The sequence below is a fragment of the Chanos chanos genome, chromosome 4 (genome assembly GCF_902362185.1).
Source record: "Chanos chanos chromosome 4, fChaCha1.1, whole genome shotgun sequence".
Lineage (NCBI taxonomy): Eukaryota > Metazoa > Chordata > Actinopteri > Gonorynchiformes > Chanidae > Chanos > Chanos chanos.
Window position 1 is genome coordinate 13,605,526 of NC_044498.1, and position 144,179 is coordinate 13,749,704.

A 144,179-nucleotide genomic window follows, 5' to 3' on the forward strand; every position below is an offset into this window, starting at 1 on the left:
AACATTAGCCACAAACAGGAAGAAGTGTGTGTTCAACTTCACCAGGTTGAGGAGGATGTTGTGTAAGAGAAATATTTAACAATGAAAGTTGTTAATCAATCCAAATTAGGTACAGCTGAGGGAAAATAAGCCACCTCACTGAGCTAACACCAAAACAAAAGACAAGGGAAGCCCCACTCAGGCTTAAACAAAACAGCAGTCAAATGGCTGAAGTTATCAAATTATTTCAAACACTCAGTAGCTACCAGTGATCCAAATATGTAGCATTTTCAATTATATTACTGAGAGTTTAACATATGTGGGTGGTTTTATGTGGTGCATAAATAGCAGATAATGATTTTTTTTTTTATTGATAAACCTATAGCATTAACCAAACTCATTTCATTTCAATCCTAATTTGACAACACTAAATTGGTGGTTGTTTTTTCTCTTGCTGTTGTTGCTGTTATAACATGCACTTCAGTTAGAAGATACCAATCACAATGAGTAACTTTTCTTTTCTTTCTTTTTTTTTGTAGACTGCGTGACTTGGACAACAGGGTTAGTGTATCAGTCATCTCTATTCATTGAAACAGTTTATCACTAAGACAAAGTTTTTAACAAAAGGACATGAAAGGAAAGCAGATCCCAACATGAAAGCAAAGCAGATTGTTTTGACTTTTGAAAATGCAATAAATGTAAAAAAAAAAAACATACTCTCTGCCAGGAACACTCTTCAACATGAAAAAGAAACGATGATCAGATAAGACTGATGGCCCTTTCTTGTGTTGTGGGTAAAATAATTAATGGCGTAGGGTGAGAAAAGCACAGGAACGAGAGAGTCATTCATACAACTGTCTAACTCTGTGTACTTTCCAGTTAGGTGATGTCAAATCTGTCGTATCATGATACACGTTATTTCACTCAGTGTAACGCCCTGTCGATCGGAATCATCAAAGAAGCTCAAGATCATAAGAAAATAAAGCACTTTTAATTGTCTTCTATTCTTTGTTTACATAATAACAGGAACATTAAGTTTAAAAATGCTACGGTTTTGAGGATGTGAGTGGTGGTGAGGTCTCACAAACAGACAAAAAAACCAAAAGTCTTGGCCAAGTGGAAATGGAGAAGATGGGAGTGCACACACTAATGCGTGAGACAGCAAGTGCATGTGAGAGCAAAAGAATGATTCCACAATAGCTTCGAACCACAAGGTCATTGCACACCAGCCTAGTATTACAAATATATGCAAACACAGTTTCCTATCAAATACCTACATCCACAAATGCGAGAAAAATGTCCAATAATTTGTTAAGCCTTGGAGCAACACCTGAGTAATCATTGCAATATTTCATGGATAAGTCACATCATTGTACAAGAGATTTTTATCTTTACATTTGATACAGTAAGTCCTTGATTCCATTAGACTGCAGTTACATGGGGAAAATTATTTTCAAACAGCCAGTGAGAACATATGGAGACAACATCTATTGATCCAGTAATCATATATTAAAGATAATAATTTATACACAAAAAAAATGCCAATTAGTTTAACTGATTTTTGAACAGCTAAAAGAATGTCCAATGAGGAGGCACACTGCACTGTCAAGATAATTAACCCAGGGCATAATGAAAATAGTCTAAGCCATTGTGATATAATACAACATTAATTATTTGGCCAAGAATTTCAATGTGGATCTGTTCAGGAAAATTAGACATAGGTTTGTGACAACTCCTTTCTCTTTTATTAAAATATTTTGCAATTAAGTTACAAAATGCAACACGTACAAAATATACATAATTATGTGTAATATAATGCTATTATATTATGCATATCAGAGTTCACCATTATGTCCCTAGTAGAACAGGATCTAGTTTCATTGCATGCAGCTTTGTAAACAGTTTTGTTGGGCAGTAAACAGGTAAAGTCTCTGCAGGCAGATATCATAAATTTGAAATCTCCTGGGCCTTTTTATCTGCTGCCAGTAGGTCACAGTTAATTTCCCCTGAAGTCTCAGGCTCTGATCTCTTCTTTTTATGCTTTTTTAACTTACAGCATATGTATGTGCTCAATGAGACCACCACCAGAAGCAGTCCCAGGCAAATGACTGACAGAGTGATCAGTACCAACTGGCAGGGGAAAAGCTCTTTCTCCTTGGTAATCTTCTCTGGTTTTAATATTGTAGGTTCATTTTCTATGTTTTCTCGAGTGAGCAAGCTCTGAATATAACTTTCGTTGCTCACAGTCTCATTGACAAACAGGTTAACCAGTACTGTAGAATGGAGCGGTTCAGGTTGACCGTGGTCACTGACTTTGACCAGCAGACTGTAGAGACCCCTGTTGCTAAGTGCTTTCCTCAATGTAATGTTCCCCGTGTCCGGATCAATATCAAACGAGCCTGGCTCACCTCCTTTCCGTTTGATGATGCTATAAGCAATGACTGCATTCATGCCAGTGTCACGATCCACAGCATATACCTCCGTAATGGATGTTCCTGGGAGTGTATTGGGCAGTACCAACATGTAAGACTGGTTGGACTGAGGGAAAAGTACAATAGGTGGGTTGTCATTGACATCTAGGAGAAGCACAGTGACCATGGTGATGCTGGAGAGGGCAGGCTCGCCCCCATCCACAGCTTCGACCCATAGGTAATATGTCCCCTGCTGTTCCCTGTCCAGGGGGGTCTTGGCTCGTAGTGCCCCACGTCCTGTGTCAATCATGAAAATATCACTGCCGTTAATGATAGACAATGCCACCCAACCATTTTCCCCAGCATCTGCATCTGTGACAGACAACACACCAATCTCTCCAAAGCCTGGAAAGTTCTCTGGAACAAAGAAAGTGAAGTCCTTGTTGATAAAGCGTGGACTGTTGTCATTTCGATCTTGTACAGTAACGGTTACCGTGGCAATGGACTCCTTCCTCGGCAAGCCGCGATCCACTGCCCGCACCATGAAACGGTATGTCTCCTTTTCCTCACGGTCAAGGGAAGTGGACACAGTCAATACTCCAGTTATCTGGTCCAAGTGGAAGATAGAGGGGGCATCAGATCCAATAAGGTACAACACCTCACCTCTGCTGCCGCTGTCTTTGTCTGTGGCTTGCAGCTTGGTCAAGAATGTATTTGGAGGATTGTTCTCTTCCACCGTGATGTCAATCACTGCCTGTTTAAACACTGGCGCATTATCGTTCATATCAACTACCTGTACCTTCACCAGTGTCTTTATGACGAGACCATGAGAGTTCTTGACCACTACAGTCAATTCATACTCCTGCTGTTGTTCGTAATCAAGCATTTCAGTGGTCTCCAGCAGATATTCATTTTTAAAGTTTTTATAGGGGGACAACCTGAATGGACCAGTCCCTTCTAGCAGACACTCCACTTTTTGCCTTGGGTCTGCGTTCTTCACTGTGAAAAATGCAACTGGTGACAACGGTGGTTCAGATTCACTTAATGAGATTACACCATCTTTCTCCGAAGCAATGAAGCGTGGTATGATGGTGGGTGGGCTTGAGAGCACCTTGATGACATGGACATTGACCATCACCACTTCAGGGATACAGCCCACCCCATTGGCTAGCACAATCAACTTGTAGAACTTTGAGGTGTTGATGTCTATCTTTCCTGCAAGCTTGATGACACCTGTGACTTTATCCAAGTGAAACAGGCTCCGGGTTTCCCTGCTGATCCGTTCACTGTAGGTGTACATGATTAGAGCATTATCGCCCAGGTCTGGGTCAAAGGCATGGACACGCGCCAGCTGGGATCCTCTGGAGGCATTCCCGATAAGAGTGACATTCACTTGTGACTCTGTAAATTTGGGGCAGTTGTCATTGACATCTGTGATAATGATTCTGAGACTAGCTGTGCCTACACGAGGAGGTGAACCCCCATCCTCTGCTTTAATGTCAGTCACATACTCTGCCCGAGTTTCTCTATCTAAAGACTCAGTCACAATAAGGAAGGGTGTAAGTTCACCTCCCTCGTTCTCTTCAACATCCAGTGTGAACACTCCATAATCATTGTCTAGCCAGTATGTCTGTACCCCATAAATCCCCAAGTCAGGATCCATTGCCGACTGTTCCACTGCAAACCTTGCATTCACTGGTGCGTTTTCCGGCACTAGAATCTGGATCTCGTCCGAGGGGAAACGGGGATCGTTGTCATTGACGTCCTCAATGAGGATTTTCACCTTAACAAGTTCAAAGTACTGCTGAGGCAGAATAAGCATGTCCAGAAAAATGGCACAGCCTTTAGCGTCAGCAGAATCAGCACACAGAGTCTCTCTGTCAATCTCCTGAGCAGATGTGTACAGCTCCCCTGTGGTATTATTTAGGTTCACATACTGATTACTGAATTTCTTTAGGTCCAGACTAAATGATCGAGGGGGATCAACAGAGAAATCCAACTTTAGGTCAGCACCAATAGCTCCTATAAGTGTCCCCTTAGGCAATCCCTCTTTTATTTTATAGATGAGATGGCTGAAATTCGAAGAACAGAGGAGAGGGCTGGTATACAGCAAGAGAATGCACAAACCCTGAAATAAACAATAGCAAAAGATAAAATTAATAAATATAACCAAAATAGCCTCACCAGAGAAATGAAACATTTTACGTTAGTAGTCACGTGTTATTTATGTGAAAAGCAAAGTAACGTCATTGCGAAATGACGCATTTGGTGACACTTTTTTATTAACGCACTCTTACTCGTGTTCCTTCTCTAGTCTAGTATTAAAGTTTATACACTGTGACTACTTTTCAGCACACTTACATGTAGTTATTCTATTATCATTATTATTACTATTATTATTATTATTATTAATATTATTAGTAGTAGTATTATTAATAATAATAATAATAATAATAATAATAATAATAATAAAGCTTTTTTTCCTCTCGTGAGCTTTCAGCTCAGCTTCAGCTGAGCACTACCCGGCGTATGAGTAGTTTTGCTGAAAGCCGTATTCAGCTCTAAGTAAGTTAAATAACAGATGCTCACCCAAATCTTTCCACTGGTGATATGGCAGGCGCCACAGGTTTTGCTGAACATGTTTCCCGTTCAAAAACAGATCCGGGGGCCGAATTTCATCAAAGCCGGGGACGCATTCTGCACACCGGTAGATGAGGAGCTCCAACTCTCACTTTGCCTCATTTACTTCTGAGCAACACAAATCATTCATTCCCGTTACGGCGGCAGAGACGCCACAGCATATTAATCAGCCCTCGAAGTTAGCCAATGAGCATTGAATCCTCTTGGCCGTTCAAATTTCTCACTCGTCTACGCAGGAAGAAAACCTTGTGAATCCAGTTTGGCTATTTCTGTTCACAGAAGCTCCTAGTGTGGTGCAAATGTCACTGATGAAAAGAAATATATTTGTAGAATAAGGGAGTCTCAGACAAATTAATAATCGGAATCACCATCACCATCTTTTCCGAGCTCAAAGAAGCGCAATCTTGACGCACCTCTCCGTACCAAACTACCGTTAGTATTACTATTTGTTTCTCGTTTTCAGCAAGTGTCAGCAAGCTTGGAATGATGTTTTTTCTGTCTGTTGTCAATCATTTCACAGAAGATTGAAAGAATGTTTCTTTGTTGGCAACATTGCAGGCATTCTAAAAATGCCCATGTGTCGCACCGTGCTCTCTCCCTCTCTCTCTCTCTCTGTCTCTCTCTCTCTCTCTCTCACACCACACACATATACATAAATACATATGTTGCAACAGAGAAAATTCAGAGAAAGTCACAATCTGACATTCTTAAGCTTTTGTACTATTAAATGTTGGTTCCTTAAGAAAAAAGAACATAAAATTAACCATGCCTTTCTGCTGCTAACAATAAAAGCGTTCTTTATCTGTAACAAAATATCACAACAGTGGATATTTTACTTTTAAAGACATTTTGAGGTTTCATGATTACACAAAGCTGTGTATTTATGTACCTGGTTGTCAGTGTCACAGTGAGTCAGTAAACAACTTAAAATGTGATGAATTGTAATTGTAACATGATATGAGTATAATGGATGAAGCCCACCCACAGCCCACCCCCCCAAAAAATACAGAGTAGAATTCACACTGTTGTTAACTGAAATTATGCCTTCACTTAGAGAGGTGGCTTCAGTTAGAGAGAGGTGGCTTCAGTTAGAGAGGTGGCCTCAATTCAAGTATTTCAAAAGTATGAATGAGTCACACTCTCGCTGACGAACATTTCATGTTGCTTAGGTGCATCTTAGGCAGTTTTTAATGGCGACAGAGAAAACAGTCATGAGACATGTTTAGACAAATCCATCACGCTACTGGCTACAAATCTGCTTTCACAAAACTTTGCATGTTAAGCGGTAGCAGTAAAACAGCTACTACTATATAAATCGTTGGCAGTCTACTCCTATCTGCCAAGCCACTGAAAAAAAAAAAAAAAAAAAAAATCAGGAATCAAGCAATTCAAATGTGTGTTGCTGTGATTGTGACCATATGAAAAAACACATACACCCTGCAAGAGATGACAGTGAAGAGGTGAAACTGGTTACTTTCAAAGTTTTTTCTCTTCATCCAAACCAGAGTTCTTTTGTCAAGGACAAGTCTCAAACGCAACTAGTTGAATGTACTACATTCTGAGAGGATTATATTGCATGCCTCAGATGTCTGAGAAAGATACATCACACATGGCAGAACGCTTCCATGCAGTGTCTTTACGGATTGTCTTATAACACCTTACAGATAATGAGCCACGGGGAGGTGCACATGAGAGTGAGTCAGCAAGTTTTCCACAAAAGAGCATTACTTTTGAATTCTAGGAGGATCTTTAAGAAGTGGTTTAACTGGTTTTTTTTTTATGTCCATTATACACTTTCTTTGCTTTAGTGTATGGTGTTGAACCTATGTCAACACTTTTAAAATGGAGAAGTAATAGGATGTAGTAACAGGATATAGAAGTCTAAACAGTACATTTATATGAACCACTACATTTAATGAGTTTAAACCACTATTCTGCACCAGCAGCTGGCAAGACTCAAACTACAGAACGTGGAGATAAGCCAACATAAAACCTGAGAGTAAAAAGCAGAGGAAGATGTGCTGAATTCGTGACTGTTGCTTAAACAGGGGATTTAAATGATCTTTTCGGTCATCCTATAGTAGGATATAGAGAGGGAAGGGGGAAGAGGGAAGGGGGAAGAGGGAAGGGGAAAAGGTGGGGGTGGGGGGGTTATCTCACAAATGGTGATGCTGATGTTATCTTACAAATAAGTAGATCATTATAGAACAAATGAACCATCTGAGTTTAATCCAGTGTTAATGTGCACCAAATTCCTCCATTTACTCTTCCGCCTAAACGTATCTGTGTAAAGTGTAGGAAGATCCATAATTATGTTTTATACACTACATGCCTTTACTCCTAAATGAATTTCTCATGTAAAATACCGGTGGAAAACATTCTGTACTGAATCAGAAAACTGGAAATATGCGTACACATATTACAAAGTAATCGAGGAAAGAAGGAGTTCTGAAGGCCAGGATTTGCACATTTTAATTGGAGCAGGTGCTCCGTAGTCATATTTATTTAGGAAATGAGAAAGAGCAGAAAAAAAATGTCTGACAGATTTTTTTATTTTATTGACTTCAGAAAGCGTGGCTGCAGAAACTTATTTAAGGGTGGCTTTGGGACATTGCGTTACAACTGCAAACTAATTGAAGGGGTTTACTCCAAATAATGAGGACTGCATTAATCTCACTCCAGATTTCTGTCCAGATGTCATGAAACTTTGAGCAGTGGTTTTAATTAAAGAGCTGCTAAGCTAAGCTAAGTTAATAGCTGGACATGGTGGTTTAAAAAAAAAAAAACCCTTAAAGCTGTGTATGAAGATTCCCATGGAAGCCAAAAAGGAAGGGGTGATAGAGAAAAAAGACTAGTGAGAATATGAGACTTCCTTTTTCCTTATGTTATATTTGATTAGTACAAAAAGAAGAGTAACTAAGAAGAACTTAAAAATACTTCTGCTCAACAAATATATCCTGATGTTGATAGAGACAAATTCGGTTTATTAAATTTCAATGTTTATAGAATTCCAGTTAAAAGTTGTTAAAAAAAAACACATTATTACATACAATTACATTTATTTAAACTTATACTATGCAGGAGAAAGAGCATAGAACCCCTTTGTGAACATATCTTATCCAGTGTCTACATTGCATACCAATGTAATAACTGCACATCACATTTGCTGATAGTGGTTGTAAGTTAATTAGCATGGATTAGTTGACTCAAGTCTATCAGAGCTAGATTTAGTCAAGGATGTGAAGATATAAAAGGGTCTAAGGCTAGTTTCGAATCTGTGGCTTACGTTGAAAAGATTGCTTATACAGCTTTGGAACAGTCATCAGCTGCACCTGTTCTCTCTACCCAACCTGTTTCCATGGAGAGAGGAACAAGTAGTCTCTACAACTAATCTTCCTTTTGTCTCAGAGACGCATAGATCATTTAAAGCATTCGAACAAAAACAGACAGGAACAATCTGATGCCAGACACGTATGTAGAAAAAGCTGCTCAAAAATTTTTCTGAAATACAAAGACCATTGAAATTGTTCTTGGTTTGGTCGACTGACTTCAGCTCAGTTTCTACAGTCTTGTGAAGCTATGGAAAGTTTGTTTAAATGAAACATTTCTTATCAAAATGATTCTGAGTATGCAAATATGTCTGTGAGTGTGGTTTGAGAGACTACCAGCAACACATATGGAGCTGCCAGGAGAGGTGTGGACTGGAATGTTTTGTGTACTCTTTGTGGGGTGACTAATACATGATAACAGGAATGCAGGAAGTTTGACAAACCTGTACTTGTTAAGAGATTTACATAAAAGTGGTTGTAAAATTGTGTAATGTTTCTTTTAGGGCTAAAATTCATTTAAGTTCCCGTGTACTTGTGAAAACCTTGTCAAAACCTTGACTCGGCGTGAAACAACTGGTGTCACCCTCATGCTGTACAGTGTGGAGTAATTGCAGTGCTTTGATTATTCTGCCACCTACTGGTAAAGAATGGAGCTGAAAATCACCAGCAGTCTAGTGACTCATTGTGAAATTAAAAAAAAAAAAAATTAATTGTCTGAGAGTGTTGCATATGCTACACTGAAAACTATATGTTGTCCTTTTTTTTAGGCACATTGAACAGTCTATGAGAAAGAGGGAGCAGACAGAGGGGGTAAAATAAGTGTAAAGAAAAAGTTGTTGTCATCACTTACTAGGAAAACATATTTTTGTTTGTTTGCTTGCGGCATACAAAACAGAGGTTACATGATTGGTTATGACTGGTTTGTATTCTGTCTGTCTAAGACATCACTTTAGATAAAAGCAACTGCAAAAAGAATAAATGTAATGTAATATAAATGTAATATGAGACTGGTGACAGATACCTCAAATGCTTTTTTTTAAAGCCAAAGCAACATTACAATGCAAAGTAAAAGTCAAACATCGGCTGACTTATGACATGAGAGATGTTATACAACATTTTCTTTAATGTTTAATAAACTTGCTCTTCCTACAGATTTCATTTATTCAAACAGACATCATTCACTCATACAATTAAAATATAATTTCATTTAAAATATTACGCTCACATTGGAATGTCAGAATAAATTCATGCATTTTTGCTTCCGATCTCATCCACTTTGACAAAGTTAAATATCTGGACAGGTAACAAAATACTAAAGATATTCATTACAGATAAAGTCAATAATATCAGCACATACTAAAGACAGATGCTGTCACGGCATTGGCTACAAATGATGCATCTCATGAAAGACTCTGCAGACACTGGTAATAACTCACATTAGCATATATCATGTTGACAGCATGGTTTTCACAGCAGGCTAATGCCTTTATTCCACGAGCCTGCTGATTGTCAGATTTACCCCTGCACACATCACTAACGCATACACAAACACATACACATTTCAAAAAATTCAACCGTATCCTGTCACAAAAATATCACACATTGTAAATGACATCTATAGATATTTAAATACAGCAATTTTGCCTTGGCTGGCTCCTGAGTCCCATGTATTTGGATATATTTTAAGCGGAAGAACCAATTGTAATGAGATATATACATGTGCATGTATAAGATATAAAATAATAATAATAATAAAAAAAAAATTGCATAACATGGTGTAATACAGAACACACTGAGCCCTAACTAAATATAAATATTTCATAGCACCACATATGTGTCATGTGACTATTTGAGGGCAGAGTTCAGCAAAGTGGTATTTAAAGGCACTTGATGTCTAAAAACAAACAAACAAACCAAAAAAAACCTCGCATTTATTTCTTTGAAACATTGGCATGACTGTGTGTTCTTCTTCTGTTTTCCTCAGAACATATGAGAACGTAAACATTGCACATCAAAGAATGATAAAACATAATTTTCCAGCTTTTGAATTAGATTCAAAAGACTCGGCTCAAGTCATTTTTCAAGTTTTTACTTCAAGTTGTTTTGACTTGTTGTTGCTTTCACACTTTTTTTTCACATGAGTAACACTGCAGTCATCTTTTACTTTAAAGTTGAAAGTAAGTCCACGTAGTATGAGGAAATGCAGCATTTCAGGAGTGCAGCGTCCAGGCAGACTGAGGTACGGGTATTCCGCTGGTTTCGTGTTTGGACAGGAGCTTTAGTGTGTCTAGGCCTTTCTGCATCAGAGGCATCTCCACACAAACACACTGAATGAGAGAGGGATAAGTTCAAACAATGTCAGAGTTACTTTGGGTTTAACATGCAAATAAGCCGAAATGTCACCAAAGAACATTCTCTCCAGGCAGCATAAAAAAAACAAGTTAGTGCAGAGAAAAACCCAAGGTCTTGCTTAGGTCAACCCTATACTTCAGTGAGGTGTGGAAACAACCTCACAGACAAGTTAACTCTACTGTTAACCAAACTGTGTGAATAAGGAGAATAAATCAAATAATGATTTTTTAAACAAAAAAAAACAACCTACCTGCAATCATTGCCTCCCACACTGATTACATACTTGTCATCAAAGGAAAACCGAATATTGGTTATATGTGCTGAGTGACCGAAGTAGCGCTTATGTTTGGCCTGTTAAGAGATAAAATAACAACCACACACGCTCACTCAGGGCTGCGTTTTGAAACACACAGAAAACCAACGCGGTAACAAACAGATGCGAGCTATTTGGACTCACAAATTTCTCCGTGCACGGGAAATCGAAGAGCTTGACGAGACCGAAGTCGTCTCCCGTGACAACGTTCAGGCCGGCGTGGGAAACACACGCACAGTTAATGTCCGCTTTGTCAGCGTTCCGAGGCCACACACCCAGGACTTCATCTCCAAGGACACTGTAAAGGAGGACTCTTTCTGTCAATACTGCCAATAACATCTCACTGGAGTGTTAGAGATCAGACCCTACACTTAACAGTAAACCCTTTTACAACTGAACGGTATTACTATTTATTTATGGTTATTTTAACGTATGCAGTTGTGTTTCATTTTGTATGCAGTGTAAAGTCCTTTTTGGACAATGGGTCAGTCATATCAAGAGTGATGTTCAGATAACTGGCAGCATCAAAAGACAGCAGGACAACTTCCTGGTACATATAATGTCATGGGTGATTAAGGGTGATTCTGGCTTGGAAACAGAGGCTCTTTGAGGAACTCTGGGTTGCTGTAACATTCTGACAGGTATCTTAGTGGTTCAAGCTAAAGATTAGGTCTCTTGATTGAATGTGATGAGCCCAGGAAAACTGAGAACTAACAATTAGTTCTGAGTAGTCTTGTGAGCAGTGTTATATTATCCAGTAGCCTTGATTTGGTGATGGTGTCAGTCATTCTTTACCTGGTCCAGGTCGCCCAGGTGATTCTGTCAATGATGGCCTGCTCAGTCACCATTTTCCCATTGGGAACCTCATGTACCTGTCTTTTGTATGTTCCTGTGGAGACCTGAGGTAACAAAACAAGCCAGGACTGAATAAATTGCAGTACAGCCCTCAAAAAAGACTAACAAAATAGTGACGTTATGTTCGGTCGTCTTTTCAGTACTTGGGACCTTTTGTTCTTTTGGACCTTTTGATAGAACTAGATGGATTTGAGCAGTTCAGTGATAACTTCACACCGCTCCTCAACTGCAGGTCCACTGTAGGTATTACTGAAACGTCTAGCAGACTTTTCAAGTGATTTTAGATTGGACCTTGATATATAAGCACTTGCGAAACAAGAGATCACTGTTCCACACACCGCTATATACTTGCTGTCTGCAGAGAAGTCAAGCTGAATGACAAAGCCAGGTATGTCTTTGCAGTAGCCAATGCGATTGAGGGATGGACCCAGGGTCAGGTCATAGAAATCCACTGCATTCTCCACAGATCCTACAGCCAGCAGCCTGTTATCTGGGCTGAACCTGCGGGAATACAGAGGCCAGTCAAAACTAAAAGGGTCTATTCTTGGTCATATTTCAAATCAGTCATAATGTCAATCTCAGAATTACAAATCATACTGACACAAGATGTCCGTTTTTCTCAGGACAAGACTGTGGTGAAAGATTACGACTATCCTGAAATGTAAAGCCTGGATATGTATAAAAACATTTTATAGTTCCCTGTATCCAAGACAGACACACAAACACACACACACACACACAAACACACACACTGTCCACTGTGTGACAGATGTGTGTGTGCTCACCGGATGTCCTGGATAGCCACACTTCGGTCTCTTTTCTTTCCCCAGACGCTCAGTGAGTTCACCAGCAGGACGATAAACTCTCCATTCTCCATTCCAATGGACACCATCTCTCCATTTGGGCTACAGGCCGTACATTTGGCAGGGTGACCCAGACTAACCTTGCTCAAGAGTTTCTGTAAGAAGAAAAAGGATGAGGAGTGTTCGCAACTGTAGCTCGGATCCATTTTCTCATGTCACAGACTGTTTAATGTCCTGACTAGTGATTCACTTAGAGACTCAAAGCCTTTATAGGCATAAGGTTAACACCAACCCAAGGCCTGTCTACATGTAGCTTACCTTGTCTGCGAGGTCCCAGATGCGGATAGAGCCATCGTCGCTGGCCGAGATGAACACGTCTTTAGAGGGGTGCGTGGCCAGTCCCCAGATCCGCCCCTGCGTGTGTCCGTTTATCATGATGTTGGAGGCTGCATTTTTCTCACCCACCTCAATGATCTCACCATCCTTAGTGCCCACTAAGATTTTACCCTACATTTAAGAATAAGAATCCATATTCATCCTCCATAATTCAGTGAAACGCAATTTTTGAGAGGCTAAAATGAAAATGTCATTCCACAATGGATCATCAGTTCTGAGCATTGTATCAAACAATCTCAGAAAATACATATTCGCAGATATATATTTAGACAGGTTTTGAGAGGGTGCTATAGAAGAGGTACTATGGACAATTAGGTTTCAGCATTTGATAGTTCTGGTGCAATTGTTGTTTTTTCATAATGGCATCAAACTGTGCTATTTGTGAGAGCTATTACAGACTCTGAGCGTACCTTTCCACGACACACGGATCTGACACTCTCTACAGGTAGACCAGTTTCCAACTGAAAGGCCCTGCATCTTTTCATCTCCTGATCCCAGAGCTTCACGGCTCCTCCTTCTTTAGTCCTGAGGTACACAAACAGATTTCACACCCTAACACAGCAACCTTTCTGCTCTGTTTAATATTCCGATAAATACACACAGCACTGACGGTAAGTTTTAATACCTGAGACACACTCGCACAGACACTCACACACGCGCAAACACACACACACACACACACACACACACACAAAAAAAAAAAAAAAAACAGTGGGAGTGGTACTCACGGTCTCTCCTTTCCCCCGGTGACGATGAGGCCGTCTCTGAGGGTGGTGTACATGGTAAACACGGGCCCAGTGTGGGCTTTGGCCACCACCCGCACCAGAAAGTGATCTCTCCACACATACACATCCCCGTTTATGGCACCCGTAAACGTCAAATTATTCTAACAGGAATATCAAGGGGAAAAAAAATCACATGATATAATCTCTGCACACTTTGTCATGCGGCAAATTCAGCATTATAATTGTAAATGCATACGTTTGACATTCATAATACATGTTAGTATAATTTCCAAATATATCTGTAATGTAGCCCTAAACAAATTCCTTCTAAATTTTTTCTTCCATGGCTTGACAACGCACAGTAATTAAAACGAATGAAGATTATTTGTCGTGACATTCTTTAGCAGAGAACTGTAGAACGTATGAAATACTTACAGCACCAAAAGCTACAGAGAGCATGGTCTGGACCCTGCCCTCTTCCACTCCACCAATCACACCCTTCTTATACATGAGGGAGCCACCCACCAAGGTCCAGAACTTGACATGCTTGATACCAACTGACACAAACTGAGTGTCGGAGTCTGGACGAAACTCTGCGACAAAAATCCGATCCGTGTGACCCCCCTTACTGCTCACTTTGGTTCCTGGAATCAAAAGAGAATCATTAAAGATTCAGAAAAGGAGTTGGTGTTCAGTAACACCATAAACTGTAGTAAAAAGTAATAGTGATCATAAAAAAAATCATACAGTGGTTATATAATTTATGTAATAAACATATGTATAGTAATGTTCAAATTCACAAAATTTAAAATAGTACCCTTAAGAAAACCCATTTTACACACACACACACACACACACACATATATATATATACTTATATATTGTCACAGCCTGCACCTTGGTTTGGACTTTTGTTTTGAAATGTCTTGTGCTCCTGTTCTGTGTCTGTCGCCATCCCTCACCTGATCCTGTTTGTTCTATTTATTAACCTCGTTTCACCCTTGTTAATTTCCACCAATTAGGTTTCTCCAGTTTAGTTCTCCTCTTGTATTTAAGCCCTTGTGGTTGACCTGTCCCCTGTCTATCGTTGTTTACTTTCATTTGAAGACACTGTTTGGCTGCACCATTTGTATCCAGTTTTGTTTCCTGTTTGCACCTGTTTATTTCTCTACTTTTGTAAGTAAAGTCCTCCTTTTTCTGTTACCGCCATCACTGTGTCTTGCGTTTGGGTCCAGCTCCACTGCACACCTGACATATATATATATATATATACTTTTTTTTTTTTTTAATACAGCTGAATTCAAATGTGCAATGAAAACGTCAGCTTTAACATTTTAAGTCTGAATGTGAGAAGTCATAAAAATGATAAGTCTATCCATACTCCCATAAATGAATAAACCTCCACACATACAAGCACACACATACACACCTTCCTGCCAGCGCCACACAGTGATGGTGTGTTCAGGTTCCACACCAACAGACAGCAGCAGTTTCCCCGTGGCACTGAAGTTGACATATCCAACACCTTTAGCATGAGAGCACCGCAGCACCGAGAGGGTCTGCTTACTCATAGCATCCCACACATGAATGGATGGAGCCAAACCTGCAGCAAAACACACACGTCATCTGAGATTTATCTAAACACCAACACACATGGCGTTCTTCTCTTCCACGGTTAAGGGATAGCTTTAATGACCGGGAAAACTTGGGGCAGCAGTGAACAGCCTACTCAGAAACCTCCTACAGCATCAGTGATACACATGAAAAAAGTTACATGTTTAAAATCCACAGTTTGGAGTACCACTGCAACATGTTAAGGGACCCGATTACATAACGTTAATATAATGCTCACTGAACGAGGCGTCGGATAAGTATCACAGTTACAAGTAATTGCTTTAAAATGATGAAATGCAATTCAAATTAAATTCACATGAATTGGCATCTTCGGTTCAGTGTACAGACATTACAGAGACAGATCCTGATCGATGAAAGTGTAGTCCCAGAGACACTCCAGTCATGACAAAACTTTCCAACACATAACTGTTCTAATCTACAGGACGAGGCTTTGGATTCCCCTAAACCCAAATGTCAGCAAGTTATCAGCGTATAGTGTGGTTATACATCTACTACGGACACCATTTATGATCATTTAGAGGAGACAGGTGTTAACTTACCTGGAAGGTCACTGATATCACCTGTGAGTAAAGCGTGGGATGGAAAAAACAAAGAAGCAACAAAAGAAAAAAAGCAATAAGTGTGTTTAAGCACCTCAGTGCCAAGGTAGAAAAATAGCTGCACAGCAACAAAATGTCAACTTTAACTGCAACTCAACAGCAACGTAAAAAGCAAATTTGCTATTAGCAGTGCACACTGAAAGAAAAGAAATGTGTATAAGTGAACTAAAGCACATGAAGATGATTTGAATGGAAGCAGTAGACACCCTTGGCTTAAAACTAAGTTAGGTGAATTTTAATCGGAGCCAGTTTCTCTTGCCTGGGTTTTTTTCTCGCGCCGAAACCCATCCACAAATTCTCTCAAATCCCCTTCTCTTTCTTTCTTTCTCTCTCTCTATCTGTCTCTCTATCCCTCTCTCAAACATACATACACACGCGCGCACGCACACACACACACATACAGACTTACCTATCTGGCCAGTGGCAATAACATTTTGATACTTTGGGTGTTGATTAACAGTGAGACAGAGGATATCATCGGTGTGTTCCAGGTAAAAGCTCTGTGTACCTGTGAAATGTGGCCATGTTAGTCTCAGTGTAATACAGGTCTAAAAATGTGATTTCTGCTTTCAATTCAGTAATTAAATGTGACAATTAAAATCAATTTTTTTCAATCACTATTTAATCAATACACTTCCCAAGGACCTTTAGGTTTGAATCAAGGAGTACGACTTAATTCTGTCACACTATTACCTTGCAGCTCACATTGTTGCTCCTAGAGATGAGCAAAGCGAACTGGCTTTTATTCTTTGGTTGTGTTGCTTAAGGCAGACACACGACAGATCTGAGGACAGCTTTCTGGTCTACCCCATAAAGATTAAAGGCAGCACTGGGGCTGTTGAAGCTGAGTCAATTCTAAGTCAATTCTAAGTGACACTGGTCTAAGAAAGTGCATTACCAGCAGAGAGACTTTGGATCACAGCTGCAGCTGCAGTGTGGAAGATTATATCTGCACCGTCGTTGAGGTAGTGAAGGTTATTACGACAGTCAAAGCCCCTGTACCCAAACACGTGGTCCAGAGAAAGATCCTACACACACAAACACATGCACATCAACTAATATGCATTTTAACAAACATCATATTACTTTTTGTTTGAATTCATAGGCATCGTAACAATCGTCGTCTTTTCATGAATTTGTTTTGGCGGTATTTTTTCATTTTTCGCACAAACCTCCACTAGTTTCTTCTTCTTAGTGATGTTATTTTTCAGGAGTTTTTCCGGTAGAGGAGCAGCTCTGCTAACTGGTGGCCTACAGAGACAACAGAGATACCTACATCAGTACAAACACTTAAAAATAGTTCCCTACTTTGGAACAGCTTAAAATTAGAGTATAGCGAGTGTTAGATGGTTTTAGACTATACAATGCACTCGAAATAAAAAGGCGTTCTAAAAACACAGCCTACCAAACAGAACAAACAATACCAAACAGACCGCTATTGCACTGATAAAAGCCACAAGTTCTGACACCTGACTTTGTGCCATTGGAGCAATATTAAATATTAAATATTTAAAAATGATTTTTTTTTTTTTAATTGTTTGATGTTTAATGATTACCTTTCATCCACCAAAATCTCTTTCTGTTGCTGGTGTGGTTTAATGCCAGTCATCTCTCGAATGCTGACAGCATAGATTTTGGTAGTGTAGTCTATATTCTTTTCCCTGGCTACATCACTGTCATAGCCTGACATGCAAAAAACATAGAGAGAGAGAGTGAGAGAGAACCCACTTAAACACAAAGAGATCACAGCAAAAACTCATTTTATGTTCTTCTGACTATTTTCATGAACTTCACATGTACACTACACTTGCATGAATGCAGCATTCAATAAAATATGTAAATTAATAATTCATTCTAAGGAACTAAGTGAACATGACGCTAACATACATGACAAACTGTTCAGAACTTTCCATACATTACAAACACACACACACACACACACACACACACAGAGAAAAACAGTCACATTTACCTCCGTCTTCCTCAGGATCATCATCTGACTCCTCGCTGTCTACGGCTTTGCTCTCTCTGGGCCCCACACCTTCTCGTGCCCAGATCATTAGAGCTGTGTCAGCCCCACCCACTGACAGCAGCATGGCATCGTCATTGGTCCATCGTACGTTTGTCACATTGGCACTGTGGCCTACATACCTCTTAAACTTGGCAAACTGACCCTGAAACAAAAAAGAATATAAGCTTTTCCTTTGAACAATCTGACCCTGAACTAAAAATAATATAAGCCTTTTCTTTGAACAATTGATAATTATCATAGACAAAAAGACATTTTCGTGAAAAACGTTATTTAAGAGTTTGTCCTGCATTTAATTGTCATCAACTGTTCATGATTTTTTTTTAATGCAGCCAACTCAGTTTTTCACAATTACACTTCTTCAAAACACCCACAGATATCACTGTTCTTATTCAAAAACTTGCTATAGTAACTTCTTCCCTAGCCAGTAATAAAAATGTACTACAGACAAAGTATTGCCTTTCTGTTTCATGCTAATATAGTCCCCGGGTGTCTGCTCCACATAATTCCTTTGCGCTGAGTCACCTTGCAGGGAAAGCTGAAGAGTTTTAGGAAGCCAAAGTCATCCCCAGTGGCAAGCAGCTTCCTATCTTTGGTTAGTGAAGAGGCATTGACAAAACTCAGAGTGGGCCAGATTCCCTCACAGGTGGGACCTAACACTGAGGTCCACGTAGCCCATTCTATCTTCTCAAACTGAAACACACACACAAAAATACACACACACACACACACAGATACACACAAACACCACCCATTCCACACAAACACACCAGATGAAATGACAATATGGTGAAGTTGACTGATCTAAAGAGATGTACAGCTTAAGCGTTCCCTATTTTTCTCCCATACCTCAGCTGTGTTGATCGTCTGTCTCCGTCCACGAGGGGCCTCAAAAAATAACTGCTCTTTGGCACCGGTATTCACTTGCAGTAATTTTCCTGCAGCAGACAATGTGAGAAGGGCCATGTTTAAAATTCAGACTGATGCTTCAGCCCACACATGACTGACTCTAATTAAGTGTGAGTGCTTATTGGACTTCTGTCTTCTCCTCTGCGTGTTAGCCTCACCGCGGGTGTCCCAATCGATGTGTGTGATGTAGCTGGAAGCTCCTTTGCAGATGCCCACTCTCTTACTGGTCAGCACATTGTAAATGTCCACGAAAGAGTCATGGGAAGCCACTGCCAGGTACTTTCCAGCATCTGTATGCAGCAGACCAAATATCTAATTACATTATTCACTGCAGAGACAGTATAAGACATATAGATCCCTGTGTAGTAAGGGACTGAATTCCTTTACAGGACACATATAAAACGATTGCTTTACATTACCAAATAGCAAAAAATGGTCAGTGTTGTATGAAGTAAACACTGGAATATTCTCATGCAAATTTTACTTGAAAAATAAAGTAATTTAACCCTGTAACATTAGACCTGTGAATGAAGGTGTGTTGCCCAGAATAATCTTTTATTCAGTCAAATCAAACAGTACGATTTCACTGATTTGTTGTACAGGGAGAGTCAAATGCTGGTGAAGATATAACAGAATGTATGTAGAGGTTACCTTGAGAGAATCGGATGTCAGAGATAAGTTCTTTCCTGTGGTGAAAAGTCACCATGTCCTCTAGTGTATCAGCATTCACAACCAGGAAACTACCATCATTTAGGCCAACAGCTAAGGCTTTTCCATCTGGAGAGAAGGCACAACACCTACCGCCTGACACGCACACACACACACACACACACACACACACACACACACACGTACATCAATATACAAAGACGATAATAAATCATAAAAGTACATAATGGCATGCATTTCTCTGAGAAGTTGTTGTTTGAAAAGGTTCATTTTTTGAGTTTGACTGAAAGCATTTCATTTACTTTCTAAGAATGCTAATGTTTTCAGCTTAAGAGCAGTGTACCTTTTTTCAGTTTCCGTACGGCAACCATTCGATGGTTAGCAGAAAGTTCCCAGATGCGGAGTGTCTTGTCATCACTAACAGTGGCACACACAGGCAACAAAGGATGGGCAGCAAGACCCCACACCTCCCCCTCCATATGACCCTAAACACATACATACATAATTAATATATATATACAGAGACTACGTTTGTTGATAGAGCATAAACCACCATACTTACTATATGACTTTTTGGATCATAAATGTTTCAGTGTTTGCGCACACACACACACACCTGAACCAGTAGAGTCATTGGACCACTCTTGTCAATCTCCAGGATTTCACCATTTTTGGTGCCAACCAGAATGTGTCCATGGCCCAGGGTGATGGCTCGAATGGAGGGGTTATCTTCTAGAAGCAGCCCTGAAAGTGCAAAGCACAGAGGGCTTAAAACACCTTTACAGAGGTCCTCCGCAAAAGGACTACAGATCTAAACCACATTTAGGTGACCTCTGCAATACATCACAAACTCCCTGTTATCAACAGCCTGCCATGTTGGAAGCACTGGTGGAGCATTCACTTATAGTTCCCAGCCCTTTCTGAATCATAGTCACTGATAGCAACAGAGATGAGTCCCTCATCAGTAAGTTAAGGGACAGATGGGTAACAGACACTGCATGTCTCCTGGGAAACGTAACAGAAACAAATGGGAGTTACCTTTAGAGGAAGGGGAAAGAGCAGCCCTCTTGATGGCATAGGTCTTCAGACATCTTTCAAACATGTCATCCCATAGTTCCACCACACCATCCTTACCCCCTGTCACAAAGCCCTGTCAACACATGTTATCTGGTACTGACACATGACACACAATCACCAAGTCATTCATTCAACGGCTTTTCTTAAAACATTTGCATTAAGAGATGGACAGGAATCGAGACAGGAACCATAGGTGAACTTAATCATGACTGGATTTGAGACTGTTTCTGCACGAAAGAAGGAAATTATTTAGGGCACACTCAAACTCTTGATACATTCATAGCATAATCTTATCATAGCGTTAATAATTTGATGGAAATAAGTCATTTTCATGGTGACACACGCAGATGCAGACACACACTCAGAGAGGGCTTACCTTGTCAAGGGAACACATGGCAAACACAGGCCCATCATGTGCTTTGATGGTCTTGAGAAGAGAGGTGTCCTTCCAGATGTAAACGTCTCCTGTGGTAGCTCCAGAGAACACCAGATCCTCTGAGCGACCGTAACACACAGACATCATGGTCTCCTGTTTACCCAGGTTCCCAAAGATGCCCCGCTTAAATGTCAGGCCTCCGCCTGAAAAGGGACACATTCATATTATAAATAAAAATGAAATGTTAGGTCAAATAATGTTTAATTCTAACGTGTAAAATGAATAATACTTAAATCATCACTTTATTGCGTTCCTCATTATATCACCCATTTTAAAAAACCTCCACAGATCTCCAGAGTCCAAAAAATATCAAATAGCAATAAAAGAACACTTGTATTCATTTGCTTGTTCCACTTATTTGTCCCAGTGAATTAACTGTGTGATTTGCATTTGACCTGCTCCAGATTGAGATTTATGCATTGTTCTGGTGACTGACAGATTCAACTTCAAAGAGCTTATGGAAAAATGAATAATGAAAAACTACGTCAAGTTGGTTTAATGTGGCATATTTTGTAGTATTTGCTTTACAGAGAGTAACACTAAGAACAGTGGTTAGTAACAACAGCGTAGAGACACAAAGATGCGAAGTGAATACAGATTCAGGGCTTACAGATTCAGACATGAGCCAAAATACAGTACCTGTGTGCTGCCAGAACTTAATGTGCTTTAGCCCCACTGTAACCAGCTTGTCCATGCGGAAGGGATTGCCTTTCACCACAAAGATCTTATCTTTGTGTCCTCTAGGAAGAAAAGGGACAAATTTTTGATGTTTGATACAAAATATTCAGCTTTAAAAGGGCTTTGGAAGAGGCCAGAATTGCTAAAATCTCTAATATAGGCAAATCATAGGGAGACTTTTTACCTTGCTTTGGCTAGCTTTTCACCCTTTTTCCAGTCCCAAATCACTATGGAGTGACCTTCATCTATGCCTATGGAAACCAGGCTCTTTCCATCCGCTACAGCACACACAGCAGAACAGTGTAGTGTTTATCACTTATTCATTCTGATTACTTTAATGTCACACACACTAATGAAGACATTCATTTACAGTGCTCACTGTGGTGCAGGCATATTAAGGAATTACAGCAGAGACAGCATCTGTCTGTTAACTATTTGAAGACTAGTGGACATTTTGTTGCTGTTATCAGATTTTAACTTGGAAAATTAACTTGCTACTTATTGAACTTCCCACTATGTATGAGTGATGTAAATGAGGTCCTGGTATGAATATGTCATGAGTAATTCAGTAATTTAAAAATAATAAAATCATTGTCCCACCTGTGAATTCGAGAGCACACACTCCTCGCTGGTGTTGCCCCCTCAGCAGAGATAAACATTTTAATGTCTGAATGTCCCACACATGAATGGCTGGATCCCTGCCCACCTGAGTAAAAAAATACAACCATTTAGCTCACTAAAAGTCACATGACAGATTAACCTGTCAAGACCATGCTGATTTAAAAAAAAAAAAAATCCTTATTCTGAGGGAACCACAACTGCAATTAAGCAGGGACACATTTCCAGAGCTATGTGTGGTAGCACCAAGTAAATAAACTAACAGGTCAAGATATTTCAGTGAGTTTAGCTAATCTCAATTTAACTATGATTACAGTTGCAATTACAGTGCAATCAAAGCTTATCTCTGTGCTGTCTATCACATGTCAAAACAAGTACAAACTCAAGAGCAACAGAATTGTAAATCACGCAGATGAATCACTGCTGTTCCCTGTACCTGGCCTGTAGCCACATAGTCTTTGAGTGGGTGGACGGTGAGGCTAAGGATGTCGTCATCGTGACCCAGGTAGAAGCGCTGTGTGTGCTGCTGTCTGTTGTAGACCACAGCCACTGCTGCGACATGGTACACCACCTCACCAGCCTGAGTGTAGAAGAGGTTATTCCTACAGTCACAGCCCCGGTACCTGCACACAGAGAAGACTCTTATTATAGATCATATGAACAAATGGTCGCACTGCGAAATGGAGAGTATACATATATCATATGTATATATACATTTCCATCAGAAAGGACAGAGGAGATTAGACCCTCACATTTACATTTTATGGGACAGATGTCTCTGGTTTTATTATTTGCTTAGGTGTAAAAATGTATGACATATCAATTTGTTTTGGATAACAGTTGACAGTGCTCATCATGTTAAATGCAGGCTGTCTATGAATAATGTTATGATTGTTAAAACGTAGAATCTACGTCGTAGATAGTAAATATCTGTGGTTATCTGAGTAATGACAATATGCTTATACAAGGCATTAGGGGCAGAAAGAGTCAAGTAACTTTTGATTGTCTAGAGTATTATGGTAACAACAAAAGATGAACACATTCATCGTATGCAGGTATTATATTTCATAGTATTACCCGTGAACAAATTGCAGGCGTAGACTTTCATCAGGTGCTTTCTGCCTTTTCAAAGAACCAACTAGTTTCTTCTTCAGCTGAGGTAGATCTTCCTTATACACCTGAGGGATGTTTTTGATAAGATTCATAAGAGGCCATAAATGTCAAAAAGCAAAAATACAAACACACACGAAACATGGGAGAAAAGGGGCAATTATAAAAGGCTAACTGACCAATCAGCTGTGAAAATAATTAGAGCTCTAGGCTTTAGCCAGCCACTGAAGCATGTCTACTACAGCAGCCGGTAAAATTCAGCCAGGCTATGTGGAAAAGTAACAAAATGCTCTATGTATGTAAATTTTTCACTGAACTGGCCTCTGTGAATTATGTTGTTATAGGAAAAAAATACTGTGAGGAGTCCTCTTGCCTGTCTCTCGTAGTTCATTTGAGCCTCCTGCTCGATATCTGAGTCAAGCTCGGGAACATCAGACAAGTCTGAGTCTGACTCTCCACTGTTAGAGTCAGCATAGCCCTCTGAGAAAAGACAGCAAGGACAAATTAACACATCATGAGCATTTTCTTCAACACACCATGACTGCTTTAGAGAATGAATAAGTAAGATATGTGATATTTTTCATTTGTTCTGTTTTTAGCACGTTTTCACTCATTTTCACACCGAACAGCTGTAGCTGTGAATAGCTGCTGAGTGCTGCGATGCAGCAGACTAAGAAAAATGCTCTAAAAGCATTTACTTCTGTTAAATTCAGAAGTGGTCTGTCAATGTGAGGCAGGTGGTTACCTTGGAGAAGGGGTTCAAGAACACCATTCATGACCCCCTCAGGCAGAAACCTCCACTGGAACAGAGAGTGATCTGCTCCACCCGTGCTCAAGACCCACTGCAGGTCATGTGACCAACGTACATTGGTGACATGAGCAGAATGGCCAATATATTTCTTAAATTTTGCAGCTGTAAATTGAGAGTCAGAGTATGTATTTGATAAAGATATTCACCACTTCAGTATAAGAAACAGAAAACTAATGCTTTCAGTAGAATGGTAAACCCTCTAAAAATGTCTTACACTCTGTTTTAGAGGTAATATTATCTAAGCACATATTTATTGAAAATATGAGCTGACCTTTTTTAAGACAGGGGAATCTGAAGAGTTTGACAAGACCAAAATCATCCCCTGTTACCAGAACAGCACTGCTGTAATTAGCATCCACAGAGTTGATGTCATTGACATTGGAGTATTTGGGCCAGATTCCATTCACCTCTGGCCCTATAACACTGGTCCATGTCATCCAATGTATCCCTTTGGCTTCTTCTTTAGGAAGAAACTTCCCAGCTATGAAACATAGGCAAAGACAAATATGTGAATCACAATACTGGTCTGAGGTTCCAGTCTTTTATAAGCCATTGAATCCTACTATAATTAAATTTTAAATTTCATTCTACTAACATAAAAACAAAATCTGCTTTTCAGTAAGCAGAACTTTGATCAAAACCTACCAGTACATTTAACACACTAGACTGCTACTTTAAATCCTTAGAGGGAAAAGTGGTCTATGGCTAAATATGTACACATGGACAGCAATCTGACACCTTACTCATATCCAGAAGCCTAAAGACCTCACATAACTTCATGGCTGTCCAAAGTTCCATTCCACGAAGACTGGTCTAAGAGCCAGCTTCTAATACAACTCAAGAGTTCAGTGAACCAGAAGAATCGATTGACTTCAGAGTACTCTCAATGACTTTTGTAGGCCTTTTAATTGATAACTGACTGAAAGGTTAACATATAAAATTACGCTTCAGGAATGACTTTGAAAAATCCTAATTATAGATCATAACATTAAGTCAGCCTATATGTCACTCACCTGGCATCCTGTAGAAAAATCTCTCCCCTGCACCATCGTTGGTCTGTAGGAAGCGACTATCCACCGACCAGTCCAGGTGTGTGATGAAGCAGGTGGACTTGTTGCACTCACCCACCTTCTTATAGCGTTGGGCAACCGCGTAGATGTCCACAAATCCATCATTGGAACCCACGGCTAAGTATGCTCCATCAGGAGAGAATTTTAACTCGTGGATCACCTCCTTCCTGTCTTTGATGTGGACCACCTCCGTCATGTCCCTAGGTCAGAGGGAGAACATTTCAAATTGCAATCAAAATGAAATGACCATGTTTGATTCTCACTGATATGAACAGTACCATAATATTCATTAAAAGTCCCCTCTTTACAAAGTTCCGATTTCAGCATTTTGATTCGGCTTTATACAGCGCTGTTCCTCCTACCTGACTCGCAGTACAGTGAAAGAGCCATCTTTCATTCCCAGAGCTAGCTGTGAGCCGTCATTATTGAAAGACACACTGCGCACAGCTTCCTCCATGTTACAGCGCGCTATTAGGGTATGGTCTGTTAGGCTCCACAGCCTATAATACCAAACACATCATTAGAAAAGTCAGAGGAAGTCAACAAAATTGGCTTAAGCTGACCATACAACGTTTAAAAGCGGACAGAACAGGCCTGTTGTCAACCAACAGATTTTATGAGAGAATCTGTGAATATGTGTGTAACATGTAAAATAGTCTGAAGACATGTAAAGGTCCATGGATGTACAAACTGAGGTTGTATATATCTGAACGCGTCTCAGCCTAACCTCTCATCTAGCGTGATATTTACACATAATCTAATTAAATGGTACACGGAGTGCCTCAAGGCTCGACGTTAACACTACTTCGTCATCAATGAATGGCACAAAAAGTACAGCAGACTCTATTTTACTGCACATATCTGAATCGCGTGAGCAACTGCATGATTTTTGGTAAAGATATAATAAGCACGGTCCAGGTCACTGACCGGACAGAACGGTCGTCGCTGCCGGTCACGGCGAGGGGCTGCTTTGGGTGAAGGTCCAGGGCCCAGAGTTCGCCCTCAGAGTGGCCTTGCATGAGAAGCAGAGGCTTGTCTCTGTCCCGTACCATCACTTCAAAGATTTCACTGTCCTGTGTGCCAGCCAGGATACGGTCAGCCTTCCAGCATACGCTGCGTATGGAAAGCCCTGACAGTGGCAGAGGCAAAGAGAAGGGGGAGGTGGAGAAAGAGACAAAAAAAGGGAGCGTATAGAACCATAAGAAAAACGCAGCGTGCAGCTGGAGGAAGGGAGCATTAGGAGATACAGAGGTACAGACAGAGATTTAAGCATTCGTGAGCTGCATAGTCTAGATTATACGAATCACCATTCACAACCCGATAAACACTGAGGATCTAGCATCCCTAAAAAAAAAAAAAGATTCTCTCTTAATAATATGCAGCTGGAAGTGCCGAAAATATTTAACGGATATTAAAGCATGCACAAACATGAGAACAGGAAATGTATTACAAACTTACTCTTTACATCCACCGGTAAAAAGACGGTGACAAACAACCATACCAGTATCTGAACAACAAAAACTGAGGTAGAGAATTGGGGGGGAAAAAAACTATGCTTAATCTTTTATGGGTTTTAAGAGGCTTACTAGTGTGCCATAGAGCTACAAAGCATCATGCTATATTCACACCTGATTGCTCACAGGATTAATCAACTTGTAAAGTGTTTGGGAAGTATTTAAGAAAGCACTGCTGTGGGCCTCCTGCGGATTTGAGCCTTTAGTCGAGCTAATCCCCCTTTTGGGAATTTCAGCCCTTATTTTAAGCTCTCTTCCACTAATAGTCTGTCAACTTTAAGATATATGATTTCTCCACAATTTTTCCACTGTGCTTACATAAGACTATGGTAATCACTGCTGAGGGATTTAAAATAGCTGAATACATAATTCAAGTAAAATAAGTCCTGTTCACAGTTTCAGAAACAAACTATTTTTTAAACTTTAGTATATCGAATAGGAAAGAATTCCCTGAGAGGTCAAATTTCTCTGGTAGATATATGAGGACAAGGTCAGATATTGGAAAATCAGGATTCACTTGTGCAGAGGTTACTTACATTTGAGGTTAATTAATAAAAAGGGATTTATATTTATTAATCAGTTTTCCTGATTAAAGTTACCTTTGTAACCATGCTCAGCCTCTCTGAGGTCAATTTTGGTGATGGGTTTGAAGTCAATATCCCAAAGTCTTATACAGCCATCTCGACCCCCAGTGGCAAAACCCTCTTCACATGCATGCATGCTGAAGATTCCTGCCTGAAGAAGTGGCCGTTACCAAAAAACAACCAAACAAACCAAACAAACAAAAACTAGGCACAAACTTCAAGAGACTGGGCATTACACAGTTCATGGAATCAAAAACCCAGCATGCATGACATAGCAAAAGTGATGGTAGTCTCAGTACAGGAAGATGAGGAGAGATTTTATGGACGGTGAAGAATAATGTATCTCAAGTGGCTCAGACATTGCACTGAAATGTCAAATGTTAAACTTTGTATCTTGTATAACTTTGTCCGTGTGCGTGTGTGTGTGTGTGTGTGTGTGTATGTACATGCATGTTACATGCATGTGTATGTGAACATATGTACACATACATTCATGTCTGTATCCAGGGGTGCATTGTAAACTGCCTCCACTTACTCCATGTGCAGCTTGTATTGTGCGTGCCAGGTTTAGCCCTTTCCAGACGTAGATGTCTCCGTTAAGTGCTCCAGAATATGTCACCTCATCTTTAGCCGTAGCCAGACACAAAATGGTCTGCAAATCTCCTGTCTTCCCAAAAATCCCTCGCTTGGGTGTTAGTGCATTCCCACACAATGTCCAGAACTGAGAGAAGAAAAGACAGTTTCATTTCTTTTTATTTAACTTCACCGCAAAACAAAATTTATTCAAAGTCCTTCAGAATGCGCTCATGTCGGTAAAAATCAGTATGGTGGTCTCCAAATGCATTCTGACAAATGAATGTCTGATGTTTGAATTCACTGGCTCTCGAAGTGCTTATTGGCAGCTCTCAGGGGAAACTGCACTGACAACAGATACTTAGATGTCATCTTCCACAGTCGGTGCTTGAAATGGTTTACTCATTCCTTTTAGAGAGAGTAAGTCAAACAAGGACTGAAGTAAATCTAAAAGAACTGCCATTACTGTGCTGACATGCCACCTTTGATGTTCAGAGAGCCTAGCCATCAACTGCCATGTTCCACATGTTATTGTGTCTGAAGAAGACACAAGTATGGATTAGAGACTTACTTTGATGTGCTTCACTCCACAGGAAACCAGTCTATGTGTCAGGAAAGGATCCCAGGAAATATCAAAGATCTGAAACAACAGTCAAAGTGGATAGGTACTGCAACTTCTGCTACTACTACTAATGCTAGTGCAAGTGACTGAGAAATGATAAAGCAAATCAGTATGGAGTATTTGGAGTGTGAGGGTATTTGCTGCTTGTAAGAAGAATGAGAAATAATTGTTATTGCTGAAATCCTGTCAGGTCTACTGAAGGTCAGGCCAAAAGTGTACAGCTGCATGTGTATCTCTCTAAATTAGGGATGTTAATAATTAACCATTTAACCGTTAACCGACAACAAGAATTTTGACCAATTAATACTATCAGTTAAGCAGTTAAAAAAAAAAATATATATACACACACACACACACACACACACACACTACATATATATAGGAGGATTTCCTTACAGCACTCTCAGCACCGGAGTGTGTTTTGTTTTGTTAAAATGTTTATGCATTAGAAAGTCTGGTTACTATTTGCTGTTTATTTTAAGTTATAGCCTATTATGCCAGTTCTGCACATGTAAAAATAAACCCCTTCTTATGAAAAAAACAAACAAACAAACAAACAAAAAAATATTTGTTGTATTGGTATTTTTTAATGGGTCACAGACAATCGTCCATTCTAAATAGTACATTTTAATCATGTCGGTTAACCGTTAATGGTCGGTTAACGAGTGTCAGCTATTTTGAAAAATGAGCATCCCTACTCTGAATTCAACAAAGCATGGTATCTGTCCTGAGCCAAAGCCAGGAAGAGAATGCAATTGCTCTAGATAGCATAAGAGTCACAATCAGAAAGATAAGAGAGCAACATACACACACAGAGAGTGAGAGTGAGAGTGAGAGTGAGAGAGAGAGAGAGAGAGAGAGAGAGAAAGAGAGGGAGAAAGGGAGGGAGGTTCCTCTCAGTGTTGAGCGCTGACATGCCCCGAGCGCGTCTGGGGAGGTACAGGGAGGGAGTAAAGGCCTGAGGTAAAGCAGGCCTGATGTTTCCCACCAGAGGGAAGACAGAACATTACTGAGAACATGCTTCACCTAACACAGACACTACACAGCAGAGCTGCGTGCTGTCAGCCATGTAATGCCTGGAAACCTCCTTCACAGACTGTGTGTGTGTGTGTGTGTGTGCATGTGCGTGTGTGTATGCATATGCATGTGCATGTGCATGTTGAATCTGAAAACATGCTCTGTCCAACAAGGTGCACTCTCATTCACACTGTCACCATTAATTATTATATATGTACAGTTCCGCCACTGTGCTCTTGAATGTTCTCTACCAGCGTGGCAATGTCCTTTGAAGACAGTCTGTATATGAAACAATATGAATGGATTATAAATATCCATGTCTTTTTCTGAATCACTTAATCATTTGAGGCTTCAAAGCTGTACTTCACTTAGGTAGTATCCTCTAGGACTCTCTAAGGTGGTCTAGAATTAGGAGGCAGAGTTCAAAACACTGAAGAGATTATTGGATCTCATTGGACAAATCATCAACTCCTTACCCTGTCAGAATGGCCTGTGGCAGTGGCCAAAACCCGCCCTCTTTTCCAGTCCCACACACACACTGTGTTTTTAGCATCCAGACCAACAGAAGCCAATCGCTACATAAAGACAGAGAGAGAGAGAAAGTGAGAAAGAGAATGAAGGAGAGAGAGAGAGAGAGAGACTAAGGTCAGGCTACGGTTCCACACAAATAAGCAACAGAGTTAACAAGTATTGTGAAGTATTTAACAAATTTGTTGCTGTCCAATCCTGTGATTATGTCAGGAATCAAGAGACATAGCTAAAAGCTCTGTACTCCAAAAAGAAAAGAGATTCAAGGCTGCAGTGACTGTGCAGTAATTTAATACAGTCTGGTCATCTTCAGTTTTCCATTGCATGCCTCAATACATATTTAGAGCAAAACCACAAATCTACAAAAATGTGACTCACCTGTCCATCCGTGTCAAACGCCAGGCATGCTACTCCATGTGTGTGTGCATCTCTTAGAATGGACACGGTCTGCATAGCATAAGAGTCCCACACACAGATGTAAGGATCCTTCCCCACCTGACCAGTGGCCACTTGAATCTTGTCAGGATGCAAGGCCAAACTGCGTAAAATGTCAAATTATACTACCCATTAATGAAAAGAGAAAGAAAGAAAGAAAGAAAAGACATTGCACCATTCAATGCAGGGAATAAATTAAATGATTAATATCACTTAACTATGTGCAAGATAAGAAATAATGGAACGGGAAGACAGAGGAATAAGGCGGCGACAGCAGAGAAAAGAAAAAACCCATTTGAGCTGTTATCAGTAATGGGAGCCACAGTGGGATCGTGCCTGCTGATATTAAAGCAGCTCCTCCATCTTCCCTGACAGTGCACCGCGTCAGAGATTTTCATTAAGGCAACCCACAGCGAGAGCAATCAAAGAAACCCCAGCCTGAATCCTTCTCAAGACTAGAACTTCCAGGCAATGACAATATGTTCTGACAACATATCACACATAGACAGCACCACACACAAGAGTACAGCTAACAGAACATTTACTCACACTGAAAATGACAGCTATGAACAGCCTTGAGCAGATATACTAGTCAGCAAGTCATTTTACGTAAAGACATTCAATGCCCTGAGCTAAATATTGATAAATCTCTGCATACTGTATATTTTTTCTCCATGACTTAAAGATATACGTGTTAAATACACTGCATAAATGTGTGGTGGCCATCCTCAGGATATCTGAGGATATTTAGTGAAGTAAATCTATTATTTCAAATACAGGAAAAAATTTCAAAAGTTTATTCAAAAACAATATCATTGACCATTCACAAACCAAGCCTTGAGGTCTATTGTCTTATCACAGCAATTCAGTGGTACAATGTGCATTCATCTCTCAAAGTTCTCTACAGCAGAGATGCGCCATTTGCATGTCGAGTTCATTCCTGTTCTGTAACACAACACTAATTATACATGTTAGGAGCTAATGACCTCTCCCCACCTCTTCAATTCAAATTTATCACATATATTCAAATCAGCCCCATAGTATGATCTGTAGACCTGTCAGTTGTTTGGAGGAGATAAATGGGTAGGGGGAGTATCCACCCCTAATGCAGATCAGAGCAGAGAGGGTGGAGGGATAGGGGTCTAATGTGCATACCCTGATAGGAGGCCTGTGGTAAGATCAAAGTCTTTCTCTGTCCGTGAGCGTGAAATTCAAGCCTCTGGCTCCATTAGTAAGACATTAAGAGCCCGTTCAGCTGTAGGCTGCACTGTCTAGCTCCATCAGTTGAATATGTGTATATGCGCTGCATGTATGTGTATGTTTGCATTAGAGAGAGACAGAGGATGTGCATGTGGAAACCAAAAAAAAATGCTGACCATGTTGAAACATTGACATTGCTGGTAATGACACTGAACATCAGCGTGCAGATTTATCTCTCGAAGCACATCTCAGAACAGTCTTTTTCGCTTGTGAACAGAACATCTGGCTGCGTATATGGGTCTGTCTAAAACCAAAATATCTAGACATATTTCCTCATCATTTTTGGTATACATAATACTTTATATAGGACAGCCTGTGGTGCATCAGCAGAGTAGTCTGGTTCTCTCTCTCTCTCTCTCTCTCTCTCTCTCTCTGTGTATGTGTGATTACTTGCAGTGGTCTACTCAGTGGTCCCCAGGCAGAGGCCTGAACCAATATGAATCAGTGAATCGTTGCGGGCTTCTGGGACAACTTTACCCATTTGCCCTCTCTACAGATGGACACCAGCCCTCAGCAAGAGAGAGGGAGACAGAGAGAGAGAAAGAGAGACAGAGAGAGAGAGAGAGAGAGAGAGAGAGAGAGAGAGAGAGAGAGAGAGAGAGAGAGAGAGAGAGAAAGAAACGAGTTCTTCTACAGATACCCTAATCTATATGCAATGGACTCAGGAATTCCAACATTGCCTGTTCAGAGGAGCTAAACTACCTTGTTTAGGACATCTAAAGATTTTTAAAACCATTAAGCAGTCATTATGAGGGTATTACATACATAGCATTTGAGGGGTGCTTAGCCAAACAACCAGTCTGTGTGACATTTCCTATGCACAGGGAGGGCGGTGCAAATTCAGACTGTAAAGAGAGCAGTCATCTCTATCTACTGATGCCTTCTAAAGGTCTGTGCTGACATGACTGGACAGGGCAGTCAGTCAGGGCTAATGGGGTCTGAAATGTGTCAGAATCACTGGATTCCTCTGTGGGACAATGCTCAGTTGTGACACTTTCATTGTGTTGATATTGGTTGAGCTATTAAGATACAAACTATGATTAATCTGCCACTTTCAGACACTAGTAAACTCGAAAAGGACACTGACAAAATTTACAGAGCCCCTTTTTTGGCTATTAATTAAAATATGTAGACAGACTAGAAAAGACTGTCATCACTCTAATTTAATAGTGAAATGATTTTTCACCAGGTGCTCTGAAGCAATTGGCATTTTGCATCAGTCAGTTCACTGAATTTGAACATACAGAACAGTATATGCATGGAAAACATAGCAAGGACACAAGTTATTTCAGTGGATGAATTTGGAGTAATATTTCTTTGTTGTGTGCATTTTGAAATCCAATACAAGTATGTATATCAATGAAAATACCAGAAATAGTTTACCAACAATGTCTTCGCATCTTGTCTAAAATACCAGTAGTGAAAGGTTGCAGCATTTTTACCATCTTCTGTGAGAGTAAATGAGAACATTATCAACAAGATTATACCCCATACAGAGCACCCTAGCAAGAAATAATTCTCTTTTTTTATCCATTTGACATTTTAAAAATCATTCATCCACAGGTTTGCATTTGACAACGCCACTACTGTTCACAACACTGTAAATCAATGAAGATTTGAGTCTATTTTAGGTCACCATGTAGTATGTAAATACCAAAAATAACAAAAACTAAAAATCCAAGTGTTTGACTGAAAAACCAGACTCAGGAAAAAGCTGAACTGGGGGTTAAATTGAGTCCATGTGATGAAAAGGGTGAAGTTTCCCTTTAAGCACAACAGAGGACACATAAAGGTCAAATTCTTGCAGTGTAGGCACATGTTTAGGGGTCAGTAAAGCTGATCTTAAGAACAGAGGTACACAAGAATTAATGTTCAATTTAATAGTTTGAACATTTCTTTTAGATCAACTATATGAATGCTCATAGACAAAGTGTTTCTCAGTGCCCCTATATAACCTAAGATTTCTCATCTTCATCACTGTGGAAACTAAATAATGAGTACATGTTAGCAGAGTGACTCTTTAGTCCAATGCACTCTTTAATCCTACATTGAATACTGAGGATCCTCAGTCTAACCCACCAAGGGTTAGACTGAGGATATTAGCTTTTAAGATCCTTTCTTAAGTCTCAAGGCAGCTCCCCCAAAAGGCAGTTCAACATGCTCTGCAGTGTCATTATGTCATTACAATACATTCATCTTAATGGAACTTTTGAAAAGCCAAATTCTCAGCATGACTGTACCCCCCCCCCCCCCCCCCCCCCCCCCCCCCCCCCCATTTTTCAGAAGAAAGAGAATGGAATCTGACATTGTGTGAGTGCATTCATATGTGCTGCACTACTTCACCACTAGTTTTCAATTAGATATCACCAGCTAACTCTTCGATTTTTCAAAACATTTCTTAATGGGTCTCAAGTTCATGAGTTTATATTACTAGAGTTTATAGTATTAGATTGCTGTTCAAAACAAGAATTAATGTTTACTTCTGTAGGAACAGCATGCTAACATTAGCATAATCCACACAGGAATATCCACAGGGTTTGCATGCTCACCCCTGGCAAAACTGAGTAAAATGATAACTGTTATGAATAGATAAGAATAGCAATGCTCCCTCGAGGGGAAAACAAACCTTAAGTGGCATGCTGCTGGTGCCCTTCTTTTAACAAGAACATGTTTAAAAAATCAGGAGGAAATCAAACAGTAATTAAGCCTGGATACTTGTCACTGGCTGCCACAGACAGTCGTATATCCAAACTACCCTTGGGTCCCATGGTATTAACAATGCAAACAGCTTGAAACTGTCAGAATTTTAAAAAGGTTCTGTTTAGAACATTGGATGTTGCTGAATTTAAATGCTCTGTGGTTTGGAATTATACAGTAATTTGTTATTTAAAGTAGTAGAGTCAGCACAGGCCAACTGTAGCTTGCAGTGACACAAAAAGCAAAATGAGTTTGTGTCACAATGTCCATTCATTCAAAGTCAAAAATTTAAACAAACTTCAATGAATATCAAATAAATCAAAAAGGATGAGACAGGGAGTGAAGGAAACAGTGTAAAAGATAAACTTAAATTAGATTATGGAGGGTGCACAAATGTGGTTCTGTACACAAACACAATAATATCATTACTAATGTTTTCTTTCTTTCACAATACAGTCTGTTAGAAAAATACTGCTGAATAGAGCAAAGAGTGAGGTAATAAAATGAGTGAGAAACAAGCTTTGTTTCTTTCCTGCATGGTCTGGGTTCACCCAAAGGCAAGATGGAGATGATCATGGTCACGAGCTACTCTGATAATTCATCTTATCAGTTCATCATAACCATGAGGAACCATGAGGAATGAGATAAACATATTAACTCCTCAAAATCTAAGAGGGGACTATTCAGCATATTTGAATTTTCCGTAAACATGACTAGCAATGTCATAAAATCATTCCTTCAGGCAATCTCCGCAAATCGATTTATTACCGGTAAATCGGGAAAAGGGCGATATAATAGGGTCAGTGTTGTAATGCCATGCCTCAAATACCATTTGCATACACAAACACTTTGGCGAATGCTATATGTGTCCTTAAACTCTGGCCCTTTAAAGAGCAGTATTGAGTTTCTGGGGCTTATCTCAATAAATCTGTCCAACATGCATAATGAGCTAAAGATCTTGCTGGAGCGTGGACCTTCCCACCTTAATGATGTCTCTCTATGTCAGTGTGTGTCCGTACTATAAAGCCGGACAGGAGGTAGGGTGGTAGGAGGCTAACCTAATCTAACAAATACCAGCATGTTTTAACACAATTAAACGCGAGTTCATGGGGGGAAAAAATCTAAATAAAAAAAGTATATAAAGCTCGAACACAGCAAGTCTCAGGCTCAACAGAACAAATTTGGTAACAGCAGTTTATTTTCTCGCCCATAACCATTTATCCTGTCCCCTTCAGAGTAAAACACTTGTCAGAACCATGATTTGGGTTTCAGGGGGTCTGTTTCTGATAGCCTTTCTATTGACTTACCTGATTATGTCATCGTTGTGTCCCAAATAAAACTTCTGTGTGTGCTCTCTTGTGTTGAATACTACACCAACTCCAGCCACGAAGTAGACAATCTCTTTTCCTGCGGTGTAATACAAGTTGTTGCGACACTGATGTCCCCGGTAGCCGTGTATCCATTCCAACCGTAATTGGCAACGGGGAGCAGTTTTATCCGCCATGCTTAAGTTTCTCGGTTTTCAGTGGTTTATTGGATTGTGGCGAAATTTAATCAAATAAGTTTTCTGTCGCAGAGGGCTGCAGCATCTGAAACGAGCTGAGGCGAGCGTGTTATTGTACCTTTCATGGAATCTATTGAGGTAAGGTGCTCCACCGGTTGATAGTAATTGCTGCTAAATACGCTTGCAGGGTAAATTGTACTGTGAGTATGCAGCGCTTATGGATCACCTTGACCGTTGTGAAAATGGTTAATTTAAACAACTGCTTATACATTTAGTTTTAATCGCATGGATTCAACAGTGGCAAATGAATCAGTGTTACACCCTACGATGAAGAAGAGAACGACTTAGAATCAAAGACTAGCTTTCATTCATAACATAATATAGGGTCGCCAACTGAGCAACTGATCCATTAACCACAACAGCTAACATTACAAGCGCTCGACGGCAAGCCGCGCGCAAGCTTATGTACGATACTCAGCCAACATTACAACGATTCTTTAACCGCTTGACCTCAAAGTAGCCTATGCTCCTGCAACCAGGACACCTCAGGGAGACTTACGATCGAAGGTGGTCAGTGTCTGCTTATGAATAGGCTACGGCTTCTTCATGCTCAAGCCAAAAGCGATGGAATGGTCAGATCCTCCGCCCCGGTCCGGTACTTTGACTGACAGGCACTCTATAGTTTCTATATCAATACCCTCCGAAATTGCAGTTATCAAAGAGCCGACTCTCTGTCAACTGCCAACCGCAAATTGCCTCATGACTGGACCGCTTCCAAAAACGTCTTCATGTGCAAGTTTCTTTGACAAATCTGCATCCGACATATATGTTAAAAATCTCCGTTATCTATGCCGGAACACCAAATTATCAGCAACCAGCGCGGTACTACAGTAAAGCCATCCCTGAGGGAGAAAAAAGACAGGGAAGCATTTTTCGTTGGATTATCCCCAAAACGCTGTCATCGTAATGACTGCGCTTCGAATTGTGCTTTAAACTGTGTTTCTGCGTAATGCTTTCAAGAATATGCTCTCTACTTTCTAGTTACGAATTGAACTTAGTTACTACGACGCTTGTGGCCCATTTCGATGATGCTAACACGTAAAAGCTATACGTCAGGCTACTAAGGCTGATGGATATTGAAGTCTTGTTATTTTCCGTGTGCATACAGTGAATGGCGAGGAATCTGTTAGAATAACTACAAGTACCGAACATCTTTTGCGGAACGCTGTCCACGGTCCTGAGCACGGATCTCTGTTTCACGGGAATTAATAAATACCAAATCTACTCTACATATCGCTTCGGTAGCGTTATTTTGCAATACAGTCACACGAACGAGTGCCCAATGATGTAAAGCCTGGGATGTCCATGGTATGTTCATTTAAAGCGGTCGTTCCACTGTCTAATACGGAGGGCGTCACCCTGTTCAAGCGTAGTCAATTGACAGAGGCGGTTGTGTGCACCGGGGGATTTAACTAAAGTAATATACGAAAAGGCTTTTATCAGTGCTGTGCTGGGAAAAAAATATGACGAACGTTAACGCTGGAGACGCTTATCGATAAAGAAAATGCTAAATCATTTTTACTTGTAAGGCTTTAACATCTAAGTAATCTATGCATACAGTGAGATGTAGCTCACGGGTTTTAACTGCAGTGATAAATTGATATATGCGGCTCTGGGTGTCAGCTAGAGTAAGTTTCCTAAATGTCGCAGTGTGCAAATGCCTAGTGCTATTTCTTTGATTTTCAGTAGAAGTTCAGTAATACAGACAGTTCCATTCAATACAGCACACTTGACTACGCGAATGCTCTCCAAAATTATTAAGAATATTGCAGGTGTAGTCATTCATGTACAAAGGTGTGTTCTACACCACGGAGTCATCCCACTCGAAAGAAATTAGTTATTAATTAAAATACGAGTTAAAAGAAACATGGGCTAAGAAACAGCAACAGCTCAAATTATTAATTAGTATGATGAAAATGATATATCATTTACATTAAATTTACTCCCAAATATACAGCTCTGCTGAAATGAAGTTATCTGCCTGTGATATCAGCGAGTGCTACATTTAGAGTAGTATTCCTGCTCAGGAATGTTCTCTGTGATTATGTCAGAAAAACAGGGACGCATGCCGTATTACATGCTTTGTACAGGGTCCTGGACTAAGTCCATGCTCTTTATATCAAACTCTTAGTTAAGGGTGAGATGAGGCAAAGCTTCCTAATGACACTCAATATGGCTCATTTAAGCACAACCAGCCCAACATAATCTGATTAGTTACTGGGATAGGGACTAGTGTGTTGCTCTCTAAAATAAAGGAGGCAAGAGACTGGCCTTACATTGCTTTGTGACAGTCACTTTCATGTGCTTCAGTAAAAATCTTAAACTGTTTCCATACTTGTTTGAAGCATTTGCATACATGTCCAGCAAATGTGTTTGACATTTTCCCTGGTGCAACATGTGAGGGAGATGTGATAGCATCAGTCTATGCTTCCAAGGACTAACAGACATCTATTTGAGATTTACCAAGGACTACAGGAATTTAATAATGTGATGAGACTGAAATAGTGTATGGGGCACGGAACCGATTATACAGACTGCTAAACTGTAGGAGAGGAGTGTAAATTTGTGGTGTATTTGGCTTATGTGATATATGGTGTGTCCTCCTCTGACATGCTGACTGACTATAGGGCCAGACCTTTTGAATTAATCCCAGACATATGGTGCACCCATATGGTGGGCCCTTAACAAGCAGGACCTCTGAATCTCCACAATACACAAAACCACCTTACTCTAACCAACAACCAAAACTAATATACCTGGACACACATGCATCCGTGAATAATATAAAGGAAGCAGATATGTATTCATCCGTGCAACTGCACTCAGTCAGACACACACACACACATACACACACACGTACACAATATCATCCATGGCAAAATTAATGTTTAAAAGCTTTTTAATGACATCGCACATATTTAACAGAGAGGGGTAAAAGTCTACAGGTGCAGTTTTCATACATTTGAGAGTCCGGCCTGTGGTATATATATATATATATATATATATATATATATATATATATATATATATATGTATATATATATGCCCAAAAGCCCTGACTTCGGAAAGGGTTTCATTCCTATCATGTTGTTTTTTGATTGTGCAGTAGATGAGATTTTTTTCATTACAATAGATACAGTGACAGAGAAATGCACACTATGTATCAAATAGCTGGATAATGTAGCAAAAAATGATAACGCGCAGTGCTATAGCCAACAAGCAAGCAACCGTTTTCTTTTCTTTTTTTTTTTTTCTTTTTTGGAGTAACATTTCCTTTTTCCAGTAAATGCTTTAATTCCACTTTCCACTTAACAATGATGCTTTAGAGTGTTTATAATACAATACTAGTTTTTATACTCTGTACTAGAATTATTTGGAACATATATTATGATGCAACTCAAAAGTAATGACAATAAACAAAACAAACAAAACAAGAAAAAAAAATTAAAGCAAACAAAATGTTAAATTTACTAGGGTTTTCTAGTCCTTAGTGTGTAGCAAACATTCTTACAGGTCCAAATATGGTCAGACCCACCATGTTTTAATTAGCTAAAACAAGATAATCATGCCACCAAGCAAACGAGTGCTTATTCTTCATATTAGCAAATATGTTCTATCATTTTAGAGCCTATGATTGTTAAAATATTATTAGTTAGACTGGATATAACTATGCTTGTAAATGGAATTTTAAGATGAGTTGTTGCTCTGGAATTTCATGGTCCTGTCCACTTTCAGGCAGACACAAAATGGAATAGTCTCAAAGCATTGCTGTCTCGCTCCCCAACAGTTAAGAGAGAATACAAGTTACTTCTCCAAGACAGCCTCACAAAATTGAGGAAATGTTTTTTTTAAATATCCAGACCCCTTCAGTGACACAGTTACAAAAAAGAGAGATATTCAATAATCAATAATAACAAATTTTAAAAATCAATGACAATAAAAACAGAACAGCATAAAAAAATTACCTGGTCCTTGATTCAAAACGACTTTCCAAAACATGACACACCCTAGCTAAAAATGATCATGTTAAACCTTAATTTTTTTTTTTCATTCACATATTTTAATACAACTTTGGAACCAAATTGGTGGGACTTTAGGCACAAAATATGGTGTTCTAGTTCTTGAGCTTGCATGCTGGAATATCACTGGAGGTGGACAGACACAAATGGAAACATAAGAAGGGAAAAAAAAAACACAAAATAAAGGAAGGAAAAGAGAACAGAATGTCTTCATTGTGACGGGAACAGGCTTTTACTGCTTCTTCTTGCTGAAGAGGCTGAAACGTTTTTCTTTTTCCTTCTCCTTGTCTTTCTCACGCTTGCCTGGGCTGGACTCGGTTGTCAGGGTAACAGTGGCGGGCAGGGTTTGGGCACGGCTGGAGGCAGGAGTGCTCTGGTTGCTGGGCGTAATCTCAGACTTTTCGGAGGAAGAGGAGCCTGAACCTGCATTCTGAATGGCCTGGATCCACGTGTTCATCTCCTCCTGCAAAGGTCACAGAAAGTTATTGAGACAAATAACAGTCATAATGTCTGTATTAACAACTAGCGGAGTTAAATGCTAAAACTGTAAACACATTCATGGCGTTTTATGAAACTTTCCATGACACAGAGTTTTTTCAAGCTGGTCATAAGAACTGCCACAAGAGGGCACTGTGCAGCACTATTGGTTTAACAACACTGGGTGTACTGTAATAATGGCTCTAACTGAGATGCTTACATCATCTTTGGCTTGGAACAGATATTCATTTCCATCCGTCACTCTGAAAAAAAGAAAGGAAGGATTGATTAATCAAAACAATAGTGTCTCTAACTTAATGTGAGCTACTGAAAAATGTGCATACCATTTTCCTACAAGTAATTACAGGCTGAATGTTTAGGCAATGATTTGAAACTATGGTTCAAGAATATAGGCTTAGCTGTAATTTCCCCTACTTGAGTTTGAAGACATGCTTCTTCTTCTTGTAGTCGACGGCCACCTCGCACACAGCATCCTTCAGGCTGATGGGAATCTCGTTGTGGTATGGAATGCCCTGACTAGCATTCTTATTGTCTTTGTAGAAGCCCATCTCCTGACCATTGATAACGCAGTACACATTATGCCAAGACCTGAAACAAAACACAGATAGAGCATATTACTATAAAGCATATTATCATACAAGCACGGTCCAAATTTTACAAATCCCAGGTTCGTAATATAAATTCCAAAAGGAAAGATGTTGGTCATCTGTAGGTCATTCCTCTAGAACTGCATTTCTATACTGTATACTTTTACTTATATATTTTATCATTTATGCTCAGGCACTGCTCAGTTCCATACCTGCTGGAGGCTTTCTTGTTATGGCCCTCCCACTCGTGCTTGCGATGCAGAAAGCCCTCCAGCTGGGCAGAGGGACTCTCCTGGCCCTTGGCTGGCAGTGTGGATGATTGGCTGCCCTTCCCTCGCCTCCCTGATGTGGGAGACGGGATGGGACTGGGCTCCTTGGAACTCCTCTCAGCCACCCCGTTCACGATCTCCTCTCCTCCATCCACAGCATCCTGAGAGAAAGAAAGTGTGACGTGTAAACAAATGAAAATTTCAATTGCACATGCGTGGCATCTGGGTTTTTTTTTTGTTTTGTTTTGTTTTGTTTTTTTTACATAAATCAACCATGGCTGTGTAGAAACAGAAGTCTCTCATTGTTAAATCTGAAGAAAGATGAATGGTTGCACACAACTATCAACTGCAAGCATTGAGTTGAAATCTGACAGACGATATGGAAAAGTAAAGATGTAGGCATAAACAAAAAGAGGCACGGTTTCCAGTATAAATGTTCAAACTGGAATAAGAGAACAGAACAACCAAAGAACCACTGCAGGTAGAGGCAAGCATACACAAACTAACACCAAACTAACCCACCTCCATGTCTCACCAAAGGTAAAAACATGAAGGTAAAGAAGATGGAGAGATAGGAAGGTTGAAAATCAAAACTATAACATTAATCCACAACTTAAAGGTGGATAATGATTCAGAGGAAAATCACACAAAGTCCACATCAAACAGAGCACTATACCCTTTGAATAATACCATTGTACTGGACTGGAGCCTGCCGTAAACCCACGTCTTCAGTGCAGTTTTTGAGCATTCAGTGTTCATAAACCAGCTTTTCCCCTCGATCTCTATTGCTCAAACTGTAATCTGTTCTCTGACGGGAACTACCATGCACTTCTCCAAAAGAGTGTATGCATTGTAAAAAAGAGAAAACACCCTTCTCTATTTTTCAGTTCATATAGTTACATGTTGTAACACTATCGACAACTATATGATTTTCTAAAGGAAACCCTACATCTAGGGAGATGCATCTATGAAGTTATAGCATCTAATGTTTACAGTCACATGTCTCAAAGGAATATCAAATCAAAATTAAAATTATGTTTAAGTATAGACAAGCATATAATACCTAATAAGTGTCCATTCGAAGTAAGGCGTACAAGCACAAAAAAGTGTAATTAAAATGACAATTATCAAATGTTTTATTGTTAGTAAAAAAGAAAAAGTTGTTATCTGTAAAAAGATGGAAAGACGGATTTTTAACCACCAAAGTGTAACAGAAATAAACTACACAAACAACAGGAATACCATAAACAAATTTAAAAAGTGGTTAGGACACAAGTAACAAAAATAAACATGAAATCAGACACAAAATGACACATGCAGATGTAAGGGTCAGACACAAAATCAATTGTAAATGCTTGAATCTTGTCTATTCCAACTGAAAATGCAATTATCTGTCTGCAGGCGAAGTGGGAAATCCTAGGCCACATTCAAACTCTACACCGAATTGACTCCCTCTCTGTATAAATCCTATATCAAAATCACAGCCTGCCAACTAATGAGACTACTCAGGTGATGAAAAACAGTTGATAATCTGGTTACATCCTCTCAAAATATGACATTGGGTTTGCACCAACAGAATCACTGATAATCATCCACATATAATCCTCAATCCTTTTTATAGCCCAAGGCACCTATTGTGATAGACAGGTTTCAAAAAATCACTGTGATAAGGGTCAAATAAAATAAAAAGAATAAAAAACAGAATAAAAACAAAACAAAAAAATTGGTGACCGTGTAGTTCAAAAACAGACATTAATTTTTGTCTGTTGAATAAAATTTTGAGGTCTTCATAGTTCCAAGAAATTCCCATAGCTCTAAGTCCTAAAGCACTGGTCACTATTCAAATATAAACAGCACAATGACCTTTAGATGTAAATCTTGAGAGCTGCAGTTCATTGACCTAAATATTTCTGCGTGTTGTTTCGTTTGCTGTAAGCTCACGTTTTGCCCTGAACTGGGTGCTCTTGGCCCGTGACTGAGGGCCGCGGGGGCCTGCGTATATTTGGTAGGCAAGAGAGTGGTTACTGACCCGAGGAGAGTCTTGGTCTGAGGGTAGTCCGTTCTGGGCAATCTGCTCTCCTTCCCTGTTCAAACACAAAGTGAATGCACAATCGGTCAAAGTGCCACCCAAGAAAACATTACTTCTTTACGCCAAGCTGTGAAACAGTTCAAATACGACAATGACTCTGCATAGATGGAGTAAGTGTATCCTGTTACCTCGGCTGTGAGTCCGACTCTGTTGCCTGTAAAGGCTCTGGCGTCGGGGGTTTCCTCTTCCTTTCTTCCTCCTCTTGCTGTCTTCTCACTTCCAATAACTCCAACTGAGGGACGAGGAAGAGAAATATCACTGTGCTATCACATGAACCATCCCCATTTCTGTCTTGTCACTTTTGGTTTTCTTACTCCGCCTTCCCCTTTTTTTTTTTGCCTCTGTCTGTTACCCAAGCCCTTCTAGATCATTTTATTTACATTCACTGACTCGCTCGCTGACTCGCTCACTGACTCACTCACTCACGCACTCACTCACTTTTCCCTTTCTCACTCTCTCACCGTCGTCAACCGCTCCAGCGCTGAGAAGCGTTCCTCCCATGTAGCGGCCGACTTCTCGAAAGCCTCGTGCCTTTTGATCAGCTTCTCCACTTCGTCCACACTCTGACCCATCTCTCTGCTGGACAGGTAAGGCTCCTGTCCCAGCAACCATGCCTCTGCCACCCCCGCATCCCTCGAAAATTGGTGCACTTCCAGAACTGCACACGACGGACAAAAAAGGGAAGTGGGAACCAAAAACTGACATACATACCAACATCCCCTTTAGTCAGAGGTCAAGTTCCCTCATCTCCATGACACAAATGAGTATTCTACTCCAAAGCTTTATTTGTCAGGGCTAGGCTAAGAGAGGGCAGCGTGTGTTTGCTAGTTTCCTGTCAGAAACCACAAGGAAAATTTAATTTGTTTTCAGGGCTGGACATGATAAAACCAAAAAAACAGTGGGTAGTTGAGCTTAAGGCATGTCAGATTAGACCAAATAAACATGCATGAGGTTATGTAAAAGTCAATGGGAAGCTACAGTACTACTGGGTCATTCTGGGTCAGTGACGTGATGGTGGACAACACTGCAGCACTGCAGGGTGGAAAATAAGTGCTGTATAACAATGAGAGTCTACATCACTGAGGGGCTGAGCTTGCTTTGCTTAGAGTTATTATTACGTAAATATCATTGGATGAATATACTTACTCAGTCTTAGCCACTCCCATCTGTCCTCCCATTTGTCAATCATGTCTTTCCTCTTGTCCGTCAACTGTAGCAACTTTTCCTTGATCTAAAAGAGGAGAAGGGTAAAACAATTTAGGTAAACGACTAAATGAATACAATTCAAACTCGTATCATTAAGGACACTATGAGTGACACCAGCATTTTCACAGTAATGCTCAAAATACAAAATTAGGTATCACACACACGCAGAGAATAAACAGTTTTGTCATTTGAAACAAATATTTACCATATAAATGCTCAAGTATTTAAAGCATGTTAGATTTCGTTGATCCCAATGTGCTGAATTACTGACTACTCAAATTTACTTCTTTCATTAAATGCCACAATGTTTCCTTTATTTGTTTTTCTCCCACCTACCTCCTCTGATGCATAATGTTTCCGTGCCAACAGAGACTTGCCAAGCTCGATGCAGGCTGTGAAGCTGTCATTGCGGGCATCAATCTCTGCTTTGATGCCCTGATGGTTGTTCATGAGCAACTCCACAGAGGACACATCTCTACAAATAAGCAACAAACAAGGTCCAGTTACAAGAACTGTATCTTAAACCAGCACTAATCACTAACTACTGACCTATGTCCACTCTGACCAAACAAACACAGTCAGGGCAGAGACACTCAACTTTAACTGCCATGCCTTCCACACCATACAAATGGGGATTCGAACCCACAAACAGACACAAACCTGGGTTTCTCCTGGGCCTCGATGAGGCGGATGACGTCCTCCATCCACAGCATGAGGTCTCGGACCATGCTAAAGAAGCGGAACTTATCGCCGGTGTCGAGCAAACGGACCCTGCGACCCTCGCAGGCCTCCAGCAGGCTCTTCCAAGCCTCCAGAACCTCGCTCTCTCTCCGCTGGATGTCATCGGCCTTGTCCCCAGCATACGCTGACTGCAGGCGAACAGCATCCTCCTGCAGCTGCTTCACCTACATCAGCAGATCACAGGAAAAGCTTAAATGCCTACTCAGACACTGCACCTTAACATATAGCCTCGATTATTCTAACATTTTGTCACCCTATAAGCTAGCTGAATTTGCTAATTAATTTGCATGTTTGCTCAGTTAGATCTGATATTAGGAGACTGTCATACTGTGCTAATGTGTTTAGTGGTATGTAAATATCCAGTGTTAGGGATAATGCACAGTGAGTACGTGATCAGTTAAAAAATAACTGCATGACAGAGGGATGTGACATGGTCCAACACACCCCTTGGGATTCTGTTATTTCTTAATAATTCAAAGTGCATCATCCCACTTATACCACAGCTAACTTACCAAAGTACTTAACGTGCTGTTCAGAACATGATGTTCAGAAATAAGAAGATTCAGTCATGGTCTTCATAGCAGAAATAGTAGTATATCCCATAAGGTACAGAGTGAGCCGAATAGCTATCACTAGCAAGTGTGATTTTTACATATTTTAAATGCTCATGGGTGAGGTCATACAGTAGTAATGCACATCCACTTCTTGATTAATCAGAACGGAGTATTTGCCAAAGGCATGCAGTATATTTTCAGAGCCATGGTACAAGTGTGTAAATTAGTTTATGTGAATGTGTGTATGCTTGTGTGTAAGTATGTGTGTGTGTGTGTGTGGATGCGTCAAGGGGTTCACACCTGTGTGCCTAGTGCCTGGATATCATGCTCAAAGGTAGTGTGCATTCTCTGGAGCGTCTCCACTGTGTTTTGGTCTCGGCCCAACTCTTCCGGAAGCTTCTTATGCTTGTCCAGGATACGGCTCAGAATCTCTTTGGCGTCATGATAGAACTTGTGAAGTTCATAGGACGCGGCGAGAATCTGAGTGCGAGTGTCAATCAACTCGAGCAGGTCCGCCCACGCTTCGTTCAGGCCGTCCTTCCACTCGGCAACCGTCGCTGCATCAGCGTGGCCCGCATTAATGAGTTCATCTGCCATACGGTTTACGGAATCCACACGCTCTTGACCGATGTTACCCGTGTCACGGGCGAATTCCCGGAAACGCTCTTGGAGCATCTGCGGGGAGTGAGTGAGTGAGAGAGAGGGAGAGAGAGAGAAGTAGAGAGAGAGAGAGGCTTAATGACACTGATTGTAGTAAAGTATCAGCTGTCCTCCATTCCAAATCAAGCTCTGAAGGAGGTTGGGAAATTATTTCTCATGTGTGGACATAGTTAAATTTATATGTAAAACATATTTTGTACAACAGATTTTGCAGGGGATTGATCATACTAAACTGATGCGCAATAAATCTTGGGTAAGCTTTTTAATCATATTGAGTGAAAAAAAAAATAGTTAGGAAACATATGAAATATTGCCTCTGAAAATCATTCGAATATTTCGCTTGATTAAACTGGGAAAGAGAGACAAAGGGAAAAGAAAGGTTTGACTTACTGTTACATGTTCATAGTCCTGGCCAAGTTCATGAGATCCAGCCACCACCTCTCTCTCTGCAATCCACTGCTCCAGGTCGTCCACCTCTCGGTTCAGCTGGAACAGACGACACCTCTCATCCAGTTTTCCCCTCCGCTCCTCAGACAGGTCCTTCAGCCCCGCATACAGCTTATCCACCTGAGACTGACGCATGCCTATCCTCTCACTGTGGACCAACCAAAAAAAAAAACATCCGTAATAAGCACATGCGTTCAACATGAAAGACAACCAGAAAAAAAGTGAATTTTCATATTGTGTGTTTCACAATATCCGTTTAATATCAAAACCCAGGCCAGCATTCATAAATAACATCAAAATTAGAATGGAAGAACTGAAAGACAGGTTGGAGTCAGTAAGTCAAAAGAAGAGGGCAAAATTGCATTAATCAGATACTGAGTCTCATTATAAAGCAAATCTATTAGTATTCAACTGTGCGATGGCACGGTAAGCCAGATTCTAAACACGGGACGACCAAAGTGACCTTCAAACGTGAAGTCAAAAACATATCAGTGAGTCAGACCCCAGTGAGAGTTTGGGTCACTGACCTCTCTGGGTGATTGGCAGCCACCAGACCTCTGCTGGTTTTGGACAGCTGATGGACAGTCTCAGCGTAGTCCTCCACTGCCTGCTCCAGGATCTGGTGTTTCTTCAGCATGGTCACAGAACTCTGCTCATCCTAAAACAGAGGAGAGGAGAGGACTACTTTTTCCTGCGTCTCTTAACTCTAATAAATGCATTATTAAGCTCTAAATAAAGCACACATAGTCTCATACTTTCATTCGATGTCTCAGTCTCTCCTTCATTCAGATATAAAGACCTAATCTTAATCTCAATCCCAAACAAAACACATGACAGTAAACATTCCTAACACCCTTTCCAACATTTACACATGATGGTACACATTCTGTACACACATGACGGTACGCATAACGGCACACATTTACACATGACGGTGCACATTCCTAATACCCTTTCCAACAATACACACTTTTGCCTTCTCCTCTGACATCATGTAGAGCTCCTGTTCGCTCATCCAGGCCTCAGCTTCCGCTGCGTCAAAGTAATACTGCTGGGCCTTATGGGCCTCTTCCAAACGGGTGTGGCGCTTCTCCGTCTCCTCGATCATCAGGTTCCAGAGCTGCTGCAGGTCGTTCACGCGCTGCCTGATGACATCCACATTAGGGCTGTCCTCCTTCAGGATGCTCTGACTACGCTCAAAGATGTCATCACAGCGTGGCTGGTGGCCCTGGATTTCCTTCTGTAGGGTCTGTTTGAGACAGAAGGGGGCGCTCACTACACAGGAAAGGCAATCTAACGTTCCTTTCATTTTATTGGAACTTGTATTATTTGCAACAAGCATTAAAGGTGGTTTGTTTGGGGTTTAAGAAGTCTGATACAGTATACGCATATGCTATGATGATTCTATGCGCTTTAGCTTTAAGCACACTGTCGTGTGGATTACAGGTAAGTATGTGTTATACCTGGTTTTTCTTAATGAGAAGTTGAACAGTCTGTAGATTGTGGCCATGGTCTGTTGAAGTTGCAAGCGGCATTCTCTCCTCAACCCAAAGCTGTAGGGAATTATTGAAGAAAACAGTCCTTGGTCAGTGGTCATACTGTACATAAAATAAGTATGGAGAGAGAGAAAGGGAGAAGAGACAAAGAAAGAAATTGTCATTGACAATAGCTCACAATTTCATCTTCCACGTCACGGTTGAACTGATGAATCTCACGGGAAGCCATAAGGTAATTCTTCCTCTTCACGAGCGGATCCAGAAGCTCCTGGAACTTCTGTTCCACAACTTGCCTCCTACCATCCACCTCATCTGTGTCTTTACCCTCCTGACGAAGCACAGTGGCCTGGGATTGCAGTTCCTCCACCTCTCGCTTACGTACCTCCACCTGGTTTTCCAACATCTGTGGATATGGATTAGACAGAAGAGCAAACATTAGCCTTCAGACATTCTTTAAAACAATACTCAATAAATAATGTAATTGAACAGATGAAAAGATATAAGTTTTACATTTGATCTTCAGGTATGTACATAATTTTGATAGCGAGGGTTAGTTCATCATATTAATTTCTGGAAATGGTCACCAAAGAGGAGGTTACACCAAATACCAATGCCAATATCAAGGCCAATATTTATATATTTGACACTCATGTGCTATGTTCACAAAAAGCTAGTTAAATATCAACATAAAAGCTAAGGGAATCAGATCACGGAGTCTATCTCCTGCCAACAGCTTGTGTCTTCATAGACAAACCTGCTGTTTCTTCAGCAGAATGTTGACGCTGGTCAGGTCTTTGCCATAGTCGTCTGATTGAATCTGGCCCTCCAGTCCGGCCAGCCACTTGTCCAGGTCGGCGCAGGACTGTGTGAAAAGCTCGGCCTTGTTGGCATCAAACAGGCACTGAGCTTTGGTCTGAGTGGTGGACTCCAGGTCATCCCACATCTTATGTAACGAAGCCATTTTTTCCTTCACCACTGCCTCAGTCTCCGGCTTCTCCGCCACCAACTGCATCCCATCCTGCAGTCAAAGACAAGACAGACCAAGGGAGAGAAACTATTATAACTTCGTCTCAGGCATCCTTAATACTGGTAAATCAAGATCATATCTGACTCAGTTTGTTTTAATTACTGCAGCTCACAGGCATGCATAGGTTAAATGTGCTTTTTTGAAGTACAGTAGTCACACTACACTAAAAACATATGTTGTTTACTGTTGTTTACATATATTTGGCAAAAATAAGTTTTGGCTGTTGTTACTTAAGTGTTATTACACTGAAGTGTGCTTGACTAATGCATGTTGTTTTATAAAGGCTATGTGGTGTGAGAAACAGAGACAGGAAAGAGCGTAGTACAGATGCGTGAGCTAAAGGATGCTGAAGTTTATTTCTGGTGAGGCGATGGCATGATGCTGATGACAGATGCTGTTAAACCAAAAGGTTAAACTGAGATGAAAGATAAACTGCAGTTCATATCAGGAATAAAAGAAAGTCCTTGGAAAACAACCCTGAGTTGTTTCCCTCCTCTGTTTCATTACATTACATTCTCACACACAGTCACTGGACTCTTAACCACTTGTAGTGCGCACAGCTCTGTGTTCATCTTCCAATGGCAGATATTGAATTAAATAACACACGACAAATTTAATCCAGTTTTATGCATAAAATGCATTGTGCATTTTTCATGCCAAGCGTAAGTATTACAGTTCTATCATATGTAAATAATTGATGTTTACAATACCACCATAACATGTGACCTACAAACTCTGAAGACAAGTTCCTGGGCTGAGTGAACTCAGGAAACAGAATTCATGAAAACACACTACAAGTTGCTGGTCCACAATGAGACAACATAACTTGAAGCATATACTGGCAGCATTGACAATGCACTGATAGCCATGAATTAGTTTTCTTTACTGACCTTTTCAATCTTGTCCAGCCACTCCTTGTTGGACTGCAGCTCAGCCATGAAGGCCTGGTGTTTGAGCCACTTGCTGTGGAGGTTCCTGGCTTCATCGTAAGACATATCTTGAGCTGTCAGCATCTTCTCGTTGATCCAGAGTGACAGCTGTGACCAGAAAGTCAGGCATTAGAAGGAGTAGATATTTGCCTAGAAGATCTGTGCCTTATGTGGAATATGGGTATCGGCAATGTAATACTGGCTTGTAATTGGTAATAAGTGTTTTTATGTGTGGGTGTCCATGAAACAATACATATTTCCCTGAAGTGTTACAGTATGCATTTGATAATTCTCTTTTGGAGAGCTTGACTATAAGTTGTGTTGTAGTAAAGAAAGGTTGTAGCCCACCTCTTGGCAGTCCTGCAGGAACTTCTGCAGATCACGGTTATCCTTCAGCCTCATTAGCAGCTCCACAGCCGCCTCCCGGTTCTTCTTATGCCTGAAAAAAAGGTTGTCATTTAAGTAAGAAATATGACCCTTATATAGCAGGTATCTACAGACAAGGTAAGAGTATAATGAAAAAGAATAAACACAATTGATTGTCTGTTTGTGTGTATGTGTGTGTGTGTGTGTGTGTGTGTGTGTGTTTGTGTGTGTGTTTGTGTGTGTGTGTATGTGTACTACCTTTCATCAATGGAGGCTGCCCTTTCCTGAATGCGGTCTGCGTTGATATTGCCATCACTGGCCAGTCTTCTGCCAGCCTCCACCACACCATTGATCTTCTCTTCATTGGCATCCATGGTGGTCATGAAGTCCTCTTGCTTCTTAATGGCAGCTTCTGCTCCTTCTAATGTAGTCGGCATTTCAGTATGAGCCAGTACGTATTCCTATGACAAAAAGAGGATGAGACAGGCTCTGTTTACTCCATTAATATATGACTATATCCGCTTTCGGCTGCAAAATAGATACACACAGCTCTGGACATTACTACATGTTGGACTTTGATTGACTACAATTAAGATTAACATTAAATAGCACATAATTATGTCATCCATATAACACTAAACATGTTAAAAAGTTCAAATATATACAGTACACAAACAAACACGCGATGCGGAGAGGACACGCTATGTTACCTGGTTGTTGAGGAAAGCTTCTGCCTGCTTGGTGTCTCTGAGGAAGAGCTGATAGGCGTGTGACTGGGACAGGAGGTTCTGCCTGTTCTCCCACATCTTGTGAAGTTCATTCCATCCAGTGTCAAGGGCCTGCAGCCTCTGCCTGAGGAACATGTACTGAGCGTCCGTCTGGCCCTGCGTCACCATCTCGCCCATGTCCCTCATCTTCTGGTAGTCTTCCTCGTAGTTGTCAATCTCATTCTTGATACCTTCGTGCTGTGCAAGCAACTTTTCAGCTTCAGCCAGGGTGTTGGGCATGTCCTCGGAGGCAATAGCCGTCTGCGTGCGAGACAGCCAGGACTGGAAGTCATCCAGTTCACGTAGGAATTGCTGTAGTTTGCTGGCTTCGCCCAGTGAGGCCTCGCGATTACGCAGCGTGGCTTTCATATCCTCCCACACAGCGTTGATTTCCTCCAGACGGCCCGTGATGGCTTTGGCCTGGTCGGGGTGTTCACCAGCCAGACGCTCCGCCTCACCACGCAGGTCACCCAGTTTGTCTTCGATAGCAGCCAGGTCACGCTCCATACCGGTCAACTTGCGCTGGAGCGCCATCACACCTGTCAGATCATTGCCCAGCTCTTGAGTGGACTCAATCACCTTGGTCTTCTCACGGATCCAGGACTTGGTTTCATTGCAGTCCAGATGGTAGTTCTGCACACCCAGAGCTGAGTTAAGGGATTCCTTCTTTTGGTCCACCAGGTCACGGAACTGACTCCATCTGCAAGAACAGAGCATTAAGATACTAAACTTTAAAATACATGATGTGATGACCTATAGTGTTTGCCTTCCACAACGTGAACACAATAAAAAAAGCATTTTAGAAGTTCACTAGGGCATAACTCTAGGTACACATTAGGTACATAACTAGAGCATTATATACCTAATGTATAACTATACATGAATTGTATTCTGTCTCACCTAAAATTGCTTTGGATAAAAGAGTCTGTCAAATGAATAAATGTACATGCAAACTCTCTTTCAAGCTCAATGTGAGGTGTTGCATTTTATTGTTGAAAGCTTTTGCTTGTGGTACATTGATTTGTAAGTTGTAAAGTCCTTTGTAGTGAAGTTTAAGGTGATAATTGTCAGACTTGCCTAGTGTTGAGCTTGTCTTGCTGGGCTTTGATGTCCTTCTCACTTGGGTGTCCATTGTGAATTAACTGCCTGGCAATCTGGTTCACCACGGCAACACGTGAGGCTTGATTATTCATCTCTGGCTCCAGACTCTCAAACCTGGGAAGGCAATAGCAACATTTCATGAGTCTCCAGCAAAATCCTGAAAAAACTGTAGTGTGAACATACGTAGTGTCATGTGAAAAATTCAGATATTAGCACAAATCTTGTATAGGGAGAGAAGTGCTCGGGGGAGGATTCCATCTTTACTGCCCCTGTTATAAATTCAGGACCATGTCTCTTGACCCCCTGACTATCTCAGCAGGAACATCTGTTGCACTAATTGCTCCTAAATTGTCCTCTCTGTGGTTCTCATTTACAAACAGATAGTGTATCAACAGGTTGCTAACTCTCAGAATCATGCATCTTCCAGAAAAAAAATAAAATGGTTCAAAGGTCTTATGTCTTTTTGGAGGGAAAACATTATACATAAAGGAGTGGGGGCAATACATCATACATAGAATGTAAATCCAAGAGCATTTTTAGTTAAGTCATCAGCTCAACAGGACAAATCCAAATTTTAAGCCTTGACCTCTTACCTATGCTGAATGACCTCCAGGTCCTCCAGTTTCTCAGGGATCTGCATGTTGTTGAGCCACTGCTCCTTCTCATCAATCCACACTTCGCAGGCATCTGCCTCGCTGGACATCTTATACAGGGCCAGGGCATCCTGCAAGGCTTGTTTCCTCAGCCTGGTCAGCTCTGCAACCTCCTTATAGCGTTCCTCTATGCCCGCTAGACGCCCACTCACATTTTCTGACTCTGCCTGTGCTGGGGGCAGCGCCTGGGCTTGCTCATGGAGAGCGTCAATCACTGACCTGTAGCTGGCCACCTCAGCCGCCGCATCCTTATGCTTCTTCACCAGAGCTTGGGTGGAGAACTCATCATGGCCTACATCGCTGCTGGACACAATACGCAGAGCATCCAGTGTCCAAGCATCCACGTCATCAGCGTCTGCCTGGAACTGGTGCAGGTTGCAGGCCTCCTCCAAGCGGGCTTTCCTCACAGCGGCCAGCTGCTCCAGCGCAGCCCACTGGGCTTGGACGTCGGCAATACGCTCACGGATTTTGGCCTCACCAAAGTGGCCGGCGTCTACCATGGCCTGGCCCTCTCTCACAGTGTGCTGGAGATGCCCAGCCCGGCCGCTCATCTCATCCTCCAGAGCACGGTGCTGGCTCAGAAGACGCACGGCACCAGTCAGGTCCTTACCACAATCATCTGAGGACAAGATCTGTTCCTTTTCCCGGATCCAGCCCTCCTCTTCAGCCATCTCCCAGAAGAACTTCCAAAGGCGGCGAGATTCCTCCAGACGGGCCCTACGTTCAGCAGCCAGCTGGGTCAGCTCCTGGTAGCAGAATTCCATATGGGCCACACGATCAAGGATCACCTGAGGGTCACATGGCTTATAGCCTGCAGAAAGAGAGAGAGAGAAAGATGTTTACTCTTTGCACATTATGTACATTTACCTTAAACGAACTCTTCAGCATACAAGGGCAAAGTCTAAAGTTAACAATCACACATAATCACAAGGGGTTTTTTTGTTTTGCTTTTAGTAAACTCTGCTTACTCTCGTCATCAGCTGCAAACTTCTGGGCACTGGCGTTGACGGCTCGGACGCGATCAGCCTGGATGGCAATGTCAGCTTCCACCAGAGCGTGTTTCTGGAGCAGGTCCTCCACACCCAGGAGGTGTTTCCCATAGTCCTGAGACAGCAGCAGCATCTGAGCAGGAGAAAAAGACAAGAGGCCAGTCACGATATGGCGAGCCTTATGTAGCTTAAGTCCAAAGCCTGCACTGTAGACCTACCTGAGACTCACTAAGTCTTGTTTCTTGCGATTATTGATTGCACTCAGCTCTGTACTCATTCAAAGTGTAATAAAATATCTTCAAAACAGTGCCGGAAATACAGAGACTAGGCTTCAGCTTTTGCCATTTCCCTCTTTCAACATTCACTCCATGCGCTTTCTCTCAGCCAGCCTACTCACTTTCACACCCGACTCCCTTACACCTCTCTACTGCTCTCTATTTCTCACAGCCATCTCTCCCTATACCTGAATATCTCCTGCACAGACATTCTCATTTTTCTCTTATTTGACTCTCTCCCACTCTCCTTTTCTCACCTGCATCATTTTTCCTCCCTCATTCTTTGTTACCCTCCCACTGTTCCGTGAGACTTTTCCTCACCTTCATTTCATCCATCCAGTCCATGATATAAAGCATCTCCTGGAAGACTCTCTGCAGGCCGAGGTTCATCTCCAGCCTCTGCCTGCGAGCTTTCAGCAGCTCTAACAGGTACTCCCACAGCCGCAGGACGTTGTCTTTACGTGCCACGATCCGTTTGATGTCGTGATAGTTCTCTGCCTCCAGCTCCCTAGCCACAGCCACCACGGCCTGCACGCGCTCCTCGTACGCTGCAATGTCGGTCTCGATGGCCTCGTGTTTCTTGGTGGCAGCCTCCACAGCCTGCAGGTCAAAGCCAAAGTTATCCTGCAAGGGAGAGAGATCACATTGTTAGCGTATTTAAGGTGAAGGCACGTAAGTTGTGTTTTGTCTAACGGATTGGGAATCTATCGTTGGAAAAAGTGGGGAAAAGTGCAATGCAAAAAGAACAAATCTACAAATCATACTAAACTTACATTTCAATCTTATGACCACCAGGGGGTGCAAAACACTAGCTTAAACTGAAAGAACTGGGGGCTGGGGAAATGAGAAAGTATGTCACGCTGTGTAAATATAAGAGAGAGAGAGGGAGAGAAAGAGAGAGAGAGAGAGAGGTGTGTGTGTGTGTGTGTGTGTGTGTGTGTGTGTGTGTGTGTGTGAGCTTGCATGGTGTTTGTGTGGTCGCGAGTACGCACATGTCTGTGTATGCTTGTGATACCTGTGAGACCAGCCGTTGGTTTTCACTCAGCCATGTTTCCCTCATGGCAGCTTTACGGTCAAATCGGCGTGCCAGCTGCTCCAGCTTCTCCTGACGTATTAGTTCTGTCCTCAGAGCCAACTCCCGTTCATGTTCTGCCTTCTCCAGCCTCTCCCACGCCTAACACAGAGCAAGAACACGTTGGTCTTGGGTCACCACAAGGACTAACAGCAGTTATAGCCCTAAAAACTATTACATCAAATACACGGATAAATATATGACCTCTTACACGATCATTTTACTGCTGAACTAGCTATGCCACCAAGCACAATCAAACTGCATACTAGACCTCAGCATTAGCCATTCACTCTGTAACTATAGAGAATATACACCTAATGGAAGACCTCAAGTCTTGATTTCACATCAACCGTGGTATGATTAGCCTTTTGTCACCCAGTGATTGGGTCTCACCTTGTTGATGTCAGAGATTAGTTTGCCCTCTCTAGGCATGTAGACTTTCTGGTTGTTGGCTCTCATCTTGCTCTGGATGGTGAAGAGAAGTACTTCAAGGTTGCCCTTCTCAGTGAACCTATTTGAGAAAGAAGATTTTCAGTTCAATTCAATTCAGTTCCACAGAACACACGCAATTTACTCAAAACACTTTTGTTGTCTGTCACTATACAAAATACAAATGTTATCTGTGTCTCTATCAATCTCTGTTTGATTTATGGAGAGAAAAGAGGGAGTGTAGCTTACTTGGGGGGTTTCTCCACCGTACGGTAGGTGTTGAAGGCCTGAAGTTGCTGCTGCACCCCTACCAGTGAGTTTGCAAACTTGCGATTGTTGAGAATGATGATGGTCTGCTCAATCCACTCCAGGAGGTCAGAGGCCAGTGACTCGTATTTTTCAATCATCTTCTCTGTCTCAATGGCATTGTCAAGCACCTGATGTGTAGGAAAAACATGTTACACACTATACAAACTCACCAGAGAATGACACACTGGAGCACACAGTGTTTTTGTTCTTTGTGACTTTTACATGTAAATGTTGGATGATTTCTGAAATGCAGCATTTGTGACAGAATCCTCAGAACTCACTTTTCCAATACGCTTGCCCTCCACCTTCAGGGCCTTCATTTTGGAGAAGTAGTGATAGTATGTGACCACATAAGTGATGACAGACTTCTCATCTGGATGGTCAACGCTGATATCTAAAAAAACACACGAGGTATCGCCAGTTAGATCTTTAAGCATGTCTTAACTAGCATAGACCATTTTCAATACTTTAGAGAAAGAGAACACATTAGAGAGTATATCACTCCTGATCTACATCAGAACCGACCAAGTAAGATTCTCTTAGCTCATAATTTACACCTGATGGTAACGGGAGAAGCAGATGATCTTCTAACATGCTAATATGTAGGCCATTTTAGGACGATCTGCTGATAACTGCTAAAAACAGAACAATGGAAAAAAAAAACATAAGGAGAATATACCTTCTGGGTCCAAAAGCTTGGTCAGACCCAGGTGTTGCTCGGCTAGGTTGAAGGCATTCTGCAGGTTGTAATGGGCATTGGACTTCTTCAGCTTGTCAAAGTCAATGAGATCTGGCCTGAAAACAGGAGAGGAACAAAGAGAAGTTTTAGATTCACACTAAAGATAAAGAGGCCCCCCAAACTCATGAGTTCAGATCAAAAGTTAATGCCCAACAAATATTACACTGACATATTTAACAAAGGAATTGGAAAGTGATGATACTGAACAATATTTGTACCTGTGCTTGTGAATGAGGGCATTGAAAGCCATTCCATCTCGCCAACTGGTGGTAAAGTTGTGGATGTTGACATTCGGATAGCTGTACAAACATAGTAGGAAATTATATTAGAGATAAGTGAACCTTTATCGTACTGTTTAAATAAATTTTAGAAACAAATGAAAAAAAAAAAAGCTTACTCATTCATTGCGTAAACAATAAACAGCTCTGTTCTATTTGGTATTACAAACAACATGAATTCAAGCAATTTACATAAAGTTCTGTCATATGCAAATTACTATTATATTCAAAGGAAAAATGGACACAAATGTGAGGACATTCCGTGAGGTTTTTAGAGTCTTCTCTCTCGTCATGACTGTTGAAGAGTGACATCACCCAAAAATAAACTGGGATATGTACACACCCTGCTGTCTTCATCTGGCACCACAGAAGCAGGGCATCCTTAGCTGAACGCTTCTCCTTATTGTCCTCTGTCTCTACGCTGATATCCTGGATCTGTCATACAGAGAGCAACACAACAAGGTCAGTCAGTAAAGTAGATTAAGAACATGCCCCACGTAAGATCAATGCTTACCGAAGTATGTTTTCAGGTATATCTTCTTAAACTTTGACCAAAAAAAAATACTTTGAGTGAATACTTTGAGGGTTTATATGACGAAGTACAGCACTGTAAGTAGGAGAAAAATGTACTATAAAAAGTGCAAAATATTCTAAAACCCTGACAGTGTTTACCTGGAAACGCAGAATGATAGTCCAGATGAGCCCGAGTGTGAGGCGGTGGTTTCCGTCGACGATGTCATGGGAGCCCATGTTCTCCAGGTGAACTCGCTGTTCCTTGAGGAACTGCAGGGCTTTGTCCACATTCTCCAGGCAGTGAATGCGCATTCGGCCCTTTGTAGGCTTAGGCTGAGGGGAGATATCAATAGTTCAGTACTGCTGCTGTTGTTGCTATTATCATTATCATTATTACTATTATCATTATTATTGTCATTATCATTGTTATTATTATTACAGTGATAATTCTTACTCCTCACAAGGAGAAGAGATGTAGGGGTACACCTACATCTCTCAACATTTCATTCTTACTGCATTGTATGCATGGCTCGCAAGACACAGGTAGTTTCGCCATAGTGACAGCTATAGTGCATAGTGGTGTAACACTATATGATTACATGTAAGCTCTGAGTGTCAGTGCCAGAGGGGCTAATGGTGATATATAATGTCTCTTGCTCATAGTCCCTACAGAAGAGGGTAACATGAGTCTTTTAAAGCTCAGTGAGCTTCAGTTAATGATGTAATATAGCATGTCCTCCAGTGGGGACCTGGCTGTGCTGGCAAACAGATTTCAGTGCCATGTTTCTTCATAACACTTCTGATAGAAAATTAGGCCTCAGAGGAAAAGCATGGTGTCAAAAGAGAAGATGAATAAAGCCAATTCAAAAAGAATGTCCCATTTACAAGCATGTCGTTTGGCCTGTTCAGTGCATTTTTACTCCATTTACTCCACATACACACACTGTGATTTGACGAAAGAGGTCAAAAGGAGTTTTTATGCACAACATCTAGATGTCATTACGGCCTACAAAGTATAAAAATGAGAAAAACACCAAAACCAAATCAATTTCAGGAAGTGTTGAACAATTTTGACTTCTAAAACCAACTAGAATTTTCTGTGCGCGCCTTGAAAATCTTTCTGTCGCAGCCACCGATCAGCCCAGCCTGTCTAAGGTGAGTGAATGAGTAACTAGGTCATAAAACTGATCTGTGTCCTGAGAGACGATGTTTAAGGGGACTTTGCATTAAGGTGTGACTGTGACTTTAGAAAGACAGAACACAATGACAGAAACTAAGAGAGGGTGACCTTCTCATTTTTCTAGAGGATTCCATCAGTTTTTTGGGGGGTTTTTTCAGGTCAGGTCAAATGCATCACTTCATTACCACCTGATCCACACCAAAGGGCACTGGAGTGATGTGTATATGTACTGAGCTTGTGAGCCAGACACTCAACGAGGCAGAACAAGGGATGGAGGAGGAGATGTTTGCACCCCAGTGCTCCTTTGAGTGGAGGATGGTTTGGTCCCTTTCAGAAAGGGAGGCAGAGCTTCCTCCTGCAGTCTCTGACACACACTCTCTTTGAGATGCAGATCACACACACAGCAGGCAGAAAGCAGCATGCCTTTTCTGAATGACATCAGCATTTTTTCTGGATTGCCGCGACATCACACAAACCTGCTTGCCTTGTCACTACAGTCTCAAAAAGGACGCGTGTTTGTGCCGTACCTGTCATCCAATTAATCAGCTATGATGAGAGAAGATTAAGGATGGTCAAAAAAAAACAACAAAAGGCGGTCAGACAAATATTAAAAAAGAAAGGAAAATGATGGCTTAAGGCGAAAAAAGTGTCCCGTATTCAGTCATGTCCATTAAAAACGACAAGAAATGCCTTTCATAAAATTCCTAAAAAAAAAAATTCAAGCAGTGTCATGACACATCGTTTGGTTTTCAGTGCCAATGCATCAGTCTCGCATTCTGCAGTTTTCAACTGTAGTCACCACAAGCTCAGGAGACAAGCCTGGACATATAGTGAAACTACTGTTGAAACAGATTCACCTACAGCAATATTATTTCAATTGTATTAGTCATCCATGAGATGAAAACTGAGACGAGCCCAAAACACCGGCTTGGTTCAAATGATAAAAGAGAAAAGGCTGTCACTGTTGAAACACACAGGCAAACTACTTCACTTCAAGTCCGTGAGGCATGAGCAAGCTTTTATCAAATAACTAAACCATGACATTGAAAAGACCAGGAAAGGCACAGGCTAAATGTACAGCAGGTTATCTGTGGATACTAAGTAGAATCACCAGAGTTTCCCAACATAGCTGTGTAACCCTATCACCACCAAGCCAACAGTTAGCTAATAGCAAGCTGGGTTAGGTTGAAATTTGAGTTACACATTGACCAGGAGCCAAAATGAGACAAAGCAGTACAGTACATGTGAGAGCTCAGACCTTTGTTCCAAAAAAAGCAAAAGACCTGACAACATTTTTAAAGCTGGACTGTAATAGAGAGACATTTGGAGGCTAAATCATTGGACCGCTGCAGCGGCATAGCGATGAATGCTTAAGAGGCACTGATGAAAGGGAAAGGGTAGGGTGTGGCTGCATACACTGCTTCACACTCTGTACTGTATGCGAACTGAGTGAGATATCTTATCAGGGCCCTGGTGATAGTGAAAGCACGAATATGCATGTATGCGTGTGCCTGTGCATGCGCGTTGCTCTGCTACACGTGTTCAAGGTAGCATTAGCTCATTCTTTTTACACATGCCAGCAAACCTGAGCCACTGAAGCTTGACTCAAAGTCGAAACTCAGCTGTGCACACCTCAATGGATTTATCCAAAACTGAGTTTTAGAAAGCATTCATGATGTAGTCACAAGGCTATCATTAACAAAATACACATTTATGTACTGCCTATACATAAAGGGAGTTGATCACAAACTGATATAGCACAGCTGGTGTTTTGCAAAAAAATCTTCTAAATTGGTGAACGACACAAAAACCTGCAGTGTTGCGTAGAGCACATGACTATCGGTGTGTGAACTGATTATGCAAACGCAGGCCGAAGCACGGGTCAAATCAACAGTCAAACTTTGACCCATGAGCGATTCAGATTTAATCATAAAACAATCGATTTTCAGAAGCATCGATGACAAACAAAAAGATCAAATCATACAGGGTAAATTTTCAAAAAGATATAATAACAACAGGTCATTATCTCTTATCGATTCCATGTGAAAAGCAGAGCAATAGAGCACTTGCTTTGCGTTAAACAGTTTCAAAAGAGGTTGTTGCCCTTTGGTGAAAAAAAGTAACACATTAACTCTGTATCTATGTTCAGGCAACAGACTGTTGGTGAAGCTCTGGGTAAAATGGTGTTACTAATAGGTGCAGTGCATTCTGACCTTGACCAACAAAAAAGACTGCAGGAAACTAACTGGGTTCAGTCCTGCCGGGCCTCAGTGTAGCTCCTTTTTCACATGACTGAGCCATTTCTCATCTTCCATAGACTATCCCTATGCATTTGCATTAAACCGGCCATATCTGGACAGAAGCAGATGATTTGGCAGAAGTAATGACATTCATTGGTTTGGTCAGGAGAATAATTAGATGACGCTTATAGTTAATCATCTGGGTGAAAGTGAACTTCCACATAGCTGTGCCATGAGGGCAGCTGTTTTGTAGAATGACTATTATTATGGGCGACAAACGTGCGTGTGCGTAACGTCATTGTCAGTGCTGTGTCGTCAGCGGATATTTTTGGTAAAAAAATCTTACAAGACTGTACCTAAGAGAGAGAAAAGAAGCAGAATACGATTCCAGGGCATGCAGGATATGCAAAAATTTTCTTGTGTTAGCCAGTGCAGTGGTTTCCACATATGAACTATTTCTAACACCTGTTTACATATAAGAAACTTCACTACATATAAGAACTTCACTACCTTGCAGGTACACATGATCACACTCCACTGTTATGCTATGAATCTGCTTTCCAAAACATTATGTAATACATGACAACGACATATGGCCACACTGACACTGAACTGCACTTAAAAAGAGTTGTTTTCTGTTTTGCTTTTAGACATCAGTGACAATGTAGCAGCGCCAATCAGAGCAGAATGTCAAGGTAAATCAGGGAGCCACTCACCAGTCTCTCTCCAGAGAGCACTTCCAGCAGTTTGATGAGCATGCGTCCATCCCGCAGATCCATATACAGGTCAGTGATCCTGCAGGAGACGCGGGCCAGGTGAGAGTTCACCCATTTGGTAAAGGTCTTCTTCTGCACTGCTTCACGTTCATCTAAAAGAGGAAGACGTATATGAAATACACGAAAATAAAAAAAATGAAACTGACAAACAAGGTTAGTGTTTCTCATATTCTCATTTATTACACGTAGGAAGGTACACTGAATCTTCTATCCGCATGTTATATCTCAGGGGACATGTCAGACAGAGGAACCGAAGTCCCAACTCATTAAAATTTACACCGAGTCTCTAGTGTGACAATTACATATTTGGCAGTTTGGCGCTCCATAAAATAAAACGATCCAGCAGCCTTTCTCCCATGACGCAAAATCTGTGAACACAAAGTAAAACAACCTTGACTTTGTCTTACCATGTCTGTTTATTTGTTTATTTGACTGTTTCAACCCAAGTTTTTCCTACCACAAGAGCCACTTAAGATGACCCTGATTATTACTGTCAGCCCTACTAATAACAGATGTTACAATAATTTACACTCTCTGCACGATCTCTGGCACCGCTTCCCAATCACTTATCTCCATGTGACAGTCAAACCACCGATGAAACATGTTTGTAACGTAAGCGACCAGAGCCTCTTCTGTGTTGTTTATTCTGAGTGGCTCCACCCTGTCCTTCACTCCACTTTGTGGATATAGTCAAAAGTTTATTTATAATCCTCCCAATTTTCCTGTTATTGCATTCCTTATCCCTGTAAAGAACTAAGTATCTCAATCAATTGTTCTCCCTCCCTCACAGCAGAATGTGGACGTTTTTCCTGGTCAGGCCCTACGCATGAAAGACGACAGGATGGCTGCACCTCTCCCTCACTCAGGACCCGTAGCGACAAGCTGTCTCTGGTTGAAATTTACTGGTGATGTGTGTATAATGACAAAGGGAAATATTTAAAGATAGATTCAGGCTATCAACTGATTAACCAAAAAAATCAATGGAAAAATGGAGGCAGAGATCAGCCAGTGAAAAGGCAACCTGAGGGCAGAATGCTGAATTCATATTGACGGAACTAAACCTGCCTTAAAGCAAAGCTAATATCCATTCAAACATACAATAATCATAAACTGTTCACATGGCTAATTGTTTATATGGGATTGAATAGATGATTCAGTTTCCTTGTAATTATAATACATACAATACAAACCTGCAAATCAGGTTTTGTTATTTAAAGCCAAATTAATCAACGTGTTCTGTATGCAGAACAGGTAAATATACAGGCATGTACAAAAGTACCAGTTTCACAAAACGTCCCTGATCCAAAATATTCGACAGTGAAATACTTCAGCAATGAGGTTTTTCTTGTTTTGTTTTTTTGTGGTTTTTTTTTTATCAGGAGGCAATGACAGAGAATGGTACAGGGCTGTGAATCAATTCTCCATGTTCAGCTCTACCACACACACACATACACACACGGAGAAACACAGACACTCACACACATAAATCCTGAAAAGTGCTGACCTGGTGTCTGCCTGTGCAAATTTGTTTCATTTTTTCTGTTATATGTTCCATATGCACTGACACTAACAAAGAGCACACATTTTACTCCAAGAAGCCTTTCTGCGTGCACAGTAAAGTAACACCCATCTCATCAAAGACAAATATAGACACATAAACTACCATAGAAGCACTTTACAGTATTTTTATCATGATGGAATTTTTTACATTCACCTTGTCCTTGATTTCTCAAGCACTAAAACGGCACTGACATCCTTACATGGTCAGTGATATATATATGTGTGTGTGTGTGTGTGTGTGTGTGTACGCACACATATAGTCTGAATACATGAGTTCACCAACATTGCCACTGTTTTGATTACTCTACAGTTTGAGTCTCTGTTTCTTGGCCTGACATTGCTGGGGTCATTCCCATTCTCAATGAAAACACATGTAACCGCGCCTTCAAAGTAACCTGATAACATCACCACCTATGCCACTGAATGCTACATATTAGCGGGGTTGAAGGGTTAGCCTAAGGGACTAAGAGTGATGAAACAATGGTGGCAGTGTTCCACTCTTCCTTTCACTGCAACAGCCCTAGCAAAAAAAAAAACAGGAATGTGGTAGCATCTGGTATTATCGTTCGGTAAACACCTCGCTCCTTCTGCATAACCCATAGCCATTAACACAACCCGTCGAGCAGTTTGGACCGTTTGACAATAAACACTTAAACCATTTTTTTTTGAGAGCCAGTAAATCTGAACTGTTTTTATTGTGTTTACACTGACTTACAGATGTGGTATTTTTAAGAGTAGTGGTAGGGGTGGTGGAAACATGATTTACAAGCTCTGCCAATGGAAGAAGACCATAGAAACTCTGAAGGGTCACAAATGGCTTTTTAGGGCATCTGAATGTCATCTGAATGCCATTTCCAATCAGTGGTCAATTTTGAGACCTTAAGGCAATTCAGACAGGGTAACTGGATCAATACAAAAAGTCTGGTTTTTCAAACAAGGTCACTAGGTTGTCTTGCTGTGTCCTGCTATCAATATGACAGTTGTGCAGCTCTAAAATAACCTTTATAGATCAAATCTTGACTTTCATGGTTTGCATGACTACGGATTGGTGTAACAAAGCACTAAATTTATAAAACTTTCTCTTTTAGCGTCCACTCCTAAGTGAAGTACACACAAGCATGTAAACACTGCCACTGAAGATGATTTTGTGATGACCGTCTAAGAGCGTGCTCATTCCACAAGACTAACATCAACTTACCAATACATTCTCCAATTCTAGGGCTTTCTGTGATAGCGTTCAAACCTTGGATGATTCTCATAATGGAGACCATACACTTTGGATCAAGCAGAACGTGAGCAGGGAAGTCTCATTTGTCTTTTTTTTTTCTTTTTTAGGTGTGTGTTGTTGAGACATAAACCTTTCAGCAGTGTATTGACATTTGCTATCGGTCTAGACACAATTCATCGTCTACTTATAACAAAATAACCTAACTAAATAACAAAACTAACAAACATGGTATAACGAACGTACTAAATAGTTAGAATTACTCTCCATTCTCCGAGATATCGAAGCAGCATTCACAGAACTGAATGACCTTGATCCTCAGTTCTTTCTTACTCCATTTTGTCTTTTAGCAAGCAGGAAACAAAAGAAGAGGGACAGAGCCAGATGGGATAGGGGTGTCTCATGACAACAATGACAGGACAGGAATTATTGATTTATTGACTCTTCCTGTATTGCAGTATCATTTTTTTTCTGCTGGATAAACCGCTCCCTCTTTTGCTATTTAAAGAATACCAATATTGTCACAGAATTATCATGCCTGTCACACAGCCCTGGCTGCCGACATTTTAATATAAAACTATCTAAATAGCATTAAGGTGGGTGCTACAACAATAAAAGGGATTAAAAAGAACATAGTAAATCATTCACTGAAACATGACCAAAATTCTTCATGATAATTAACACAGTGAAACCTCAGTACAGACTAAAATAAGAGACTCTGCACATATCTGCTACATTTCAGGGATCTCCATGCATGTTATGGATAGGAAAGGGAAGTCTTGATTAGGACTGGGGTCCTTCAGGCACTTCAGAATGCATCCTTTTCTGGACCTCCACCCTGAGCTAACAGGAAATAGCGCATACATGTTTAAGCCAGCATTCCAGACAAACTACAGGGCTATCCTACGAATCTCTGAGTGTTCCACTGCTTCCTCTGAGCTCTCTGCTATCTATAGACAGCTCTCCACAAAATTCACATTTAACATTTCTACGAAATGAAGTTGATTGAGGCAACTCCCTTCACAAATACGTAAAACAAGTAATTATGGTAAGGACACACTAAAACAAAACTGTTTACTTTTCAAAAAACCTATTCAGAGAAAACACAATCAAGGTAGCTAAAAAGAGGAATGAAAACAAGTGCCAAATAAAGGTCAAAATAATATCTGTTCTTAAGGAGTAGGAAACAGTCTGAACAAGGCAGGCTAGAGGTTTGTGACAAACTTCTTCCCAATCTGATGTATCAACATCCTATAGCACAGAGGTCAGCAGAATGGAATTCCACTGATTTCCTGTGTGTGGAGTGCTAGTTTGGGTGTTAAGGTCACATCAGCATGTTTAGGGTGTGAGGTCTAGAGCCCAAGACATCAGTAAAAATAAACTTTCTCCATTGATGTATAAGGTATATAATGAGGAAACGTGGCAACAACTTCATGGAATTCATATATGAATATGCAGAAATAAGGATATGATAACACATCCTAGGCCCAAAATATATTGACCCATTCCTTTGTGTGTGTGTGTGTGTGTGTGCGCGCGCGTGCATGTGCGCATGTTGAACATTAGTCCTTCCTACACACAAGTACAAATCACATGTCACCCAAGAGAGCAAAGTCAGTCAAAGTGACTTCCAAACTTGCCCTCGGGTACTCTATAATGTCCACAATAAATCACAGCGCGTAATTCCTAAACTCACAGTGCTGAAACTTGGATTCATGCAGTATGTGACCACATTGTTGCCATTCCAACTGCGCAAGGTAGGAACTTCTACACTCCGTGGCATCCTGAAATACAGTGACATCTTGAAATCTGAACAGTCTCTGTGACACGGAGAATGAATGATGAACAATGTGCCGTTCTACGAACATTCTGTCCCTTACAGAAACAGTAGAGAATGTCAAATTACAACAAATTGTTATAATGCTTCAACTGTAACATACTTGTCTTATTAGTCATGTTGAACGGAGAGGGATTCATGCAACTGTATATGACTCAGCAATTAGTTTATGGATCAGATTTAGTAAATAGAGACTGTTTCATTCCAATTCTAAGAAATGGGCAACAAAAGGATCAAGAGAAGCTCCAGTGTTTCAAAACATCCTTACTTGATCAAGGATTAGTTCTCCTATCCTAACCCCCGACTAAAAACATACAGGAGTCAAAACACCAAATCCTCCACCAGTAAGTGCACAATGTGTCCATCTCTTGCATGTTTGCCTTGTTCTCTGCCACATTTGTGCTGATATAAACCCCTCCCCTGGTTTCAGGAAGAGAGAGATTAGACTGGCAGATAAGGAGTTATGGCAGATGGGCATGTGGTCAACAACACAGTTTCACATTTAACCATCCAGTGAATCAGCTGCTGCCTTCAAGGGAAAATGAACCTGCACCACATCAAAACCACAACACCTGTCAGATATCATTAAAATAAAGGGAACAGCACATTACATTTAAATCACTCTAAAAAAAAAAAAAACCCTGATATTTCTTTGGACTTCAATGCATCTCGCGAAAGATTCTGTGGTATTTGTGAAACTGATTTCCACTGGTAAATTCACATATACCATTTAAAAGTTTGCTGTCCAAGCAAACAGTATTTTGCGTGTCCTTGCTAATGACCTGGTCATTTCCCATCAGGCCTGTTTCAGGCCTTACTACTTCAGTAAATAAAAGCAGATGACCCGTCGTAAAAACAATGCTGCTCACTTAACACTCTGCCATATTTCTGACTACTTCTCTTGAGGTTTCTCTTCTTTTCATGCATTAACACTCTCTAGAAGGGTCAAAAGAGGAGGGAAATCTCTACATCCTTGTCATTGTTAAGCACTGTTGATGTAGTTTACCCGTCATACTAAAGATCAATGTGGCCCTTTGGCTTCACTGGTAATTTTTAAAGCTCTCTGTCTCATTTCCATTCATTGTCCACCCCCTTTCACTATGAGGTCTATGATGTATGAAGGAGAGTTCCCATCTCTTTTTCTGTCATGGCTTCATAGCGGGTCTATCCTGCTTTCTGTTTTTTTGCAACACAATAGGAGGATTCTTCTAGGACGAGACAGCCATAAATATATTTAGAGCTAACCAGCCACTGTGACTACGGGTCACAAGCAAAGATGGAGCATTTTGTTATGTCACGCTACTAAGCAGAGTAAATCAAACTTGTTAAAAGAGAGTGAGTCTAAACCACCCTTCGCTTCAGCCCCCTGGCCCCATCAAAGCCTCCTCCAGCTCCATGGCTCCCACTGTCTCGCTCCTCAAAAGCAGTGTTCTTGCCAGCAGCAGAACAGAAGGTCATTGAGAGAGCCAGACTGGGAGAGAGGCGAGTTGGCAAGGAGACTGGCAACAAAAGCCTCGCTACACCACGCTACCCGAAGGCTTCTCCACGCCTTGGCGGTCTGGACTTGCGGTGCTGTCCAGAAGGGTCTGGTCAAGCCCAATTATTTCAAAAATAGATCTATGATCAGCTGGCTTTACCCTATGGGTAACCTTAGCTATTCAAAACTGACCACTAAAAGCAGTTTGTCTGCATCATCTAGATTCTTCTGATTATTCTCTCTGCCTTAAACAGCAAATTATAAACTTGTAACGAATAGGGCCAGAGCTCGATTAATTATAGATAAGAATTTTATATGCTTCCTACAGAATCATAAGAACACATCGGGTTAGCACACGTGATCCAGAATAGCACACTAACATAAATCTGCAATTCATCACCCATTCACAATGGTAAACAGAATACAGTATTGTACAATACACGGAATACAAATGTACACACAAAAACTTATATATTCTGATTGTTTTCCTTTCAGCACACATAGGAACTATTCAAAGCCATGTTTCCTTACACCTGGATAAGCATGCACAAATGAAAGTATTTCATGGTTTCGGGACTCAAAACTCCATAACAACATATACTATGATACACAGTGTCCTTTTCTCGGTGGAGACAGTGAGAGTTCCCATGCTGATTTCAGTCTTAACCGAGTTAAGTCGTTCTAAATGGCCGCGTTAAAACGGAGACTGACAAACACATCATGGATGTTCCCGCTGTCTTCTGTTTGTAAAGGCTTTATGATTAGGGCAGGACCTGTAAAGCTTACTCATTATACACAGACTGGACAAAAACAACTCAACAGAGAGAGGTTTTTTTTTTTTTTTCAGTTGGTGATTAGATATTATGTGCTGTTGCTTTCATGTGATTTAGTCATGCCAGTTCTTTTTTTAAACCCTTTAAGGAAACTGGATCTCATTCAAAACTAATTCTCAGACAGTGTAGGTGCTGGGTGTTTGCTTAATAGTGTGAATGAGTGCTGACACTGTTACTTGACAAGATCAAAGTCTTTTATCTTGAAAGAGAAGTGTCCCTCACAAGTACATTCATATTTCCATGTGTACTCCCTGATGTTTGAAAGTCAAACAAAGTTCCAAAGCAAGCATTGCATTTAAAGACGATCATGAAAAATTGGCAAGAACTACTTGTCTTCCAGCTGTGGTAAATCCTATGACAAGACCTTTTGGGCACTAACAAAACTAATTAATGACTGAAATGTTGTTGAGTTGTTTAGCTGTTGAGTGGTGCTGGTGCACTCACAATGATAAGCTGAACAACTGTCCTGATTCTCATGAATCTCGTGATTCATCTAGTTGCAATTTAATACTCTGACCTTATTTAGTTTTCTTTGCCAAATATCAATATGAAATTCTCAAGAAGTAACATCAGTAATCACGCCATTTTTACTTCACATGACCTGGCCTATGGCAGTGTTTCTTCACTGTAAATGGTACATTTTCACCATTAAAAGTGAAAACAAAGGAGATGCATGCACCACATGTGTGTACTGTTAAAACTGTGCCATTTTAAATAGGCTATGGTATGACAGATCTCACTGGCACAGTCAAACAAATATAATTGTCCAGGTTTGCCCAGGTACACTGGAAGCCAGAAACTGTCACATTTCATCGAGGACGGCTGAACAAAACAGCCCCTCCCACGTTCTTTTCTTGCCATTGTTGTCTGCAGCTGCCCATATAGGGTGAGCAGTCACCTTATTTACTTAGCTTGTCAGTACACATGTGAGGAGGGGGAGCCAAACGAATTAAAGTTAGAGAATACCTGCGATAAAGAGCTGACTTCAAAAAGAAAAAACAAAAACTTCTTATTCTCCTTTTTAGTCGTCAAAAATCCTCTCTTAGTGATCCTATGTGAAACCCATCCATTAGTGGACCAATGCCAACAAAAACCCCAGACATACCACATCCTCCCTTAGTCCCCTTCCTTTCAGGATTATAAGGCATTAATGGGTCTATAATAACCAAAAGGAGGGAGCTACACACTAGTCCCAGCTGTTTTCAGTATTTCTACATTAAATATTAGCAGTCATCAAAACAGAAACACCATCAAGTTCAAAACTGTAGATCCTGTGTTCGCAGCTGCCCACGGAGCTTCGCATAGCAACGGCAGTAAACAATGGAGCTCTTCCTCCAGACCCTGCTTACCTTGCAGCTGTTTGAAACGCCCCTCTAACTGGTTGTAGTTGAAAGGGACCTGGGCTTGGTAGCCAGTGTCTGGGCCTGGGTACAGACTCTCTTGAGCCCCTGTAGCCCAATCAACATCCATGTTCCCTGTCCAAAACGGGAACTTTGAATAGATTCCTTACGACCTCCCAGAACCCCACAAAAACAATGGCAAAAAAAAAATGGAGGGAAAAAAAAGAAGGATCCACTTGGCTTTCTGGGGGTTTTTTTGGTCAGTCAATCCCCTCCTTCCTTCTCCACCACATTTACTTTGTTTGCACAGAAGAAAAAATATCCAGTTAGAGAGTTTATCCGGTCCAGAGGAAGGATGGTCCGTTGAAACTGTACCCGGTCCAATAGACGAGGAGCGACGAATACAGCAGGATCTGCCTGCGAGGGGGGTAGCTAGTATTGCTCTCCTTTGATTGTTCTGTCTTCCCTCCCTGGCCATTCAAAACAGCCTCACCCCCCTAACACACACCCAGCCACCCCCTCCTCCTCCTGTCGCATGTGCTTGAGAAGGGAACTCTCGCAACCCACAGCCTTTACTCACTAGACCAAAGCACTGGGGGTGGGGAGAGGGCTCCAAAATAATTACACCAGTGCACCCTACACCAGCAAAGTTAGACAAAAAGGAATTCAAAGTGGCAGACTGAGGAAATGAAGGAGGGAATGAAGGGTTTTTTTTTCTCAAGACACAGCACACCTTTCGCAAGCCCACAAGGTGGAGAGAAAGGGTTAGGGGGAGGAGTTGAGAGCAGGGAGGTTGTAATTTCATCAGAGGCTCTGCCCCTGCCTATGTGTTTAGTGATGATGTCACTTGCAATGACTGCCAGCATTATGGGGAAAGGAGGAGATGGGTCATACCAAGTCTCTGGAGTAGATGGGGGGGGTGGAAATTGACCAGGATACCACTCCATTTCCCTGCATTGTTATTTAAGTTGTGAAAGAGAGAAATGTGGCTGTAGAAATGCTAAATGCTCTCCTTGGGATGTCAGGGTAACCAGCTTCCTGTCTAAGGCTAGCTTGCAAACATCCTGTCTTGACGGGAACTCCAGCTCTAACCCATTACCCCCTTTTCCTTCAGTGCTTCCTTCAGCATGAAAAGGAGGGAGCTCAAATATGCCGTGATTCACATGTGTTGTTCTCTCGAAGCAGCGTGCAGTAACTCTTCCAAAGAGATAAGTGTGCGAAACTGCACGAAAACACACTCATAATTCACACTCCCACAAACATTTCTCTTCATACTCCACTGAGAGCATGAGAGTATGAAAGTTGCTGACATTTAACAACTGTTGCTGGAAAACGTCCACTCCGAAAGGTCCCACAACGATTAAAAAGAAAATGATGGATGGCATTATTAGCATTCTGTCTGCACTTCATTCCGACTTGGCAGACAAGCTGAGATATGATACAGAAAAAATAGTTATCAAATGTTTGCAGATTTTTTAAATGTATTCTTCTCAATACAAAGCATCATCTCACAAAATCTTTTTTTTTATATATATATAATTATCATGAAATTATTTTATTACTTGTGGGACCTCTGCAGCAGTGTCCGACTGAAAGGTGTGCTGATCACGAATTCATACTGAGAAGTACATCAAATTCATACTGAGACGAGAAGGGGCTGCTTCATCTACAGTTAGCGTAACCCTTTCAGATGACTCATAAACGCCTGACTCTGCCTGCTGTACTTTTCTAAAAATGCAAACAGGGATGTCACTTGTTCTTCTCAAAAAGAAGAGCCCATGGTAAGAGGTCAGTGAGCCACAGATAAATAACTGTTCAACCCAACGTGTCTCATGACTGTTTGTTTTCATATTTAAGTCTTAACTATGTAGCAGATTTTATTCAGCATAGGACCGATGCCTATGGCAAGTATGAGGGGTGGGCCTGGGTGGGCACCTTTAACAGGCAAATTGTAGTCAAACTCTTGTGGTCGTGTCACAAGGCAACCACGTGGTCAACACTCACCCCTCAGGCACAAGTGTCCTCTCTCGACCTTTTTCACTTCTCTATTTCATCGCAAGAGAATCTGACTCTCGATTCAGAAACGCCAGCTAATACTGAGAAAACAGCCAGAGTTTTGTTTTCTGCTTTCATCTGTGAGCAGCAGAGGGTGGTGGCGGTGGGGCCGGGGCTGGGGTGGGGGGGGGGTCTTCCTGGAAGGCTTATTAGTCACTTGCTGTAAGCGTTAAGAAGAAGATAAAACGTTAAAAAAAAAAAAAGCCATTATATTATGAGTACTCATAAGGTGAAAACTTGGAGAGCTAGTGATGACTAATCTCTCTTTGGTGCCTGTAAGGAATAGGACTATTGTCAAGAGTTCATCATGGAACACTAAGAGACCTGAGTTTACTTAATTTATTGGATGTCAGAGTGACATTTTGTTATTGAATCTGACAGTATGTAATCAATAAACATTCTAGATCTATTTACAGTATCTGTATGGCTGTCATTGTCTGTATTCTGCTTTATTACCAGTTCTAGTTTTGATGTTTTAAATTGAGTATGTCTCTGAATTTAAAAAACTGCAGAACGAAGTTGAATGTCAGTGAAGAAAAGTAAGAGAGAGCAAAGTTTCCCACGAAAAATATTTGGATCATTTGGATCACTTACCAAGTGCTAGAGAATGTGTGTAACTGTGGAGTTGCTTTGGGTTGAGAGTAAAACAATAGCCCCATTGGAAGGCCAATGAAGTGGGCTCTTCTCTTAGTTTTCACATGATGTTCCAGTGTGATCTCCAAAAGAATGGGTTTGCGAAACCACACAAAATCTAGCAGCACATAACCACAGAATGCCAGAACATGGCATTTATTTGGCATAGAAATCATCCACTTAGCTGGTTCATCATAAGGAAACTACAGTAGTGACAATAGCTCTCATTAAGTGCACTGACGTGAGCAAAGGAAGTCATAATAGTGGAAACGGGTGATGTCATAACACATAAAATATGCATATGCATTCTGTTTTAAAGGGGTGTATGGAAATGACACTGTGGCCTTGGAACACTGTTACCATGGTGAAATTTACTAGCACCTGGCCTGCGAATGGGAGGAAGGAAGGGAAAAGGAAACAAAGGGAGTTTGTGGGTGTTTCCTCTGCACTGAGACATGTTAAGCTGTTATGTGCACAAGCTTCTAGAACATTCTGTAAATATCCTCAGCCAAGTTCACAAAATGATAGAACATAGTCTATTTTTCTGCCGAACAATACAAATGAAATTAGGATGAACAGCAAAATGTGGATGGCAATCAACAGATATGAAAGGGTGATGGTCATGGTAATAATTTAACAAGCACTTTTTAAAAATCCATTTAAATATTTTTATCTGACCTGATCAGAGGTTTAAAATAATGGAATGTTTTTATTTACTCTAGTCAACTGAATAGCTCTCACCGAGGGGCTAGATTTGTGAGGCATGGCGCTCTCCTGTTCCTCCCATATCTATGAACTGAGTCCTGAGAAAAGTTCCCTCAACAATGCAATGCCATTTAAAAACATTAACAGCTAAACAACTAGCTCATTTATCTTGCACAGTGCGTGTCAATAATTCAGATATCTTCAGCAGAATGCTAGCCTATTGCCCCATAGTACTCCAGCGCACTACGTGGGACTGTGTGTGTGTGTGTGTGTGTGCAACAGCCACTGAAACTTAATCCATTATTCAGAGAGGACACTTCACTGAAGATCTAGAGACAACTATCTGATCTCCTAATGCAAACAGGATGAGACCATATTGAAGTGACTGTGCTCTCCTCTTCAGGAAGACCCGTGCATCATGATAGTCACGATAAGATGTGTTTTGAGATTAACTGAAGTGCCTGTTTTTTCTTTGGGGTTTTTTTTAGTTCTTTTTTTTTTTTTTTTTTTTTAAATGAGGACTGTTTATATCAGCGTTAACCATTAGCACTTTTTAAACAGGGACACTGATGTCTCCTCAGGCCGATGTAGGAGGAGACCACACAAGTTGATGAATGTGCGGTGTACACGCAAATGCAAATCCAATAGTGTGTGACCAGGCCAATAAAGTTACTAATAAGTACATCTGAATGTTTTTTGACACTTGGCTCTCTCCAAGGGGTGGGATAAAACACTTGTATTTTATTTTAAATAAAACGCTATTCTACAAATCATTTGTCTTCAATCTGGCAACCCTGAACTGAGGTGGGGCCGTAAGGAGGGGCCATGAGGAGGGGCAGTGTGTCAAAGTCTAGGCCTCCAGTCATACTCGGCCACATGGTACATATTAGCAGAGTATGCTGACTCCTCACAGGGGAATCCTGACTTATCAGACCACTGGGAATGCGATGTGTGCTTGCATTACAGTGCACTTCCTGTCTAAATCAAAATGAGTCAGGATCCAATAGAAAAGCACCCCTAAGGGCTTGCTTGGGGTTCTGGGACCGCCAGTAAATAATGCCACTATGTGTTCAGCTTCTGACCTGAGATCTGCAGGGATATTTAGCTCTGAAAGGTAATAATTAAAATTGAGATGCTTGCTGATCCTAATTCTACACAGAGGTCAGACTATGACCTAAACCAGGTTAAACCAATTAAATTGGTTGACATTAATAACAGAAGAGAGGATGGCCAACAATGCTGAAACCTCTGGCGACACCAGTGATGCCCTAGTGAATAAAAATTATTCCACAAACATACTTTATTACTGGGAAAACAAGTAATATGTTAAAGAATTATGTTGATTGTGTGATTATGTTGATCTATGTTGACTGCCCTCTCTCTCTCTCTCTCTCTCTCTCTCTCCCCTTCTCTCCCTCACTCTCCCTTTTCCCTCTCTCTCTTTCTCTGGTTCCACTTGTACCCGCTTCCATGACGACAGGGTGGCAAGAGCAGAGGCGTATTCTCTGGCGGTCAGGAATGCAGGAAAACAGAGTCATGTGAAAAGCAGGATGCTTGTCGGAATGCTGAGGCCTTTTTCGGAGCTCCCAAAACAGTTTGTGGTCTCGGGAAAGAAAAAAAAAAAAATACGAGACAGAGAAACACTTTCCACATTCCATTTTCTGTCCCTGTTTTCTCTTTCTTCCGCAGAAATATTTCACTCACTTTTTGAGCTGAGCAGTGACTGGGAATGCGCTTTTTACATTTCTACCTATGATCTGGTTAAGCTCTGCTGCCAGTAGGGTCATTTGAGCACTACCAAACGCTGTGCACTTTAAGTGCTCTCTCATCTGCTATTCCTCCGGGCTTCCATGAGCAGGGATCATGGGCAACGTGGTACTTTTGTAAACATTCCACTTAGAACACTTAAACAACTCCTGCAAATTAAGAAAATGATTTACTATGGGCAACAATATCACTGGAGTTCATTATCATTTGATCAAAGAACTAAATTACTTTTAGAGAGAATAAATGAGTCCTTTGCTGGGGTACAACAAATCTCTCTAAAATACACTGCGCTCCTCTCTGCCAAAAGACTATATTAATCTTCCTCTTGGAAACTGTTGAAGGTGCCTTTCCATTTTCACAAACCAACCAACCAAGATCCCAGGACTTCCATTCCCACTACGCTTTTGGCACATGTTTACTCATAACACTTATGTCAGCATGTCCTGGATATTATGTATAAACAGGTGCCAAAGGGTGCCTGTTTATATGTAAAAGCACTCTTCTTCAACAACTTAAAACAGGTGGAAATCTCAAAGATACCTTCTGATAAAAAAAACCCCACTGAAATAATCATAAAAAACATTACAGGACCAACTGAGAATGTTGCTTTTTAACACACGAATTTTCTGTCACTCAGATACTTTGGTGAACTACACCAAACACAATGTTGCTCCTGAACCAGCCTCAGTAACATGGGAAAAGGTGAGACAAAAGCAGTGAAGGGGAAGGAAAAACTGTGAAATTCTCTCTCTCTCTCTCTTTTTTTTTTTACCTGCAAAGAGGCGGAGTGGGGGTAGTTGACAGGGAATACTTTGTGGTGGTGTTCAGTTTCTCACCATTCTTCTGAGAGTGGAAGTGGATCATTACTTTTCAGGCACAGACGTGAGAATCACTGAATTGGCATTTAAGAATTTCTAATGAAAGTATAACCTATTAAGACACTATGGTCCTTTGCGATGGTACAATACTCCAAAATATTGTGAAGTGATCACAGTTATAATATATTTACTGCCTGTCACTGGCACTGGTATCGCAAATTTCATTTGTTTTAGCTGTTTTAGCATCCATGTATATTTTTAAAATGACTCTAATTTCACTGTGTGAACTGTGTGTTAAAAGTCAACAGTACATGTACTGATTTTTGGAGAAAACATCGATTCTCATCTCATCTTCATTTGGCATTTTGATTTTTCCCATACTCTGCCAGCCCTCAATGTGCCCTCACCTGCCAAGGCCTTGATGCGGGAGCGCTCGAAGAGACGGGCAGAGCTGTTCTCGTTGTCCCACTCATCGTCCCAGCGGTTGTTGACAGTATCCTGGTACTGCTGCTGGATCTCCATGTGGTCATATTCTGCGGCTACTGTCGTCATCCTGACCTTTCACCTTTCACCTTTTCACCAATCGCACTTCCTCATGGGTGGCTTCTTCTGAAGCCCTGCGGACGAAAATCGGTTTTTTAAAGCATTAATGAAATGATCATCTGACAAATGCTCACACCTGTGTGTCAGTTGTTTTGAAACAGAAGCATGAGTTACATAAATGATTTGCATTCATCAATATGTACATGTTGTGGTGGGAAATGGGTTTAACATTGTTTGATTTCTAACAATGAATTTATTCTGGTATACCATAAGCATCCCTTCCCATTATTACTAATTCATATAAACATCACATCTTCAGCAACTTAAAATCAAGGAGTTCTTTACTTTTACCCATTCTCTGTGGGACTAAATAGTGAGTTGGAAACTGTTTTTAAAAATGGCCCTGTAGAAATAAGTAAAATAAACCCACAACTCCTCCTAAGTTGCATGAGCGTCCCAACATTAGCAGTTTTCTATCATGCGTCTTGAGATTCAGTGTCACGCCTACATGCTTACTTTAAGACACACATCGCCACCCCCTGGGGAACACTGGTAACTGTACAATACAACGTCACATCAGCTTTACAAACCACAGACACTTGGGTACAAAAGGTAGCCTAATTAAGACTCAAGGACTCAAGTATATTTTCAGACCAGTTCAGAAATTCAAACCAAAAGGGTTACTCATGAAAGCGACAACTTGGACAGGCCGCTGTCAGAGCTGTCCTGCCATAAAGACGTTCTCTATTAATGCCCTCGCTCTCGGAGGTGGCTTTATTTGGACTAGTTCGGTGTGATTGCAATCAACTCTTTGCTCTGAAATGCATGAGCACATCCTGGCTTGATGAGCTAACCAAATACTTGGTGGTGGTATCAGAGTGTGTGTGTGTGTGTGTGTGTTGTGTTGTTCAAAGTTTCCTTATCAGGACTCGGGCAAGAGCAGTGAGAGCTAAGAGATCCAACACTAACAGCAAAATATGGTGAAAAAACTGCATGAACTACTCCCAGAAACAGGAAAGAGCATTGCAAAGACAGAATAGGGGCTTATTCTCTATGTCTAGCTTATTGTATTTGTGATTCAGCCAACATGTTTGACAAAGGTTATTCATGTTTGTAATTGCTGTCATAAGGCTACAGCTGTGTAAAACACTTTTCTTTTCACTTTCCTTTTAATTCCTCCCAAACAATAAAGACTGATTTTCGCTCCATTTTCTCCCACTTGAAATAATTTATTAACATCTCAGAGCTGATGGTATGTGATTATTGCAATTACAGAGAGCAAGTCTCAACCCAGCAGAAGAGCTGCTCTTAAACTTCTCCTGTATAGGCCATTGTCTGCTTTTGTGTCTGAGAAAAAATTGTGTTTCAGAGATTTCAAGCTGCTGAGACTGCGTGTTAGCATCTTTGCATTGTCTCTTGCCGGAATAAATAAATATTAAGTGGTAAATAAATATATTTTTAAAAAAAAACAGATACTGGAGAAATGTGCAAAAACAACTTGGTGGCAAAACATGCACACACAGATGAATTACCAGATTATCCAGCTGCTGGAGAGGTAGGAATGACATACAGAATGAGAATCAGTCTCTCTGGCCAAATATTCTTCCTTAATCATTGTTCTTTTTTGCTCACAACAAGGAAGATCAGGAAATGAATGAAGAAAGCATGTTGAGCGGTCATAGAGTTGATTGTGGTCATAGAGACAGTGTTTGATGTGGTATATATTCCTACCTACATTTCAATTGGCTTAATAACAGCCTTAAGAAAACATCAGGTTACTGATTTTCTTCTACTGTCTGAGCACCGTAAGTCATGCACAAGCCAGAGGGAGACTATAAGAGCACTTGCATGCATTCTTTGACAATGCGCTGCATTCAAAACGTCCTCTTATCAGAAAAAGTGAATGTTTGTTTATGCAACATCTTATCTACAGCATTTTGCACTTCAAGTGAGTTTTTCAGGGGAAACCTAGATAAACAAGGCCTTGGACTTCATAATCGTAATTTCATCTACTGATGACTATCAACCATGTCTTGGACAGTCACAGTAATGTTCTGGTTTCATAAATAAGAAAATATACCATACAGTTATTCGAGTTTGGCGACATCCATTCTGAAAGAAGATAATTAGCGAGGGAAATCAATCCTTTCATACTGATATGCCTTGGTCTTTACACAGTTTGTGTGTATGGTTTGTGTCTCTTGGGTCACTATGCAGGTGACAGTTATTGTGTATAATGCCTAACTGACTGGTGGGCAGGAGGCTACTGTAGCCCTGTCCACTCTGCTTTTTATAACCTCCACACTGGCATTTACCCAAAGGCTGCTGTGACAGCACGTCACAGAGAGAGAAAGAGAGAGAGAGAGAGAGAGAGAGAGTCTTCTATTTCTGCTACTATCCACACAACTGCTGATGCTTTTAAAATACTCTGCATTCTGAGAATACTTATTACAAATTTTGAACGAGGATTAGATGACTGTGATAAATTGTTATTTAGATTTCTCAACTGCCTCCTATCAAAATTTTAAATAATGTGAGAGGTAACGCTCAATGTAAAAAAGAAAATCAAAAGGCTTTTTTCTCTTTCAGTACTTAGGGAAATCAAAAGGCTTTTTTCTCTTTCAGTACTTAGGGTAAAGTGCTGCCAGTCATTTTCTTCTCGTATAGTCTCTATGCTCTCCTCCTACCTCCTAGCCTCCCCCTCTATCTCTTCAATACCATTACAAACTCTTTAGGCCCATTCCTCCTCTGATAACAGCCTATACACAAGGCTCTCATATAGGACTGCTGGCCAAGTGCTAACTGAAGAGTGACGTAGGATTAAAATGCACAGTATGCCACAAAACTTGTGCAAAATAGCCTACTTCTCACATTTAACATAGTGGGTTTTTTTTTCTAGACTAATAACTTTTTGGAAGGAGAAGCGCAGAAGTCTGCAGAACAGTAATAGCTGTTAACAGATTTAATTGTACAGGTGGGATTCACTTACTGTTTGATACGTTTATTGAATTAGCGCCTCCTGCTTAAAATAACATGCCCCGTCTCTGTTTTTCTTTTCAAGTTATTTAGGTCTTTTCAGGATAGCTCTTTCAAAGCAACGTCTTTTTCCGTGCAATTCATCCTAAGCTTCAGAACTACCTATTGATTGTCTAGTCTTGCGCATTAGCACATTAACATGGCGATTTCAAAAACCTTTTATAATGCAGACCTGCCTAAAAACCACTGCAGCTTAAATATTGCTGAAACAACAGATCGATTTGTGGGAAAGCCAAAATGGAGACCATCATCAACAATCCTCTGGATCGGCAGTTGACTCATTAGAAGTGGATCATCACATTTGACATTTACTGGCACTGAACAGAGCAGTGGAGATGAGATTCATCTCTACTCAAGGAAATGAAAGCTGAGATATGGATCTGCTTGGAGCTCCCGTAAATGGCCTCCACTCTCGTATTTTTTTTTTCTTCTCCCTGGAAGGAAAAACAGTCAAAGAGCCTGTGGGACTACAGAAGCCATTATGAATCAGGAAACTTGAGCCCCCTGCCAGTGAATCTCATGAAAAACTGCCACAGATTAGGAGGCACTGACTCTTGTTAAACACACTAAAAGAAACACTGGATTTTGAGGTCCGCAAACCGAAAGTGGTGCTTACACAGTACACACTGAGATGAAATGTATGCTGGCCAAGAACTAAATAAAGAAAATTTCTTGGTGCTGAACATGAGTATTACCTGAGGTCTTCCATGCTGAAAGAGAAAATATAACATAACGACGAAAATATGTGTTTGTACTATTTTGGGTATGAATCTGAGACAGGAGGGTTTAACCTCCAGGAGAGGGCACTGCTGCTGTAAGGCAACGTAACTAAATGGCAACAAACTGCCAAAACCTTACACCAGGCAACACCAAACAGACGAGCTTAAAAATGCCTCAAAGATCTAGCAACTGGTGTTGAGCTTGTTTATAGAGTCACAGACATTATACTGTTGAGTAGCGTGCACTTGCAGCTGTCTTATCCTGCCTCACTAACATTTCGGCTCCACTCCCACAAACAGCTAGGAGAACCAACCTGCTGTCAGTCAGTAAAAAAACAACTGAAAAACAAAAATAAAACAAAAAGAATTAAGATATCTTTGCAGGGTAAAAAAATCGTAAAAAAAAATCGTAAAATATTTTACATATTTTATAACCTCACAGTTCTGTACATGTTCTGCATGACCTCACATATCTGTAAATAAAATTCTAAAGAGAACCAAACCTAGTGTTTAAAATTTCACTGCTGGTAAATTTCACCCTTCAAATGAGAAAGAAAAGAATTTATTACAACTTGAGTACAGATTTGCTGAAATCTCCATGGTTCCCAGTGTCCATGGTTACCTATGAGACCACGGTCAGAGAAAGGCATTGTGGAAGCTTGAGCTTCCCATGAAGCAACCTTCCAACATTAACACAGCTCTACAACATCACATAAAACTACCCTGTCAAGGAGGCAACACTGGTTAGATGTTTCTGTGTGTAAACCAGAATGCGTAACCACTTCCTCCGTAGTCAGCAGCTATCCAACGCCATTTTCTTCCATTTCCACCGTTTCATAATGTTTCTGTGCCATGGTGCTTCTGGATTTCTTAAGTGCTTCTGGATTTTTACTGCACATACAGTAAACCTCAGTGGAGGAATGTATATTTAAAATCAACATGGCTACCAAGCTATGCATTATTTACTTATGAAAGAGGGAGGTTCTATCACAACAGCCCCTACAACTCCTCGCTTCAGCATTTCTGCTGCTCTCGAGTCCTAGAAACTTCTTTTGTGCCAGAGCAATTTGAGAAAATCTACATTTTCACCGACAGAATGGTAAATACAAGCGATGCGTGGGAGGTAGTTGGCAGTTTTTCCATGGTTCACGATGATCAATTTGGGTTGGGCTGACACCTACTACACTGCCCTGTATGATAGAGCCGTGGGATGGGGCTTCAGCAGAGACGCATCCTTCAGCTCCCAGAAGCCCTCCAACTCCTCTTACATCCCACGCACACGCACACAAAAACACACACACACACACACACACACACACATACACACACATACACACACACAGATTCAAACAACCCTGAGCAAACACATGCATACTTGCTCTCTCTCTCACACTACCAATCTCAGTCCAGTCTGCATACACCCACACACACATGCTATGCCGCACTTATGGTGCCGATCTGTGCTATGGATGCCAACTGTTCCTTACAGGCTGACTCTCCTTCCAAAGCAACAGCAGCACTATAGCCTTGTACATTTTAACAACTCTGCTATGCCCGTAATCTACGGCATGCGGCGTGGCACCTACCAAGTCTAGATCAAAACACTACTCCCTTTGGATGCAACAACGCTTTGAGCTTCCAGCCAGTAATGATGTTTTGGGTGTGTCCCACGCTCAGTGGGCTTGCATGTACAGAATGTGTTTGGTACACAGAGAACCAGCCACTATGTCTTTTCCTCAGAAAGCTTCCATGTCTTACTATGCCTATTGTAGGCTAATGTCTGTTCATTGGATATATTCATAGACAAAGCTTCCTTAGCATTTACTGGGTTGCTTAGTAACAAACACAGCCAACACTGCACAGACAGTGCGGTAGCAAAAGGAGAACCATCTGGCAGCACGAATTTTGCCCATGTCACTCAAAGAAAAAGCTTGTAGATTTCAATTAGAAATACGATGAACAAACGAGATGGTTCACAAGTGGTCCAGAACTTCTGACAACTAAGGTCAGTTAAAGCTCTGCATAAAAACCATGTGTTCACTTTCAGTTAAGTGTTTCGTTTCTTTTTTTTTTTTTTTCCATTATGATCCATATGGACCAGTACTCTCAGACTAATGGCCAACTGCTGAGCGCAGGCTAAATTTAGCCCTAGCATCAGCATTAATGTTTCGGTAATGCAGACATTAGGGCAGGGAGGTATTCTATGTATTGGGAGTAAGGTTCAGTATTGCATATTGAATAAGCTTGTAAAAAAAAAAAAAAGAGAGGCAGACTTCTTAAAATTGTGTGTTTTCATCCCAGTGTTGCCATTGGTTTATGAGGGCTTGCCATCTTTACTGTAGACTCAGGCACATAAGATCAGTTATTAAAAAGGCACCAAGCATAACAATGTGTAGTTATGACACAACGCAATTGGGGGGGGGGGGGGGGGGGGGGTGAAGTTGCCTTGACAACATGGGGCCTGTGAGGGAGATAGCTGAAGGAAAGACACCCAGTGGAGGTAAGGACATGACCCTACAGATCAAAAGCAGAGTGAGGAGTTTTGGCTGCTCTCCATGCCTATGTTTACCCCTATTCCCAAAAACTTCAATGCTATGCCAAACTTCTAACCATGCCCCTGAGATGGCTCCTTTGGAGATATTAGAAAAATCACTGTTTCTCAGTGCTATAACTGTATTGAACCGGCTGTGACTGTTTGTGAAGTTATGACCAGTGAGGTCTTTTTTTTCTCTCAGATGGAGAAACGGGTCACACTGAAGAACAGGCAAGGATCATAACTGCTTCCCTATCAGAGAGGTCATCATGAAAACACGTGACCGTACTCAGCAGCACTATAGAAAATCCTAGTTAATCCCAGTGAAAACACTGACAGCACGAGGAAATGAGATGGAAACAAAATGAATGTCACTGTAAAAAAAAAAAAAAGGATCATTCTAAGGGAAATCTGATGAATAGTCTCTAGCCCACAATCGCTACGAATATTCAGACAAAATATTTCAGCCAGTGTAAACGACAGAATGACGGGCAGTGAAGAGGCATTTTATCACCATGAACAAATATGTAAAAATGGGAATATTTCCTCTGTTAAGTGGATTATCAGTCTTCATTTTGATTCAACGAATACATTTTCCCTGTTATATGTCGTCCTGCCACATGTAGATTCAATTAACATAGGACAGTTAATCATGAAAAAGATTTCCACTGTTAAGCCTAAGGTCAAGAGACATACTAGCTGAACAACCCTCTGACAAAAGCAGCTGCTATTATGTTCCTCAAAGCAAATTCTCTGATGGTTAGCCTGAGAACCATTTACAAAGGCAAATGTCCAAAGCTTTGACAACAATGTGGGCGCATTGTTTAGCATGTCGCAAGACTGATGACAACAAAATCGGGGTTTGTGGGTACAAATAGCAAGTATGATGCACAAGGAACAGATGTGTGTGACTGAAAATCAAGTTCATCCAGAACACAGAGAACTCCTGTTACGCATTATCAACATCTTCCCATTAAGATGCATCTCCCAGTTTGCTTCGGTAATCTTCCCTGGTGCTGACAGGAACACACAAATCAACAACCAGCCCTCTGGTTACATTTGAGGTCATTTTGACCATGTTCAGTGTTTGATGTCTGTCAAAAGCTAATTAGGCTCATTTTTTTTAAAGCTTGATACTTCTGGCTTTTGCTAATTTAAAGGTGGGAGGTGGACATAAGATAAAAATAAACATGACAATGTGTTTTCATAGATCTGTACACACTTTGTATAGGCCTACTAATTTGGAGTGTCCAGAGGCAATGATCACTGTCATTAGAGGAGTTTATTCTTGAGATGAGCAAGTTGGGCATATGATAGGCTAATTAGAAAAATCTGGATAAGACCCACCTGCAAGCCTTTAATAGGCTGTTAACTTTGGCTGAACAAAACAGATCAAAATAAACTAATTTGTGGTACTGCAAGCGCTTATTTAATGCTGTGAATTTTACATTGACGAACTAAAAGAGTCTCTCAGAGTAAAGATATGCAATGTTTTGAACTACTAGCTATTTCAACGCAGGTCAAATTCAAGTGTATTTTTCATAAGTAATTTTTTTCTGAAGTAAATGGATTCAGCATTGATTACGTGCAACAAACAGATCTTCAGACATCAAAAATTTTTCAGTTTGTCCATTTTAGGTGAAGCAGTAGGCCAGCAGACATGAAATGGGTAAGACACTAAGTTAAGAACGACTAGAACGATTCTGTGTTGATTTAAGCTTGATTTGAGCCCAAAACACAAAAGAAAGTAGGTCTATTAAATTTGAGAATAATAGCTAGGGAATTAGATCATATTTAAATCATGACTGCTATGTCTGTTATTTGCCTTTTCTTTTACTTTGCTTAAAAAGTTGTAACTGGTAACTGCATTCTTTTCTTTTTTCCGTTTGATTAAATGAATGAATGGATTAATTTTCCATTAATGCAGATAGTAAAAGCATGTTAAAACAAGCAAACAAACCAAAAAAAAAAAAATTCAGTCCTGTTGCATTTTGCTGGAATGAACAGGGTACAAGCTATACACATAGCGTGTGCACAATTTTTTTCAAAATCAGGAGAAAAGATGGACGTCCTTAACTCTAGCTGACTCTTACAAATAGTTTTAATTTTATTGGATTCCTTTCTGGCCTGATAGGGTTTTTGTAAGATTAAGGTTTGGTTTATGGGCATGTCACTATGACTCGATGACACAAACCAGACCCCCACAATGACAAATGAGCCAATCAGTCATCTGTCTTTTGTTAGGCCACGGAAATGTCATAAGCAGAGAATGGTACACTAGACAGAGAATGAGATTCATTATGACCTCACTTCGTGAAGCCTAGAGTCTCTGGAAAATGTTAGGCGTTTCCTCCTCTCTCCACAGATGCTTTTAACAAAGCAGTGACTTTCTGGACACTACATTCACTGCTCTTTGGATAAATCAATAGACAGTCAACAGGCAAATCTTTGCACTGGAAAGCAGATGATAAACATCAAAGTGCCTGCAAGAGTCTTCATGTTTTGATAGAATGAGTTAGAATAACAATTCTAACATACAAGTTACAAAAATGAAAATAAATGTATTAATTAATTTGGGTTTAAAGGTCAGGACCAACATAAAATAACCAAGTATCTTGATGGAGCCTTAGCCATCTCTCAGTGGAATGCAAAGAGGCTGTAGACACTTTAACCCTATCAGAGTGGTATCAGAGAGAGACCTGATTGTGGTGTGGGAAAATCCCACATCTGCATTCTTAACACCTCCTTCCTCTAAGCTCTCTCAGTCGCTGAGAGAGTTGATAGCGACATTCCAATGGGGTGGCTAACCATATGGCCATTACCACGAAGACACAGCCATCAGCAGCTCGTCTAACTAGGATGGCTACCTCAACACCCTTAGCATCCCTTTCCCAGTAACTTAACAACAATATATGCTGTTGACCATTGTTATGGTAACATAAACAAGGGTTAACAAAGGAGATAGAGTAGTCATACTCAACCCAGAACCAGCCAGTGCTTATAGGGATACCAACAGCACTACTGGTTTATGAGACAGCTACCAAAAGACCTACTGTCGTTGCTTTGGCACCCAGCTCCACAAAACATTACCATTTATTCCACCTTCTTTCAAGAGAGTGACAGGGAATTATGGGATTACCCAGATGACCTTTTATTACGTTTGCTGTCCTCCCAGCCTAACAGATTAATAACTGAGTGTCTAAACATTTGTGCTAACTCGGCAATGCTTAAGTGCTCTGTGTTTATATAGGTCTAAAACGATTTAACCCAGATTGGCACCTTAACACCGAGAAAGGAAAGAGTCTCATTTCTGTAGAAACACTTGCTCCACCTTCGCTCTAGCATCATTTTCATCGCGTTTGCCATTCCACGGGTCTTTCCTCGGAAAAGCCTCCAAGAGTTAAATTTTCGTCTGTTTCACTCCACCCAAGTCCCTGACGCTATAAAAACTGAAATTGAACACATCCAATCTGGATTCAGCAGGACTACACTAGAGAACAAATAGCACCTCGGCGAAGTCTGGTTGTCATTAAACTAAAACTCTTTCTCACTCTTACTCCCTCTCCGCAGTTCTCTTTGCCCCCATCCCCCTCTCTCTTTCTCCCGTAAACGCCCAGGGCTTACGCAACCAGAGCCTTCACATCCTACTCTTATCTACTCCTTTTCCCCCACATATTTCTTCAACATTCATATCTCATTCTGTCCCTTATCCCAAAAAATCAGAGTTTGGGTTGGGAGGAGGGACCGGGCTCTGCACTGTGGACAGTTCATAGAGCATATTAATCAAATGCTAAATGGAGCAACCGTGATTCATGGAGATGAAATATGAATACCTGCAGTAGCCTGGTCAAGGCAGACAGAGGATGGGGGAGGGGGGGCATACAGCCACACCAAAATCTATGGAGACTCCAAGTCTGGCTATTATCACAGTGTGAGGCATAAAACATTTAAATCAAACTTTAGAAATACATTTGAAATTTAGTATATCAACAACAAATCGACCGTAAATTGTTTACATTATACAGATTTTGAGTCGCCGACACCTTCTCGGCTCAAAAAACCATTCTCATGATACCTACGTGGGCCGTATTTTGGTTCATTTGACTTTCTCTAAATGTGTAAGAGTGTTAGAAAAAGACAGTGGGACATGGATGGAGTATAACAGCAATAACAAATCTAAACACTTACAGAAAACGATCCCTAAAAGATCAGCACAGACACTCTCTAACAGATGGCTCAGTAAACCAACCCCTCTTTCATAGTGAAGGTAACACAACGTTAAAACGCTTCCAGCACAAGTTCAAGAGGCAAGCAGCACGAAGATGGATTTACAAGACGTGCTTTTTAATATGAGCAACAATGGGTCCAAACCACAACTGCTTATGCAGTCAAGGTACATGTCAGAGAATTCACATGGAAACTTAACCAGCGGAGCCACATGTCAGCACTTCCATTGCATCTGCTGTGAGACATGGAAAGTACAGGATCTAAGCAGAGAAAGGTCACAGACCTGGGAAGTGTGCATCTCTTTAACGTGACCTCCTCTTTTTCAGAGTCTCATCAATGACTTCCATGTCATGTCAGAAAGAAATGAAGAAAACATAAAAGTCAGATGACTTACAACTCTGCAGTTAAAGCATATTTTTTGTCCAAAGTAAGCCAGGTCACTACTGAAGATCTGTGAGACATGATGACAGCATTTATTCCGAACTGACAACAGGGAAGAACTTCATATCTTCAAACAGGAGACAGACTCAAGTGATTATGGAGTAGCCTAACTGTAAATTTCAGCTAAGAGTGTTTTCAGAGAAAAATGAGCACCTAGATCCTAAAATAAGACAAATAAAGAGAGAGAGAGAGAGAGAGAGAGAGAGAGAGAAAGAGAATAGGGCAAGAGAAAGGAAGAAGAACATGTCTAAGGAACTGCTTTCTTAATTCTGGATTATAAATTGCAGATTATAAATATGGATTGCAGTATGATGTAGTAAGACCTTGAAACTAGGGCAGGTTACAAAATTATGCAAAATCGTAATTGCTTGGACATTTATTTAATTACCGCAGAACCTCCTTTTGAAATAAATTACATGTGACTTGTGTTTCTATCATCATAGAAAAATGTTTTGAAACTAATATAGGCCTATTATATGAGGTGTTCAGATTATATTCTCTCCAACATCATTCCTAAAGTACTATCACTTTACTACTGCACTCAACAAAAAAAGTCAGTCAAAACAGCAAAATACTATAGCTTCAGGATCAATTTTTTAAAGGAGAAAAACTGAAATAATTTCCTCAGCAACGGAGAGTAACAATAACACCAGACATTACAATTATGTCCATCTTGTTCTGAATCTCACCGTATCGGTTTACATTCTTGCCTACGCCACAGTTAAAATAATTAACAAAAAATGTGTTTGTTGAAACATGAGGCAAACACCCAGGATTTTCTCGTGAATGTCCTCCCTCCACTTTAGAGATGAGATCAGTTTCGGCCGAGAAGTCTGACGTGTAGGCTACTACACAGCCTGTATCGAGTGAGCACATCAGGGTGGAGTCTACAGAGCATCCTGGACCCGGGCCAGAGCAGAGGGAGGGGAGAGGAATCGCTCACAAACGAATTACGTGTATGTAGAGTGTGTCCCTCACGCAAGTGAGAAGGCCAATGTACACAGCTGCATTTGGTCCACTGGGTGTTTTTTTTTTTTTTCTCTGTCTCTCTTTCCGTTCATGGTGATCTAACTGGACAGCTAGGACAATCTAGAGAAAAGAGAGTGCTACGTGGTTGTAGAGATACTTGTTGTAGGCAGGGCTTTGACCAAGAAGGGAGTGAGTGTTCAAGGCAAATCTTAGAGATTTAAGTCTCATGTAGGGTTCCGAGAAGTGAGAATCACAACAGGGAGCAAGAGAAGCCCCACCATGGAATATGGAGATATTACTGATATATTGACTAATGTGGTAATAGGCAAAGCTGAAAATTCACAGCACCATGTTCAATAATGAATATTTCAGAGGAGAGGATCTTTCACGCACAAAACTCAATATGCTTTCCAAACGACCAGTGCAAGAATCACAGCTCATTGAGCTTGACACCCGGGAGATGGATAGAGTTACATGTACAAAGCACTAATACTGAAAGCTAACTACAAGATTACAACAACAAAAACATCCTTCTCATGTCAATACATTCTCAACTCAATTCATATCAGTACCGCTGCAGTACCAGGACAGAGACAGCTTTCCTCCACTGACCCCAATAACATCTTCATGCTTTAGTATTACATCACAGTACTGGCCTGCGTTTCTTTTGTTATTAGAGCTCATGATATAAAACAGCCACAAACATATAGATAAGCTTTGGGCAACTATGGTTGGTGAAGTATATCTTTGAGTTTCAGAACAGGGTAAAGGCCCACAGTGCAACACAGCTGTGCATTCTTCAGCAAATACTTAGCTTGAATTCCCCTTCCCAGCTGGATGATCGAATGAGTGAACGGACGGATAACAGTGCAAATTTAAACTGCAAATAATCTGATGAATACATCAGGTAGTCTGTTTGAGGCACTGAGGGCCAGGAACAAAAAGATTCTGCTGTTCTAGATTGCAATCCATCTACGTGCAGGCAACTGTAAGCATCAACTCTCCAAATGTTAAACAGTCAGCGTGACATGCTCAAATAAAAACTAAAAACAAATAAACTGCATAACAACATACACTAGACTTTACAAGTCTTGACAGCAACGTCAATCAAGTACTAACATCTCAGCCTGTTCTGCCATCGTCTCATAGGGTAATGATTTGTTAGACAGGGCGGTTCACGGGCAGGAAAGTATATCAAATGACCAACAGGAAGAGATGAGAAGAGCAGCAAAGCACTTCAGGCTGACAGAGCCTCTCCCAGTCCCTGTGGGTCTCTCTCATTTCCGCCAATTCCGTTTGGGCTTAGATAGTGCAGAGAGAAAGTCAGCTATGTTACAGCTTGTCCAAATGTCCTCAACACATCTCCAACAGCAGCTTGATTCATCCACTTATTTGGCCAGTTTTGAGTCACCAGAGTGAAAACAATGCACAATAGTTGTCAATACACTGGATATCGTTGTTCTGTGTGGTGGTGTTCATTTTAACTTCAAGGGATACTTTGAAATATTGTAAAGATTGCACAGCTTATGCGTCTTATTATTTGTGAGAACACAGTTATCTTAGAACCAGCAGTATACAATAATAGGCCTAAAATAACTATTCAACAAAATAAATACTACAGAGGATTACCACAGTGCAATACCGCCAGTTCTTAACATTTTATCCAAATCGATGGGCTGCCACGAAATGAAAAACAACATTAGCTTTAGTTCCTTTGAGACCACAAATCGACTCAACCATGTTTTTGGTTTCCATTGAAACAACGAGCCAAACCATTAGGCCCTTCAGTACTTTTTCAGCACTGTTAGATTCAGTCCCCCAAAAATAAGACCAAATATTCTACAAGGGTCTTAAAAAAGCAGCTGTTGAAACAGGGCTTTGATGGCTGTGATGTTTGTCTGCCCTCTCAGAGGGAAGCAGCTCAAACATGCAAAGACGACCAATGAGATTCCCCCAAAGAAACAGGCCTCCTGTCCTTCCCCCACCCTGTGCCACCTATGGACCCATGTGGCCCTCACCTGTCAGCCACTCCATGACAGCTGGCCAGCATTCTCTGCACGCCTCCTCCCATTTATAGTGAACCCACTGCCCCACCCCCCACCGCCCTTTACTAACAGTAAACACCCTGCCCCCTGCCACCTGTCATATTGTAATACAGTCTGTGCTGTGAAATTAATTAAGTTGCCCCATACAACAGGTATCAGCTCTTTTAAAGAAAACACGTCAAAGCCAACTGTTTGAACCTTCAGGGGAGGACCGGAAATTATGCTCAGCAGCACCCAAATGAAACAATGCGGCTAATCTTGATGATGTAGACAGAATTATTGTTTGGACAATACTTATTGATTTAGTAAAGATGGGAATATACATGGGACAATTGCCATCAAAAGATAGCTGGTGTTCAAACTAAGGTTACAAACTACAAATACTCAAGCAGTGACTGTAAAATATCTCAAGAGAAATGAATACATTTCACCATAGGCAGATGGTAATACACACATCAGAACAAATGCCCAATCACAAACACACCGCATTCCACCCAGGATGCACTGGTCTGTCTCTCAGACACTCACACACACTCACGTAAGTCGAAGGGTCTTTTCCATTACAAGGTGACCCCGCCCTTATAGAGAAGCCTGCAGACTCTACGTCTGCCTAGAGCAAATGGGCCGGCACAGAAAGGCAGATCCATCAAGCAAAAACTAATTGGAAAGTGCGTTTAAGCACCAAGCTGTTACATGCCGCTATGCCATGAAATGCTTAAGAGACTTCCCAGCAAAGCATTCAAAGAGCATAGCAACAACACCAAAAGCCGTTACTTTAAAACAATTTGGTTTTCATATTCTACCTTGACATATGCACATGTGTGGCAATGTGAAACATTTCAATGAACCCAAGACGCTTACATATTTCAAGATTTCTGCAGTCGCTTTCCATATGCCTGAGGCAAGTGAAGTTGAGAATTTTACTCGAGAAACAATACGTTTTTGAGCGTGGTAGTGGAAAAGCAATTCAAATATCAGTAAGCCAATAAAACAAGGCTCATTTAGGTAACATAGCTTTTCACAAAACACAAGCACAAGACTGTTTTAGTGCAACAGTTTCCCAGAACCACTAATTGCTTAGAAAGAAGTTAATCATGATGTCCCACTTCACAAGAGTGTGAGATACTGTCTGGCCCAGCAGTGGCCCTTTTCAGGGACTTTATTGTGTTAGACAAAGGACAAAGCCTGAGGAAACAACTGGCAAGAGCAAAGAACCAGTTGACAGAGAATTCACTCTACATAAGAGGAAGACTGATATCTAACTGAGCGAGTTAACCTCTGAGCAAAATGCTGTACATAGGTGATGATGAAAACGATGGCAAGAAATTATGTGCTCACCCATTAAACTCCACAACAAAAACTTTAATGAGGAGGCCCAGAATTAGACGGCATTTTAAAGCAAGCAGAGATATATCTATGTCCATAAAGTTGAAGGAAACACATGAAGTGTTTTCACAAATATTTTTTGATAAACATCCAACAATCGACAGATACTGTAAATATAATGTAATGACACCAATAAAAAGATAATCTTGGCTTTAGGGGTGTAGGTGTGGCTACAGAGTACAAACAAGGGGAATTTTTACTTTTCACACCAGGATGGCTGAATTCCAACAGCAGGCCATCTGGAGCCTTTAACTTCCACGGATTCGCACGTTTCAGGCCATCTTTAACACTTTTAAATCTCCCACACCCACTATTAAATAAATTGAATAACCGCTGCATTGTACACAATAAGCTCCTCGCGTGGCTTGCTCGCTGCTGTGTGAGATTTAACTAGTTCTGGAGACAACATAAGGGGATTCATCGCTTAGCTGTGGCGAGGGCCTGGTGGTTTACACGACGTGCGTGGCAGTATTACATCATCGAATGTTTTGCTTTACATGATTCCATGATTCCAGTTAACTTGAACATGGTTACTGTGCAACCCCTCCCGCATGGCGAGAACTCGCAGATTACTGTTCGGAACCCTCCGAATTGAATCGCGGAGGCCGCAATAGTGCTGCAGCGCAGCAATATTTCACGGCGAAATAGTTTCTTTCTGCAGCAAACCAGCAAAAATACTCCAAATACGCATAATACGTCTACACCCACCATTGCAAACTTCTGTTGTTACGAATATCGATTGAAGAAAAGTCAAGCACTAACTGTTCTCCAAATTCACGAATAATGTCGTGTCATTAACACATCGCCTCGGAAATTGTCAGACCGATACGAAAACTGGAACATACGGCCGATTTTTGATAAGGAGAGTCCTGGACTGGTAGCCTGCAGCTGGCCGCGCAATATCTAAGATTCATTAAGCAACATTTCCGTTGTCTATTGCTTCTACCGCAGAGCCGAGTCACTGAATCAAAAATTGTGTTGTGTCTGCCTGTTTTATTTTCAGTCTTGCCAGTAAGGTCGAAGCAACCAACATTATTTTCACATTTACCATCGTCATCATCATCATCATCGTCATAATACGCTCAACTCACAGTGAAAAGGCACCAATCTGACCTCGGTTTTGGTTAAAATGTCTCATATATGCTACCTGAAGACAAAATGAAATATCTAAACCAAATGACTTGTTTATCGCGCAACTACAGTTTTCGAACACTGTCTAGATCAACATGACCACGCCTGTTTGCATCCATTCTACTGTACCGTTATTCCATACAGGCTAGGTTACTACGGCTGTTGCTGCTGCTAACTCAGGAGGAGGGTACTATCAAATCCGATAACGTTACATTCTCATATTACTGAAGTAACAACAACGTACGTTTAAATTTGGATTTGTTTTCAGTTGTGTCTAAAGCCGGGCGACTATCATCATGAGTAAATACATGAACAAACACCACAGTGTTTCGTTAAAGCGTAAAATTCAGTCGTCTCATTTCTCCTTGGTATGTCTCCATCACCGCACGCATCTCACTCCACCTCTACAGCAAGCGTTTACCGGTCATAAATTGAATCTGAACTGTTACCAGTCACAAAATATTTGGAATAAACATGCTAATATGTGTAATTAAACTGAATAAAGTATTAATTTGTACTTACCAATCTAAGAATAAGTAATGAACTTCACCGCTTTGGAGTCCTCAACGGGCACACACGAGAGGCTGGGCAAGCAGCACTGGGAGTGTCCAGATGGATCTGCACTGCCTCTTTCCTTCTCCTCTCTGACACCGTCAACTGCTGCACCGATTCAGATGGGCGGAGATTCCTGGGATCCAGCAGGCACCATAACATTTCATTCTCGCCCAGAAGTACAACAAACAAATCTATGTAAATAATATGTGCGTGTCCCAGTACGGCTACAGTGGTAAACTAGGGCTGTTGTCCGAACACTAAAAGGGTTGTTTCTGTAGGAGTTTGATCTCTTGAGTGTTTTATGGCAGCTATATGACATAAACTTGGTAAAACAATGTTCCCTCACATTTCCTCTCAAGGTTTCAAACCAACCAGACCTGAGGATTTCCTAAATACAACTGATTGGAAATACTGTGTCATGTTTCTTGCCACCATCTATAGTTCTCTTGATTGAGTAATCACAACAAAGTAATACTAAATTAGAGGAATAAAAACAGACATATTAACAGGAAAACATTAACTGTAGGATATTCACTCAAAAACCTTTGCAGGACATACTTCCCATTAAGTATTTAAATTAGCATCTGTGCACAAAGCCTTACTAGGTTCTAAGGGACACACCCATCGCAGGACTAAGCACTGTGATATTCACAGCAGTATAGCAGAAAAATGCAAGATAAAGTCATCATTCCAGGCTTCATCACTCGTTTATTTCAGAAGCAGGTACCACATGTTTCGTCAGCTACCAGAATGATTATGACTGGAAATGCAACAGACATAGACATAGACGTAAAAATGAAGGCACAAATGAAAACAAGAAAAAAAGAACTGTTGGGGTTAGTGGAAGGTACATGTTGTCAGGGTCAGCTGTAAGAACTGAATTAGGAGGGCCTGAGTTAAACGGTTTAAATTTGGGCTGTCAGAAACTCTGTTACAACATTTGTGTGAGGCCACAGCTTTCCTACTCAGCCTCATAGTTTACAGAGTAGGACATCCATCTTTGCTCAAGCACACCCTAACACAAGAGCTTCGTCTCCACCCTTCCCTGTGGAGGCAGCTCAGTCCCCTCTTTGGCGCCCTGAACTTTCAGGCCAGTCTCAATGGTGAGGGCTCCTCTGGAAAAGGCCCCATGGGGCTCCAACATCTGCTGAGAGGAGCGTGGTGCATGTTGGGAAGGGTTCAGCTGGTTTATTCCTCCTACGGACGGCAAACGAAACCCCTCTGTGCTCTGGAATGCACTGGGCCCCTTCCATTCCCTTTCTGTCCACACGAAGGCTCCATGTCGCTGGATATAGGAAAAAAGAGGGAAAAGATGTGGTGAAAGTAGAGAACCATTGGCTAGACTCAGAAAGGAGGGGTTCAAGTGGGGTTGGGGGTGTGTGTGTGTGTGTGTCGGTGGGGGGGGGGTTGCAGCTGTAACTGAGAGTTCATCCTATAATTCAAGGCCTGCCAAGAAAACACAGATCTCTACTCCCACTCCTTTGTCTCAATATGTAGACATTAACTGAGGGTGTGTGCGTGTGTATTTGGAAGGTTGGAGCTATGACAAATAACACATATAGCAAGAGCCTAAAATGCAGGCATTTCACTAGTGACTGTTGTCAGCCCTTTCAATTAAATACACATCTTTTTTTATTGAAAAGTACATTGTTAATTGTTATTTATGCTGTGTGAATGTATTATAAAGGTGGTGAAAGTACGATCAAGAGTGTGATTGTTCATATGCCAGATCTACAACAAGGGCCACAGACTGGGGCACTTTGTAGTATGTGAATGACTGAAAACACTGTGTTCTCCTTTGTGTCCAGGGAACAAGGAAATAGAGGCTCATGGAAAGAGGAAATTGGTCACATGGCTCGACATTACTTTCCAGCAAAATGTCTGAAAAGAAAAATGTGTGGATATTTTTTTCCTGTAAGTTGGAAGAAAAAAAACGAGAGAGAAAAGGGCGTGGTTCACCACATAGATAAGTAAACGCTATTGAAGCTCTCACACACTTCTTGAACTTTCATAAGGGTTATATAACATTCGGAGTGTGTTTTACACCCATTCAGGGGTGTTAATGTCAATATCCAGTGAATCGAATGGTGGAGCTGATACTGACATTGTTTATGTCACCACTAATGCAGAATAAGTATATATGTGCACTCTTTGTGGTCACTTGCATTTTAAACTTCTAAAACCCCTACAAAAGGCTTACTTTGCCTTGGTAAGGTTGATCATGTAATCTTCTGGAATCATACTGGTGGATGAAAGACATCTGCTCCAGGAATTCCTTGGGCTGACCAAGGGGGCTCAAGGCTGGTACTGTGAGGATAGACAAGACTGTGGGTCATATCAACACAACAATTCATGATTAATGTAAAACTCACAACACACACACACACTCCCACACACACACACACACACAAACATCATACTTATTCCTGTGGTGAATGTTCTGTTCCTCCTATATCGGCCCTGAGGGACTGAAGTTGATGTTATAGGTCGGTAGTCACTTCTCTGGGTGGTATCTTTGCTGTATGATGCCTTACAGGTCACACTTGGTTCAGGTGGATTTGACCACCATTTGAACTAGCAGGGGTAAAACAAAACTTGTGGTTATCAATTGTTCAATGCTAAATATATTACAAAAGTTATATTTTATTATCAAACTAACAATAATATTGTAACAGACTTTGTTATGTAGATTAACGTATCACATAGCTTTAAACACCCTCTGACGAATATAGTAAAATATTGGCAGTATCATTAATGGAATCATCCACCTGCTCGGCCATTGTTTGCTCTGTCTCCATATGAGCGATGGGTTCATTTAGGAATCTGACATTGGTTGTGATGAACTTTGCATTTCGAGGCTGCGGTATGTTGTGTGTCTTCAGCAATTCAGTCTCTCTTGGGTCTCTGGTGGGATATTTATTATTCTTGTAGATCTCGTCAGGCTCTTTTCGGTCTGGTAATTTTTCATCAAATATCCTGAACGTGTTAGCGCTGGAGCACAGGGAAAAAACATTCATTTACCTTTCAAATTATTCTCTAACTTTTGAATACAGTTAGCTAACTGCTAACCTGCTGCTTTTAGCCTCCTCAGCGACAAAATTTCAAAGTTAAAGAAACTGAGGTACCCACTGGAAGGACTGGTGAACTTTTTTCTTTCGCGGCAAACATATTTCCACGCGCTGGTACATTTCTCTCTTCTGGCAAAATTAGGCATATTCCGTTCTTTTCGTTTTGAACGCCGAAGTCCAGTTCATTATTTTGAGGTTGCTAAGCAACTCATGCAAGCTGCCTGTCGGGTTTTTGTTTCTCCGTAGAATCACTGCGGGACGGTCTTGACTGACCCCAGAAGTCAATGCTCCTTATGTGTGATTTGTTTGCACTGAACATTTGTGCAAATATCACCAGGCGTGAGTGAACTTGTTAGTGCATCAAACACTTTGTTGTTCACGTCATGGAATCAGCTAGTTCTCTGTGAAAATGCTGATGTACTGTTTGAAAAACACAAGTAAATAAACGAACGTAATCTATTTATAATATAATATGTGTGTGTGTGTGTGGTTTCACCATGGAGTTATGGCATTGTTATATTATTAAGATCTACAAGAGATATTTTTGTGTCTGTATGTATGGCAAGGTATGATGACATAGCTTAAATGATGTTCAGAAAAACAAGTGCATGATGCCAATGCACGCAGTATTCATATATGGGGCCATTTATTGGTAGAAACTAAAAAAGACCAAAAAATGTTCAAACAGAATTCCTGCAACACTACTGCATGTAAAAGGCCCTCTCTCTGTGAAAGAAAAGGGACTGTGGAAAATGGGAAACAAACTCTTTCCTGGATTTGTGTAACAGCTTCCTGTCTGTCATGTTTAGATATGGGTCTCATTTTTTTCAAATCTAATGTGATTAAGGGTCATTAGAGTGGTAAGCATGACAACAACATTCTGCTTATATGCAGCACGACAATTTAGGAGGGTGAAATAACACTTATTTAATGTGCTGTTCTTGGTCACTTAATTACAAAAAAAACTATTAATGTCAGCAGATGTACTCCTATTTAAATTCACTAGTTTGTCACATCTAACCTTGTATATAAACTTCATGGGTCTCCATAATAGAGGGAGAGAGAGAGAGAGAGAGAGAGAGAGATTACACTCATGGTGAGTTAACTTTAAGTACACTGGTCTAAACAGCCTTTAACAACGTTGATAGCAGGTGGAGTCAAAAGCCCCTGATCCAATCATTTGGCCACCCCAGAATAAAGCTACAATAAAGCTTCAGTCACATAGTCGAGGTTGGACACTGAATGAATCAAGAGTGGAAAGATACAAACAACATTTGTTCATGTTTAGTGTGATGATACAATGTCCTGTTGGGTCAAATCTCCACTGGCCTGAGAATGGGTCTGATGTCCACTTATGTTAATGTAAAAATGTCATATACACAATGTCATATCTGCAAAATCAAATTTTTACTCCATAGATTTGCCCAAATATCTCCAAATTATGATCAGAACATTGTAGATGCAATCACAACATGGTAACAGACCACAATAAATCACAGACACTACTTGAGAGTAAATTAATGTCTTGGAAATATGTCATTTTTTCATAGCAACATCACACCAGATGACAACCACTTAAATATCAGGTGTATCTGGCAGTGGGTTGAGCAGAGTATGACATAATGTGATTTTGGATGACAAAGAGCACAAACTATGAACACAGCACATTCCAGTGCAGGCCCCTGCTCTGTTGCTTTTTTGTCGCATCCGGGTGGTAGCCCAGAGCTCTGTTTAAACCTACTGTAAGCCTCCGATCTAATCTTTCCACTGTCAGCTAAGAGGATTCTGGCCAGTCTGCCTGTGGGTATGCAGATTTGCTGCAGCAGAGCATGCTGGGAGAAAAAGGGGGCCCAGAGGAGATTGCTTGGTCGGCCACTCTGGCAACAGAATAAACACTGGTGTGTGTGACATCAGCACCGAGGTACTGGAGTTACAATTTCAGTCATTCTGGGAGAAAACGGTAATACTTTAGATACAGGTGGTTAACAGTTACGTTATCTCTGTCACACTAACCACTACACTATCCTTCCTTATTAAAGATAGCTTAGGCACCAGCTACCTTAAGGAAGTTTCATAGGGGCGGGTTATGCTTGCCATGGAAACAGTACCATGAGGAGAGTGATGGGGTACTGTGATTGGTGGATTTTTCCATAAGCTGAGCATCTCATAAAAGAGCTAGAGTAGGGAAGATTCAACAGCAGAATCAGATTGCATAAAATGTAGCTAAGTATATTTTTATTTGCATAACACTGACTAGTATTAAGTACCTCTGGACAATGTTAATCTATGTATGCTGCGACAGAATGTAAAAATACTGCCATGGCTAACTGTTAAAAACTTTATTGGATACCACTGTGATTTTTTTCGTTAAGTGAGACACAGATGGATAAATTAGGTCTACCCTCTGAGTAAAACAGTTAATTTAGTAATAATTACTCTGGACTAATCCTGTTCTGAATAAAACAGGGCTTTGTTTTAACAGTGTTCAAACAATAGAATAGAATTAATAAGCAAATAAGTATGTATTAATAAGCACACAGTCACATCCAATGTTGGCATAAATATTCTTATTTATTATTCCTTTTTAACACTTGGTATTATTCATGAGCTCAAGTACACATGGCTTTAGGCAACTTTTTCTTGTCAAATTAAGGCTTTGTTTGAAAGATGATCCTATGGTACAATCATAGACAGAAAACACCAAAAATATCAAATACGTAGGAATACAGGTTCCTCATTTCAGTTTATATTTCATCGCAGATTTTAGTAGAAATGTGAAAACACTCAGATGTAAACAAAAAACTATGTTGTCAGTGCAGTTCAGTAGAACAATACAATTAATGCATTCATCCGCTGTGCAAATATCAGCACGCATAGTGCTATAGGTTGGAGCCACATAACAGTGACACAACTATTCTTCAACACTTAAAATTTATAAATGTCAAAACTCTTCATTATTTTCAATGTACTAGAAGCACTTTTTATTCTAACATTTGTTTAAAATCCTGCCAGCCCTTGACTCAACCGTAAAACAGTGGTAACTGGGATGACTCCATGCTCATCAATAGCGAGTGCCAAAACCACGGATCTCAAGCTTAGAAATGTCCCTCTCGTTGGAGAACTCAGCGCGGTCGATGCGTGAGCTTGGACTTCCAACTTTACTCAGCCACTGCTTCCTACAGACACAGAGACAGAAGGAAAGTGAGAAAGAAAGGACAGTGAAAACGATCATTAATAATATGATGCTAATTAAATAATAATTTAACGTTAAATAAAGATTCATTTAATTAATCGCTTAAATGCATAAAACACTGAATTTTTAAAACTACGATTGGGGCAGATTAAAATAAGACCATACCAAAATATTTCACACACTTCAAACATGTTAGTCCATTTAAGAAAGCAAACACTTGGATGAACCACTCAGTAGATCATAAGAGTCAAAGCAAATGTGATTACACAGGAAGGTCTGAACCTCTCCCTTCTTCCTCAGGCAGAGGCGCCCTCGACAGGCACAATCACTCCTGCAAGTCTTCCCTAGAGGACCATTAAATGCATTATCCTTTTGGTGTGGGCCGCATCACTCTGCTTTTATTGGATAAACGGGAAGCGGGAAGATGCTCTGCATGGCTGATTTCAAACCTGTCAGCCAGCATGGCTGCCGGGGAAAAAAAAGACTCAGGTTTGAACGACGAGCAAAATAAAAAACCAATACGTAACAATGGACCACAGGCTGTGTTTTCAAACTAATGAAATATTTATTGTTCCGTCACTAGGCCATCAAATGCATCAAGATCTGTCTTTGTTGTTTATTGTTGTACCTTAGCCTGATCTGCAAACAGGTCTGTGTCTGCATGAGGTGACTAATAAAATATCAAAGTGTGAAGTAAATAAGTTACAAATGTGAAAATCCGTTCACTGGCCTGGATGAGGAGGGAGCAGCTATTACATACTACGTAAAGGATTTGAAATCTGAGATTACAAGCCAAGACAAATGGGTTTGTTTTGGGAGTCACTGCTCAGTATTAGGACTAACTCCACCCAGTTGTTGATTTATCGCAATGATCTAAGTTTAGGAAACAGAGCCCAAAAGAAGAAAAAAAAATCAAGAGCAAGAGTAGCGTGAGTTTCTTCTCCTCAGAGACAGGTTATAATTTCATTTGCTCTACCACTATGTAAAAACACAGGCAGGCTACCCATAACATTATAGAGTGCTAGGTATGACCAAACCTTGTAATCCTTTGTGTTTTTGTTGTAGTGTGCTTTAAATACTTCTAAAAATCAAACCTTTCCACTGCTCTCACGCTGTGAATGACTTCATTACTTCCCCTCTACTTCACTCTCTCCGTCTCTCTCTCTCTGCACGTGTGAGACCTCCAGTATCGGCAAAGCTCATTGTGTATTTCAGGAAAGGAGGCCCCCCTCCTCCCTCGATTTGAGGAAGTGAGATAACATTGAACAGCGGCAATAGGAAGGAATTTCATGAGACTGTTCACTTATCCCTAAACCACAAAAACTAACAATCTCACTCTCATTGATACTGGAGTACAACATTGTTTATTTGGTCATAATGTGCCCTTCAGTGGATACTGGCCAGGTACTGCTTAATGCTACAGGAACAATACAGTCGAGGGCACTTAAATGGCGTAGCATAACCTTGGCCCGTTGTTACTACAACAACAATTACTGCAGAAAGAAATGTTCTCAGATGTCTTGGTGGTGCTGCGAACCACACCAGCATGATTCAAAACACTTCCACCCATCGTTCTGGGACAGGCCTAATGGATATGTCATATGGTGTTCAGGGCTGGTCCCGTGGGGATAACTTCTATCACCATCAAACCACGTTAAGGAACACAACTTAACCACCTCTTCTCAGAGCTAAAGAAAGGAACGTCTCAATCAATAGTATAACACACACAGAGGCACCTGAGTTGCCCAGAGAGAAATAACGGACATGAGAAGGAGAGTATAAATTTAGCATGTGATAGTAAATCAAAATGAAAAAGGGAAGACAGAAACAAAAGAAACAAAGGAAGAGAGAGGGGGAGTAAAAGCCAAGGGGCTTCAACCAAAGGATTCCCATTCAGCCATCTCTGATTAAATATTTAATGAGCAAACACATTTTCTGTTCTCTCTCTCTCGTCTCGTGTTCACAAGCTGGAATGAAGAGAAAGACGACGAACTGGAGAAAAAAAAAAGCTTTTCACTGCAGCTGAGGTCTCTGGTGCTGCACTGAAGCGATGATTATGTTTCTACCTTCCTGTATTTACACACACACACACACACACACACACGCTCACACACACACACATATGCAATAACAGGGAGGCACTCCTACCTAAACCTCATTTAAATCCATTTTCTCCTTGAAAATAAATAGATAAGTAGTCTCACAAGAGAAAGGACAGTGGAGCTCAGTTTTACGAAGAAGCCATTTTGTGCAGGGCTACAACTTTGATTTGTATGTCTCAGTGCCCCATGGTTTCAACTATCCATGCAATAAGAAGCATCTGCCAGATTAGCTAACATCTGACAGAGACTGAAGAGCTGACAAAGGAGACTACCATTCTATTAGAAATAAACACGCAAGAAGATAAAAAGAAAGCAGTGTTTGAAACAATGATGGACCCCGTGATGACAGTAAATTATACAAAAGACTACACACATATATTCTCAAACATTCATACTGCAATTACATATACATTCATCCTGTATGTACACTGAAATCTCTCCCTTCTCCTTACAAATACAGACACACACCCTCAGCAATGAAATCAAGCCTGTTGATAGTTGATCTGCCCCAGCTGGAGTCTGGGTGGACGTTCTCTCGTGCTCTCTGTCTTTCTCGCTCTTGTTCTCTCTCCGAGTAAAATGTCTGGTTCACATCTGAGATTCTCTGAGGAGAGTTGATGTCATACCCTCGACCCTGCCAGACCCTTAGCCCCTATGGATTGTCCCGCCCAGGTGGACACAATGACATCATCTCACTTGTCCTTCCACTGAGACAACAGGCGAGACAGCCCACTCAGACTGTCTCTCATATCAGCAATTTAAAATGCCAAAAAAACAGAACAGACAAACAAGGAATTGAAATGACGGTATAATTCTGCCATATAATGGTAGAGAAGTTTGATTGAATTGCTTATATCTATATGCTTATGCTCTGGACACTTTCTTGATCAATGCTTTTTGTCTGTTACAGAAAAAATGACTAGAAATCACAGTTTATAAACGCTGCTAGGACGAGAGTTTTACTTTGCTTCAAAGACCCTTACTACCAACGTGTGGTGAGAGTCTTTAATAATTGCTCCATTCTAGAGTTTTCGATGGTGTTACGAGCAAGTTAGCTGGCACTGCCATCTGCTGGTAGAACTTAATACTGCATGACGAGATCGAATTTTCCACTTGCATGGGATTGAAGGCCGGGACTGAATTTGCACGTCATACAACATTCTCTCAACATTTCGGTCTCTCACAATATTTAGTCTCTTCTAATATCGTAAAATTCAGATTTTCCTTACTAAACAATAAATGACGTCTACTCTGCAGAGGGTTCCCAAAACAGAATTTATTTTCTTGCAGTGGATAAGCATAACTGAGTAAACCATCAGCATAATTGGTCTTCTTTGCTTTCTGAGAGATCATGACTCACATTTGAATGACTTTGTCGTGGGGTCCCTGCACTTGACCAATCACAGTGCCCTGTCTGGTGTTCTTCACCCAACCATTCACACCAAGTTTCTTCCCTTGGTCTTCAGTATACTGAAACGAGATCAAATTCTGTTTCAGATTCAAGCCACTACAAAAATAAACTATGATAAACAATACCAATCAACTAAATACACTTCATTCTTATGCACAAATAAATACAACTACTGGACTCAATGCACATACACACAACCTCTGTGCACAGGATAAGCAATGTAGTGGGCTTACTCGGAGGACGATGTATTTATGGTGTTTTATGATAAAAACGCACAGCTGGTTTTGGCATAAATGCTGCAATTCGTTTCATTTGCTTAGATTAACACTATTTAATTGTTCTCTTACACAACTTAATTTCTTAGCGGTTCAAAATAAAGATGAATGGAAATTGTGTTACACAAAAGCGAACAATAGTTTCTCTCAGCGACTGTGATCTGCAGGACAGGGAAAATTCTCACCATTCTGAAGCAAACACCTAAAACACGGAGAAAAACACGGGTTGCTGTTTGTTCAAAATATTCCAATCAGTGTTTAGCCTGCTTAGTTTATAGAAAACAAAATATGAACTATAGCTCTTTAAAGAAATCTGAGGGGGGAAACCCCACACATATAGAAGGAGATATCTAAACCTTAAAGAAGTACTGAAGTTGTTAAGGCTATTTCAAGAGGCGGGGCATGATCTCTGCAGTTGTATCGGTCAGTTTTGACGCAGCAAGACATGAGATACCCACCTTGAACATTCCCGAATATTTCAAAATCTACAGAGACATATTTCGAATCTGAGGACATTGCAAACAGAATAACTGAAGCCAGCAGAAAGAAAACAAAAACGCAGTAAACGTTTAAGCTACTGTTGAGCATAGATGAAAGCGTATGTTGCTGCCGCTAACATGCAGACAGTGATTACGCAGAATACCGCGAGATTTACTTCTGAGAACAAGATCGTATGTCCATCAATTTAGGGAATCTATATTTAAAACACAACTGCAGAGTGCGCAGTATAGGTTTTATAAACAGTGAAACGGTTCCGTGCCATGTGACTTTTCAGACTATTCACATATGAACAATTAATTAACTGTTGTGATTTATAAAATCTTAAAAGGTTAGTTCTTCCATAAGACAGTACATCTTATATCTCGGTTCACAAATTATGAAACATCTACCCTACCATAAAGGACCCTTAATATATAAAATAATTATTTAAGGAGGCACCAGACGTCCTGCTGTACTAAAAGATGTCACTGAAAGCGAATACGCAAATACAATGCCTTAATAAGACCTACATTTTCTCCCTCAGTGACTAAATACTGTTGCGTGTTTGCAATCAGACTAACGTGCCCAGGGTATCAGTATTAGAGCTTTAAAATAAGGATACGAAAACATGTCGCCAAATTAATGACATTTTGGCTGTCAGCCAACTCTCCTATCTTAGCCCAGATGATGGGTCTGTAGGCTACTAAACATCAACATGACAGTACCACAACAAGCCAGAGATTAAAGTATCTCTGCATGCATACAGATGAAAAACATTACAGCTGCATCCACAAATGGCACATCTGAATTTGGATGAAAAACTGCTTTAGCTTGCACTTTGTTCCATCAGTCATGTAAGATATTTAAATGTAATACATGTACGCTTCTTACTGTATTTATTTTTGAGATTAGATTTACTATACACTTTCCTGACAGAATTCCTTACAAGTGTGATCGATGATCCCTCCCAGTAGGAGAGTGTTGATCATCCATATGACATGTAATGGTAGAACACACAGCTTCTCTCTTTTAGACAACAGCTTAAAAATACAAGGTCAGCATTTAAAGCGGTCTCCTTATATTGATGTGGTAAGTAAAAAAAAAGTCATTCATATATACATACCTAAATCCAATCCTGATTGTAAATATAAATGTCATGAATTGACAGTGTGGCTGGGTGCATGTGCAGAGTAGTGGTTTAAGAAGACAGTCTTGGGTCTGACAGGCATGGGTCAAACAAAGTCGGTCAGAGCACTACAGCCTGAGCAAAAACATTATCCAATACACAGGCAAAGATTCCACAAACAAAAAACAAAAAGGCAAACAGGAATATCGTAGGCAAAACAAGAACTGGACAAATCAGGCAGAGGTAGTAACCCTTGAAATCAGACAGGCTCAGATTTGGTTCAGCTTAGAAACCCAATGGAAATGAAAGACTTCACAAGGGAAAGGATGAGAAAAACAGGAGGTATATATACACTGTGACAATGAGGCTTGATTACACAGAACAGGTGTGAGTAATGATAAGTTAACCGGTCCAATGACAGAATAATATTTAGATAGATAGATAGATAGATAGATAGATAGATAGATAGATAGATAGATAGATAGATAGATAGATGTAAATGGAACACTGCACTGGCTCCCAGTCAAATCTCGTATTGATTATAAAATCCTACTATTAACCCATAGAGCATTAAATGGTCTTGCGCCACAGTACCTGCGCGAACTCCTGGTCTTTTATGATCCACCATGCCTACTTAGATCAAAAGGTGCAGGCTATTTGTTGGTACCTCGAGTTATGATGGCTACAGCAGGGGGCAGAGCCTTCTCTTACAGAGCCCCACAGTTATAGAGCTGCCTCCCAATTAATGTTCGAGACTCAGACACAGTCTCTATGTTTAAGTCAAGGCTGAAAACTTATCTGTTTAGCCAAGCCTTTTGCTAACAGCTCTTTACTAGGCAAAGGAGCAGATCTGGAGGGTTCTCGGGCATAGAATGTTTGGTGAACTGGGATGTTTGGATGCTGTCGTCCCCCCGACTCTAACATGTTCACTCAGGTTTGTTGACGGTGGAGTGGGTGGCCGCCTTGTGTCCCAGAGTGCCATCATGTCCGTATTACCTTCTAGCTCTTCCTTTTAACTATGCTGTACTAGCTAGTCTTGCTGGAGTCTCTGCCTGCACTCGGCACACGATGTATATTTTCCCTTAACCATTATGTGGAAATGAACATCTAACAATGTCTCTCTCTCTCTCTCTCTCTCTCTCTCTCTCTTTCTTTCTCGCTCTCTCTCTGTCGAGCCACACATACTACTCCTGAGACACCAGTGATCCTGACTCCTCCCGCCCTGTGGACCGATCCATCCTGGTGTTATCATCTTTCATCCCCCTGTCAGCCTCCTGTCTGCATCGCCATCCCCTTTGTTCATGCTCCAATTTACTTTCAATTGTAACTACCCACTTGGTCGGCACCTACTGCACACCTGTCTGGCCAAGGAGGGGTCTCCTCTCTCTGTGGTCCTTCTCAAGATTTCTCCCATTTTCCCATTTCCCTTTTGGGTTTTTGGGGAGTTTTTTCTTGCCCGCCATGAGGATTAAGTCAGGGGGTGCCGTCATGTTTTGATTTGACTGTTGTGGCCTGTAAAGCCCTTTGAGACTGTAAACAGTGATATTGAACAAAGATTAGGAGACTCTGGTTCATGTCTGCCTTTTTAGAGGAGAGTTTCTATGGTTACAACTGAGAGCTAGATGGGAATCCCTGCCATTACTCTCCTGTGGGTCTGTTTGTTTACTGCTCTTGGATGTAATGTTGTTGACTGATGTTTTGAGCTTTGGGATTTGTTGGGCAAAACCTCATATGAGTCAGGTCTCTGCAGACCTTAGTAAGTTCACCCTATATAGAAACAAGTGAGAGTTCAATAGACACAGTGCCCTAATCTTAGGATTTCTACATCTTACATCTGTGCAGATGAGCAAAAGATCTAGGAAAACAGTACAAGCTCATTTGATGGTTTGTTGTGAGCCTGTAATGCCAAACTGACAGGAAACTCTAATCCGCCTTCATAGAGAGAGATCAGGCGATATTCACAAGCACAGGATATACACAGACACACATGCACCCCCCAAACCACACACACACACACACACACACACACACACACACACGCACAAAGGACTGATCAAATTTTTGAAGGCTTATAATTAATGGTGAGTGGTTCTCAGTAATTTCTATCTTTGTGGGAGGTCTCCTTGTTAAACATGAATGGTCTGCCTCCCTTTTCTCTGTTTCTCTCTCTGTCTTTCTCTCTCTCTCTCTCTCTTTCTCTCTCTCTCTCTCTGTTTTTAGTTAAGGCTTGATTTAGACAGGGGCTTTGTAAAATCCTCTGATAAAGTGCCCCAGATTTTCCTGATGAACAAATGCTATGGTATGTGTGTATGTGTGTGTGTAAGTGTGTGTGTGCATGGACGGTCAGCATGATCTCTGTTTCTGCACACATTTATGGAAAGTGAGCTTTTATATTTCTTACATTACGTAAGATATAAGGATAAAATTAATTATTGTACAGTTCAACACGTTTGTAAATGTGGTGTGATTTTTGTTGCATGTGTGCTTTGTTGCACTGTAATAATAATGTATTTTGCATTAAATACAGTATAACATGCAAATATACTTTAAAACATTTAACAAAACATCTAATCCAGGAACACTGTTTGTGATTTGCATATCAAACATAAAATGGGAATGTGTGTGCGTTTGTGCGCGTGCGTGTGTGTGTGTGTGTCTGCGTGTGCGTGTGCGTGTGCGTGTGCGTGTGTGTGTGTGTGTGTGTGTCATACATATGTCATACGCACTATGTAATGTGGAGTTACCTGGAGCAGTTTTCACTTCAGAGAAAATCCAAGATATCATAGATGAGCAAGGAGCAAGGCAAAAATAAACACAATACCCTCTGAGATAGAGAGATGCAACACTAGTGACAGAAGGTCACAGCACCTGTAAATTGTAACATTTCAAGCTATTTTCCAGAGTTGAAGTACTGCCTAGAGAAAACGCAGAAAATGTTGAGAAGGAGCTTGGCTTTCTCAGAGGCTTTATCAATTTTTTATCACTATTCTATAAAAGTGAGATTTACATGAGATCATATAGACATAGATATTACAGTGTGAGAGCTTCAGTCAATTCCTCTGTTGGCCACCAGAGGGCTTCAGAGGACGCACCTGTCTGTTGTCATTGGCTCCACCTGTGCCTGGTTAATTTTGTGTATTTAAACCCTTTCTTTAGTTTTTATGCAGCTCAGTCTTGTATTTTACTCCAGTAAGTTGTATTTTCTCTTGAGTGGGTTTTGACACCTCTTGTCAGAATTTTGGATTTTAACTACTGCCTGTGTGTTTTTAACCTTTGCCTGATTTTTGAACATCTTGTGTCAGTGTTTTTTTTCTGTCAAAAATTCAAGTATAGCTTTTTCTGAGCTTTTCCAACAACTTCTGTCTACGTTATGGTCTTAGCAACTGGGTCCACTCCGTTCTGGTCATTCAAAGTGGTCTTTTACAGATTTTATTGCTCTCACCACCACAGCCTGAGTTTTGATTCCCGATCGGGGACTTGATCCCTAACACACAGACACTCATCTGACTGGCCTTTTGGGTTATGGTATCCTTCAGCACGCAAAGCTCCTTCAAAGAATGTCAGTCACTCTTTCATCCAATACAATATTTTATAGGTTATAGTCATCCCTTCTGGGTAATTAATGATTTATTGTTGTAGTTGCATATAATTAGTTGATTTTCTGTGTATAAAGAACACAGCACGGGCACAGTGGATAGATCCTGCATCACTGAACAGTATTTTTACTAAGCATAGGGACCCTCTGCTATTATTACATACTCAAACAATCCTTACTTGGAGGCACTGACTTTTTTTCTTTGTAGCATCTGTACAACATGGTGGAAACCATAATAGTTTGCAGTTGTGTACTGCGAATCTTTTTGTTTTCCTTCGGCTTTTCTACCACCTCTCCAGCAGTGTTTTGTGACGGAGTGGTATGACGGGGGAATGGTGGCAGCATCACTGGAGACTCCTCTGTAGCGAAACACAAAACGGGCAAGCTGACCTTTACCACGCTCTCTGGGGTGTGAGACACAACAGTAAACAGACCTGAGGGAGACAAAGGGATGAAATCAGTGGGAGGGTGGAGAAAACACAGGGAGGAGAATGGGAGAAACTGTCAAAGGGAAAGACAGAAAAAGAGAGCAAGAGAGAAGATGGATGGATAGATAGATAGATAGATAGATAGATAGATAGATAGATAGATAGATAGATAGATAGATAGATAGATAGATAGATAGATAGATAGATAGATAGATAGATAGATAGATAGATAGATAGAACGAACATAATTATGCTAATCTGGAGGTGAGAGCAGTCATAACAGCATACTCATTTTCAAATCAAAAACAGACAGACATACAAAACACAAGTGGTTTAGCTATTTCAACAGCACTTATTCTGATGTTCAGCTCATTAATATCTATAAGTAGTTAAAAAAAAATCCAAATCTGTGTGTTATGTTATGTTTAAATGTAAAATGCAGACACTTCATCTAATTTTTCACTTTAATTTTAATAAAGTAAATTAGGTCATTGGGTTACAGTGCTTCTTTTGTTTACAGTACGACCGCATGCGTGGCAGGTGTTAGTGCATAGCTATAGTTGGGCAGATTGTGCCCCTGTTAGTTGATGAGGACTGCTGTGGCATATTTGGACTAGTGTCAAAAAAAGGAATATGTCCTGGCTGATTTCCCTCATGTACGTAATCACTGAATCACAACAATAAGGGCCCTTCAAAGACAGCCACTGCTGCCTGCCTGTGTAAGACATGGATAGTCTGCTGTGGGTGTTTGCCCTATGGGAATTCTCATATCTCTGCTCCAGAGATAGTGTGTAAACTCTCTGTGACCCTGTGAGTTTCATTCCTTCCTGTTTAAATTTGTTTGGCAGACGAGGTAGGCTTGGCATTAAAGGATTTGACGCTTGGTTTCTTACAACGGTTTTGGGTCTGTGTGTTTGTGTGTGTGTGTGTGTGTGCGTGCGTGTGTGTGTGTGTGTTGACTGCGTTTCTGAAGGAACATGCCTTATTCTGATCTCCTTCATGACTGGATTTTGCAATCATTTGCAAAAGTTGTCACAAAACAAAAACATTCTTTCACTTTTAGTTCAGCTGTATCAGGAGAGGTTGAGTACATAGACGGACTAGAAAAAAACGTTAAAGGAATGAAAATATGAACAGCTTGTGAAAACATTTTGAGATCTACGATGTGTACATGTTCAATAACCCTGTGCAAATCCAGCCAAAACATAAAAACTCTTTCTTAATTGATGTGCATGGATCCATGCATCCTTTCCATACATATTTTTAAAACTGTAGACTTCCACATTAATCAAATACATTTAATTTCAAATACTTTTTAAATCAAATGCATGAAATACAGTAAAATTAGCTTGGGAGGGATGAGGAAAAATAATTAAAAAAAACAATCTTGCGTTGGTTTTTTAAACTGAATTCCAAGATAATTTTTTCCAAATACTACCAAATACCTCAAAGAGCATCATAGCCACCAAGAATTCTTTTGACAACAGGGAGAGCAGTTAGTACCCCTGATTGATGATGTTACTTTTGTTTATTAAATGTTCTGAACACTGTAAGACTACAATTCAATGATATGCTTGTTTATACTTAACTGACACCATCTGGGCGCAATCAGTGTTTACAACACCTTACAGTCACGTATTGACTGTGTATAAATAGTGGGCCTGTTTCACGGCACTTTGGACCTACTCAGTGGAGCAAGTTTAACATGGATCTTTCTTGCTGATAACGACCATGAAACTGCCTCCTTGATGAATGTGACCGGCATTAGTCAGTAGTTATATTGAGATGAACGATGAAAGTAGAACTCATTTCTGTATAAGGCGGAAGAACGCAATATTTTACCGCGAGGCCACGGTAGGAAATTATGAGTGTTGTCTGAGCGATAAAATGCAGTATTATAAAAGTGACGCGTAGAGCATTTGGATTTTTTTTTTTTTTTTTTACTACTGGTGTTTATTTGAAGTCATGTTATTTGAATGTTAATATATATTAATGTTCAACTGATAATCAGATATTTTGGCAGACTTTTAAAACATTTAAACTTTTAAGAAAGGACGTTGAAATAAGTTAAAATGTTATAAGGTGTGCTTAGTGATTAAAACAATTCATAATGCGCATGCTGCGATTGTCAATTAGTTTCAGCATCAGTACCGGAACTACAACATATTTTGGAGGGCCGAGGTCGTAGCCTATTTTAGAAAAGTAATTGACAACGAAATTTTAAATTTCTAAATATATTTGTTTCCGTTCTCTGGTTGTTGTCGCATTAATGATGTTGAACGAGATAAAATAGAGAGGCCGTGACATTAATTTGTATCTGAGTCGAATTTTTATAATATTCTCCATTTTCGTGATTTAAAATGCAATCTTCGGCGTTCGGACAACAATATGTGATTTATTGTATCTTTAGTATAACATCGAATTCTTTTTTTTAACAGAACTGGACATTATGACTAAACAGAGGAATGATGGCATAACAACTATTACAAATTTTGCTGCAATTATCTACAAATAATCATACCTTTATCACGCTGAAGTGAAATTAACTGATAGTATGAATTACTTTAATTACTTTAAAAAAGAAAAAGAAAAAAATAGATGAACGTAGTAAATTCCCACATGATAGCTGAACATTTATTTATTTATTTATTTGTTTGTTTGTTTGTTTGTTTGTGTACTTGTTTATTATTCATTTATTTGTTCATTTGTTTCCTTATTTGATTGATTGAGTGGTCGTTGAGTAATTAGACTATATTGCGTGAGTCACACACTTCGATGAAATTGTTAAAGAAAATTAAAACTAGTCAGCGCATTTTTTCCTTTCGTCCATCCTCTGTTTTTCTCCCAAATGTCCTGAATTATTCTTATTTTTGTTGTTGCTGTTGAATAATAATCATGATAGTTTTGATAGATCTCTTTGGCCACATGTTGAAAGAAGCTAAGCAATAAGAGAATGATTGAATTTTTGTACTTTTCTGGAAATACATAGCTTCTCTCATGTTTTCAGCACTCATTGCTCCAATACGAAAAAAAATTGCACTATATGAAAGAGCCCCACCTGTCTACCCACTAGTCTGCAACCATAAGTGTCATGACTTCTATCAGGGGTTTGTGCAAATCTCAGGGAAAAACAAAAATGGAGGCTCTTGAGGAGAGCAAAATAAAATAAAATAAAATAAAATAAAAATAGTCAGCTCTGTGATGCACTGAGATGTCGTGAAAGGAATTGTGAAAGTACATTCTAATAACAGTCTTGCAGCTGCAAATGAGGCAGAAAATAAACGAAGAATTATTAGGTCTGATTCTGGCACCATTAGAGATAAGTCAACGCTTGTTTGCATACGTTATGACAATTGGGTCCGTTAATCTTAGTAAGAGTTTTCAAATGATAAACAAAAGTAATGACAAAAAACAAAAGATGTCACCGCCATCCTTGGTTAATTAAAGAGAAGAAAATGATAAGAACAGTAACAGTAACAATGGACAAATTCTGTTGCTCTGTTTCTAGGACCAAGCCAACACTAGAGGCGCTCAAGTCACAAGTATTATCACTACGTTTCAGCCTCAAAGAGAAGAAAGCTGTTCTCGGCCACAATATTGTGGTCTTTCTTTCTTAGAAAGCAAACAAATAAATAATTTCACTATATATTCCACTGTACCTACATATGTTTGAGTTTTAAAGGTTTTTTGCCCGTGTCCGTGGAAGTTTCATGTAGACTTCGTGCTGAAATCTGTCAGCGAAAGCATGCTGTTGTGAAGCATTTACCTTACCACTTCTAACTAGTTGCTGTCATTCATTTTGATTGTTGGAGGTGTGTACTTTTCCTGGGACTCACTGTCAAAGACTGAATGTTTCTCGTCCCTCCTTTTGGTCTACGTCTACGCTGACGCAAGGGAGGCTGTCAGGGGCTGTACTATACTTGGGACCGCGCAATGTCTTTTGCTCAGTATTATGAGGTGCAAAAGGATCAACAGCAGTCACAGGAGGAGAGTCTATTGCCATTGCAAAAATTTCCCCAAATTAGGAGCTCCTCCCCTCTGTGATGAGGTAGTTAGGAAGACGAAGTCTGCTTAATTACTAATTTCTCAATTCCAACTCGAGACTGCGTCCTCTGTCCCAGAAGTCCTGTCATGCGTGCAATGTCTAGATCTCAGCGTGTCTGACATCCTCTTTTTAAGTACAGAACGGGGCTTTTTGTTATTGCCCGGTATGGGAGATCAGAGAGAACCGACAATGGTGCAGAAGTCGACTTCATTCACCATCAAGAGTCTCCTGCTCCCATCGAAATTTGACAACCTGGGCTCAGAGGAAGAGAAGAGAAGCGTCCCAGCTGTGGGATCGGACTCCCCAGGAAAATCCCCAGAACCAACAGAAATGGAGCCCGCAACTTTTGAACAGGAGCAGCCCAGAGATGAAGAGGAACCAGCCTCCGAAGCAGACCAACCCCCTAAACCGGGCAAGAATCGGAAATATGACAAACCCCCATTCAGCTACAATGCTCTCATCATGATGGCTATACGACAGAGTCCTGAAAAGCGTCTAACTTTGAACGGTATCTATGAGTTTATCATGAAGAATTTCCCCTATTACCGGGAACACAAACAAGGCTGGCAGAACTCAATACGGCACAACCTGAGTCTCAATAAATGCTTTGTAAAAGTACCACGGCATTATGATGACCCGGGAAAGGGAAATTATTGGATGTTAGATCCTTCCAGTGATGATGTCTTTATTGGTGGAACTACAGGAAAGCTTCGGCGCCGGTCGGCGACCTCCAGGGGGAAACTGGTAATGAAAAGAGGACTCCGCTTTGCTCCACTTGGTCTTGGACTGGGTGAACGGGCAAGTAATCCTTTGTACTGGCAGCTGTCACCCTTCCTACCATTGCATCACCCGCACTACAATGGAACTACACACGGATTCCTAAATCAGGGACACACGTATGGTTCCCTCCTTCCCAGCGTGGAACCACTTACTAACGGGGATGTATCTCGACCAATTCTTGGAGCCTCTGCCGGAAGCATCAATTTGTCAAACGGTTACGGTGTGAGCACGTCTCCCGCTGGGTTACTATCTGGACACAATGGTTATTTTGTACCTGGGGCACAGCAATCTCAGTCTCTGCAAAGTGGATCAGGGTACGGAATTTCTAGCTCGCCACCTACACTCATTTCGGATACGCTAAGAACTAACTTACCGTCCTTTACCCCACCACTTTCGGGTGGATTTTCAGGAATGCTACCGCACCATAAACGAGTTGCGCCGAGTTCATTCCTTAGCTGAGTGTTTCTTCTCACTTTAACACAAGTACGAATACTCAAGTGACACCCTAACTACACGTTCCTAGAATACATTTCCTCCCTTTCCCTCCGCTCGCAACAAAACAAATGCAAGCCCTTTCTGATGTTGTTCATCCGCAGTTTGTATTTCTGTGTGTATTTTTACTTTAAATATGAACTATTTAATGGTAGCTTGATGTCATGCCAAAGGCAATAATCCTATGTGTTTTCATCATTATTTATGACTTTTTGTGAATTATTTATGTTTTCTAGCCTATTTATTGAAAAACAGTTTTTTTTTTTAATTCAGCAGACTCATGAGACATTATGAAATGTGATCATTTGTCTTACATTAATGCATATTATTTGACTCTTTCTGAGACGCTCCTTTGTGATATATCCCATACTGTGAATACGCCTTAATACACTGATTCAGGGTTGAGCAGAGTGTAAAGCGCTTTGGATTCACTCAGGTCTTTGTGCGCCCTGACAATGGTTTAAAAAGTGTAAATAGTATTCAATTGTAAAAAGAAAAAGATATCAAATATATGCAGATTTACCGCTTGTGTATTGTGTGTGTGTTTGTTTCTTTTTTATTTCAATTCCATAAGGAGATATAATATATAAGGAGTCTGAGACGCAAAGCGAAATGGGTGTTGGCTTTTGTCTGTGGATGCCATGAGATCACAAGCTCCTGTATTTTCTTCAGGTTGATTCTCCGTGTATTTTTGCCGAATTATCCAGTATTTATCAGCAATCGTATAACAAGTTATATTTGCACTGCCTTGCTGAGGCAATATGGATAGCGTTTAGACAATCCCACTGTGCAGCCGACCCAAGGGTTCAAGCGAACGGCTTTTAAGCTAATCACGTTGTGTTAAATGTCTGACTCAGTCATCACCAAAGACCGGTAAGTTTGCAGGAGAAAAAAAACTACATTCGCTGTCCCTTCTTCGTCAAGCTCAGCTAATACGTGAATCATAGACAACGTCTGAAAGGGATAGTTACGTAGGCTAGCCTACTCCTCAGATAGAGCAAGTTACAAATCATTCTTACCCACAACTGCACGCCTCTATTGTCTCTTGCCGACGATTGTTCACGAACTGTTATTTTTTGAGGCTGTGGGCATTTTTGTTTGGTTGTTTGTTTAGCCTCCTTGTGATTTATTTATTTTTCAGTTTTGCACTCCTGGCTGTTAGTTCACGAGCGACATTTGGTTAATTTGTTGTTTTATTGTATGTGCATAACTTTAAACGGTTCATAATAGCAAAATAAAGTACCAGAATATTTCTTTATAAACGTCGTGTGCTTATTCTATCCATACTTATCAAAACTGTTTTCAGGTTTAACCTGCTTACAATCCCACGCACAGACTACTGACAGACTTATGCGAATAAAAAAATAAACGTGAACTTTTAAATGTTGCAGTTGGTGATAACTTAAGGATTAATGAACCTTTAGTAAGATTCATAGTTAACATTGCATCTTACAAAAAAAGGTAAAGTGGTTTCATTACCATTTACAAATTTCAAGTTCAAGTCAGGTCGACGCATCACGAATGTGCTAGAGGAGGTAATGTCACTGTAGGACTTCACAGTTCTGGAACAAAGCAGTTTTCAAACAGACAGTCAGTTGCACTTCCTATGAAACAGGTGAGTCCAGACAGGCTCCTATCACGCTCTTTGGTCTCCAGTTGTTTCAAGCAACGTAAGACATATAAATCGCCTGACTTTCAGGAAAATAAAATGTTTTAGATCTTGCCAACCACACATCCTTTTAAACGAGCTACACAAATATCCTACAAAAAGGCTTTCCTGTAATCCACAGAACAGGTTAACTTTCAACTCATTCATGAATTCCAAACATGTACACAGGAGGGCTGTTGCTGTTTCCTAGTGTCTGTGAGATAGAGAAAGGCTACTCTACCACTGGGAAAGAGCCAGGCAAGGCGATGACTGGTGTCAGGTGCTATTCATAAATAATAAATCAAAGGATGCAACTAACTGCGATGAGGAGAGGATATGGTTATACTTTATGGAGCAGCAACAACGCTGACTGTGATGAGTCTGCAATGGAGGGAGGAGATTTGGTAGCTTGTTGGTTTTCACGCACACTAAACTAGCAGCTTTTACACACAAGCCGAAGCTTGAAAATGATCATACAAACTGGGACTTACTGTTGATTTGACATATCACGCGTGCACACACACACACACACACACACACACACACTGTCACCACTACAACTGCTACCGCGACCAACACCACCAACAGAAATGAAAAAGTTCATACAGACATAGGAGACCTTCACTTTGTGTTCAGACAGACAGACAGACAGACAGACAGACAGACAGACAGACAGACAGACAGACAGATAGATAGATAGATAGATAGATAGATAGATAGATAGATAGATAGATAGATAGATAGATAGATAGATAGATAGATAGATAGATAGATGGGTGGGTAGGGGTGTTAGCAAATCAAAATCAAACCACAGCTGGGTTTGCTCATACTCAATGAAACCTACTTTTGCCCTCTTTGTAAAATTACCAACCAACATTTTACCATCAAAGATTCCAGTTCACCTAACCAAAAGCTAGAATCGATTTCCTTCCCTGCAACTAAATAACTACACTCAGTTAAAGCATCTCTGAATGACCCAATTAGGCAATGAATATAAATTTCGAATATAAATCTAGACCTTAACTCACAAGAAGCCGGGATTTACAATGTATCCACTGAACCCTTTGTTTTATCCAATACATTTTATGCCATAATTCCAGTTCACCAAAACTGATGGTCTTTGTTGCTGTCCTTCAATGTTAACCAATATTCATATATTATCAGAGGTTTAGTGGCTCTATGATGGTAAGTCAAAAAAACAGTTGTGACCTGAGCTACCAGCCCAGATAACAGGGCAGGCAATATTAAATTTTTGCTTTCCAGCTGCGCATGACCTGGTATTTACTCAAAAGACCCCTTTAAAGAACACAACCTTTCGAGTTTTGAGTTCATCCCAATAATTCTATCAATGCTCTTTCCTCTCCAGTTGTTGGCTACAACTGTTCACACTAACTAAGACTTTGCAAACTCTCATAAAACTGTGTAATTGTTTTGTGGAAGTCAAAAAGACACAACTTAATCTGCTCCTCTGTTCCTCAGGGCCTTCCGTAGCACCACAAAGACTAAGACTAAGACTACTTCCTCTTTAGGTAAATGACAACAAAACCTGCCTGAAATTCATGAAGAAATGTCACAAATAAGATCAGCTTTGAGATCAATATTTCTTCTTCTTCTTCTTCTTCTTCTACTACTTCTTCTTCCTCTTCCAACGACACCTTAAGAGTGTCACATGTGCAACATCAACAATTTCACGGGACACATAACAAAAAATCTGTATGCAAATCAGTTCTGAAAACATTTGAAGGAACAATTACCACTGCATTCACATGAATACAACTGCATTTCATTTTGCATTTATCTAAGAGCCTTTATACGCGAAATGAATTATGCAATTTACATTTACATTGTATAGAGAGGAGAAAAAATGATGTATATTCATACGTACTTTCCTGAGTCCATTTTAATTACGATTGCCTTTCAAACATTATCAAACAGGTGCTAAATTCTTGGAATGATGCCAAACAACACCGGATGATGTTTATTCAAATTTTACAATACAGTTCAATTTAAACATTTCAGTTTTTGTATTTATAATGACGGATTTCAAATGAATTCCTGTTATTTCAAAAAGCATTAGCATTTACTCCATAATTTTGTATCTCACAACATATTAACTAAAACATTTCAATTAAGAGAATCATTTACAAGTGTCTCTAGAAAACCCAGAAAAATGATTAGTTTAGTACCATTTTACACTAGTTTTCTACTTCTCAGAACTTCTGTATTAATTTTTACCCAGCAATCTGCTATGTGTCATTAAACCATTTTCAAATAATCATTCCAAAATATCAGAGATTGTCAAAACTCTGATGTAAAACCTAACCCAAAAATCAATAAATAAAAATGGTATAAATATTTGAAAACATTGTTCCTCTCTCTTATGTCTTTAAAAACAGTAAGAAATGATTTTTGCTACTGAAAGAAAATTAACACCAATGTGAAATATTTAACATATAAATACACTAAGGTCTGATAATTGTATTAGAGCCTTAAAACTTCATACCACAGAACCACATGAATTTGTTGTTTTATAATTTTGTTCTACTACTTGTGGGCCAACAGAATTTAAACTTCACATTCACAAAAATGAAGCAACATGTCTTTTTCAGCAGATTCCCATTTCCAGCTGACAGCATGAACTGTCTCAAACGCGTGAATCTAATGTTTGTTTCAAAATGCGATCAATTTTCTCCATAACGTAAAAAGTGTTAACAACATTCCTTGTATGTATTAAAAGGTCATGACATCCTCAATTTTGAAATCAGATTTATCATCCACTATAAAGACCTTTTGTAACCTAGATATCGACATAATCTGAGGTTTTCGGAACACGTGACAAGAACTCTAAACTTAAAATGCAAAGGTTTTCTAAAGCTCTTAATGTTTGTAAATTCTTGTACTATCCAAAAGTGGGTCAAATCAAGATCAGAAAAACAAGCCAAGTGCACAAGCATAGCTTACATTATTAGAAGTTCTTTCAAATCAAAACACATGGCATCTAAACAAAGCCCAACACTGGAGCATCTTGGGTGGGGGAGGAAGAGCCACATATTAAGATTTTTTAAAGAGATAGGACTATTAAACCTCCAGAAATTCGCCTTTTCTACAAAGCCACTAAGCCATAACAATGTATGCATACAGGGTCTCTGGCACTGTTTAATAAAGCCCCTTGCCTGCCCAAACCATTGGCGCGCAAAGTTGCTCACAATGATTATGGTTCCGGTCCAATGTATTTTGACAATTTCTGCCTTCCAAAATAGCTCTTTCGTAAAAGTCCAGGTGGTTCTTACCAAGCAATGAATTTCAGAGCCTTTACTGGAGTGGGAGCAAAATTTTTCGCTGCATAAAACCAGCACCTTGAGTGGCTTGAGATCCATTCATGCAATAGTGGTGCTAGTTCTTAAGAGGATCTGTCCAGAGTGGATCCATGCTAAATTAAAGCATCAAATCAACTTCAGACTGGTCTATTACCATCATATCCTCTATGACCCAGCTGCTATGAAACAAACTTGCAAAAAATCAGCACAGAGTTCACAAAAAGGTATTTCCTCACTGCAGAGAGCATTGAAACGGCCAGCTATGAAATAAATATGTGCCCAAGTGAAATTAAAGGCATTTTTTCTCCGTGGAACAGAAGTTGTCCGATCCCAAGTTAAGACTGATTGATCACATTCATTGTGAGCTCATTGGGAACACTCTGTTCTACTACAGACAATAAAGAAAAGAAGAGACGCGGCTATAGAACTGGTTCTAAAGTGCCCCTCACTGGTGTCATCTGAAATTTGTGTGAGAACAAATAGGAACAAAGTGTGACATCCCACATTGTAAGTTAACAGCCCTCCAGTTTGTAAGACAGACCCAAGACAACTCTTAATGAGCAGACAGGAAATTTCCTCTGAACGGACTAAACAACAACTTTAAGTAGAATTGAGCTGTGATTCCTTAACGTCGATTTAAAAATGCACCAAAATGGGTCGGACTAAGGTGATGTATTAAAACCGTCTTCTAAATTAGACTCTGTCCTTTACAAACACCACAGTATACATCTTTCTGATAGTATATTTCTACCTGACCTGAGCATTGTAAAATAAATTGATATGTTCTAAAAAAAAAAAAAAAACTTTACTTGAAAAAAATTGTTGATACAAAAATTAAGACCATCTGAGTAATCAGCTAACTAAAAACAAGTTTTAAAGAGCTTGTTATTAAATTTGAATAACTTTTCATTTATTAAAAATCCCTTCTGGAGCTACTTTGAACATTTGTAATACCTACATGTCTTATATACACATAAACTACTTTTGTGTTTCAGATATCTATTTCTGTAAAATTTCATGATTTTCCGACAACATTGGTAGTTGACTTGACCTAACATAATTTATATTTAATCCAATGAACTCTGAAGCACTTAAACATACATTGTTGAAAACTCGATTTGACTGTAACATAGAAAGTTCACAGATGCCTAAGATCACAGCAGTATCACTGAAAAAAGTTTGATGAAGCGATACAGTAATTCGTTAAATTCGACAGATCGTTATTTGAATGGGTATACAAGACATAGAGTGAGCTATTACCTGCATAACCACTATCTGGAATAAAACTCTCTTGTTTTTTCCACTTTGTATAATATCTGCTCTGCATACGTTTTTATCACTGTATATCATTTTTAAAAAAATTATAACACATTCACTATCATGCCAGCATTACAGTATAATGCTGAATCCATGTTATTATCTAATTTATGTCCTTAAAAGAATATATTGTTCTCTCTTTCTAGACTGACACTTCTATAAAATTACAACTATACATTTTAAATTGTCATTAAAATAAGGTAATTTTAATTCTTATGTACATAGTATTCATTATTTTTCTCCTTGTGGTTGCTAATCTAACATAAACAGACAAACATAAACAAACTCATTTGATTACATAACAAGGGGATTAAACCAATACAATATTAGCATGATAATAAATTACACAAATATGCATTGTAAAACTGATTATTGATATTAGTTCATCTAAATTATTAACAAATTATAAACACGGTTGTCTACATGCAGTCAAATGTAATATGGTGTCTGATTGACATGCTGTCAGTCATACAGCATGTAATTGTGACAAATGTAACAATATACGTGGACCCAAAATTTACTGCATGATAGACAGATAAATAAATAGGTAAATAAATACATAAACAAACATACAAAAAACAAACAAAAGAAAATAAATAAATAAAAATTGCAACTAAACTTGCCAAAGACAACAGATACATCAACTAGTCCTGAACCACTGTACCACTACTGTACACTGAGAACTTTTGGAGAACAGGCCATTCCAGCGCTGTCCTCAATAAGACTTTTTTCATGTATCAAATCAAACTGCTGTAATTTGAATGCTGATTAATTAGTTTTAATTTAGAGGTAATCCATTTATGCAAAGGTGTTGTGTATATGCACAGTTCTGCCAAGTATTTCCGCAGGCGAGGGAGTGGCATAACGGGGTAGGTAAGACAGCGTAGGTAGAGCAATTCGGCAAGCAATAGAGAGGCAGAGTGGCGAGTTCGGCTAACGACAGAAGAGCGGAGAAATTCAGCGCTGCGTGTGACACAAAGAAGCAGCGAGAAGTTACATATTTTCAACTAGCAGAGACGCAAACGGTCGCATAACAACTGTCAAGTCCTACACGACGGTCAGGACAAATATCCCTGTTTATATCGGTTATATCAATGTTAAGGGGCATCCCTATAATAATTCTCTAGAGATTATTACTACACGGAGATAAAAAGAGACCAAAATTCCGTGTCAGCTGTTGTGCTATTCAGCAAAAACTCAAAAAAAAAATCTTGTCAGCTAGCGTGGACACTCAGAAATAAAGACTAGCACGATACTCCAACAAAAATCAAAGATCGCAAACTTACCCGTTTTCACATGGTTATATGTGTTCATCACTGGTAAAACGTCAGAGCAATCGGAGCACAGCTGGTTGCAGATAGCAAGGGAGAATTTTGGGTTCAAGTCTGTAAGATAACGAATGTAACGCCCGCACAAGGCTCGTTTAGCCCTCAGGGATCATCGTGAAAAAATCGGGGGTGAGATAAAGGAAACCCGGAATTCACAATGCAGAGCAAATATGACTGAAATAGTGTCCTTTAATAATACCAGAAACAATGGCGCTCAGTAGTAGGCCTATTCAAGTAAATGCTAGTGAAACGTCACTTAACATTACCGGCACTTAATATGGATGACACTGTCAAATGGGCCGGTTTTATTTTTTATACTAAATTAAATGTCAGAGCTAAGGTTGTAGTACTGTGTATTACGAATAAGTGAAATTTGGAGTAAAATCCATTGAGGAGAAGTAGGCCCATGCCAGACGGTTTGTGCGGCACCCCGCCCCCCGCTGTCCTCCACACACACACACACACACACACACACACACACACACACACACACACACACACTAACCTCTGAAAAAAAACTGACAAAAAAAACCTCTTAACAAAATGTCTCACTTGGATTGATATATTCTGAAGACATTTCATCTGTATAGCTATGCATTACTACACCTCAGTTGTATTCAAACAGCACATACTATGTACAGCTGGAGTTAACAAATAATTACAAAAGTCTTAGTGACACTGGAATATTATATAGGACAATCACTTTTGGCCATAGTTAAAGACTAAAATGATACGACATACAGTCATAATAAATCAAATAACTGTACAGTACATTAATTGAATCAAGTGCTTTACTAGATGAACTTGAATATGTTCCAAGCTGTTACAAGAAAGTGTTCCAACTAGTATTTGGAAACTTGATAATGGACACAAAATTGCAATATCTCCTCATTTTTGATAATCTAGCACTGGTTCCATGGTGTACCACCATGATGTAAAGCACACTGGAATCCATCAGAAAACATTAACTTAAACTTACATTTTCAGATTTTAATTAAAACATTTTGTGTTTCATCCATGTTTGGCACTGAAAAAGAAGGGTAAAAGATGGGCTTTTTATGCGGAACTTGGACTAACAAAGCTTGGCTGAACCTCCTGCCGTGCTTGACGACTTGTGAAGTAATCAGCGTAACGATGGGGGCATTGCACTCTCTGCTTGTCTTCCAAATGGTAGGTGAAGGGGTAGGGTGGGGGGGGGGGGGGGTCGATACTAAAGTCGGGGAGAAGGTTTGACTGTATGAGGGTGAGGAGGTTATACAAACAGTTCTAATCCAGTGACGATGGACACACCGGGAGTGCTTCTTCGGGATTTAAAACACTTGGAGAGTGGCAAACTAACACATCATCTGCACTTAAGGAAAAGAACTCATGTGTGACAAATCAGCCTGATCAAAGAATAACAGCTTATCCAAGACTGCAAGACCTGCATTACGGCTGCCGAGCTGCAGGTCATAGAGTGACCCTGATCATGGTCGTGTCGGACAGCATGAGCATATATGAACAAAATTGCAACTAAACTATTACTATTATTGTTATTATTTTGATATTTGTTAGAGAAAACACACGCTCTATACTTGCCCGCTTTATTAGTAAAGCTACAACTTTCCGATGTTATAGCTGTGGCTGATGTATATACCATCCCCATTATGACTGAGTTCTTTCAAAAGTCCTGAATCCCACTTGTTCATTGAAGTTGTCCCGGAACTATTCCAGGTGAACCGCCATTCATTCAGACAGCCTCCCTCTGAGGGAGAGCCAGCATTAGTCTATATGACATATGTTTTAATTTTACTAATGGCATAGCAAAGCAGAACATGACACCATGACCATTCAGCAGTATAATAGGGGCCTTGTCCTCAAGGAAGTCATGCATTTAACACCATCAAGTTACCAAGTATAAACATGTTAGGATATGTAGTATAGCATACTGAACCACTTTCTCGGCAGAACACACACTGAACATGACTCCGTGATTTCATGATTCCATGATTCCAAGTGACAAAGGTTGTTGTGTGTTTAAAATATTTAGTAGCTTTTATTCTGCTGTTATGGCTCCGCTGACTTTTCCCATCAATAATCTAGTATTTGCTTTTGCTGTGTAAAAGAACTGGCAAAGGCCAGTGGATCTGGACGTTCATTTTCCCATGCTAAGAATGTTCTGAGCACACTGCTGAGTTGCAGAGTTGTAAAACCAGCCATGGAGCAGCATATACAAGCAACATATTGATTCTTTGACCTTTGTCTTATTCTGTGTGTGGTGTAATTCGAAAATGGATCCATCTGTTCCTCCACCGCTCTGCCCAACTAATCATTATTCGTCCATCTATTTCTCCGTTCTCTCAAATAATCAATTAATCTACATCAAAAACTCTATACAACATAAGTGACACTGTACATAGTAAATGGAGCCACTTGTGTCAACTTTGTAGTTGCTATATCTTTCTATAAATTTGTTTTGACAAGTGTCAAATTGTCTCTGAGAAAGTCAGATCCCAAGTGAGGCTGACAAAAGGCAAAGTGACCTCTTTTTCCTTTTCAGTGGGGCTTTGTCTAAAGATTTCCAAAAAAAAAAACCACACACACACACACACACACACACAAATAAACTTATGACCTTCTGACTGAGCTTGGTTCTCTGAGTCACATAAAAGGGACATGCAGGAGATTTCGGAGAATACTGTACTTGTGCCTATTACATTCTGCTTTGCTGTTCTAGCATGGCTGAGATGCAGCTGTGATATTGCGCTTCAGGCCTCCTCTGCTGACAAGAAGGGGAATCAAATTAAAAAAAGTAGAGTTAAGAGCAGAAAAGCCCCTTAAGATTCAAGCAACAAATTAGTGGTGCACATCTTTGTGACAGAATCAAAAATAGAATGGTAGTATATTTGTTTTCCATGTGTTTTGTATGTAACTTTCGTGGAAAAACTTCCATCAAAGTGCAAATGGTTGTATTAAACCAAACAGTATATCTGGTGTCTTTAGATGCAACAGATGATACTTTGATGGGGATTCTTTAAACATATTTAAAGACTTTAAGAAGTTTAGCTCCCTCCTCACAATATGTTTCAATGGAAATAATTAAAATATCCAAACCTTTCTGTGTCTCCACTGCTTTCAGGATCGTATCAGTTACTACTGTTTGAGTTTGGTCTGATTTCCAACATGTTAATACAGATCAGAAACAATTTTTAAATTGCATGGATAAAATATTTACAGAACTTTCTAAATGACTAAATTTACAAAGGTTTCTTGGACAAAAAGACATGCGAATGTACAACTCATATGAAATCCCACATCTCCCCATGAACAGGGCAAGAGCTGCTTTTATTTGTGTTGTTATTTACTGATTTCCTAAAGCCAAATCAATGAAGTCTGTCACAAGAACTCCCTGGTGACAACTCGTCTGTGGCAAAGACACATGAACACAGCTGTCAGAGAGGAGCCAATGGGAGTCGGCATATTTAATCAAAACAGCACAGATGGATATTCGGTCAATCTTGTTATTTGTTTGTTTACTGCAGTATGTATTCTTTCCCCTCTAATTTTCATCTTATTTTCTTTGTTTCTGGGTCACATATAACCATTAATATTTAACAAAATCTATAGATCGACTGTCACTCAAACCATGACTGAAAGCTTGCATATTTCCTTAAAAGCCATGGCTGTAAACATGGGCTTCTAAAAGAAATATTATTTTCTGAACGTATCTCTCTGTTTTAAGCCACCTATCAGTTATGTTAGAACCAGACAGTAGAATCCACAGAATCACAGTCAGTGTTTTTCCACAATTGATCTCCCTCTAGAGGTAATGGCATGTTACTACATGTTTTGAAGTGCCATAAGAGAATTTACATCCCCTTAAAAATCACATCTAGTTTATTATTATAAACCATATTGTTGTAAATTTAATATGTTTAATATTTTAAGTAAGTAAGTATTTCCCATTTTAAGTAAGCTCTGGATTAATTTCTACTTGAAGATGTGAAACCTAATTTTGTCTTTTATGTCAGCTCTTCTGAATGATTGTACGTACGGCATAAGATTTTCAAAGGTTTGGTGCAACTAGCTGCTATCAGACACTAGTGGCTCATCAAGGATTAGTCAGCGTTGTGATGGATAAAAGATACACTTATAATTATCTTATTTATGATACTGGTATCCTGGTACACTTCACATTAATAGCACTGGGGTGGAAGTCTATGATGTTTTCACAAATCCTCATCAAGGATTATTTAAAGTATGTTTAGATGTTGTATTCAACACTAAAGAAAACAGTTTCATTTAGAAAAAGAAAAAAAAATATTCAAAACTTGAATATGGCACTTTATCCCCCTTGACCTGAGTTAATTCTTGGTAACTAAACCTTTTTGCAGCAGTTTCAGCTGTGAATCTACTATGATGGGTCTCGAGCCTGTGCATTTCCTTAGGGAGCATTGATGGACAGTGATCTTAAAGTTGCACTGCAGTTTTTTGCATACATAATGCATGACACCAGACTGCGGGACTTTGTTGCCACTTGCCTCAGTTGCCACCAGGGGTGGACAGTAACGAAGTACATTTACTTGAGTACTGTACTTAAGTACATTTTTCGAGAATCTGTACTTTACTTGAGTGGTTTTTTTGTTTGTTTGTTTGTTTGTTTTTGGAAATGTATGACTTTTACTCCACTACATTTGAAAGACAAATACTGTACTTTTCACTCCACTACATTTCTATGAAGGTTCTCGTTACTCATTACTGTGAAGCTTAGCTTTGAAGTCAGCGGATGAATTTTCTTTTCTAAAATGGGATAGGCCAAATTGTGTTCGTCACAGGAGAAAAACGATTCACAGTAAACTGCTCCGGTACTGTCAGTCTAGTGCGTGCTGCATATTTGAACAATTGAACTTGGCGGTTTTACTGATAGCTGCTATGGCAGATAAAGATGAAAAAGATAAAGGTTTCTCACCAGAGCACCCGTGGCCATATCTTAAGTCCATGTTTGAGATTTTTGAAATCCACTGGTTTTCATGCTGTTTCCCGTACGCTAACTTTTTTTGTAGGTGGCTGTAATGCAGTGTTCACTGCTCTCTTACTCTCGTCATATTAGCCGCAGTAGATATGAGATGCGACTTGAAAATCGCGATTAATATGTTTGTGAATGTGTGACGAATCTGGTGACAGAAGCAGACCACAACTGCTACTGTTAACACATCGTGTGAACATGTACGGAGACCATTTAAATGTTATGTCCCAATTGGGACGTAACACCGGGTCCTGTGTGAATCCCCTGCTGACGCATACTAATAGCCAGCGAAAATGCTGAGTTAACGGTACTGACAAAAGTCTTTTCAGAAATATATGTTTTAATCTTGTCAGATAAACACAGTAATATTAGTAAGGTCACGCGAAGGCGGTGGATTCACGTAGGACCCGGTCCCAATAAGACGCGGGGGGGGGGGGGGGGGGGGGGGGGGTCATCCAGCTGTTTCACATTTCAGGCAATGCTATTTAGTTGAAGTAAAATTAACCTAGCCTACAACATTATGACGTATTTTTCCTTTTAAGGCCAATCTGAGTTAACCTAGGGCCTATTTAACTGAAGCTATACACTGTCTTTTATAGAGGAAGCATTCGATTCAACTGTGTTTCTACAGGCTTTGTTGCATATTCCACAAGCTTTTTGTTCTACAGGTTCTACAAGCAAGTCAGTGCATTCAATAGGTTTGTTTCAGAGTCATTAGGCTCTGTAAATGCATTGTGGCAACAATACAACGTGTTGACATTAAAAAGAAAGTGTACTTTTGAATACTTAAGTCTTTTTAAAAGCAAGTACTCCAGTACTTTAACTCAAGTAAAAATTTAACTGAACAACTTTACTTGTATTGGAGTAATATTTGACCAGGAGTATCTATACTTTGACTCAAATAATGGGGTTGTGTACTTTGTCCACCTCTGGTTGCCACATAGTCACTTATGTAAATACACACACTACAAGTAGGGTTGAGTGATTTCATCATCCTTATTACAGGTCAAGATCTTAAAAATAATATAACCATCCCCTGACATGCCTTCTGACATTCTGACCAATGTTTAACACACCACCTAGCTGAGAGAACATACTACAAGTCCTTTGCCCTGAAATCATATAAATCACTTCAGTGTTAGACAGGTAGAGGAAATATGTTCAAGTTCAAGTTCAAGTTCAAATTTATTTGTAGAGTGCTTTTTACAATCAGGAATTGTCTCAAAGCAGCTTTACAGGGATCGGTGCCTAAACCCCTAGCGAGCAAGCCCGAGGCAACAATGACAAGAAAAAACTCCCTAATGAACTGAATACAAGGAGGAAAACTTGGGAGGAACCAAGATTCAACAGGGGGAGCCCATCCTCCTCTAGCCAAGTGGAAAGTCATTGATTAAAAATACCTTAATGTAAGACTACTACACATGAAGGGGCGGACCAGATGTGATTAAAAGTTTCATTTTTTCTAAAATAGGATGGACTTTAATCTACGTAGCTTTAATCTACTTTAAGCTACGTAACATCATAGACTTCCACCCCAGTGCTGTTAATGTGAAGTGTACCAGCATACCAGTATCATAAATAAGATAATTATGAGTGCATCTTTTTGTCCATCACAACATTGACTAATCCTTGATGAGCCACTAGTGTCTGATAACAGCAGTTAGTTACAGTTGAACCTTCAAAAGTCTTGTGAAATAAAATAAATCAGAAAGACTGGTAAAAAGACTTAATTAGGTTTCACATCTTCAAGTAGAAATTAATCCAGTGCTCACTTAAAATGGGAAATTTCAGTAGTAATGCCACAAATGGAAGGTTCAGGTTTACATAACTGAATGACATCTTTAATATAATTAATACCTTGAAATCTTACTGATGAGCGCTAGTTTGGATAGAAGCCTGGTGTTACAGAATATATTAAGTTGATATAGTTGAATTTAAATTATGCGTACTGGTATTGTTAGTACCTAAATTTGTGAGCATCCAAAGCAATTTATAAAAACCAAATACAAATGTGTAACTGACATAGGCCTACTATTCAAGGATCCTGATCCCAGATGGGTTCCAAGAGTAATGATGACCTAAACCCATGATGTCTTTCAAAGACAGGATATCATAACAACATGAATCATGCCACCAATACGACAAAGAAAAGTCCATTCACATTAAAGCGCATAAACGTAGACATATGGTTACATCTGACAAGCCCTCTATTATTACATTGCCCCACATCCATGCACGGTGCCTGCTATTGATTGGGCCAGTGTTTGCTTTGTCTATGATGTAATGTGTAGACATCCCCTTCCATGTGATGTGCTCAAACTGTTGTGACTGGTGTGCAGCCCTTGGGATGACTGTTGCCGTGGAATCCCATGCTTTGTTGCTGTTTCCCTCAAAGCTGTTGTTCAAACATGACTGCTTTATCAGTAATTGCTTGTGTTTGTTTGCTGTGTTAGGCGTCTGGGGCAGTTCAAAAGGTTTAGTATGTGTGAACACAGGCGCAGCTCTATCCACCAAAGGGATGAAACACAACACTCGGTGATGTACTGGCTGGTGCAATTAGACTTCTAAAGCAAATGTTGTATTACTGATGCCTTCTGATTATTCTGGTCTCATTTGTAAAACAGTAAAGATAATCAATGAGCCACAGAAAATACTGAGAGTCATCAGAGTGGGCGTGTTCCTAAATAGCTTCCGCTTGATTTCCAAGAAGGATTATTAGACCAGAGAAAAGAAGATGGGATTATTTTTCACACAGTACCATTATGTTATTCAAAAAACTTTTATCTCATCTGGCATATGAAAAAAAAACATGTTTTATCAAATATGTCAAACAACATTCAGCAATCATTGTAAGTTTATTTACAGTCACCTGTATGGGCATCTTTAGTATAATGTAAATGTATGTTTACATATATGTGCACGTATTTTTTCTATATAATTTCTGTTTAAAATCAGCTTGACTCTGTCCCGCTGTGATTCTTCACTGTACTGATCCTATACTGCGTACATTGGCATACTGTATCCAGTGCTTTGTATCTATGCAGTTGCTAGCTTAATTCTTTGTTTAAATGTAAACACATAGCCGTTACGAGCACATTGTGTGCGCAAGGACTCCAGCCGTTTGGTTAAAACATTTGTGTGTGCGATCAGAAGCGTGAAGTCACTACGCTGACATTTAATCGAATGTGTTTGACCCTGCCTAGTAAACGGTTGAGTGCGTCCAAATGAGTTATGTGAGCCATGAGTCTGGGAACATCCTGACCCACAGTACATCTGCATTTCTGCTCTCTTTAATCCTGCTTACAGACGTCTAGGGGGATCGGAGACGCTGTTTCTATCTAAAATGAGAATGCATTGTGCCCACCACAATCTGAACTCTTTCAGACACTTGATAAGGATCACATAATCCTAATTCATGCAGTCAAACAGACAGTAAATAACACTGATAGAACACAAACATGAGAAGAGGCATATTTGTGAATGGATTAAAACCATCTTAGGTTGAGATTGAGAAGGACATACTGCACTGCTAAAAAATGTCAGCCTTATTATTAAGAGGTTTATGTTTTTTTTTTTTGTTGTTGTTGTTGTTGTTTTCTTTTACTGGACATTTTAAGTGCGTGTGTCAAAAGACACCTTTTGACGGAAGTACATATACTTCAAATAATCAGGTATGCAGATAACCACGATACACAAACACTCGTGTGTGTGTGTGTGTGTGTGTGTATATATATATATATATATATATATATATATATATATATATATATATATATATATATATACACACACACATATATGTACAGCCAAAAAAATGTGAATCCTCCCTCGGCAGTTCTCACATTAACATCGGCAAACAAAGAAGCAAAAACTCCTAACATGATTCTGATTTAGCTTTTGTTCTCAGAGCACAAGTCCCTGACCCAATAAATAAATTGTTTGTTTGGAGTCTGTGCTATTTTAAAAGTGCAACAAGAGCTCAACCTGGCCTCTCCTGGCACCTAAAAAACAGCTTATCATAAGTGAGAGGGAAAGCCCTGCTAAGCTACTTCCTGAAAGGAGCTCTGACAGCGAAGGTCCCAGACATTAATGACACTTGGCAACCCCAAGGCTGTTGAAATGGGCAGGGAAGGTGACGCAAAGTCTTTGACTTCGCTGAGTGTGCAGTGAAAAGAGGACACACCTCCATGACAGGTTGCAGATTCTCCAGATCTGACCCCTTTGTACACAAACTATTAGGCCCCACATGGGGTAAAGTAGTGCTGGGGTCAAGATGCCTATTCAGGTTGTCAGTGCTTCAGTAGATGCACAGCAAGAGATGGCTCCCTCCTGCAATGAGGAGCTATGTTCATGAGCGATATTGAAGCAAGTCAGTGGGTCTCCACACAGTCCGTGCATGCTAGCACGGACACCGATTTAGTTACTGTATATTGCTGGTATATGTACGCAAGACAGGTAGTATTTTTGATCTCTGTGAAGATCAATTTGTAACAGCATGGATGTGAGTGTGCACATGCATGTATCATTTCTGTTTGGGCATTGCAATCATTGTGCCATTGTGTAGAGATCACTTCAGGTGAGATTACACAAAGAGCATTCTAGTACATTCTAGATGTGTGGATTAGTAGGGGAAATCAAATCTTATCCATTACGAGCATCTCATTCACAAAGTCGTCGTGGGAGAGCCAGCAGAGACAGTAAACAAACAAACAACCAAAAAAAGGAAAGAACAAAAAAATGGCACTGAGCCATCATTACAAAAGTGGAGAGCTGAACAATTACTTTATCTACTCCTGCAATCTCAGATTTGATCTATCACAAATTATGATGTCATCTGGTTACAAATCCCCTTTTCCAAAATAGAGAGACTGAGTAACTGGGTTAATATTTTAGCCACAGCTTAACACTGTGGATATGAGGTCTTATCCACGCAAATGTCTGCCTTTCTAGAGACTGACCTTGGGTGCTCTGCAAAATCAACATGTCAAAACATCTCAGGATCATCACAAACAGAATCCTTTTTTGAGCAGTGACACAGTCTCAGAGTGACAGGGGGAAAACTCATCAGAGCCAAGAGATGTTTGATTGAGAGAAGACTTTCGTCTGAGTTTTAATTTTTTTTTTTTTTTCTTTTTAAACCGGCCAAATTGAGGCTAACTAATCTGTGGCGTTTGTCACAGTCTGTGCTTCTCTGCAATGTCGGTACACAGTGTACAATTGTATTTATAGCCTGCCAACTGGGCTAATCCTCGTTATGTAATATTTACGGCTTCCAGACAGCTACCCCCAGACGAATCGAGTACTCCATCCGCCACCCTCACCATTCTGCAGTCGCTCACTTATGCCTGCAGGGTAATTTTACTCACAAGCTCCAGCCGAGCACAAAGCATCCGCAAACACTCCCAGCCACAACACGCTGTTAAACCACATTACCTTATGTACGCAAACACAAGAGGGCACATCCTCAGTACTGTGAGGAACATCGGTTATTTTAATCCAAAATTTCTTTTGTTCACAGAAAAAAATTAAGTACTCTTAGTAACGTATGTCTTTGTGCAAAAGACCGCTAGACATCGCTGAACAGTCATAATGGCTGATTTACAAAACAAAAGGTACAAAAAAAAAACCTCATACAGGACTTCCAAATGAATAAGGTAATTCCAGCATGTCGAGTGAAAAAAAAAAAGATCTTACATAAAAGCCATCATGGAATGGATTTTGACACTAGCCATTTCCACTTGATTGCAATAAAAGCTTAAAGTGTAGAGGCAGTCTGAGTGAAGCAAAAGTAGTGACACCATCACAATTCATTATTTAGTTGCTTAGCCTATGCCCTCACTCAGACTGAATCCCACTTCTCACTCTCAAACACACTCGCCATCTATACAGTTCAAACATTTCCTCAGGGAAGACAAATCAAGCAGTCTTTTTTCAGAGGTGCAAGCACTGAGCTGAACCATATATATATATATATATATATATATATCTCCAAAATGTATGTTCCTCAGACTCCACATACCTCAAAATAACCATAACAAGAACTCACAATTTAACTTAATCCGCTTGAAATGAGCTTGAAGTTGAATGCTAACTCAACCAGAGGGGCAGAGCCAATGTTCCTCAAATAAATCCTTTAGTTTTGTTCTGGCAAACTGGTTCTGTATAGAACCTCGGAGCTCATTAGTTTTTAAAGTTGCTAAGGGATCACACTGTCTCCATGTCAGAAAACAGAGAGACCAGGGAGGGAGAGTTATACAAATGTGCTCCATTTTAAACAAAAGCCACAAATTCATTTTCACTGTGGGCACTTAGTGCCCAGAGAAAGTTCAGGTTCACATAAAAACTCCTTTAAGAATGCATGATTCATTGGGTTTCTTTATGCAGTTTTCCCACCAACCAATCACACATCAGTTCTCAAAGACAGCGAGCATGTAGACGCTTGCTGTGATGGGAGTGTCAGTCAAGCAAGATGAGAAGAAATGATGACCCAACTCATACAAAGAGTCTGTGGGCTATTATTTCTGTAATAAGGATTACTGATGGGATATCAGGTTCAGACTGAAGCAATAGACCCTGCCATTCCCCACCCACAGATTTCATGCTCGACTTCACTGAGTCTGTGAATGGACAAGTGGAGGCACCGGCCTCTAGACGTGCTAGACTCTGCTTTCATAATGGTGCTTTTAAAATACCTCTTTTGGCTTTTATTCCTTTGTCACTCAGATGTACACACCTGTTCTGATGAGTCATTTTGGTCTTGTCAGAGACTGGAGTTTATTTTTTTTAGCACCTACAAATGTATGTTCTTGGGGATCAGGGCTTTTTGTGCACTCTGTCTGGAACGTCATGGATGGAATTGTTGTTGTTTCAACTCAAGGAACTGTTCTATTAGAGCACGGCTCACTGCGCTCACTGTCAAAGCTCGCCTTCCGTCGCCTTCACTGAAATTCAAGATATTGCTGGTGGCAGGTTTTCCTCTTCCATTCAGAGGGTACATGAGTCTTTCTTTTCCGCAATGTCAAAGAGCTCTTTTAACAAATGGCCAAAAAAGAAAAAAAACTGACTTAGGTTAAAGACTAGCTCCTCTTTGGTTCTGGTAATGATGAGGCAAGAGGGCTCAAAGACAAAACCTGCCTGTTTACATATACCAAAAAGTGACAAAGGAACGAGAGCTAAAATGTTTTTGTTTTGCTCTGTTTGTTTGTTTTTTTTTAATGCATGTGGACTTTTAATAGGACTCATGGGGAGGTTCTTACAATCAAGACAGTCTTAATGGCCTTCAGGGTGCTGGTTGCTCTGTGTACAAACAGGGAAATGTGGTGTCGATTAAATAGCTTGTGACAGGACACCAACAAGGTCCCCCAACAGGCAGTGAGATTGCTTGTCCATGAAGAAAAGTATAGGATGCAGAACTTGTGTATTATCACACACACACACACACACACACATACACACACAAACACACACACGCATACACACACGCGCTCACACACACACACACACACACACACACACACACACACACACACACACACGCAAACACACTTATGCAAAAACTCACACGCACATATGCACACACCCCAAAAGAGCAAAGAAGTGCTTGACTACATGATAAATATTTCTTGGCCACATACAAACTGAATGTATACTGTTAATGTGTCTCTGTGGGCAGGGATCACTAATGGAGGGCTTAGGGCTTCCCTTGACTGTTGTGCCAAGACCATAGAAATCTTCAGATATCCTGTCAGCATACACAAGCCACTAAAAATCAAAATAAAACCTTGGGCAAAACCACCAACTCTCTCTGAAAAAAAAAGAGGTCACATCTCAAAATCAAGCAGTGATCAAATTTGGCAGTGTTCCTGGGTAACTTAAGTGAGATTTTTTTTCCCATTCCACTGTGCTAGTGCCTGGTGTTTTTTTTTTTTTCTATGTTTACTCAACCCCACTTTTATCTACCTCAGCCTATGGCCCTCCTGTTTGGCTTTCTCTGCCTGGCCTCTTGTCTCTAACAGCCTTTGTGCTTTAACTGCCATTCAAGCATCAAAGCACATTAAAAGTCATACAAAAACAAACAGGCTGGCTTTCTGCTGCCGCGGCTACCCCCCCCCCCCCCCCCCCAGTCTTTTTTTCCCCCCTCCTTGGAGCACCGTACGTCCTGTTCTATGAGTCAGTCTAGCTCTGAAGCCGCTGGGAATAAAAGCATCTACATGGATAAGACAGGGCTAGGAGAGATGGCCCAGTTGCTCTGACCTATACTGTTTTCATAAGATTACTTGGAGCATAAACATCGCTTTAAGGGCTAAACGTCGCCGCCTCAGATGTTTCATAACTTGTGTCTGACCATTATATCGGTGTTCACTGATGCTTAGAAATGGAAACGGATTTCTCCACTGACCAAATGAATGCCAACTTACTTGTCTTGGATCTAAGGCTGATGTTTGTGAGAAATTTTGGGGCAATACCTGATGATGAATGTTGAGTTTGAGAAAAGACAAAACCAATTTTATTTTTTCACTTAACATTTTGCTTCCAAAGGGAATCAGAGATGGTAGCTAAATACCAACAAAATCTAAGTAAAAAGAATAAATTGTATTAATTTTAAATTCTCATTAATATTAATATAAATACTGTTAATATAAAACTGCCTTTTATCACCTCTGCGATATCACTAAAATTAGGCCCTTTCTAAGTATGGCTGGTCCAGAAACCATTGTTCATGCATTTGTCATGTCTCACTTCGATTACTGCAATGTTCTGTACTCTGGCCTACCTGCCTCTATTACCAGTCTTCAGCTGGTCCAGAATGCTGCTGCCAGAATTCTGACCAGAACAAGGAGGTTTGACCACATTGCACCTGTCCTGGCTTCCCTTAATTGGCTCCTAGTTCATGCAAGGGCAGATTTTAAGGTCCTCTTATTAAAATATAAAATTTTACATGGGCTTGGGTTGGCCTACCTATCTGACTTAATTACACCCTATAACCCCCCTCGCACCCTGCGCTCTCAAGATTCTAGACTATTAGTCATTCCAAGACTTAAAACAGAGGGTCCACTGGGAACCGAGCTTTTTCCTACCGCTCTCCCTTCCTCTGGAATGGTTTACCTACAGATATTAGGGAGGCAAACTCTCTCCATGCCTGTAAAACCTATTTTCTCTAACTTATTGATAATATAATTTTGATTTGACTTTGTAATAGACATGTAAAGTCCTTTGAGACTATAAATAGTGATGTTGGGCTCTAAATAAACTTGTATTATTATTATTATTATTATTATTATTTTGCGTCAACATTCATACAATTACCCTTCAGGGATGGTTGCATTTCATTAAATTGAATTGACAAATGTAACTAATGATAAATACATAAACAAACTGGTACAAATGATACATGGTAAATAGGACCAATGGTGAATCTACTGTCAGGTAACCCAATTCCATTTGGTTTGCTACAGACATTCTTATGGAGCAACTTTGTAGAATGTCAAGAGTGTTTCCTGTGCAGTGCATTTGTTAGCAACCCCGGGTCTTCCTAGTACTCCTAGGAAAAAGTATCCCCCCAGTATTCCTAGTCTGGCAAAAATAGTGAATAATAGTGCAGTAGCATTCATTTGCAGTTTCACTACTGATGACAACATTACTGTAGGATTTACCTGAAGTGTTGCTACTTGAGATTACAAGACACTCAAAAAAAAGAGAGAAAAACAAATGAGATCAAATGTGATTCTTACCCATGGATATGATCCACTTCACTGTTACAACTATGGTCTTACCCCTCACCATGTACCTCCGAAATCTGGGAGTCTGCTTTTGTCACTCTTCATGTCTATAAACATCCACAACCTGAAGTACCAGACAACAAATGCAAAAACCATAAACAGAAGATGAAATGTGATAGAGATGAATCCTGTTACGCCGTCTCGTCCACAGTGCCTCTCACGTCCAACACTTCTGCTCTCAACAAATACATCTGAGTTTTTTTCGCGATGAGAAATGTACAGAAATACAGTGAAACAGGGGGAGCGACTTGTCATTTTGGATTAAATGACAGAGATTTCTGTCAGGTAACACCTCACAGGCTTACCATGTGACGATGACCTTTGACCTCTCCTCATTCTTCAGCTAACTCCCAGCTCCAGAGACTGGGGTGTTTGCAAAGGACAGCAGATGGGAGGCTGGAGCTTACTGTGAAATTTGGTGTCTCCTCCATCAAAATGACTTTAGGTATTACTTCATGGATAGTGTTGGAGTAGTTACTCAAAAAAAGTAATTAGTCATAAGTTACCAATTACTTCTTTAAATTGTAATGGGATTACTTTACTCGTTACCCCTTTTGAAAAGTAATTACACTACTTATTACTTTACTTTTGAGTTGCTCTCTAAAACTACAACTTCCCCAATTTACTACATAAAAATACAAGGACAAACATCATAGTTCTTTCATTACTTTATTTTCAATGCAATAGCCTAGTGCAAAGTATGAGCACAGTGAAAGGCATAACTTATCAGCCTTTAATTAGAAAACAGTGTAGCCAATACTACACAGTAAAAATGATACATCAGATACAGTGGTTAACTACTGGTAGTTTCTTAGGTAGCTAGTAATACGTTTTGGTATCATCAGCCGACAGCCACGTTATCTGTATTTTGTGATAAAAAGTAACATTAAAGCTCTCTATATTACTGTCCTAGTTGGCTACACCTTATTTTATGGGTTTCTCAAATGCAGCAGACCTTGCTAGCTAGCTAATTAAACTGTTGTCGGTCTTGTCCTGTTTAATGGGAGCTACTGTCAAGGACCCAATCTCTCCTTAGTAACAGTGGGTAGTCATAATATAGATACACAATTAAGGTGAACAGGTGTGTGTCGCGTCATAACTGCTTCTATAATCATGTATTTTAACATCACTGGAACACTGATTTGACTAATTAGCACCCAGGACCGGAACTATCCATATTACAAGTTAAATTTAGATATTCAGCACACAAAACATTCTTTTGAAGAGGCGTGCGTAATGCAGGAAAGGACATTTTAATAGTCCAGTAATTTTACTGTGATTACTGAAATTTGAACTGTAATGCTTTACTTCATTATGGAGGAAAGTAATATAATTACAGTAACACATTACTTTGTAACTAATTACCCCCAACACTGTTCATGGAGCTGGGACTGATTTGGAACAAGGATTATCGATCAGGAGTTTGAAATTTAAAGAAGTATGAGAATTGTATCCTGCTTCTATACCAATACCAACAACAGTTTCTTAAAATTTCTTTTAAAAAATTCTTATAGTTGGTTCTGAACTCTGATGGTCAGTAGAAAAGCTACTCACAGAAGATAAACGAGTAATCATCAGAACTTAACTATACCATAGCCTTTAAAGGCAAGAGCTGTTCTTTACAATTTAATGCACTGAAAATTGTTTTTCTATAATGACAGTTGCTCAAGGCATCTGGTTCTTCTGCGCAGAATGATGTAATTTCAGAACCAGGACATTGCCCACAATCAGCAACCCTATCCATAGGGGTTGTACTAACATCTGTCAGGATATTTACAAAACAAACACACAGTACACAATGTTTTTATTCTTGGTAACTCTGCTTACTTAATTGTAATCACAGATAAGCCAAAGCAAAGTATAGGATTCATCCTGGATCTCTCTTGCAGATAATGATCCACTAGGCAGGATGTGACATCATATTCCATGATTCAGATTTCAAAGCTCTATTTTAAACTGAAAACTTAAAAGAATATATATATATCCATCACTCACAGAACAATTTTATCACATATTAAAAATGTATTTGTCATCAATTACATCAAAACATTATAGTGCCAAAAACATTATCAGCTATATTTTGGGTGAGGGGGTGGAGGGTGGGTGGACAGAGTACATGGAAAAAGACTCCCAGTAAACATATCTTTGTCAGTACTCATTTTGTTAACTTTTATTGAGGTTACTTTTTTTAATTTCTAGGAGTGACGGAACATACAGAACCAAGAATTTGTTACTTTGCGTGTGAAACCTTTCCACAAATTCTAGTCAGTAATATTACACGTGTCATTATGCAATGTTTGATGCCAATTTGATGCCATAATCAATGAACCAGTCTGGGCTCACAGTCCCTCTCATCTTGCCTTCTTTTACATTAATCCCTTTACACTGGACCTGTTAGGTCCAGTTACAGTAAAGGAGGAACGACTATGACCTGATTTGTGGCTTCCTGTTGCTATGAATGACACAGCTTAATATAACATGCAAGATTATCAGCTGTTGTTGATGGGTCAATATTGGGACAGTGAATACTGTTAAAACATGCACATAGATTCACAGGTCAAATCCCAGCAATACCATATTTACTGAGTGTCCTGACTCTTCCAGGAGCTCCTTCAGAGGGAACGTCAGCGTGGGTTTCTCTCCTTTTTCTCATGGAGACAGTCATTATCAACCAGGTGATCAGAGGGTTACAGGGAGATTTAAGAGAAGTGTGCTCATGTACAAGTATACAATGTTGTTTCATGACAGTGCTCAGCTTGCAGTGTGAAAAAATGGAGTGACTGGCCTCACCTGATCCAGAGACAGAGTGTACTAGCCTCACCGTGTTACCTGAGGCCACTATGAGGTTGCCTGAGGTGGCTGTCATGCAAGTGAGGGACTTAGGAGATCATTTCAAGACAAGAAGCCACTGCTGGTAGAGCAAGAAATGTAGAAAAGATTTTTTAGTCACATCTTAATGTGTAAACCTTGTCATACTGACTTCAAAGGATGGTAGTGACTTTTCCTCAGGTCACTGATATTGAATGATTTGACAGCTCTTCATAATGGCATTATTAATGGTAATATTACCTTTAACATCGGTCAATAAACAAGGTGTTGGTTAGCTGCTCTTCTCCTTATTATGATGATTATTGCACTTGACTTTTGAACAGAATATTTTTGATGTGCTGTAGCTCCGCCGTGTCACTGACATGAATGAAAATGTTTCTAACAAAAGCATTTAGCGTAGTGCTGATAACCACGATAGCAGGAAAAGCCTGACGCGGTTGACACAGTTTGTTATACAGATCCGTAAACCGCACAAAAGTACTCATAAATCACTTACATTGACACTATACGTGGGATATTTGGTTGGGAATTTTTTTGTAAATTATGGCTAGCCTTTAACAGACACCCATCCTCATAAAAAAGAGAATACCTCTTGTTTGAGGAGCTATTCCTGATGACAAAAAGGAACTGAAAAATCAGGTTCAATCTGTTGTATCAGAATGTTTATGTTGATTTTTTTTTTCAGTTCCTATTCGCTCACTCACTATACACATCAGTTCTCAAACCGATGTCCTCGCTGAAAAAGCTGCACCAGCCAAACTATGGAAATCCATCATTAATAACAGCCAGAAAGAAAGAGGTTCCACAGTTTGCCATTGTTGGAAAGGTAGCCGTGCTCATTAATGCATTTTTTGAGAGCCAATAGGCTCCACAGTCCACGGGGTTCAGTGTGCCCTCTCCAAGGGCTCTAGATAAGGCAGGGCATTGGGCCCAGCCATCCTTAGAAAACCTCAGCCGTTAGCACAAACAGTGGGGGGAGGGGAGCCAGTCACATGTGTCAACACCATCTGCCTCACTGGCATGCCCCATGAATGGGGATGAAGACTTGTCTCCTTCAATGCTCCAGAACACACGGCAGAAAGATAAAGAGCTCATTTACATAACGGTTTGCAAACTGCCTTCATTGCCAGTGACATGTCCCCACGAAAAAAAAAAAAAAAAAGGAGACAGGCTACCTTAGTAGGGTCATGTTTGTGTCCCCACAGCACACTCCCTGTTGTGCAACAAGATAGGGTGATTCGATTTTCGTCTTCTAAAAACTGCTTGAAAATGTCCTGAGCTGAAATGAACAGTAATAATAATTGTCTCATATTCATGAAATCACCCAATTTTCAGGACAGGAGACTCCACTGTGGCCAATGATATTCCTTCCTCTGTGTTATGTTATGGTCAGAATGATATCTGACTCGCCAGCCTAGATGAATTCAGTCTGGTTGTCACTGGCATCAAGTTCCAGTATTTTCTAAATCAGTCAAAACGAATGTGAAGAACTAATTAGTCAGAACATCACTGAACTTTCTGCACCATAGGTTTGGAGCACAAAGTGCTAAAGTACAAAACTGTATACAGATTCTTGCTCACCTGCATGTACAAATAACACATCTCTTTCACATGACACACACACATACACACACACACACACACACACACACACATACACACACACAGTTCCTCTCAAATGGTACGATACATTTTTCATCAAGTACATCATGTCTATGTTCTGCAGATAATCAGTGGTGATCATGGAAATGCTGTATGTGTTTTCAAATACCCGTTTCTCCTCTGTTACACATGTCTGGATTTCTCTGAGTCAAATCATGTTGTTGCCTAACGCCATGATAACAGTTTCAGCTTAATTATACTGTCAACCAATGCGACTCTTATTTCATTTGTAATATCTCCCTCCCCTGCTCATCCTCTTTGTCTCTGTCTTTGCCTATCCCTTCTCCTTTCTGTTCTGTGTTGCTCCATTGCTCTTTGCTGCTCCTCTCCAATTTTCAGTCCTTGTATGACCCCTTTCATACTTGAAAGAACTAGAGAGAGGAGAAATAGTGAGAATGACTGTGTGTGTGTGCGTGTGTGTGTGTGTGTGTGTGTGTGTTTATGCTCTTAATGGCATTTCTAACCTATCACAAAATGTATCACTTTACAAGAGTAGGCAGAGGCAAATCAAAAGTATTCTATGTGGCCAAATCATGAGCAATGATTAGTATATTATAGAATCTGACAGAATGACTTAATGTCGCAAGACTGCCATTACACTGTTGATGCCATAAAACATTTATGAAATGGCACAGGTTTCATCATATTGGAGGAGCTATTCTTTGTTTGGGAAACAGAGAGTATGTGAAGAAGGGAGGACATTGTCTGGTCCATGTTGCGTATCCCTTGGGAGAGACAGTAAAAAGTGTGGCTTTTGGTGTAACCATGTATGATGTATAATCTATATAAATGCATGAATGTCTGAAAACCTTTTCAGAATGCCATGTTTTCTGAAAAACAAGATCCTAACCGAGTCACACACACATGAACACACACGCGCGCGCTCGCGCGCGCACGCATGCGCACGCACACACATACACACGCAAACACAGTAAGAGTGTTAAAACCAAAAAAGAACACTGAAATACTTTAAATTGCATAAACCCTACACATAAACCACCACTGATTCATAGCTGATCTTGTTGCAATATTCTGTACATACATTGTGCAAGGGAAGACAGCTTTAAGTACTGTGTCTCATATTGAAAGTTGATTAAAATTCCATTTCTGATTTATTTTCACTGAACAAGGATCTAATTTAGGAGGAGCTGCTTGGGCTTTGGCTCCTGTAATTCCCCATGTGAAGGTTATGGATAAAATTGTAAGAACTTTGGGGCGTTGTTTTTACAGCAACGCCAAGTGTGTTTTAATCCTTTAGAGGTTGAAACCAAACACAGGGATTACCTCAAGACAAACAAACATGCAATATGATTGTCTAATAGTACCAGAACGGTGGAGGGTGGGGGATTGAGAGAGCGAGAAAAAAAAAAATCCATTTTGAAATTGTAAGGTTTTACAAGAATTCATCATATCATGTTTTCCACCATCGCCGTCAGTTACATTAAATGCTATCACCTTAATCTCTTTATAGAAACATCCCACTGATAAGTAGTGAACATACATTAAATCTTCAGTACGTTCTATCCTTGTCAGCATTTCAGCACTGGACTGGATTTTGTCAACTGCAGTGTTACAAATTTAGAGATATCAGAGAAAAGACTGCTAAAGAAGGCCCAGGCACAATCCACAGAATCACCATCACATCGAATCCATTCCTTTTTCTTTTTGTCTCAATTTTGTTATATGGAACTGTGTTTTGTGAGTATGTTCTCGATAGTGGCTGTTGTCACTTTTGCGAAAGAGGACACTGAATCACTTGAGTCTGTTGACTAATAAGAGAGTGGCTTACACCTCCAGAGACCAAGGGGCCAAAATATGCCTTTAGTGTGTTACTTACACTTTGTGTGAGTCATCACACAGGGACCTCTCCTACAAATAACACTGTGGATTTTAACTTTGCACTGGGCCCTGTTTGTGCAGTCCTGTGTTTCCTGTGTTTTTTTTTACTGTGTGGCATGTAGGCTAAAATCCACCTTTCACTGACACTTTACATGAAAACAAGATTGTTCTCAAATAT

The 144,179-nt window shown here is 40.3% G+C and overlaps 5 protein-coding genes across 7 annotated transcripts; 1 reads left to right on the forward strand and 4 right to left on the reverse strand.

Annotated features, from left to right (window-relative positions):
- Positions 1-1,923: 1,923 nt before the first annotated feature.
- pcdh20 (protocadherin 20) lies at positions 1,924-5,030 on the reverse strand. Its single transcript, XM_030772086.1, has 2 exons — positions 4,980-5,030; positions 1,924-4,518 (listed from the first exon to the last, which is right to left on the reverse strand). Exons 1-2 carry the CDS (start codon positions 5,028-5,030, stop codon positions 1,924-1,926), a joined length of 2,646 nt encoding a protein of 881 aa, XP_030627946.1.
- Positions 5,031-10,661: 5,631 nt separating this feature from the next.
- eml6 (EMAP like 6) lies at positions 10,662-36,178 on the reverse strand. Of its 2 annotated transcripts, XM_030771618.1 has the most exons (42): positions 35,982-36,178; positions 30,661-30,820; positions 30,231-30,329; positions 28,687-28,755; positions 28,078-28,263; positions 27,558-27,693; positions 26,372-26,573; positions 25,807-25,944; positions 25,388-25,644; positions 24,646-24,855; positions 24,309-24,476; positions 23,937-24,043; positions 23,531-23,631; positions 22,890-23,076; positions 22,436-22,541; positions 22,020-22,113; positions 21,797-21,897; positions 21,098-21,300; positions 20,683-20,794; positions 20,261-20,388; positions 19,988-20,129; positions 19,627-19,779; positions 19,134-19,265; positions 18,916-19,004; positions 18,592-18,759; positions 18,010-18,211; positions 17,594-17,720; positions 17,210-17,309; positions 16,936-17,065; positions 16,447-16,545; positions 15,978-15,998; positions 15,233-15,406; positions 14,239-14,447; positions 13,807-13,964; positions 13,489-13,603; positions 13,001-13,189; positions 12,665-12,837; positions 12,218-12,380; positions 11,820-11,923; positions 11,169-11,322; positions 10,962-11,062; positions 10,662-10,686 (listed from the first exon to the last, which is right to left on the reverse strand). In XM_030771618.1, the coding sequence occupies exons 1-42, from the start codon at positions 36,176-36,178 to the stop codon at positions 10,662-10,664; spliced, it is 5,889 nt and encodes a 1,962-aa protein (XP_030627478.1). The 2 variants fall into 2 exon arrangements, with proteins under 2 accessions (XP_030627478.1, XP_030627479.1); XM_030771619.1 differs by lacking the exon at positions 15,978-15,998 and having other exon boundaries at positions 17,210-17,288.
- A 3,101-nt stretch (positions 36,179-39,279) lies between these two features.
- Positions 39,280-94,306, reverse strand: sptbn1 (spectrin, beta, non-erythrocytic 1). 2 transcript variants are annotated; one of them, XM_030771616.1, is made up of 36 exons: positions 94,250-94,306; positions 77,105-77,314; positions 62,388-62,539; positions 58,411-58,584; positions 58,082-58,173; positions 57,679-57,759; positions 57,401-57,516; positions 57,003-57,115; positions 56,662-56,849; positions 56,377-56,494; positions 55,927-56,085; positions 55,233-55,535; positions 54,616-54,769; positions 53,588-54,458; positions 52,971-53,108; positions 51,837-52,593; positions 51,385-51,587; positions 51,109-51,199; positions 50,722-50,868; positions 49,559-49,822; positions 48,983-49,207; positions 48,772-48,861; positions 48,279-48,557; positions 47,836-47,966; positions 47,252-47,456; positions 46,502-46,876; positions 45,567-45,811; positions 45,243-45,381; positions 44,847-44,931; positions 44,162-44,358; positions 43,829-43,932; positions 43,641-43,695; positions 41,555-41,772; positions 41,170-41,343; positions 40,955-40,997; positions 39,280-40,720 (listed from the first exon to the last, which is right to left on the reverse strand). In XM_030771616.1, the coding sequence occupies exons 2-36, from the start codon at positions 77,247-77,249 to the stop codon at positions 40,490-40,492; spliced, it is 7,062 nt and encodes a 2,353-aa protein (XP_030627476.1). In that variant the 5' UTR covers positions 77,250-77,314; positions 94,250-94,306; the 3' UTR covers positions 39,280-40,489. The 2 variants fall into 2 exon arrangements, with proteins under 2 accessions (XP_030627476.1, XP_030627477.1); XM_030771617.1 differs by lacking the exons at positions 77,105-77,314; positions 94,250-94,306 and adding an exon at positions 70,729-71,379.
- Positions 94,307-100,411: 6,105 nt separating this feature from the next.
- Positions 100,412-104,901, reverse strand: acyp2 (acylphosphatase 2, muscle type). The gene is made up of 4 exons (XM_030772772.1): positions 104,790-104,901; positions 104,517-104,533; positions 104,006-104,115; positions 100,412-100,526 (listed from the first exon to the last, which is right to left on the reverse strand). The coding sequence occupies exons 1-4, from the start codon at positions 104,845-104,847 to the stop codon at positions 100,412-100,414; spliced, it is 300 nt and encodes a 99-aa protein (XP_030628632.1). The 5' UTR covers positions 104,848-104,901.
- A 9,266-nt stretch (positions 104,902-114,167) lies between these two features.
- On the forward strand, positions 114,168-115,244 carry foxg1b (forkhead box G1b). Its single transcript, XM_030772909.1, has one exon. It carries the CDS (start codon positions 114,171-114,173, stop codon positions 115,242-115,244), a length of 1,074 nt encoding a protein of 357 aa, XP_030628769.1. The 5' UTR covers positions 114,168-114,170.
- Positions 115,245-144,179: the final 28,935 nt, after the last annotated feature.

What these genes read in the sequence shown, in the direction of transcription:
- eml6 (XM_030771618.1), bottom strand. Translation starts at nt 36,178, where the DNA reads ATGGCGGATAAAACTGCTCCCCGTTGCCAATTACGGTTGGAATGGATA. An exon ending in CAATGACTCTACTGGTTCAG is followed by an intron (nt 20,130 to 20,260) that starts GTGTGTGTGTGT and finishes GTATGTGTTTAG; the next exon opens with GGTCATATGGAGGGGGAGGT. An exon ending in GAGATTTTGGTGGATGAAAG is followed by an intron (nt 17,310 to 17,593) that starts GTAATCATTAAA and finishes GTACTGATGTAG; the next exon opens with GTATCTCTGTTGTCTCTGTA.
- foxg1b (XM_030772909.1), top strand. Translation starts at nt 114,171, where the DNA reads ATGGGAGATCAGAGAGAACCGACAATGGTGCAGAAGTCGACTTCATTC.
- sptbn1 (XM_030771616.1), bottom strand. Translation starts at nt 77,249, where the DNA reads ATGACGACAGTAGCCGCAGAATATGACCACATGGAGATCCAGCAGCAG. An exon ending in CCGCATCAAGGCCTTGGCAG is followed by an intron (nt 62,540 to 77,104) that starts GTGAGGGCACAT and finishes TTCCTCTTTTAG; the next exon opens with ATGAACGTGAAGCAGTGCAG. An exon ending in CAAGACAAGCTCAACACTAG is followed by an intron (nt 52,594 to 52,970) that starts GCAAGTCTGACA and finishes CTGTTCTTGCAG; the next exon opens with ATGGAGTCAGTTCCGTGACC.
- acyp2 (XM_030772772.1), bottom strand. Translation starts at nt 104,847, where the DNA reads ATGTCCTCAGATTCGAAATATGTCTCTGTAGATTTTGAAATATTCGGG. An exon ending in CACGACAAAGTCATTCAAAT is followed by an intron (nt 100,527 to 104,005) that starts GTGAGTCATGAT and finishes CTGTGTCTGTAG; the next exon opens with GAAGCAGTGGCTGAGTAAAG.
- pcdh20 (XM_030772086.1), bottom strand. Translation starts at nt 5,030, where the DNA reads ATGTTCAGCAAAACCTGTGGCGCCTGCCATATCACCAGTGGAAAGATT. An exon ending in TCACCAGTGGAAAGATTTGG is followed by an intron (nt 4,519 to 4,979) that starts GTGAGCATCTGT and finishes TGTTTATTTCAG; the next exon opens with GGTTTGTGCATTCTCTTGCT.